Source organism: Dermacentor silvarum, chromosome 11 (genome assembly GCF_013339745.2).
Source record: "Dermacentor silvarum isolate Dsil-2018 chromosome 11, BIME_Dsil_1.4, whole genome shotgun sequence".
Lineage (NCBI taxonomy): Eukaryota > Metazoa > Arthropoda > Arachnida > Ixodida > Ixodidae > Dermacentor > Dermacentor silvarum.
In genome coordinates, this window is record NC_051164.1 from 46,585,762 (window position 1) to 46,729,940 (window position 144,179).

At 48.0% G+C, this 144,179-nt stretch overlaps 3 protein-coding genes and 1 pseudogene across 3 annotated transcripts in view; 1 reads left to right on the plus strand and 3 right to left on the minus strand.

The window, feature by feature from the left end:
* LOC119434080 (uncharacterized) overlaps nt 1–39,289 on the minus strand; it is a 207,903-nt gene extending 168,614 nt beyond the window's left edge. The window contains exons 1-2 of the mRNA XM_049658515.1: nt 39,182–39,289; nt 29,312–29,433 (exon numbers count right to left, since the gene is read on the minus strand). Of these exons, the coding sequence (XP_049514472.1) occupies nt 29,312–29,354 (43 nt within the window). The 5' untranslated portion in view covers nt 29,355–29,433; nt 39,182–39,289. The remainder of the gene's footprint in view (nt 1–29,311; nt 29,434–39,181) is intronic.
* Nucleotides 39,290–46,132: 6,843 nt separating this feature from the next.
* On the plus strand, nt 46,133–83,524 carry LOC119432551 (endothelin-converting enzyme 2). The gene is made up of 11 exons (XM_037699716.1): nt 46,133–46,171; nt 49,253–49,276; nt 51,483–51,646; nt 52,791–52,852; nt 55,192–55,562; nt 57,901–58,146; nt 62,728–63,171; nt 66,510–66,794; nt 70,565–70,906; nt 77,968–78,168; nt 83,363–83,524. Exons 1-11 carry the CDS (start codon nt 46,133–46,135, stop codon nt 83,522–83,524), a joined length of 2,340 nt encoding a protein of 779 aa, XP_037555644.1.
* A 3,826-nt stretch (nt 83,525–87,350) lies between these two features.
* On the minus strand, nt 87,351–87,530 carry LOC119434180 (U2 spliceosomal RNA; annotated as a pseudogene).
* A 3,294-nt stretch (nt 87,531–90,824) lies between these two features.
* On the minus strand, nt 90,825–115,337 carry LOC119432553 (uncharacterized). The gene is made up of 8 exons (XM_037699717.2): nt 115,215–115,337; nt 112,066–112,268; nt 103,490–103,629; nt 98,415–98,456; nt 96,879–96,941; nt 95,985–96,044; nt 92,307–92,379; nt 90,825–90,910 (listed from the first exon to the last, which is right to left on the minus strand). Exons 2-7 carry the CDS (start codon nt 112,266–112,268, stop codon nt 92,309–92,311), a joined length of 579 nt encoding a protein of 192 aa, XP_037555645.1. The 5' UTR covers nt 115,215–115,337; the 3' UTR covers nt 90,825–90,910; nt 92,307–92,308.
* Between the last annotated feature and the right edge of the window lie 28,842 nt (nt 115,338–144,179).

A 144,179-nucleotide genomic window follows, 5' to 3' on the forward strand; every position in this document is an offset into this window, starting at 1 on the left:
GTTTTGTTAGAACCATTAAAGAGTGGAGAGAGAGAGAGAGAGAATAAGCATCTTTATTAGAACAAGTTGTCTTAAGTGCAAGTGTGCAGTAAAAATGAAGGATTTGTTTATGTCAATGCTGTAACCCCCCTGTTGTAGCGCCTTCGGGATGCGGGATATCATCTGAACAAAGAATCAAGAATAAACAGAAACTGGGACTTAGGCTGCATCTACCGCTGGCAGCTGCGTGCGCCGCGGGGGCGTCCATATCTTAAAAGCGATCTGCGATGTGTACAAAGTGCGCCGAGTGCTGGTAGCTTCGCATGCGCCGGGCTATATGGGAAGGGCCGCGTGATGTGGTCGAAAGAGACGTGCGGTTCGACACCAAGGCGGCTGCGGAGAGTTATTGCCGTCGGTGGTGGTGGGGAGCGGCGGGAGAGCGCATAAGCGGGTTGACTGTGAGTCGGGGCTTCCGGCGTTCGGTTCGCGGAAGCAGTGCCGTGGCTTTGAAGTCAACACATCGCCGCTTGACGGCACCCCTGCCGTGACATTCCGCGAGCGGACTAGACGGCCCAGCGTGCGTGGAAGTGTTTTCTTTAGGGTCGACTGCGTCTTGCGATGTTGTGAGACAAGACACTCATTGCACTGCAAAGGATTTGCGGCAAAGGCCTTGACATATTGGAAGTCCGGATAGTGTCACACTGGAGCCCCTTTGCCTGCCCACTGTGCGCGCCGCAGTTTGATTGGACGAACGATGGGGTGAGGGTGATATTGGGGATGCTTTTAGGTACGGGCAGGGCTGTTGGACAGAGATTTGGCGTAGATTCGGCTAAGAAAAAGATGCCTAAATTGTACGATCACTGCAACTCTTGACTCGTAGTCTTATGATGTCTGCGTAAATAGTTTCCTTCTACTTATTTCCTATACCATGTTAATAAAGTTAACCCCTTGCAGTCAGCGTCACATCCTTGCCCACTGTAATGGAACTTCGTGACATCCACAACACCTTCACGTTTCCTTCGCCGACATCGAGGCGAATAATAACTCGTCCTATCGCTCGACAAGCTAGGTTTACCCGCGTTCAACCATGGCAAATTTTTCAATGTACTCCGCTCTGTCGACGTATTACGACGGAAGTGGTTGCATGTATTTTTTCATTCAGACCCCATAAGGTCAGTGGGACAAATAAGTCCCACTTTTCGAGAAAAAAAATACGCCATGTATTGTCAGTGGGACAAAATACGTCCCACTTTTTTACAAATAAACGGCTTGTTGTACAAAAGGTGAAATCAGTTGCGAATTGCTTTTAAGTTCTCGTACCACACACAACATTTCAAAAAGATTTGTCTCATGAGTGAAGTATTCGAAAATAATTTTGCGTTGAGACCGCATAGGGTTAATGGGACTCTCCATCTTTGATTCTTGTACAGATCATTGCTCCTTCGCGCTGCAGTATTTTCGGTTATTACCCGTCGTTTAAGGGGAGACGCCGCTCCCATTGCTACGGCAATGGAAGTGAGGTCAACAGAACCCCGACGGGACGTGACTACCACGGCAGGAACCGGCCCGAGGAAGAGAAACTGCCCTCCAAGTCAAGCCGGCAGTGAGGACACTGTGTTGTACTCCTGCTCAAGCGATGACGCCTCAGATGATGAAGGCTTCGAGAGAGTGGTACACCGGAAGGCCAAGAGGAGAAACATCAGCGAACGGTCTTCGTCAAGTAAGTCAACCGTCCTGCCACGGCGAAGGCCATCGGCGCACACAATTCTCTTTATCCCGGACAGACCTGTGGACAACCTCAACCGCCTTAATCGACAGGCGGTTTCCGTTTCTCTGGAGACTATTGTCCCAGGAGAGAATAAAGACATCCGGATTAATAATCTAAAGAATGTCCTGGCTATTGATGTTCACAACCGAAGCGCAATCAGTGCTTTGATGGCGGTAAAACTCCTGGGCAACATTATAGTCAACTACCTCGTTGCGCAGGACTACGAAACCACGGCTGGCGTGGTTTATGATATTGATACATCGATTAGCGACAGCGACCTGCCAGTTTTAATCAAACCTACGACAGATGGTATTGCCTTACTCCAAGCTCGGCGCCTTGGCAACTCGAGCTATGTAAGGCTCGTCTTTAAAGTTGACTGCTGACCATCACACATAAAGATCGGATACTTTCGTCATGTGGTACGGCCTTTCGTACCAAAACCACTTCAGTGCAGAAGATGTCAAAGACTTGGACACGTGAGTGCTGTCTGCCGAAATTGAACGGTATGCCCACGATGTTCCGAACAACACGACGCTGACACCTGCCACGCAATGGAGCTCAAGTGCTCAAATTGTCAAGGATCGCACGCTGCATCCTCAAGAGACTGTCCACGCCTAAAGAAACAGCAGAAAATCTTGAGGAAAATGGCCAGAGACGGACCATCACACAGAGATGCTTGTGCTGCAATAAGGCGACATCGCTCCCGAAAAGGAAAGTCCACGAAATCCTCTTCAGGTTCAAGGGAGATGCCTCGTCCTGCAGCGCCGCCTCCTGCTCCTCTGTCTCCAATAAGAGCACGAATGTCAGGGGGAAAAGCAGCCATGCTGTTGATACCTCATCAGATGAGGTGTGGCCAGCGCTGCCGAAGACATACCAAAAACCAGAGCCACAGCACATGACTCGCCACTTGCAGTCCAACGTCGCTGCAGTTGAGCACATGCGAGACAAGGATTCGCAAGTGATTGCTATGCTGAAGTCGCTCACGAATGCCATGCGTCTACTACTGACAAACATGGATACTCCGGCTGCTCGTAGCGCACTGCAAGTACTGGACACGTTGACCCCAGTGCTTGAAAGCTTCGTATAGCAACATGGCCCGCGCCTCGCTGCCCTTCCACAAGGAAGTCAAGAAAGCATCGTTATTGCAGTGGAATGCGCTGGGCCTCAATCAAGAATTTCAGATTTGAGGCACCTTGTCTTCGAAAACCGTTTTGCCATCCTCGTAGTTTGTGTAGCGATCGTTCAAAATGTCATCCGCATTTCTGGATATGAAGCATTTACGTCCTCTACCTGTGGTGACGTGAGCAAGGTCATTGTATATATTAGATGTGAACTGACATACGTTTTGCAGACAATCCCACCTCACGACATCAACCAGTACGTTTGTTTAATCGTAAAGACGAATGAGCTTACGTTCACTCTCGTCGCTGCCTACATAGCTCCTTCTAGTCGCTTTGACTCTAAACGACTGCACGACATGCTATCAACGACACCCGGCCCTACGATCTTCACCGTAGATTTTAATGCTCGATCACCATCCGCTTTGGGGGAGTTTGAAGATGGACTCTAGGGGAAAAAGACTTGCATCTTTAGCAACACAGCACGGTCTTTATTGCCTCAACGATGGTAGTCCTAACATATTTACGAGGGAATACACACAGCAGCTGCCTAAATTTGACCCTGATCTCTCGGCGTCTTGAAAGAAAAGTGCAATGGTTCTCAGACATCGAATCATATGGCAGCGACCATATTCCCACGTATCTGAAGATCAAGGGACTATTTAAATACTGCTCCACGACTCTAACGAATTGACTGGTCAGCGTTTCGGTCACACATAGAAGAAGTATGTCAGGAAGGGAACCATTCTAGTCTGGAACACGAAATTCAAAAAGCCATGAAAGAGACTACGCGTGGTTTTCAGCCTTTCCAGAAATATGAAGAATTTGAAGCCTAAGGCCGAGATCGTTGCCGGAGATACCGCAATCCACCGGCAGCCACTGAAACACGACGTTGTGTCCTTTTGAGATCACATGGCGGTGCTTTTCTAACATCTCCGACACGAGTCGTTCAGATGACCCGCAAGGAAGAGCTCACAAAAGACATTGCAGAACCGCCATTGAGTCCCAGAATATCGCCCACCGGTTGGTTGTTAATATAATCAACAGCGCATCGGACGGCAACAAGCTCCGAACGTGATAAATCTTGTATGCGATGCCTGTTGACCGTGATGGGATAACGAGAGCGCCATCGGAGCTGGTCTGAGTGGAAGAACTATCTGTGTACATGTAGACCAGGCCAAAGTAGAAAATACGTAAACAAATGAGTTGTGGCGCGAGGACAGAAGGAGGAAAACCAAGAGGAGACAGGATAGGGCGCGAAAGTTGGCGCCCTATTCTATCTCCCCTTGGTTTTCCTTCTTCTTTCCTCGTGCCAACCCTCATTGTTTAGCTATGCACCAACTCGCCCAACGCACTACCTTGCTAAAAAATACGTAAACAAATTAGACTTGCTTGCTTCAACGCCAAGGCAGATAGGTCAGTCTTCGTTCTTTTTCCCGAGATGGAACGGCGTACTTCAGGTTGTCGTAAGCACCACACGGCTGTCGGTGAACGTGCCCAGGGTGTAAAGCTCAACAATAAGGAGGCGTGATGAGTGTTGGCTGCGTTGGAGAATTACGCTTGTGGTTCGTCGTCCTGGCATGCATGCAAGATGGCAGGCAGCAAGATTGCATCTGTGAAATGTGACGAATATGCGCCCTCAGCATGTCGGTTGCAATATGTCTCGGATGGTCTCGAGCCATTATAATTATAGACGCGGTCCGCGGAAGGCCGAGTAGCCCGTGTGCGTCACACATATTCGTGGTCATATTCTGAAGTCCTCGAAGATTTTACTTGCAAGTTTTAGATAGCACGGGAGAGCTATAGCGTAGAAATACAATAAAACATGATCGGTACAGTTGTAGTATGGTGCCCACTGATGATTCCCATATTTTGCTGGCGACGAAATCAAAGACGAGGGCAACATGAGTGCTCCAGGAGAGATCCCGGTCAATACTTGCACACTAGAATCAGTGATTTCTCTTGTAGGAGACAGGCTAGTTATTGATGCATATTGGATAACTAGTCATTGGTTTTCGCGTATAACCGACTAACCCACACTTTGCTGTCGGCATAGTTAGGCCTTGTGCGCGAAGGTAGCCAGATGTCTGCGTTGCTGCCTTCTGTAGCCTTGCACAAACCTGCAGGCGAGTCACTGCTGAGTCCGAGAAGCAGATATGTCACTGGTGTAGATCGAGACAGTGACCACATCGTATATGGTAGGGATTTGGCAAGCCCAAGAAGCGCGAGGTTCAAAAGAATGGGGCTTAAAACACCATCCTGGTGGACGCCATGGCATGTGCAGTGATCCGTTCATCTTCTACGTATAGGGTCTTCCACTATTAGGGGACATACGCCATCAGTATGTAAGCGGGTATAACTTCAACGTTTCATCTAATTCACGAGGGAAACGTGCCTGATACGACGTATAATCACGACGCGGATAGCTGAAAGACTAGACTTTTTTTTCGCTAACCATCAGCTGCTGTGGGCTCTTCAATAGTAACGCAGTGATTCATCTAAAAGTGGACGACCTGGGCAAACAAGGACCGTCGTGTCAGGTACCTTCTGATCCATCGAAGTACTGGCCCTCCTAGTTAAAAGGCTTTTAAAAGCGCGTCTAGGATGGCTTGACTGAGAGCGCCGCTGATAGTCTTTTCCCAAATTTTTCCTGCTCTAGCAATGAACGGCCTCGTCGAAATCCCTCCATAGAGTCGGCTAAGCTTTCCATTGTGCAAGGTACCATTCGAGATGCATGAGTATTATTCGTTATCTCGGATTATTGGAAAGCATAGGGGATAACGGCAGTATGGCACTTTAAATTTATTGCAAACGCAATATTTATCGCCCAGGCATTTGCCACGGCTTTCCCCTGTTTCCATTACATTTTATCTCAGTGGCATTTTTGTTCTGCCTGGAACACGGGCTCAACTCTGCGCACAACACTCATGACGCTGTGGCGAGCTTGCGTACGTAATTTATTGTAAAATCGGCAATAAACACAGCCGCTTTTGAATTTTCCCTGCACCTGGCGCTTACATTTCAGCGAACAGAAACAAGGTGCCTCATTTAGTTCACCGAGAACACCAGGAGAACTTCGTATAACGCATGAAAATACCTCAAGAACTGGAAATTAGGGAATATTTGTAAGTCTCCTATGGTATATAGGGGCTAATTGCTCTTAAAATGCCCACGATTTCTATAAAATATAAAGATTGTGCAACGCTGAGTTGCTCCGCGACATTTAAATACGTAGCTGATAATGGCAATGTGACACTTGCTTTAGAAAATTTTCGCACAAGTTGTACTTGATCTACTCGCATATAACTTGGCGCACAGGTTTGCCAGAGAGGTACGGCCATTGTTTCATTTCGTTTCATTTGTATTTATGCCACGGCTGAATGCAAAATTTCGCACCGTTAGTAAAACTCAATAATATGTGGTCTGAAGCGACGAGACGTCTGGTATGCGTGGTCATTGAGAGAAACAGGCTACGGTATTAAGGATTTGCGCTTAAAGGCGATTGCGCGCTGTGAAGGTGGTTGGACGGCGAAGCTGTAAACGACAACTAGAACGATTACACATTGCGACGTCGTTTGAAATTATTCACGAGGCCACATTGACACGAATTTTACCTAATTATTAGCCTAAGATGTCTCGACGGCTTGCGACTTGGCTTGCACCGCTACTTCGTGCACCTACAAAGAGTGGACCAGAGAGAAGACAAATTCGCCGTGCTTCGTATGCACGCTGCTCTTCAGGAGTCCTCACTATGCCTGGCCCTCCCATGGCACTGGCACTACAAAAACCAGTTTCTAGGCGGGTTCTTCTTTGAAATACGAAAGTGTGGTTACGTCACTCCCTGCGTCGTATGCTACAGTCAAGCTGCTGTCGGCGCTTGCGCAACGGTAATCTTTACCGGGAAACAAATGCGGGGGAGCGCTACGTGCTTCACAGTGCATGTATGCGCAGGCGCACCTTATGATCAGTTATGCGGTTCGGATGCTTGTTTTGAGCTTGTTCTTTATTGAAACATGCGTTGTTCTGCATGTTGTACGCGTGATTACAAAGCATTTATGCGCTGTTCGCTCCACTTTGCTGAGTGCTTGTAGCCTCTGCCTTACGGGGCTATGAGCCATTGCATTTCGCGGTATTATCCATTGATGATGATAGTTTCCTGTCGACGTTACACCACGAGGAAATCCCGGGATCCTAGCCAAAGACAGCTTCGCTGTAATATAGCGTGCACAACGCGAACACGTGTATTGGTAGCTGCAGAGCTATAGCTTCGCACTCGTTATGCGCAGGTTAAGGGTTCGGGTTCAACCGTTTGGAAGTTTCTTGGAAATTTCAATTCGCTTACTGATTCTACATTCCAATAAAGAAAGAGTTCATTTCTGTATGAGGACTTGTTGCTGGGCTAGTTGGTTCATCCTATTCCGTACTGGGAAGACGCAACCAATGACGAAAAAAAAAGGATCAGGGCAGGAAAGAACGCTCTTTTCGGTCCTCATCCTTCTTTTCCGTCCTTGGTTGCGTCTTATAACTACAGAATATGTTCATTTCTGATATGGCCGTTGCAAACAAAATTATTGCGCAGAAACCATCACAGATGACCGTTAGATGTACTAGTTACTGTGCAAACAAGTTACAAAAAATATTGCTTCCGATGCTTCCTAATGTTTGTTCGCAATATCACTCAAGCTGTAACTTCTAGTACGCTGAAGTTTTATTTGTCATTTCTAATAGCGACGTTCAAAAGGCAGACACAGGGCGCCAAACCATCTTTTGCCATCTTTTGCCAGATTGCCATCTTTTGGCGCTGAGACAGGGTTGTCTGTGCTCTTTTGAACGCCAGCGCTCCGCGAGTTCCGCAGCGCGGGTTTTGCGTCGCCTCACGAGATGGCGCCACGCTCCGAGGCTCCTCCTTCAGGCGCTGCTTCTAGCTGCGCTATGTCTCCCTGGCGTCTTTCGCTACCTGTCATGGCGCCTTCAGCTGTTTTTTTTTCTACCTAGGCAGCATCCATGGCTTGCTGCGGTGTGGTGCGGTGCGCTGCTTTGTGGTGGGGTGTACCTGTTGCGAACATCCACTGCACACATTTAAGATTGTGGCTTCATGCTTACATCTATACTCTTGATTACGAGAGATCCAGCCATTTTTTCCATAACATTACACCACCCTAGTTTGATACTCATTAGCAGCAACCTTTTGAATTATATCTAGCTTCGATCATATTGTTACGGGGTGAAAATATATGTATTTACAATATATACAGTTAGAAGGTTGTAGCTCTGTGGCCAGGGTAACAACGTTTACCGAGCTCCGAGACACTTCAGCCTCTTCTTCACCAACCAACGTCATTTTGTCCGCAGGGGTACAGACTGGTTCGTGACATTAACTCCCGGCGGCAGATGCATCATCGCGATGCTTCTTAGGGTGTCGAAGCAGTGTGCGAGTTATAGGGCTTTAGTCGCGAAACGTCCACGATATCAGTTCCTAGGGGGTAGAAGACTTCGAAGTCACAAGTGATATATCATATGTGAGGCTGGTGACTTGGCGAAGAACTCGGTATGGCCCGACGTATCGTGGCAGCAGTTTTTCGCAAAGGCCGACGCGACGTGAGGGTACCCAAAGCAGAACAAGGGACCTAGGGCTGAAAGGAGCGTCCCGACGACGACTGTCGTGACTGTGCTTCTGGATAGTCTGAGATGTCAGAAGACAGTCACGGGCAATACGACGTGCTGTGGCCGCGCGAACAATGGCGTCGTGAGCATAGAACGTGGTAGTGGCGGCATCAGAAGGGAGCAGCGAGTCAAGAGGCAGGAGGGGGTCACGGCCATATAGTAGCTAGAACGGCGAATAACCAGTAATATCGTGACGCTACGAATTGTATGCAAACGTCACGAAAGGTAAGATGCAGTAACAATCGCGGTGATCATCAGACAGGTACGTGAAGAGCATGGCCGTGAGTGTATGGTTGGGACGCTCGGTAAGTCCGTTTGTCTGTGGGTCAACCTTTGAAAGAAAACAGCGGCCTCAATCAGTGAGTACCTGATGTGGGGCACCATGATGTAGGATCACTTCATGGAGGGTAAAATGAGCCACACTAGTTGCGCAGCTTGTATGGAGCGCCCGCGTTATGGCATAACACGTGGTATAGTCCGTCGCAACAGCCACCCACTTGTTGCCCGAGGATGAGGTTGTAAATGGGCCAAGGAGGTCCAGGCCGAAGCGGAAAAATGGCTCATCGGTGACTATATGCCTGAAGGTGCCCAGCGGGAGACACTGGAGGCTCCTTGCTGCGTTGCCAAAGTTCGCAGGCAGCGACGTAGCTTCGAACAAAGCGATATAGCACAGGCCAGAAAAATCGTCTGTGCACACGGTCGTATGTACGGGAGACACCCAAATGACCCGCGGTGGGCGCATCGTGTAACTGCGAGATAATTGTCGAGCGCAGATGCTGGGGAACGACGAGAAGCAGGTCAGCACCATGTTGATTCATATTGCGTCGGTATAACGTCCCGTCCTGGAGAACAAACATACGGAGATAAGCGTCCTGTTACTCCGAGGTAAGGCGATCGATAATGGATCGTGAATATGGGTCACGACGCTGCTCGTCGGCGATGCGTGAGAAGTCGGAGATCGACAGAACGCAGGTATCTACATCGGTTTCGGTGCCATCGGGTGGGTCAACAGGGTAGCGGGAGAGGCAGTCGGCGTCCTTGTGTAGCCACCCAGATTTGTAGGACACGGAAAACATGTACTCTTGCAGGCGTAAAGCCCAGCGGCCGAGACGGCCTGTCGGATCTCTGAGTGAGGATAGACAACATAAGGTATGATGATCTCTCACGATGGTGAAATGTCGAACGAACAAGTAAGGGCGGAACTTAGCAATGGACCATAAAGGGCCAAGCATTCACGTTCCGTTCTGTTATGGAGTAGTATCGCTCTGGTGCTGAAAGACGACTAGCGTACGCGATCACGCGATTGGTGTCCCGCTGTCGTTGGGACAAGATAGCGCCAATGCCATGGCCGCTTGCATCAGTGCGAACTTCTGTGTAGGCATCCGGATCAAAATGACCCAACACGGGTGGATTGGTAAGGCGACTGATAAGCGTTGAGAATGCTACAGCCTGGTCGGGTCCCCAACGCAAAGTGGTGTCCTTTTTCAGGAGGTCTGTGAGAGGACGAGCGATTTCGGAAAAGTTCTGGATAAATCGCCGAAAATAGGAACACAGCCCTAGAAAACTGCGAACAACGGTAGAAGAACGCGGAAGTGGAAACTCACCAAAGGCACTAACTTTTTCAGGATCAGGCTGGACGCCAGAAGCGTCAACAAAGTGACCAAGTATTCGTATTTGGCGACGACCGAAATGGCATTTTGCAGAATTGAGTTGTAGGCGGGCACGTCGAAAAACATCAAGGATAGCTGAGAGTCGGTGGAGGTGGCTTTCATATGTCGGTGAAAAAACTATGACGTCATCAAGGTAGCATAGGCATGTGGTCCATTTGAATCCGATCATGCGCTCTAAGGTAGCAGGGGCATTACCCAGTCCGAAAGGCATCACTTTAAATTGGTAGAGACCATCTGGGGTGCCAAAGGCAGTCTTTTCGCGATCACGTTTATGTACTGCGATTTGCCAGTAGCCAGAGCGCAAATCATTCGATGAAAAACAACTGGCACCGTGTAAGCAGTCCAGCGCGTCATCAATACGCGGAAGCGGATGCACGTCCTTTTTGGTAATCTTATTCAGGGGACGGTAATCGATACAACATCTCCAAGTATTGTCCTTCTCTTTAACCATAACGACAGGTGATGCCCACGCACTGCGGGAAGGCTCGATAATATCTTTGAAGAGCATTTTGTCCACCTCCGTTTGGATCACCTGGCGTTCAGCCGCTGACACACAGTAGGGCCTCCGGTGTATAGGAGGAGCGTCACCAGTGTGTATGGGATGGGTGACGACACGGGTGCGACCTAGCGGGCGATTTGCAAAATAAGAGATATCTTCATAGGACATCAGAATGCGGCGAAGGGCGTCGGCGTAAGCAGGTCGTAAGTCAGTAGCTATCATTGGCCTAAACTTGTCGGTGCGTGAAGTAGGAGGGTCGGAAGCTGCAGCAGTGTCGAATCGTGGTTCGAGCGTAAGAGCAGCTACTCCACACTCTTCAAAGGGGACAGTACAGCGAGAGGTACACTCTCAGGAAGCACTTGCAGACACGAACTAAAGTTCAGAAGGGGAAGCTACGCTCGATTGTTGAGAAGAGTTATAATTGAGCTTGTTAGTGCTATTTGGCGTGTCAGGAGAACGTCGCAAAGTGGGGACACCACGTAAGGACCATCTCGAAGTGGAGGAGAAGGCGAGATGAGGACGTAGGTCGCAGCATCAGGTTGCAGTCGAACAAATTCAGCAGAACGAAGTCGAGACTTGTGGTCGTCGGTCGGGTCGGCAAAGTAATGGGGCAGTTCAAGCCGAAGGGTGCCGGTTGCACAGTCAATAAGTGCTGAATGAGCAGTCAGGAAGTCGATTCCAAGAATCACTTCGTGGCGACACTCGGCCAGTACAGTGAACAGGACTAACACTGGACGACCGGCAATGGTAATAAGGGCGGCACACATTCCCATCACGGCTGTTGTACTGCCATTAGCCACTCGGACGGCAGGCGACTTGGCAGGTGTCAGGACTTTACGGAGATGGCTACGAAGATCTGATCCCATAACCGACAACTGAGCGACAGTATCGATGAGGGCTTGAACGGGTACATTATCAACAAAAATTTCAACAAGGTTCGGTTGAGCAGCAGGGGTCAGCAGAGGTTTTGCAGTCCGAGTCGTCAACGCAGCCTCACCTCCGGGGCCTGCATTGCTTAGTTTCCCGAGAAGCGGCGGCGTAGGATGGGGTCGAGGGACGTCGAAGTGTGGGCGAACGGGACGGACGACGTCGCGGCGAGAGCGAGCGGCTAGTGGTGTTTCTCCGAAAGGGAAGGCTGGCATGGTATGGTTCAGAAAGTGGCGACAGATCGGTCGAAGCGGCGATCAGCCTATGGTCGACGCGAGGAGTACCAGCGGCTACTATGGCAGTGGCGGGAGATGTGACCGACCAGGGAGCAAGCAAAGCAAATTGGCCTGTCATCTGGTGTTCGCCACTCAGAGGGATTCCGATATCGATTCTGAAACGACTGGCGAGGTGCAGCAGAGTCAATGACATGAGCGGTAGGGGTGGGACGTGGGCGTACGGCAGACTGGATGTCCATGTTCGCAATTTCTTGGCGGACAACAGCTTGAATGAGCGAGATGGTCATGTCGTGCGTATGGGGACAGTGAGAACTTTGAGCCATAGCCTCAAGTTCGCGACGGATGACCAGTGTCAAGCTTGGCGTGGAAGGCGGATGTGATGCCGGAGGGTCGTTGCAGGAGGAAGTGGCAGCCGTATTCGGAAGTCAGTCAAAGCGTTGTACAATGCGGTTGCTCTTCGCTTGCTCCCAATTCCGGCATTCCTTTATGATGGATTCAACCGTTGAGCAGTTCCTGCAAAGCACGAGGTTGAACGCATCGTCCGCGATGCCCTTCAAGATGTGTCCAACCCTATCGGCCTCCAGCATGTCCACGTCCGCTTTGCAGCAGAGAGCCAAAAGGTCTTGAATATACGCGACGTACGATTCAGTTGGTGTCTGGACACGAGACGCTAGCTCTTGCTTGGCCTCCATTTAACGTCCCACAGGTGTTCCGAAAAGATCGCGTAGCTTTTCCTTGCAGGAGTCCCCTCTTGTAATTTCGGTTTCATGCGTCTCGAACCGTACCTTCGCGGTTCCTCCCAAGTAAGAGATCACGTTGCCAGCAAAAGTGTGGAATTCCACTAGTTCTGCTTACCGACGCGCTCATACGACGTCAGCCAGTCTTCGACGTCGACCTTTCCAGTGCCAGTGAAGATTCCCGGGTGACGTAGGCTGGGTTAGCACAACTACCGCTGGCGTCTGAGCGTCGGAGGCAGCGTCAGTAGCCATAAGAGCGGTACCGATGTGACGCCCGCTGCGAAGATCCAGGACCGGCTTGTGGCGAGATTACCCCACACCTCCACCGAAATTTTACGGGGAGAAAATATATGTATTTAAAATTACAGAGCCTACATGACAGCGCTTGCATGTAGGTTCCCTATTTAAAATACGTACCGTTAGAAGGTTGTACCTCTGTGTAGGAAGCCTATTTGCAAGAGCGCCGTTTTTGGGTGGTGACAGCCTTTGTAAGGGTACTTGCTGCCGCCAGCTAAATTGGTGAGTTAAATCTGGGGCATAAAATGGTGCAAGACCAGCCGACAGACAACATTTCCCGCAACCCTTGGTGACGTGAAAGGAATAAACTTCTTTTATTAAACTTTGGCCTCAGCAGCCAGAGACAAATGGCGCGTATGAGCGCCGTACACGGCACGTCACGTTTTAGTTAAACAGACTAGTAAGGACAGTCTTTATTACAGCACACTTCGAAAAGCACCCTTTATATATTATATACAACTGGAAGGCAACGACAATGGTTATTGCAGTTCACATTCTTGGTGTGAGAAAATCCTACCACGAGCACGCCATCGTGCCCTATAACTTGTTGCTTTATATGTGTCGCACGACGTGCAATAGAAGAGTAAGTTTGATGTGTTAAAATAAAAGGAAAAGGCAACTAGTATAATAAAGATGTATGCAGGTTTCTTGTGCGCGTTGGCGCAAAACTAAATTAGAGAAATTTAATAGATCGCGTGCCAACATGAGTACATCAGAGCGTGCCAAAAAAAAAATTACACCATCTTCGCGTAGGGGAACCCTGAGTAGTATGCGAAGCAGCCATGTGGTCGACTCAAGTTCCCATTAGTTTTCAGGTCCGCCTGTCGCCGCTGCCGTTTCATGGCAGCGGCTCGAACCCTCTTCTCCGCGGCGCTGTCCACGGCGCTGACACTGGCGTTGATGCTGGCGCTGTCCGTGGCACTCATCGCGGCGTTGCGGGAGGATAATGAGAGGACGAAGTGAATGATGATTAGTGGTTGAAGCACCGGGGCATCATTCGGGCAAAACGCCGGAAGCGTTCTCCGGAAGCTGGAAGCGGAACCGGAAGCCGTAACTTGCGCACGCGCAGTAGGGGTGTGGACGCCGCACGGCGGAGGGAGGGAGTGACATAGCCCCGACCGTAAGCTGCTTCGCATCTCAAAAAATTACGCCATCTTCCCCTATCCCGCGGGGAACCATTGATGACGTATAATGATATCACCAAGCATTATTATCTGTCAAGACGGGTATTCCCCCTCCCGCACACTCCCTTATGCAGGGCGCGGGCGGTGACCCTTTGACTTTTACAAGCTCGTGCGTATCCTAACCTTGCGGTTCTTCACGCTATGTACCCTGAAAGGTATCCCAGTTCGGACTGCCCTGCCTGTGGACTAACAGCCACATTGAACCATGTGTTGTGGGAGTGTGAAGCCATCGGCTCCGCCTTCAGCGAGGATAGGTGGGCTGCGCTTTTGGGCAGCCCCGAACTCAACGACCAAACCCTGGCCGTCCAGAGTGCCCGCGATCGGGCGGTCAAACTCGGCTTGGCGGTCCCTACGTGGGACTAGCCGGGTGGCGCGGGGTCTCCCCTGCGTCTTCTCTGGACCTCAATAAAGTTATTTCACTCACTCACTTCCCGTAGGGGAACCCTGAGCAGTATGCGAAGCTGCCATGGGGTCGACTCAAGGTAGTTTTATCAGCTGTATAAACTTGGACATGCAGCAGAACCAGCAACGCGCAGAACTGTTGTCGACGCCGTCGGCGTTTTGCCCGCGTTCGCACCGAACGCGCGCGGCGTTGGTGACTGTTACCGGTGCCTCTGGGGCGCCTACCGTCGCGCTTCTAACCTACGTAAGCTGCTTCGCATCGCGCACGGAGCCGCACGTATTGCCATTCGTTGCTCAATCCGGAGAGGAGGAATGCCGAGAGGAGATAAGGTGAGACAAGGAGAGGAGGGGGAGGATGCGCATGCGCAGTGCGGGTGTGGACGCCGCATGGCGGATTCAGGGACGGACATTGCCCCGAGCATAAGATGCTTCGCATCTAAAAGGCAGGAAAGGCTGTGGACCAAAATGGCTACCCACCAAATTTGGCGGTAAATAGCGGTCAAATGGTGGTGTTGTCAGCACCCTAAAACGGAGTTGCATGTAGGCCTCCATAGCTCTGTTGCCAGGGTAAACATATCTACCGAGATGGCATGGTATGGTATGCTTATATTTATGGCGCATACCCACTGCGGGGGATTTGGGTCCAAGGTTTGGATGGATTAGGCAATCTTTTTAATACTAAAATAGGTAAAGCTAAATGGATAAAATGAACAAAAATAATATTTTTAAAGAATTCAAGAAATCTATTTGAAGCATTATAAATCCTCCACGGATGAGCCAATATCCCTGTGGCACTTTCCAAGAGAGGAGGTCCGAAAGAAAGGATATTTAGAATAGAAAGCTTAAACCAAGCAGTATAAATTTTGATTTCTAGAATATTTTTCCTTAAAGAAGAAAAACGTCGGCAGAATATGAAAAAATGATCTATTCTTTCATCTTCTCCACAGAATGGGCACCGAGCTCCGAGACACTTCAGCCTCTTCACCAGCCAACGTTATTTTGTCCACAGCGGTACAAACTTGTACATCACAATATAATTACATTTTATTTTGTCACTTTAGATTAAAAGGCAATATGGAAGATTAAAATTTCTTACTCCTTCGCGTTTACTTCATGGCTACTAATAGCAATAAATAGATGTGACAACAAAAACACGCGTGCGCACCGGAGCAAATGTGGAGGCTTTCCAATATAGTTTATGCAAGCAGCGCTTAATGTATTTGGCTCCATTGGCAGTGAATGGGTGGTTGCGGAATCGAAGAGGCGAAAGTTCGCATGAATCCGCCAATGACGGCAACACTCCTAGGTATTCCTTCCTCCGTGGTGCGGTGCGTGGTGTACAGCGTTGCGAAAAGGCGCTTTAATAGTAGTAGTAGTAGTGTAGGGAGCCTACATGCAAGCGCTGTTTGCATGTAGGCTCCCTATAATAGTGATTTATTAATGAAAATGATGCTGCACAACAGGGAGCACGGCGCAGAGTCAGGGGAAGGGGAAGTAGGAGATAAAGATGTGAGGAATGGCAGAGAAGGAGAAACAGCAGTAGTTTCATCCGATCATGGAGGCGGCCGGTGATGAAGGCGATGGCTTGCTGGGGGCTAGCGCTTACCGATGGGCCGTGATCTCGTTCGACTGTGTATTATTGCGATAGCAATTATATGGACACTCCAAAGCTGATTTGTGCCGTCGGCATCGTCGTCGCCGTGAGGTTCCGTATGACGTCAACGGCGATGAAATCGTCGCCTCACTCAGGACGCTGTATGTGCGAGTGAAAGGGCGCGAAGGACGCGCGCTTTCACGAGGAACAAACGCACGTCGGAGAGAAAACGCGCGCTCTGCGCCGTGCTCGATGAAGGGCTGCAGAATTAAGCGTCTCTTTCCTCCTTTACAATCGCCATATACAGAGAGCAAACGCGACTATTTCCGTCGCGCGAAAGGCCGTGGCGGGACGGGAGGGAGGGAAGGGAGGCGAAGTTTTCCTGCGGCACCAAATGTGCATTTATATAAATAAAGGAGAAAAGAGACGCCTACTTCTGCAGCCCTTAAGGGAGCACGGCGCAGAAAGCGCGTTTTTATTGCGATAGCAATTATATGGACACTCCAAAGAAGATTTCTGCCGTCGGCGTCACCGTCGTCGTCGCCGTCGCCGTTGCCGTGAGGTTCCGTATGACGTCAGTGGAGATGAAATCGTCGCCGCGCGCCGAACGCTGTATGTGCGAGTGAAAGGGCGCGAGGGAAGCGCGCGCTTTCACGGGAAGTGAACGCACGGCGAAGAAAAAACGCGCGTTCTGCGCCGTGCTCCCTTAAGGGCTGCAGAAGTAGGCGTCTCTTTTCTCATTTACAATCACCATGCATATATGTAGAACAAACGCGCCTTCTTCCGACGCGCGAAAGGCCGTGGCGGGGAGGGGGCGGGAGGGAAGGGAGGCGACGTTTAGCTGCGGCATCAAGTGCCTATTTATTTCAGAGGCTCCGGCAACAGTCACCAACGCCGTACGCATTTTGTGCGAACGCGGGCAAAACGCCGACGGCGTCGACAACAGTTCTGCGTGTTGCCGGTGCTGCTGCATGTCCATGGTTATACAGCTGATAAAGCTACTATCATTACTCCGTATAGCTCTCTACAAATTTGCTATCGCAATTGATGCTTCGCCTTTCAGGTGAAACTGCGACAACTTTTTTTCTTCGCCGTGCGTTCACTCCCCATGAAAGCGCGCGTCCCTCGCGCCCTTACACTCGCACATACAGCGTTCGGCGCGCGGCGACGACTTCATCTCCACTGACGTCATACGGAACCTCACGGCAACGGCGACGGCGACGACGACGACGGCGACGCCGAAGGCAGAAATCTGCTTTGGAGTGTCCATATAATTGCTATCGCAATAAAACGTTGCGAGGCGAGAATGTATGTAAGATTTCTGACGCAGCTCGACGACTGTCCCGCTCTGATCTCGTCGAAAACCTCCGAGCCTCCCCCAGGGGCACCGGCAACAGTCACCAATTAACGCCGCGCGCGTTCGGTGCGAACGCCGGAAAAAACCCCGACGGCGTCTACAACAGTTCTGCGCATTGCTGGAGCCGCTGCATGTCCAAGTTTATACAGCTGATAAAACTACTATCCTTACTCCGTATAGCTATCTACTAATTTGCTATCGCAATTGATGCTTCGCCTTTCGGGTGAAACTGCGACATTTTTTTTAATTTACACACTGACTTCGCAATAAGCACTTATTTTTGTAACTTCATGCGATGGCGCGTTCACAGTACTCGCCCTAGTGAAGGCACGTGCAAGAATGCGCCGATGCCGCCGGCTGTGTGCGACGCTCGGCTGAGAAGGCACACGGAATTTTATTAGAGCCATACATAGCTCTAATACTCCTCGTACAAGCCCAGAAAACGCCTGGTTCAGTAAATCTGACCTTCAAGCTCAGCCAAGGTCAAACTGGGACTTAGCCTGCCACTACCTGCGGCAGCTGCGTACGCCGCATGGGCGCCCACATCTTAAAGGCGGTCTGCGATCTGTACAAAATGCGCCGAGTGCTGGTATAGCTTCGTATGCGCTGTGCTTTCGACGCTTAGTTAGTGTTGAAGCGAGATTCAGTATGGAGGTCAATTCGCTTGGTGCTCCCGCTGCGCCGAGCAGCGTCTGTGTCTTGTTTTGTGGTGCACTTGTAGATGCGGTAGTTGCTGACGGCGCCGAGCAGCGTCTGTGTCCTTTCCCAAAGCCGGCAAAACCTTGCAGCGGAGATCAATGTGTTTGTTCGGGCAGCTACGTGGAAGGGCCGTGTGGAGTGGTCAGAAGGGACGCGCGTTTCGACACCAAGGCCGCGGCGGAGAGTTATAACCGTCGCGGATTTTGGGGGAGCCGCGGTTTACGGAAAGCGCGTAAGCGGGTTGACTGTGAGTCAGGCCTTCCGGTGTTCCGTTCGCGGAGTCGTGGCTTTAAAGTCAACACTTCGCCGCTGGGCCGCACCCCTGCCGAGACATTCTGCGAGGGGACCACCGTGCGTGGAAGTGTTTTCTTTGGGGTCGACTGCGTCTTGCGAGGTAGCGAGACAAGAGACTCATTGTCCGTAAAGGATTTGAGGCAAAGGCCTTCACATGTTGGAACTACGGATAGTGTCACCCTGGAGCCCCGTTGTGTGCACACTGTGCGCGCCGCAGTGTCATTGGACGAACGATGGGGCGAGGGTGATACATGGGATGCTTTTCGGTATCGGCAGGGCCGTTGGACAAAGATTCGGCGTAGATTCGGCTAAGAAAAAGATGCCTAAATTGTAAGATTACTGCAACTCTTGACTCGTAGTCTTTGATGTCTGTGTAAATACTTTTCCTCGATTGCTACCCTATTCCATGTTAATAAACAGTCAACCCCTTGCAATCAGCGTCACATCCTTGTCTACTGTAATAGGTACTTCGCGACATCCACAACACCTTCAAGTTGCCCTTACCGACATCGAGGCGAATAACAACTCGTAGTATCGCTCGACAAACTTGGTTTAACCGCGTTCAACCACGGCAAATTTTTTTTCACGGTCTCCACTCTGTCGACGTATTAGGACGGAAGTGATTGCATTTATTTTTTTCATTCAGATCCCATAAGGGCAGTGGGACAAATGAGTCCCCCTTTTCGAGAAAAAAAAAGCCATGCATTGTCAGTACGACAAAAAACGCTCACTTTTTTTACACATTAACGGCTTGTTGTATAAAGGTAAAATCAGTTGCGAATTACTTTTAAGTTCTTAATTTTCGTACCACACACAAAATTTCTAAAAGATTTATTTCGTTAGGGAAGTATTCGAAAATAATTTTGCGTCGAGACTGCATGGGGTTAATTGGATATTTGCGTGCCAATTTATTGAAAAAAACATTTAGTGCCAGTGCGAAAAATATGCCCCACTTACTAAAACAAAGGACTTGTTTTAGAGAACTGAAATTTGTTGTAAACAATTTATAAGCGCCTAATTTACTCGTGCCATGCAAAAAATCTATGTTTTTGTAAAAATAGATCCATGCTGCAAAGGGCTAAGCAGCTTTTAAATATCGCCTATGACAGATAGCACCATTCTGATCCCTGAGCTGGTCTACTAGAAGAGGCGAACATTACTATCACGTGCAATCGAAATGCATATTCGGCTAATAAGCCAGAAATCACTAAATATGTTCTATATACTTTACGGTACGTATTGCCAATTAAAAATTGCATCCTTAACATTCATTTCAGATTCTTCACATATCCTACCGCCAACACCTTCTAGGTACTATGAAGGAAGGCTCATTCAGATTTTACACTTAAGAAAGTGCGCATTTCTTCACGCCCATCTCATATTATTATCTATGAATGATAATGTGCGTTCCGGTATTCTTCACAGCTCATTATCAACGGCAGTAAGTCATTAAATCGCCTATGACATCTCCATGCTTATAAGCAGATGCCATAGACAATTTTTAATGAGTTACTACTATTGATATTGAGCTGTGCTTAGCAGAAGTATTCAAACTATTATACTGGGAAGGCTTAAGAGTGAGGATCAACGGCGATTATCTGATAAACCATCGGTTTGCAGTTGACATTGTCCGGTTCAGCAACACTGGGGATGAATTGCAACCAATGATTGAGGGCCTTAACCATGAAAATGTAAGAATAGGGTTGAATATTATTATGCAGAAAACAAATGTAAAGCTGAATAGCATGGCAAAGGAACAAGAATTCAGGATCGCCAGTCAGCCTCTAGAGTCTGTAAAGAAGTACGTTTATCTAGGTCAGTTACTCACAGGGGACCCTGATCATGAGAAAGGAATTTTCAGAAGAATAAAATTGAAGTGGAGCGCATACGGCAGGCATTACCAAATCCGGGCTTCGAGATTACCGCTGAAGTGGTAATCACAGTCATGTCCCAACCCACCAATATACACACACTTTTACCCTGACTTGACAGACCCATACTGCTGATTATGCGGATCCATAGCCTCTTTAAATCATATTTTCCGGGACTGCAGGTGCCGGGAGGATACCCCCCCTCCAACCAGATGTCCTGCCGCTCCCTCGCCTGGAGCATGGGAAGCAATACTCCGGTACCCGAGCCTGGCGGTTCATCTTCGGGCCATCGAAAGAGCCGAGGAGGTGGCAGCCAAATTGACTAAGTCATACCTCACTAAGCCACACTGACGAATTAAGTTGTTTCCTGCTCCTCTTCCTGACACCACTGCATAATTAAGTTTGGGGGTCGGTTTAACGCCCCCAAACAATACAGGCAGGGGGGGATCCAGGTTTTTTTTGAGGGGGGGGGGGGGGTCAGCTTCTGTCAATGATGATTATGATGATAGTAGCCTTTCTCATTTACCGAAATTCACCGTTTCTGCTCACGATAAACCCGCGTTTTATACTGCTAGAGCAACACCTGTAGCCCGCCGTGGTGGCTCAGTCAGCTCAGGCGTTGCGCTGCCGAGCACGGCCGCCGCGGCCGCATTTCGATGGAGGCGAAATGCAAAAACGCCCATGTGCTTGCGTTGTAGTGCACGTTAAAGAATCCCAGGTGGTCAAAATTAACCCGGAGTCTTCACTACGGCACGATTCGTAATCAGAATTGGTTTTGGCACGTAAAACTCCAGAAAGAGGAAGAAGCCCTATAGCGAAGCCAGGTATCGGTTTCTCCGAGCTTATAGGAAAAGGACGTTACCAAATACAGCCATGTGCTTGGCGGCTGTGCCTGATAATACAGGGTGCTCAAAACTAAGCTTTATGGTTTTGTAGCGTTAGCTACACTGGCCTAGCCAAGCCCGTTTCGCGCGGCACATCAAGAGCCGTGCTGCGCATGCGCAAGGATCAGTGATGTCACACGGCTTGCGCACCGGAGCCACCGGAGCCGGCACCTCTCGCGCACTCCGCCGCCGGTCTGCGCATTCCAGAGGAGTGACGTCGTAGCCGTGGTAGACGCACTGGCGCCGGCGCGCGCTCGCTGTTCAGTCGCCGTCTGACACTGCGCTGGAGCCGCTGCGCTCCTGACTGGCGTTTGCCAGTGTGGTATAGCCATGGAGAAGGAGAGCGCAAATGCTGCTCAACAGCGCAGAAGAACGGAGAAGCTTGACTCATAAGAATAATCTTATCTTAAGAATAATCTTAAGAATAAGCTAAGAATAATCAGCTGAACCTTTTCTAATGCTACGTATATCCTGGCATAGCCGAGCTAACCCACTGCAACTTTTCTTAAAATTAGGCACTGGGAGGCACGCGAAGACCACCTATGCAAATAAGTTATGTGGCCAGGGGGGCACAAAGTGAGATGATAATTATCGCTGTGAGCAGCCCAATTAACTAAAATTGAACAAATATTTTTTGTTGACTGCAGAAAGTGGGTATGTTTGTATTGAAAACTTAGAGGCAGTCGTGTTTCTGCACAGTATCAGTCGGAAGAATTATTCTAGCGTGTTCGTGCTCCGAGATATCCGACTCCAAATTTCAATTGTCGTACTGCGCAGAGTTATCGAGTCGACGCGAGAGCGGTTTATGCTTTGCGTTGCTGTGGAATTGAGGCATTTTGAACATTTTTAGGACATTGACATCTTTATGGGTGAAGTGTTGTCATGAGATTTGTGCATGACAACACCACGGCAGTATGAAATATTCGTTAGCATAGCTAAAGAGGTTTCTGCTGCTGATGGTGCAGTTGTTGCTTTTGATTTCAATAAAACTTACAATACTTGGAAATCAGCAGTCACTTTATTTGCGTAGCCCAAACAAGGACCATGCCCGGTCGTCTAGTCACCATTACGCACGCGCACTGCCCTCCGGCTTCTCCGCTCGCGCCAATATCTCGGCATGGCAGCTGCCGCCATCTTTACAGGCTGCGCGGTCGCGTGTTACGACAGCGGTTACGGGTTCTTCGATTTTTTTTATTTCGCCAGCCGTGAGGGGAAGGGGGGCAGTTATTATCTTTGCCAATGCCTCCGCCGCGTTGTCAGACTAAACGCCGCACCCAACAACCGCGTCACTTCAGGGAGGAGCTTTGCGCCGATCCTCATTCTCTTGCATGCGTAATCATGCGAACGACAATTAAAATTTGGAGTTGGATGTCTCGGAGCATACCCATGCTAGAAGAATTCTTCCAAGTGAAACTGTGTAGAAACACGACTGCCTCTAACTTTTGAATACAAACATACACACTTACTGCAGTCAATAAAAACCTAATTATTCAATTTTAGTTAATACGGCTGCTGACAGCGATAATTATCTCACTCTGTGTCCCCCTGGCCACACAACTTATTTGCGCAGGTGGTCTTCACGTGCCTCCCAGTGCCTAATTTTAAGAAAACCATAAAGCGTATTTTGAACACCCGGTATATCTAGCCTGTATTCAGTAGCGCACCCAGGATCTCTGCCAGGGGGGGGGGGGGGGGGGAGCACTAATTTCGATTTCGTCACGGGAAATTGTCAAAAAATGCGCTTTTTGCGATTGTGCAGACGATTGCGCATCTTACATCTTCGTTGCAGTGCTCAAATGCGTAAGGAAAGAAAAGGGGTTAAACAAAAGGGGGGGTTAAGTCGGCCTCAGGGGGGGGGGGGGGGGTTTACAACTCCCGAATCTCCCACCCCCCCTCCCCCCCCGTCGGTGCCCCACTGCCTGTATTGTTTCTTAAAATGGAATTGCGGATGATCTGTCGCAGGTTCGTTATAAATGCGTAAGCACGGGTCCGTCTTTGGAGTTCTGTTGGGATCCCTTGATTTCCTTAATAAGATTCTTTGTGTTCGGCTAAGACACCTTCGTTTTAACGCTCCGCTCCAACGCGGCAACCACTACGCTGGTTGTTTACGATATGCGAATCACCGCGTATGAAGACTCACAACGCCACCTACAAGAAGAACGATGTGGCGTAGTAGCCGAGAGCGCGAACCAGCGTCTTCATATTTTGTTTCCCACGCGACGTCATCCTTTTACACAAGGCGCGCATCTGCTCCCGTTTCTCTAACAACACGACGCCATCTATAGGCCCACGCGCTGGCGTTGGCCGCTGACGTCCCGCTCCCCCACTTCGCAGCCGCTGCTCGTGGCATCGCCCCGCTCCGCGAGAAGGCCCACTCAGATAAACGGATCCGGCGGCTTTGAGCCTCCTATACCTAATGTATGACAATAAAACTGCGAAGTTACAATGAAAAACTTGTAGCGTACGAACGGTACTGTGCTCGTAGTTGATATTGTCAACGTGTAACTGTGATCACAATGAGTGCTACAGTTAAAAAAAAGTTGCCTATGCGTAGTTCTTAGATTAGCTGTTAGTTGTTATTATTTATATATGAACACTTCAGTGAGAGATCAATTTCATTAAGCAAGTTGGTCACGGAACCGATGACAGCAAATGAGGCAACCGATGACACCCCAATGCGCAACTAAGTTGATCAGGCGCGAAGGCGCTCGCGCGGACATCGGCGTGCTTGGCAAAAGGACGTCCCCTCGTTCATTCGACGCCACCGACGGGACGAGTAAGGCACGGCCGGCGCCAGGAGGTCCAAGGTGTTCATGAGAAAAATTAAAGACGGCAACTTCGCGACACCACACCCCTACGGAGTACAACTAAGCTTGTGAGCGAGCTAGCTTTACTTCTACATGGCTGATACCACTGGTACTCACGAAAAATAATTTTGAAGAATGCTGGTGGCCATATTCTTTGTGACAGGGCCATCCCCCTCTCAGCAAGGGGGCGATGCAGAAATCTGAGGGGGGGGGGGGGGGTCAGGACATCTGGACACCCCCCCTGGATCCGCGCCTGAATACAGGGGCTCCGGATCCAAGTTAACCACCTGAAGTCTTCAACGTGCACCCGAAGTTTCATGCACGAGCCTTCCACTTTCATCGTAATGCGTAGTCGTTAAATATCGGGAACGTAGGACTTGAACAAATTTTGCGGCCTGTTTTACTCTTCAGGCACTGCGATCGTCTTGTATGTTTACGCCACGAAGCTACACGTATTTATTTGTCATATGCCCGAGTTGAACACCTCAAAAATACTTACTTGCAAGCGGAAAACATCGCAAAAATAAATATTACCGTTTCTAACACGCTAGCGAAGTTACAGTTATGTATAGCTTTGTGAAAACAATTTCTAGTAAATTGGTAACTCAGACAACATTTCATTGTTTTATGGTATAAAATTGTTCTCTGTGGCTAGTAGCTGAAGTAGCTGAAGTAGAACGGTGAGCTGAACTGAATACGAGAGAGAGAGAGAGAGCAGATTTTTTTGAGTAAACGCACAGTGGTTAGCCTTAGGTATAAGTCTTCTAGCTGGCTCAGAGGGAAAGCGTATGAGGAGGAGAGGCAGTTTAAGGATGAGACTATGCCATGTGTTTCTGCGAACACTTTAATCCTTTAAGGGCAGTGGGATACATACGTTCCACTTTGTGGTATGCGCGCAAAATCATTCTCGGGGGCAGAGAAGTCGCATTTATCTGAGTTGTATGGGGCTGACCTTCTATTTAAAGGCTTCAACACTTCAGGCGAGAATAGTTTTGGGACGGGTACTAACTGGCGGCAAGCGTGCGAGAGCTCGAAATATTGTTTTACAGCGAAAGCTGTAATGGCTAGGCGAAACGAAAAACCGTTCGTCCCATGTTTCTCTAAACGTCTCCATTGTCTGTGCCGTCAGCTACGTCGTTCTCTACGTCACACCCAAGAGCGCGCGACATTGGAAGTGCCGTTAGTGACGTCGTTAGCGAACGTGTTCCCGCCATTGCCACATTGACGCTGCTCTGCCCGCATCGCCGTCTCCTCGGTTCGCGGTTGTCGCATGCGTTCGATATCTCGAGTTAGCTCGGCGTCGTGGTTAGCAGCATGCGCTCGTCATTGGCGCTTGCGTTCCACTAGACACACAAACATGCAGCCAATAATTGAGGAACGCTTCAATGCAGCGTCGGGATTAACCCACTCCTAGACACCGGGACCGCACGTTTCAGCTTCGCTGGTTAATCATCTGTACGGAGTGCTTGGGCGGTGATTTTTCATTGTTGGAACGCTTCCTGGATGCGGCCCACATTTGAAGGCGAGAATAAACTTCTACTAAAGATATCCCATGTGTTGTTCCTCGTTCCTGTATTTTAATTTACACACTTACTTCGCAATAACCACTTATTTTTCTAATTTCAGGCGATGGCGCATACGCAGTACTCGCCCTAGTGAACGCCCGTGCAAGGGTAAATTCCTCGTTGGCGTCACCTATTCTCCTCGCACGGGCGTGATACGTCGGACAGACTTTCTCGTCTCTCTTGGACAACTCTCCTCAGATTCCTTTCCACTAGGCAGCAGAGGAACACCGCAAGGCTCGGTTCTCTCTCCCTTACTGTTTAATATTACTCTAATACCCATGGCTAAGGTTCTGGCACAGGTACCGAACTTATCCTACTCAATCTATGACGATGACATTACTCTATGGACAACCATCGATAATGCAGGGGAAATGGAGGAGACACTCCAGGCAGGAGCCAGTATAGTGGCGGAACAAGCTGAAGTGGTTGGCCTAGCTTGCTCTCCAACCAAATCTGAACTCCTAGTTCTACATCCCCCCAAATGTCGCACAGACATGAGACCCCCACCGAAAATTGAAATCCTCCACGACCGCCGCCTCATCCCAGAAGTAGACCCGGTGCGGATTTTGGGACTTATAATCCAAAACAATGTTAAGAACACGTCCACCATAAAGAAGCTCACCAACACGGTACATCAAACCATGCACTTGATCAGACGCATCGCCAATCGGCACAGAGGCATGCCAGAACATGACCTCCGCAGGCTGGTCCAGGCGTTCGTCATCATTCGGGTGGTGTACTACCTTCCCTACCTCTACCTCACGAAGAACGAGGAAGAAAAAATTAACGTCTTAATCAGGCAAGCTTACAAGACCGCGCACTCAACCTACCACGACATACGTCCAATGCACGCTTACTCCTCATGGGAGTGCACAATACACTGGAAGAACTCATGGAAACTCACAAGACGGCACAGGTTGAACGCCTCTCTTCCACCGGCACAGGCCGGTACATTCTCACAACCTTGGGGCTCAACCCCATGAGATCAGTACGCCATACGTATCACAGCCCCAGAGAAGTGCAGGATCTTCTCACGATGCATCCGCTCCCTACAAATGTACACCCGGTCCGTCACCAAGCTGGGAGAGAATCCCGAGCAAAAGCCCTACACAAGCACCATCTACACAATACCGGAGCAGTATATGTACATGCCGCCCAATACACTCAACACAAAGCGCTCGCGCTAAGCGTCGCCTTTAACATGGTAACTCAAATAGCGGCAATAACACCCCAAGCTCCCGCCTCATTGGAGGCAGAAGAAGCTGCCATCGCCCTCGCTATCTCCTGCACAACTGCCACACTAATCTTTAGTGATCCGAAAACAGCGATTCGGAACTTCTCAAAGGGCAAGCTACATGAGCCAGCCCTCCGAATTCTCAATTCTTCGAGACGCCCTCCTGGAAAAATTGAACTCCCCTGGGTACCGGCGCACGCGGCAACCCTGGGAAGAAGCGGCCCGTCACTCTGCTCGAGCGTACGTCAACCGGGCAGGGCCAGCTACAGACCCAGATAGGGCGCGAGACCGCCTGGTCACATACGATGAAATTACCCTACACTATCGGGAGCAATGCCTCCAATATCCACCCCATAAGTCGCTGATCAAATTCGAACAAGTGACCTGGAGGCGGCTCCAATCCCGCACATTCATATCCCCAGCTTACTTAGCTCTCATACACCTAGGCCTCTATTCACCGGAATGCACCCTATGCGGCGCCCCCAAAGCAGACTTCCGTCATATTCAATACATTTGCTCTGAGCTCCAACCACCATCCGATTGGCAATTAACAGACCTAGAGAGATGGGAGATTACGGTGGGAGATCCCGCGTGAGATGGGAGATCACGCGGGATCTCCCACCGAGAAGATAGATGGGAGATCCCGCGTCCAGCTCCGACCCAGCTGCGCAAAAGCAGCTGGTGGGCTGGGCTCTGAGAGTCGCTGAGGGTCACAAGCTCACGGCCACCCTACGAGATCTAGAGCCGACCCATTCGTAGGTTGTATATAAGGCTCAAATATAAAATAAATGTTTTCCACCACCACCACCACACTTTCTCGCGCCTGTGGCGCTTGTGCTATATCACTCAAGCGGGATTATACATTTCTCGCGCCTTACGGCGCTCTACCTTCAATATAACATCTCTTATTTTCCCGGGCCGTAGTGATAGAGACCCGGCCTGCTCTGCTGGAGCAGTATCTTCGCTCGTGCCAGGCTTTTTGTATGGTTCTCTCCGTGACTTTTCAAAGCATTTAACTCAAAGGGGTTTCAAAAAGTTTCGAAAAATGCTTTTGAGAAGTCACGGAGAGCAGCATACGAAAAGCCTGGGACGAGCGAAGATACTGCTCGAGGAGTTCTTGCCCGGTCGCTATATACTACGGCGCCTACTTCTCCCACGGGAAAATCAGTGGTGTTATTTTGAAGGTAGAGCTCCGTAAGGCGCGAGAAATGTATAATCCCGCATGACTGATACAGCACAAGCGCCACAGGCGCGAGAAAGTCTGTCCAACGTACCGCCCCGTGCGAGGAGAATAGGTGACGTCAACGAGGAATCTACCCGTGCAAGAATGTGCCGACCCCGCCGGCGGTGTTCGACGCTCGGCTGAGAAGTGCGCACAAAATTTTATTAGAGCGATAGCTCTATCACTCTAGGCAGAAGCCCAGAAAACGCCCAGATTCCGTAAATCTGACCTTCAAGCTCAGCCAAGGTCAAACTGAGACTCAGCCTGCCTCCACCGGCGGCAGCTGCACACGCCGCGTGGGCGCCCATATCTTGAAAGCGATCTGCGATGTGGACAATGCGAGACGCAGCACGAAGGTCAATTCTCTCGCTGCTGCCGCCGCCCCCTGCACCGTCTGTGTGTTGTCTTGTGGTGCAGTTGTAGATGCCGTAGTTGCTGACTGCGCCGAGTAGCGTCTGTGTCCTTTCCCAAAGCAAGCAAAACCGCGCAGTGGAGATCAGCGTTGTTTGTGCGGGCGGCTACATGGAAGGGCCGTGCGGGGTGGTCAAAAGAGACGCTCGGTTCGACACCAAGGCGGCCGATAGTTACAGCCGTCGGGGGTGGTGGGGGAGCGGCGGTTTACGGAGAGCGCGTAAGCGGGTTGACTGTGAGTCGGGGCTTCCGGCATTCGGCTCGCGGAAGCAGTGGCGTGGCCTTGAAGTCAACACATCGCCGCTGGATGCACCCCTGCCGAGACATTCCACGAACGGACCAGATGCCCCAGAGTGCGTGGAAGTGTTTTCTTTGGGGGACTTCGTCTCGCGAGGTTGTCAAACAAGAGACTCGTTGCACGGCAAAGGTTTTCAGGCAACGGCCTTGACATATCTGAATTCCGGATAGTGTCACCCTGGAGCCCCGTTGTGTGCACACTGTGCGCGCCGCAGTGTGATTTGCGCCATAGTGTGCATTGTGATTGGACGAACTATGGGGTGAGAGTGATATTGGGGATGCTTTTAGGTACGGCCAGGGCGCGGTTGGACACAGATTCGGCGTTGATTCGGCTAAGAGAAAGAAGCCTAAATTGTAAGATCACTGTAAATCTTGATTCGTAGTCTTTGATGTCTGTGTAAATAGTTTCCTGCTGTCGCTACCCTATTCCATGTTAATAAACGGTTAACCCCTTGCAATCAGCGTCACTCCTTGCCTACTGTAATGGAACTTCGCGACATCCACAACACCTTCAAGTTGCCCTCACCGATATCGAGATGAATATCAACTCATGCTATTGATTGATTGCAAACTGAAAATAACAAGGAAGGCTCACCGCATGTATTCTTGGAAGCGGTTGTGTCCTCCGGGATCTCCATGTATAGCTATCGAGATCCGCGTTGCCTCACCCGGTCGCTATGGTTGCTGCTACTCCCGGTGTTGCTTTTGTAGCCAGATCTAGCCGGGCCAACAAAACAAAAGTGTCACGCATCCGTCTCTTGCGGTTTCACACGTATCTGTTTTCTCTCAGCTCATACACAAATAGGCTGACCCATTTATAAACTATGTACCAAATGAAAGCGCGGTGGTATATCCGGAGTATTAAACAAACCAGCACTAATAGAGAAATCAATGCATTACCCTGAAGACCTGAAACAAGCGATCCCCACGCTCTGCCAGTGTGCTCGAGGGTGCCTGACGTAAAGCAGCTTACAGTGAAACGACGCGTCGACACTACTAGCGTATGTCACATTATTCGCGAAACCACTGTGTTATAGTAATCGTGACGTCAAGAACAAAGGTAGCGTTTCTGAAGTCTAGACGGTCTGATACGACGGAGATGGTAAAACTAAGTAAATGTGAGTAACATTCTTGCAAAAAAAAATGTGCTTTAAGTAAACTTTATATTAGAAACACGAGATTTAACTACACATTATACAAACAATCAACGAAGCGGGGTAAATATTAATAAAATTTCTCTGCAGGTGAACGAAACGAAATTATCCAAAATATTACAAGAACAACAAATTTGGTATACATGACAGGCGACAGTGCAGCATTTTTTTAAATAATATCGTGCGATCGTCGGCACTGCTAACACGGCGCGAACCGGCGAAATCGCCGAGAGTTGGCTTGTGAATAAACATTAGTTGGAACGTCGTCGGCTCGTAAGGGGTGACTGATCGCTAGCCGTGCTTTATACGCGGGCGAGAATTCTTGTCGATCTCGCCGGTTGGCGCCATCATCACGCGCTGAGAATTGTCGACACTCGCGCGATAATATTTAAAAAATTACGAAGCTGTACACGTCAAGCTTTAAACGAAAAATGAGCGAGAGACAGCTAGGGATTGCGAACGAAAACAGAAAGAACAATTTAATAAGTAGGGGTAATAGTCTGTAAGACTATCCGCAAGTGGCTCACTCGAGGCAAAACAAAACACGAAACAATCCTCAGCGAAACAATGCTGACACCAGCAATGTTAAACCAAAAATGGTAAAACTTCTAAAATCACGAAAAGTCTAGATCGTCATGCGTGTAAAGTCCCCGAAGAAGAAACGAACGAAATAATTGTAGTACAAGCTTGCCTGCAAAGCAGAGTCAGAGCGAGTCCAGACGAGGGGAGTCTCAGATCCCTTTTCAATATTGATGGGCGGCGTGGAACCCTCCCGAGACCCCCCTGACTTTAAGCACTGGGCTTAAGAGAAACATCTTTGCGAACTTTGGAATCTCTAAGTGCTTGGATAGCGAAGTAGCTGCTATGGCGCATCGAGAACAGCCACTGTGCTAAGTTTAACGGTTGTTTCAAGGAAGCGCACATTTTTGCGAAAACAGAAAGAAGAGTGTGGAAATTCTAGCCACATAATGTTTAGGTTTCTTTCGTTATCTGCACTGCTACCTAATTATTATGTTGAAGTTGTTTTCTTCTATATGCTAAAAACAAAGCGTGTTATGTAGTTCAGGCTTATGGGAGTTGAAAAAGTTCTCTTCTCCTGACGGCAGTGTTTAGGGAGTACGAAAGTGATTTAGTAGAGGTTAGAAATCGTTTTGGGAGTTATTGGGAGCTTTGAGACTTATTTAGTGGAGTGTAGGAGAGTTTTTGGGCGTACTAGAGTTTTTTAGTGGAGTTTAGTTTTAGGGACTACGAGAGTTATTTAGTGGAGTTTACGAGAGTTTTTGAGAGTACCAAAGTTATATAGTAGATTTTGGGAAGTTCGAGAGTTATTTAGCGGACGTTAAAAGAGTTTTTGCGAGTACGAAAGTTATTTAGTGGAGTTTATGATAGTTTTGGGGAGTACGAGCACGTCCGTTTCTCGTTCCCAAAGTTTTACCTGTCACCATGGAACAGGCAGATATTAACCAGTGTTGAGGTAGAAGAACATAACATTTACGAGATGTGCAAATTGTCTCAGCACGAATTTTTGGGCCACTTGGTTGGACATTCTTTTGATCAGATTAACCAGCTTTATCCCACAAAGAAACTTGTTGTCGACGTGTGAATGGTAGGTCGCCTTGCCTCTGCCATGCGAGTCTTAAGATACAATGCACCCTATCTCGTTGCAGGCTAGAGCATGCTAGCTCAGGCCGACCTCTCTGCCTTCCTTCAAATAAATTATCTGTCTCTCTCTATCTCGTTGCTCTCTCGGTTTATAGCAGTGATTTAAGTGTTCCGACTAATATATGCCGATCTGTTCACAATAAATATTCAGATGTTCAACAGTAAAATGCGTGTCTCTGTGCCATCCTGAGTTCTCGTCTGGGCCGAATTGCAACCCAAAGAGAGCTACTAAATGTTATCTAGCGGTAACTAACTGACTAGCGTGGTTTAACGCCCCAAAGCTACACTGAGGCTATAAATAACGCAGTAGTAGAGGTATCCGGCCTAAGTTCTACCACCTGAATTTTTGTAAGGTGCACCTAAATGTAAGTGCATGAGTGTCTCATTTTCTTTCTTTCTTGAGCATCACCGTCACCAAAATACAGCCGTCACTGTCGGGAGTCGAACCTACAACCTCACGCTCACCATCAGTATGTCATAGCCGCTCAGCGACAACCACACATGCGAACTTGGTAAGCAGCAAGAGCCAAGAGCAGCACTAATTGATAGATTCGTAGTTTCGCGACTAATGTGACGACTAGTACTTGCGAGCGTGACACATCGCATAGTAGTTAAGGGTTTTCACAACTTTGTAAGCTTTTCTTGTTAAACATAGAAAAAAATGTCGCTGTTTCACCCGAAAGGTGAAGAATTGATTGTAATAGCAAAGTATTAGGCAACTATATGAAACAAGGGCCATAGTCTTATCGGCCTTGTAAAGTGCCGCGAACATTCGCTTACTAATTAAACTAACAAGCATGGTGCCAAGTGTCGCACAGGCAAACCTCAACAGATCCCACTAGATCGCCATCGACGCTCGCTCTCACAACCCGCGCGTATGCTCCAATCTGATGAAGAGCACCGGCAGCGGCGACCGCACGCTTCTTGCTGCCCCGTGCTTCCACGTGCCTCCGAAACTTGAGATAAGGCGGTCTCAAACATTAGGCGAGCGAGAACACAGAGCACCCGAAGCCGCCGGCCATCTCGGTTCGCCTAAGCTTTGTAGGCACCGCAATTTCCTCGAATATGGGGCACGCAGGACCGCGTTCAGTGGCGCCATGCGCAGCAACGGCCTGGCCAGACGAGAAGATGCACGCTCACCTGACCCCCTTCCCGTCTCTTAGCGCGCTCTTGATCAAACAGCCATCCTCCTTGGCTCGCCCTCGCTATACTATTCAGCATACGGCGCGCGGGGTGCGATAGAATCTTATCGCGCTTGAACTTTACACGGAACCTCGCAGTAACGGATACGACGGTGGAGGAAATTCGCCTGAAGAGAACCTATAGTTTCTATCTCAATGAAATGTTGCCAGTGAAGATGACAGATGGGAAAGGCAGTCAACACAGTATTCAAGTTACGACTGACTGATCACAACAGTGTACACCCTCTAAGCCCTTGTCTGAGAACTGACTTCCGTTTGAATAACCCAAATACGGCAACAGTTGTGCGAAAATCGGAAAGGTGCATTATTATTCATGAAATGGAAATATTGTCATCTACCCGAGTTGTAGCACGACGCTTTCAGAATAGAAACCTTACAGCATCCTGGTCTGGTGATGGAACACGGAACCAACGCCTTTCCGGAGCGGTCGCTCTATCATTTCAGCTATCCAGCTAGCGTATCGCCTAGTGAGTCCGAATAAATCTTCAGCTTAATGTCACTTCTAGCATACACAACCTCCCATGGCAACAATTCTCGTACTGTACCTTCAAACCCCTCTCACAAGAAGACTTTCGTAGCCCTTGCAGCGCTCGCAGTAATTAGCACTCTGCAATTAGTACAGCTACAACGCAAAGCACTAGCGTGCGTAGAAGATTCAATTTCATTGACAATATCGAGGGGTTCTTCATACCAGAAGTTGCCTGAAAGTAGTAAGGTAATACACAAACCGTACTTGTACACGTTAAGGGGGAAAATGTTACCGAATACAATTACCTAATTTAAAAATGTAGTTGATTATGGTGGCCAATTACTGAGTGAGTGAAACAACTTTATTTAGACCAGCGGATTGAGGTCTGGGCCTAGGCCGCGCCAGGGGCAGTAGAGAGACCCTGTCTCCCGGCCGCCTCTCGAGCTCGCTGGATGGCCCATAGTTGATCTTGCAGATCTGAGCTGATGAGCGCGGCTTTCCACCGCGCCCCAAGCTGTTCTGGGGAGACTGCATATTCATCCTGAACATGTGCGCAATCCCATAGAATGTGTTCTAGGGTGGCGTGTTCTGTCCTACATAATTTGCACAAGTCATCTGGGTATAGTTCGGGGTAGATGCGATGTAGGTGCACCGGGTTGGCGAAGGTTCTAGTTTGAAGTCGCCTCCAGTCAACCGCCTGAGGTCTGTCTAATTTGGAGCTAGTAGGTGGGAATATGCACCTCGACTTTTGGTGGAAGCGGGTGACGTCGCAGAATCTGGCCAATTACTGCCCCATTAACATAGTTGAGCAATTACTGAGATGGAATCTGTCACTTTTAGTTGCTCCCCTCGCCACATCGTCAGTAAAGTAACTCGTTACATATAATTAGTTACTTAAAAAAGTGATGGAATCACTGTGAGCGTTACCTTGTAAAAAATGTAATCGTTGAGTTTCATATCTCAGGAAAAATGTTTTTATTACAAGTAATTAGTTAAAGTGAAGGGTAGTGATCATAGCTAGGTGAGGCATATGATTTCTCTCAATTTGAAGATAGAAGAGCAAATTTAGACATGAGGTAACAGGCCTACCTATGTGCAGTCAGGGTAAGTGCAGATGAATTCAGTTTGGGCCTCGCAAACAAATATACATCCTTAAAACAGGAAGATCAGTATAACACAGACGCAATCGCTCAAACGCTAAATATACTAACTTCAAAGCAGCAATTGAAGTGGGAGGTAAGGCACCAAGGCGACAAGTATGTAAGCTCTCCCAAGTAACAAAAGACCTAATAAAGAAACGAAAAAGCGAGAAAGTGTCTAAATCAAGAGATGGAATTCGCTGAACTGTCAAAGCCCATAATCAAGAAAAAATCACGCGAAAATCGGAATTACAATGTCGGAAAGATTGACGAAGCCGTAAAAAATGGGGCAGTAAGAAATCACTGAGAAGAAAACTTGGCATAGAAGAAAGCAGTGAAAAATTTCAGTGTAACTTCATCAGCAGTTTAGATGATATAGTAAATGCAGCAAAAGACTTCTATACTAAGCTGTACCCATAGTATCCTCGCAACTTTGATTGGAAGTAGTGGCGAACAGGGCAGAGAGGCTCCTTCTAAATCTGGCGATGAAGTTAGAAGGGCCTTGCAAGACATGTCCATGGGAAAAGCGGCAGGACAAGATCAAATAACAGTCCAGATATTCAAAGATGCCCGGGATATTATACGTAAAAGCTTGCGGCCCGTTATACCCAATACCTAACGATTTCAAGTGTACCAAACAGCTGGAAGAATGCCAACATCATACTAATCCCTAAGAAAGGAGACGTTAAAGAACTAAAAAATTAGAGGCCGATTTGCTTGCTTTCAGTGCTGCATAAAATATTCAACAAGGTAATTTCCCATAGAATCAGGGCAAAACTTGACTTCAGTGAGCTGAAGGAACAGGTTGGCTTCAGGAAGGGTATCCTACCATGGACCGTATCCATGTCATCAATCAGGTCATTGGGAAATCTGTAGAGTACAACCGACGTCTCTATATTGTTTTCATAGATTAGGGAGATGCATTTGATTGAGTAGAGATGACAACAATCGTGGAGGCATTACGTAATCGAGGTGTACAGGTAGCATACATGAATATCTTAGCAAATAAGCATAAAGACTCCACTGCTACCTTAATTCTCCCCGACAAAAAGCGGGAAAATACCAATCGAGAAAGGGATCATGCAAGGAGACAATCTTTCCAATGCTATTCACTGCATGCTTAGAAGTATTCAAGCTTTTAGACTTGGAATAATTAGAAGTGAGGATCAACGGCGAATATCTCCGCCACTTGCGGTTTGCAGGTAACATTGTCCTGTTGAGCGACGCTGGGGATGAAATGTCACAAATAATTGAGGACCTGAGGCGCAGAGAGTAGAGTTGAAGATTGATATGGGCAGAAGAAAAAGGCACTGGCAAGAGAACAAAAAGGCGTGATTCGCGATCAGTTTCCAGAATCTGTGCAAGAGTATGGTTATCTAGGTCAATTACTCAAAGTCCACCCTGATCAAGGGAAGAAAATTTACAGAAGAATAAAGATTGTTTAGGGGCGCATACGGCAGGCATTACCAAATCACGACCGGCAGTTTACCACTATTCTTGAAAAGAAAAGTGTATAATCATTGCATTCTGCTACTAGTAACTCATGAGGCAGAAACTTGGAGGTTAAGTAGACAGTAAGGGCTGCGCAACCAGCGATGAAACGAAATATGTGAGAACAGTCCCGGCCGCGGGGGATCAAATACGCGAGGAGGAAAGCGGAGGAGGAGGGTATGGCGAAAGCGTGAGAAGGAAATGGAAGTGCAGCGACGATGGCTACAAGATGGCGCCAGAGTGGCCCGCGTCGTCTGGGAGGTCTGTCGGCAGCGGCTGCTGTGAATCGCACCCACGCATCACCCACGCGCTGCCTCTCGCGATCTCCCGTTTAGCGAGTCAGACACGCCACACTTCGCTCCGTTTGGAACGTGCCACACGAGACAGATTGTCCGCGCCAGCGAATATATCGCGAAATGAAAACGCGTATAGAGCTGCGCTCAAATTTCGCATTAGCGAGTATCGTAATCGTTGGTGAATTTTTTTAATATGCTGGAATGGGTCTTCAGTAGAGGTTGGTTCAGCATACTACTTACTAATTAGTTAGTTCCTAAACTCATTAGGTTGTTGGTGAAATAAGATTTCAGTGTTTAGTTTTACAAATTCACTTTTGATGACCAGAAATAGGGCGAACAAGTTATTTTATTTTCCTTGATGTAGAATAGAGCTTGGGGCCGCGATAAAGATATCTCTCTTTATTAAAAACCAGACTGGCTTGCAGAAGGATTGAAAATGGGGCGAGTTAATCTGGAAAATACAAGGTCGTACAGGCGCTACCCTACAGGGCCGTCCACTGCTGCGTAGAGCGCGCTAACGGCTGGCGTTGCTCTCCAGGGCGACAGCTGGCGGCAGTTGCTGGGTTCGAGATAGTGTGACCAGGACCACGCGCGGCCTAATGGACGCGTAGAACTGCTTTTGACGAGTGGCCAAGTTGAAAAGCGCCGTTGTTTACCCAAATCTGCGCTCGGCCTGGGCCGCGATTTTGTAGCGATGCCTTATGACTTATTTTGGAATAGTCTTATCATCCAGCGCTCACGGCCGGCTGATCCCGTTGATAAAGCGAGCGGACCGTCGCTCTGACCACTGACAAAGCGCGATAAGCGCGAAAAGGCATTATTACTTTAAAGTCATCGCTACAAAATACCGGCCCTGAGGGCACTTGCGGCACCGCAATTGCGATAGAATGAAATGTGTGGGCTGGTAACACGCGCCGGCCTTTCGCAACAAATGAAGCGCGCTCACGGACTGTTCGAGATAAAGGCGCTCACGAGCATCACCTCTGGTTTGATGCAACACGCGCAAGTGTGCAAGTTTATTAGGCCGCGTATGCTCCATGGCGCGCAATTTAGGACCCGGCAACCACCGCCAGTTGTCGCCCCGCAGAGCAAAGACGGTTCAGCACATCCTAATGGAATGCGACGGGATCCACCCAGCGAGAAGCGAAGGTAACGTGCAACTCCCAGAATCGCTTGGGTTTAAAGTGGAAGGAAACATCAACGATCAGCCGTAGAGATAAGCAAGAGACGATTAGAGTACTGGTGGAAAAAAAAAAGCAGGGAAAAGATGGATATGACCTGATCTCTTAAAATCATAGGTAGCGGTACAAGGTAAATTTTGTGAAAAAAAAAAAAAAGATTAATGAGAGGGATACAAAAATGCTAGATAAAGAACATGTATCGTAAACATGATTAAATCAAGCAGGCTAGGTGACTATTTGTCGCCGCCCCGTTTCAAAGGGGATGCCAATAAATCATCATCATCATCATAGTCAACGGCCGTTCGCGCGCTCAACCAACACCACCTAGATAGCAGAAGGCCTGTTCACTCTGATTCATGACGTCACGCTACCTCCCTGGCCCGAAATTTCCATTGCCAAGGCTGGCGTGACGACAGCGATAAGGTCAAAATCACTGTTGCTTACTCGGGAGCATCCCCATTAGATTCTATGGCAGTCGGCCCAGGTAGCATGACGTCATGGATCGGAGCGAACGGGCCTTGTGCTATCTAGGTGGTGTTGGCTCAACACAGCCGTGGACGGCACTGTACATTTCGGATTAATCACAGCCACTCGCACAGACTGAAAATTGTGCAGCACCATTCGCGTGACGCATGCAATCTGATTATACTGTCGCTATCATATTGGCGACAACGTTCGCAAAGTATACCGATACACGAAAACCGTCTTTTCGGAGAGTGATAACCTGATAAGAGCGACAATTGGGAGAAAATAGCGACCGGGAGATAGTCAAAAGAAAGACACAAAAAAATTTAAAAATGTGCGAGCGGTAACATTCGTCTGTGTGAAATAATGCGACCGAGTTTAATGTATTCTTAAGACACTGCAGGCTGGGTGGCCCTAGCTAACGTTAGCCAAAAAAATTAAATTATGGGGTTTTACGTGCCAAAACCATGGACGATCTGATTATGAGGCAGGCCGTAGTGGGGGACTCCGGAAATTTGGACCACCTGGGGTTCTTTAACGTGCACCTAACGTACACGGGTGCTTTCGCATTTCGCCCCCATCGAAATGCGGCCGCCGTGGCCGGGATTCGATCCCGTGACCTCGTGCTTAGCAGCCCAACACCATAGCCAAAGTTAGGGAATCTACGGTTATTGAAGCGGCACTTTTCGGTCGCCAATTTTCTTCGGCCACCCGGGACAACTTTTGCACTTATTACCAGTCTAATTAGATAAGGCACATTAAACGAGATTTGAACGGCTGAATTAAGGCCGTGACTTCTCATGGGAAAGCACATCCTCTCGGGGCGTGATTCGTATCGGGCAGGGCTGCGTATCACCACGCAGCCCTTCTCGTATTTCACGTGCTGTACCAGTATACCGTACTTAGATTGACGGAATGGGACGTTTTGGGGCAAAATCGCAGCTTTCGCATAGCAAGTGGCGCATTTAGTTGAAGCCCCAAAATTCCTGATATAATCTCAATGAATTAGCCAGGTAATTAGTAGAAAAAAATGATCCTGGTGAAGGAAGACCGCATTGTCACAGAAATACGTCACAGAAATCTCGGGAGGGGGGTTTGGACACCGTCCGGTTTGCACACCCACCCCTCTCCCCTCCCGGTTGCGTCAGTGCTCGTCAGAATTTCGACAGTTCCACTTCACGAGAAAAAAATTAAAGGGACCTAATACGAGGCCTACTGGAAGATTAGTCTTCTAAATTTCGTGCTAGACTACGGCTTCTGTGAGATCCTAATACTAACGAGGTGTTTCCCCTAAAATTGCGGGACCCTGTAGCCGCGCAGCTGGTAACCGATATGTATACTGTGAATACGCCCTAAAACACGATCCGCTGGTATACTTCGAGCAAACGAATTTCAGTGCCACTTACCGCACTTGCTGCCGTGTCGTCCGCCGCCACGTCTCACGGCATTCTGCCGCATTGAGCAGCGCACTGCGCATGCTCAGCCATTGCCTAGGCGACCGAGCGCAGTTGCCGTGCGTAACACAGCTCTATCGCTTTTTCTTGCTTTTTTTTTCTTATGCGTGGTGTGGACTTATCGCTGTCATCTACCTCATTTACTACAGCGAACAATTTATCGGCACATTCGGGTTACGGGCACTCCTCGGAGTGACCCATGAAAACTGCGGGACTAAAATGACCGGCGCTTCTTGTAACTTGCAATCTTACGTCGAGTATATGGGGATTTTTTTTTTTTTTTTGAATATGCTGCATGATCAAAATGTCTCTTTGTTACACGCGCGTTGCCGGCAAAAGCATACAATACTGAACTATAAAAGGCAGAGTGATTCTGGCTATATATATATATATATATATATAGATATAGCCAGAACTCTTCACGCTTGTATCGCGAACAAGGTGCGATGCCGATATCACAGTGTTTCAATGATCCTGCAACTCGAGCAGACAGTACTCCGACTGCATACTGCTTCCGCATGCGCATGCGTTAAGAAGGCCTTAACGAAATAGAGACTGTGTGTTTTACTTAATGAGACACAAAGAGAGTGCATGCGAGTTATACAATGCAGTGGTTATGCCAATGGAGAAGAAATGCTGACCTGATGACCCGTGAAGCACGAAAGTATGTGCGTACACGTCCCAGCTCTCGTTTTGCAGGTGAACACATTTCACCTTGCGGTCTTTTAGCATTTCACATATTGCAGAACCGTACTTCACGCCGTACGCGAATCTCTGCGTGATGCGGCCATTTCTCCCGGCCAAAGCCACCGTCATTAAAGTCCCTATATAAGAAAAGTACCGCCATCTACTCTTTCCTCCGCCGTCACCTCTCCTGCTTGCTTTTTCTTTACTTTTTGCTTGCGAAAGCCAAGTCGACGGTGGCGCACCTAGAAAGTCACGTTGAAGTCCACTGCGGCTGCGCAGGGGACTTTCAACATGGCTCTGAGGCGGAAAAAAAGAAAATATAAAGAATTGAAAAGCACGCGCTATCATCGTCCAATCGGAGATACAGCATAACACAGGAGAGAGCGAAGCGGCATTTGTCAAGGAGGAGGGAAGTGGATGCCGCTACTTTTATAAATATAGGGGCTTTAACCGTCATGCGCTTCTTGCGCCCCCTGTTGGCGACTCTCCGCCCGCGCAACGAAGGGTCATTTGTACATTACTCCCAGCACCCATTCAAGGACGTACGAACAACTACCAGGAGTGAACCTTGTCGGTAATTGCAGAGCAGCAACATGCGGGAAATAAAAGAAAATTATTCAGATATTACGCACCTGTAGGAATCTATATGAGAAGGTAAACTTTCGTGAAGCGTTTACTTATAAATGCTATAAACATAAACGTTGATCTTATCGCTTTTATATGCAACGTTTGATCGCACGCAACGTTTATGTGCCTCAGAGGTCACAGCTTTCATATCGTGCGGTTAACCTAGAGGCGCTGCCACAACTCTTCCCGCGATTGAAATAGGAGGCGAGTAAAGTCTGAACATTGCCGATACGTAACATACGTGCAACGTGTTACTATTGTATGTCATATATCCATGAACTCTATTAGGGTATCACTCAGGTGACAACAATCAAAACTGTTTCCGTGTGCCATGCGGTGTGTCGCGCCAGCCTACATCCGAAACTCCGGGGAAACACGTTTTTGCTAGCTTTCGCGCACCTAAAATTTTCGCGGTACGATTTTATCAAAATTGTTTACCTGGCACCCGGGCATCAAGCTTTACAAAATAAACAAAAGAAACTGCTAAATAACTCGACCGGAAGGGCCACCGCCCTGACATACTCGATAAAACGACCTTGTGAGAGTGGCTTGTGCATGCCATTATAAACCGGACGCACGCGACGCGTTGAAAGAATGTGCGCAACCACAGGGCCGGTATTTTGTAGCGATGCCTTTAAAGTAATAATGCCTTTTCGCGCTTATCGCGCTTTGTCAGTGGTCAGAGCGACGGTCCGCTCACGATATCAACGGGATCAGCCGGCCGTGAGCGGTGGTTGATAAGACTAGTATGGAATAAGTCATAAGTCAGCGCTACAAAATCGCGGCCCGTGTGAACAAGGGCGGCCGGGAACACGGCAGGCCTGGCTTACGAGGAAGAATAAAGCTTCATTTTCTTCGTCGGCACGTGCTGTTTCAATTATATATAGGTCACTGGTCAACTAGCGCCAGAACGTTGATTGCCAAGCATGCTAATCTTAGAACACATTCGAACAGAATAACTTTCATGTTTGTGCACGAAGAAACAGTTGAATTGAGACATTCGCAATAGTTGACCGACTCGAATACGCCGAGTTCGTCGCCATGCTTTTGTAGCGATGCCTTTTTCCGATGCTAATGCCTCTTGTGCTTTTCGCGCTTGGTCAGCGTACAGAGCGACGGTCCGCTCACGTTATCAACGGGATCAGCCGGCCTTGAGCGGTGGCTGATAAGAGCGAGATGTCCCTGTGACTGGGGAAATGACCGATGCTGAAATTGCGGAAACCGCATTTAACACCGTGGACAGGAACGAACAAGAAAACGAGGAGCCGCGAGACGTCCCGACGTTAGCCGAGAAAGGAATTTGTTGCGGCTGCTTAGGAACAAAGTCGAGTGCAGTGGCGGAGCCGAACAGATGAGGTGGGTCGGGCAGCTTGAGAAAGCTTTTCTCCCACCGAGTGCAGCCGCCAAGCAGACCAGCATTACAAGTTTCCTTTTATTGCGATAGCAATTATATGGACACTCCAAAGCAGATTTCTGCCGTTGGCGTCGCCGTCGTCGTCGCCGTCGTCGTCGCCGTCGCCGTCGCCGTCGCAGTGAAGTTCCGTATGACGTCAACGACGATGAAATCGTCGCCGCGCTCCGGACGCTGTAAGTGCGAATGAAAGGGCGCGAGGGACGCGCGCTTTCACGGGGAGCGAATGCAAGTCGGAGAGCAAACGCGCGTTCTGCGCCGTGCTCCCTGAAGGGCTGCAGAATAAAGCGTCTCTTTCCTCCTTTCCATATATAGAGAGCAAACGCAGCTTTTTCCGTCGCGCGAAGGCTGTGGCGGGACGGGAGGGAGAGAGGGAGGGGAGGCGACGTTTAGCTGCGGCACCAAATACGTATTTATATAAAAACGCCGCGCGCGTTCGGTGCGAACGCGGGCAAAACGCCGACGGCGTCGACCACAGTTGTGCGCGTTGCTGGTGCTGCTGCATGTCCAAGTTTATACAGCTGATAAAACTACTATCCTTACTCCGTACAGCTCTCTACTAATTTGCTATCGCAATTGGTGCTTCGTCTTTCGGGTGAAACTGCGACAAATTTTTGTGGAAAATAAAACACTCAAGAATCAACGGCGTCGTGCTCAATTATTGAAACCGCGTTGCACCTGTGCCAAATGTCCGGTATGTACCCACCCCCTTATATTTTCGTTAATTCGGCTATCTCGAAGCTCCGCTTATCTCGGTTTTTCTTTCTTCAGTTTTTACTACTTCGAGTTAACGGGGTATTACTGTATTGCACAGCGAAAATAAGGCCGGAGTTCTTGGAGTCACAACAACAACGCGGTGCAGTCGCTCCTTACCGGCGAGCTTAGCGTAGCTCGATTACGCTCCAAACGACGCCCCTTCAATAAAGACGACAGCGTGAAGACGACGGCATGAAGACAATGGGATGAAGACGAGGGAAGACGATGGCGTGGCGGCGATGGCATGCATCGAGTCCGATTACAAAGCTGGAATGAAGACGATAGAACGACCACAGCGGTATATCAGGAGGACAGTATGACAAAGCATGCATGACCACGACTGTATGAAGACAACACAATGACGACCGTTTTACGAACACGGTGGCATAATTGCCATCGAGTGACGGCAGCAGGATTGCGATGAAATGACGAGGAAGGAATGGCGTCTGTGGAATGACGAAAGTGGTATGACGACGACAGAGAGATGCCGTTTCTGAAATGCTCATGATTGTACGACGTCATCATGACGCCGACGGCATGACAGTGGCGTGGGAGGGCGTTGACTGAAAGGGCAAAGGGGGTGCTGGTGGAGGGAAATGTCAACGGCGGCGCCCGTAGAGCGTTCTGGAAACGGCGGCAGCACCCTCGCGCACGCCCCTTCCGCACGTCGCCACGTGGGCTCAGAGCTTCATTCCACATCGCTATGGGTCCAACTAGGCTTTCAAGTTCACATTTTTAGAAAGCTCGAGCATCCCCCGTAATTTTTTAGGTGCGAAGCACCTTATGCGCTCGGGCTGTCCGCGTCTTTCTGTCGTCTCGAAGCAGGTCCTCAAGCTACTTGAGGGCAAAACGATTACGCATCATCTACTGGTTTCCTGCACATTTGGGTCACATTCAGGCTGCTCCCCCCAATCTCAACGAGTTGGCTCACGGGGATGCGCGAGAACTCACCTACCGCGCGGCTCCGACACGTTCCATAGACGACTCCGTTGAGAGTCGGGACACGCCCTCCACCTACAATGAGCTTACCGAGCACTTTTATCTTGGATGTAGGACTTATGCCACTCCACACCCGAAACTTAACTGGCCACAAGCTTTAACACTACGCCTCTTGCAGGCGTGCACTTATCTTAATCCCTTCCTTTTACATTAAATCTACCCCGATACTTATTCTGATGCTTCTTGGCGCGATTGTGGCGCGATAGCCACATTAGAACACATGCTCTGGCCGTGTGCCCGATCGCGCTCTATCAACAGGAACGACGAAGCCAGGTGAGATGCGGTCCTCCGCAGCCCGCTTCTGGCTGACCAACTCTGGGCTGTCTAGCAGGCCCGCGATGCGGGCGGTAGGCTCGGCCTTTCGGTCCCTACGTGGGAGCTGCCCGCTTCGTGATGAGTCATGATCTGCTGGATTGAATAAAGTTTATATTATTCCATCCATCCATCATTCCAGCGTAAAATTTCACTTCTCTTCTGTCGTCGTAATGGGGAGGCCCCGTTTACGGGGTTATGATCCATTGCTTAAGGCAGAGAGGATAAAACATTTATTGGTGAAAAATTAACATTCGTTTTGTGGCTGGACCTCCTAGTCCGGAAGACCATTGGCTTTTGCCGCCGTCCGGGCTCGGTTCACCAGGGCTTGTTGCTGTTCTGGGTCCGAGCTGGACAGGGTCGCCTCCCACTCGACTATTGCCGGATTATGCTTGGCCGATATTTTCGGATTCTGCTGGCACGCCCAGATCATGTGGTATAACGTGGCCGTCTGGGGACAGAATTTTCATTGCAGATTGTGTGTCATAGAATCTATCTTTGATAATACATAAGGATTTGGAAAGGACAGTGTTTGTAAGCGTCTCCATGCTACCTGCGTTGCCTTATCTAATTTGGGATCAGGCGGGGGTAAAGTGCATCTACTCAGCCGGAGGTGTTGCAGGATCTCAGAATATGAAAGAAGGGGCTGAGGATCGTCCTGGTGAGCGAGAAGTTGTACTGTGGAAGAATCGGTGGAGTCCCGGTGCAAAAGTTCTCGGGCGGATGCATGAGCAATCTCATTGCCTCGAGCACCCGCGTGCCCTGGTACCCACAGGAGTTGTTTCCACTGACCCTCTTGACGACTGGCAGTATGAGCCCATTAGCGGTGCATCACTGCATGCTTCGCACCTCCCCAGGTTTCACGTTGGTGGAGCTGCATTTTGCTCAATGGGTCATTTGACACTTACGCATAAAATTTATTTCACCGCTCAAACCGAGCCTACGACTTAACTCGTGCTAACTGCAATAACTAATAAAAACTAAAACAGTAAGAAAGGCATCTATAATTTTTTATTGAACACTACCAGCATGCACAGCTTGGCTCTGAAGTCGGTTACAAGTACATTGTGCAATCATTTCAGCTCATTCACTCAACTCAATAGATTTCTTTTGTTTATTACTTCAAGCTCGAATGTCCATTCTAGTTTTGCCTGTGCCGTCCTATTCTCGGCCAACACCCGATAACGGCCATGGTCCACAGCCTTTGAGGTCACCATCAGAATCGTCATCAGGATTACAGTCACGCAGATGGTTGTTGCGCATTGTTTGATTTTTTTTTTCTGAAACAAGACGATTACCCTGCTAATTATTGTAGCTTTATTCTAGCTATCAGATCAGTATTTCATTTCGCTCAAATTGGTTTCTCCAAATTCTTTATTAACAATGTATTTATTGTCACCTTGATTGTAACCTCATTTAAAGCTCACCCTTCAGTTAGTCCGACTGCTCGCTGTACCGGTAAGGGGGCGGGCGCCAAGGAAGTCTGGCAACACTGCCGCACGAGAAAACTACATAACGGCGAACGCCTAGTAAAGAATTTTTTTCATTCTATTCATTCATTCTCTCTCGCAGTTTTTTTCTCGACCAACCGTCGAGCAGTGGGAGGCCCAGCTGACAAGCCCGAGCCCTGAAGACCAGCATCGCTTGGTGAGCAGGGCCAAGCTATCGGCTCAGGCCCACGGCATCCTCGACTAGAACACCGCCCCCTCGGACAATTTTACCGTTTGCTCATTTCTGTAAATAAAGTTTATTCCCCCTCCTCCTCGCAGTTGCAACGCTGTGTGCGTGTCGCTGCTTGATGCACTCGCTGCCATACTAGTCTAGTTATTCCAAATCTTCCTCGGTTTTTTTCTTTCACTTTGCGTTTCTCATTTTCAAGTAAGAATTTTCTTTAGCTACCTACTGCCACCCGATTCTTGGCCTATCCCCTTAGTGGGTACGAGCCATGATAGAGGCTCATCATCATCAGGACCCGTGACCCGCGTGACTCGCGCGCCCACGAGCCAGAAGAAGAACGGTCGGATCATCGCATAGTCGTGCCCTTCGCCCCGAGCTGCGATTTTCTCGAACATTTCTTCACAGCGACCTGGCCGAGTACAGCCAGGACGAAGATGCACGGTCGCCACGCACGGAAGAAGATGGAGCGGGAGGTAGGTGGCCTCGCTGGTGGCGACTAGAAATTTCTATAATCTTGTGATCCAGAATCGGGCAAGCAACGCCCGAGGCATAGAGTTTCCTAATATAACCACTAGAGGAAACTGTGGCGCTGCGATCGTTCAGCCACAGTGGGCATGATGGTTAGTACATGGATTTGTCTGATCTCCGTGCTTGTGGATTCAAACGTTCTTGTGGCTTCGTTTATTACAAAGCAATCTCTACTCTTTTTTTTTTCTTTAACGCAGAAGGCAATAAGACTCCGCGAACACGCATAATCGCTTCTAATCGCAGCGGTTCCACTTGTCCATGCGTCCATGGCGTAATGGCTTCAAAATCGAGTTTCTGTGCTAAAGATACCTCCGCTCGACTACTGCTGTCAGACAATGTTAACCATGTTCATTTAACTATTAAAAATCTTAGGAGTAACGTTAAGAGACAGGAAGAGACCGGTGTGGATCAGAGAACAAACGGGGGTAGACGATATTCTAGTTGACATTAAGCGGAAGAAATAGAGCTGGGCAGGCCATGTAATGCGTAGGATGGATAACCGGCGGACCATTAGGGTTACAAAATGGATACCACGAGAAGGGAAGCGCAGTCGAGGACGGCAGAAAACCAGGTGGGATGATTAAGTTAGGAAATTCGCAGGCGAAAGTTGGAATACGCTAGCGCAAGACAGGGGTAATTGGAGATCGCAGGGAGAGGCCTTCGTCCTGCAGTGGACATAAATATAGGCTGATGATGATGATGATGATGACAGTCGTGAAAACGATGAGTTTGCAAAGTCACGAAGCCGTTTAAAGCCAGAAGGACGAAGTTTAGACAAATTCGTGTACTTCCCGTAATTCCCATGCTGGCTGAACCGCCCCCCCCCCCCTACTGCAGCTCCCGTAGACACTAGCGCCACATTTCCCTCTAGTGATCATTGTATGAAACTCTCGCACCGCCGGTACATGCTGCCTGCCGATGCTATGGGCACCCAGCGCTGGCCAGGAGGCATTACGGCAGTTTAATGTGCACCGAAAACATGCTGGCACCGTATGGTCGTGAGAACCCGCAGGTGGCACAACATATTAAACGATACTAGGCGCGCGCTTTCATCAACGTTAGCTATAGCCCGATGCGCCCCGGCATGATCTGTCCATGGCCACGCACCGTGCCAGGAGCTCATGCACTAGAGACGTTCTAGAACGTGGATGCCCAGACAGGTGACAAGCTTGGAACGTGTGCGTCAATGCGAGCGATGGAACTGTTAATACAAAACAGCAGCACGTGCTACTACAAATTGTGTCCACCGCGCGCTATAGGCTGCATGGCATGTTGGCCGCTAATCAAGGACAAAGAGAAACACAAAACAGTGACATGGGCGCCACCGCCCGTGTCTTCGTTTTGTGCTTCTCGTTCTCTGTCTTTGTGCTTGATTAGCGGTCAACATGTCATGCAGTGAACACCAACTAGGCCGAACTCAAGTTCTTCTCGCTTATAGGCTGTGCGCTACGGCGCTGCTGTTGCGACGAGAAGCTTCGGCGCTTGTCCACAGACCACAGTTACGATGACGCGTACTCTCGATAGGTTATTTTAGCCAGACATATCGGGTATGAAACCGCGCATGCGCATAACTGTTACAGAATTTTACCTTTGCGTGATACGTTACTGTGATACGTTAGTCCCTTTGCGCACGTTTCGCCTCTCCACAGAACGGCGGTATGGACAAGACGACACAGCAGTGTTTTAACATACCGTCATATGGTATGCCGTGCTTTAAAAAAATACAATTCTCGGTTTTCGCGTGCCAAAAGAACGATCTCATTATCAGGCGTCCTGTATAGAGATAACTCTTGGTTATCTTGGACCACCTGGCGCTCTAGAAAATGCACTGAAATATAACTACAAGAGCGTTTTTTTTTTTTTTTGCTCGGTATTGGCCCACTGCCGATCGCGGCCAGGTTCTGAGCCGCGGCCTCAGCCTCATAAGCGCAACGTCATAGTCACTGAACTACCACTACAGGTTGCACGCCGTGCTATACAGCGTAGAGTCAAATTAGTCATGACGTTATGAATCAGGCGCGTTTAGGGCGTTCCTAATCAACGCATCACCAACGCGTTAATTCCGTGGACGGTGTCACCTGATACACAGTCAAAAGAAATGGCTGATCTCAATAATTACAAAACGTCGGTAATGCCTCATACTCGGCGTGAGATGGTACTAAGCGATGGCTGTATTTATCATTTATTGTGATAGCGGACGGCAATTAGCAAAGGGCATAGAACGCTATTAGGAGCTCTGCGGTTTCTTTAAGCACGCCAACTTTTGGATTTAGCGTTGCTAGTCATGTGTGGCTAGAGCAACAACATCGCGGGCACCGAGGCCACCCACTTCGATCCGAATGCGACCTCGTTATTAGCCCTTCGTAACGACACAATGCACGAATGGCAATGCATAAACGCATAAATGACGTACCGCCTCTTCTGTAGCGGTCAGGCCTAACAAAAGACGCTCTGTACAAGCGAATGCGCGTTGATTTCTGTACGCCAGATGGCGCCACCGCATTAGGTAGTAGCCATCCGTTCGCCCAGCGGAACGCTCTGCCGTCTTCGGTGCGTTTCCGCAAATAGCCGAAACGCCTGCCGGAAGCTTTCTCGTAGATCATTCGCTCCGGCACGGCTTACGTCACGTGTGACGTCCCGCTGGAACGACAGTCAATTTGTACGCCGACTCAGCGCGTGCTCATTAGAGCGAAGCCGGAGCTCTCCAGAAAGCCGTCGCCCTTATGGTGTCGCTATTCGCATAAATAAACAATCGAGATCAAACGAAGTGTGGGCCCAAGGTTAATTTCGACCCCCTGGAAGTTTTCTAAAGCAAACGTTTCATAGGAACACGGCGAAAAGCAGTGAAAGTTGAACACAGACGAACAGAGGAAACACGCGGACGAGTCAGTGCCGAGACAGCAACCGTACGACACGCTATCGGTACGAGTAAAGAACATAGTTACGTTCTTCCGATGTTCATAAGCCTTTTCTGATGTCCTGTGCCATAATCTATCTCACGTGACGTTCTCTTCTCTCTATTGCAGCAAAAGAAGCTGCAGGCTGCCATGGTAAGACCACTCGCTAAATTACCCCACTTATCGGCCAGCGGCTAACTTAATGGGCATAACGGGTTCTGAGGACGGCGCCGGCTTCGAGGTATTTGCGCCGTCGTACTTGACGTAAAGATGCAGAGTTGTTCCACCTACTTTTTTAAAGAAAACGCTGTTTTATGCAATTAAGCGCAAAAGCAACCGGAACGCCAATGCATTTCGTCGGACACTTCGGAAATTATCTCGAAACTGGCGTAGTCCTGAGAATTTGTTCCAAGTCGATATGCCTTGCATACTCGCGAGCTACAATTCAGAGTGAGATATGTGCCGTAATGTAATTAATCAAAACGTAATCAGCGTAATTATGGTAAATGTTCGAGTAAGCGTTTTAATTTTTCGTAGATTCATTGACCGCCTCATCGAGCGATATAGATCAAGGGTTAGAATTGCGCAATCTGCCACAGGCAATTTTCAAATATTTAGTGCAGCCAACACAAAAAAGACAGTACTGCGCGGCACACGCAGCACAGTCACAGCGTAAGCTGGGGGATCAGCTCCTTAGGAGCTCCATTTTCGGCAGCACGCACTAGAGGGTCTTCCGCGGAAAAGTCTTATTTGCGTCGCTTTCACGAGAACAAACCGAACTGCCCTCCCAGCGTCGACGGCGAGCTGCGGCTTGTGCTGCTCTCTGCACAACGGTCAGCTAAATCCGACGTTGCCTGGTTGCAGCCGCGTGCGTGGCTCTACAATTCGCTTCTTCTGCAGCGGTTCGTACCTTGCGGCGAGGCGCCGTGACGCGTACCAAAGAGTAAACACAGGTATCGAGACACGCCGCGTACGTGTCACATCCCTTGACACGTGGCACGATACGATGCAAATGCTACATCTCGTGACACGTACTGGTGGAATACTACGCAACTGCAATGCAAAGTTTGCACGTATCGACGCTGCGCGGCGCGCATCTCACATGCGATGCTGCTGCTGATGGTGATTTATTGGCGTCTCCTTTGAAACGGGGCGGTGAAAAAGTCACTTAGCCTGCTTGATTTAATCAGGTATGCCATAAATGTTTGTAATTCTAGCATTTTTTGTATACATCTCCTTGATATTCCTTTTCTTCCTCAAAGCTTATCTTTGTACATTGTGCCGCCACCTATGGAAGAACTACATGGCGTGCCGCCCGGTGCACCTGCAACACGCAACTGCAATGCAAAGTGTGCGCATCGCGTGACTCCTCGTGCGCTAGGACGCGTGTATAGGGCATGTTTCCGCAGCAGCTAGCAAATGCTGGCGTGGCGCAATAGTAGAGTAGTTGACTACCGCGCAGAGGGCTCAGGTTCGGTCCCATCGGGAACTGTATATATATTTTTTCTCATTCCTGGAGATAGCTGCAGCGGACACCGGTGACGGAAGAGGTGGACGACATCGCCAACAGAAACGGCTATTAGAATGAGCGCACAACAGCTTACGCTGTGCAACACCGTGTATGAGGTATAGGGCGTTGCAGGGTTAGGGTTGCCCCAGACATGTCATAATACGCCCCCTAATTGTGTTCCGTCTTGGTATAAGCACGCCAGTAGTAAGGAAGACTGTTTTGGAAATGTATAGTGCACCACTGTTGTAGCGTTAAGATAATGAACCCTGCCGTCGTTGCTCTTGCATAGCGTGGCTTGGCCTCTCAGGCGCTTGTTGTGCTTTGAGGGAGGTCCCCTATAGGGAAATGTATGTGAATTGTATGAAGTAAATTAAACAAGAGCAACTACATTGTATCTCGATAGCGATATACTGATACGAAGACAGCAGTAATTAGTAGCGGGAGAGGCGCCGACACTCAACTAATCATTCATTGCAAAGAGAAAAAAAAATCGGTGGCATTTAGTACGCCTAAAATGAAAAACAAGAGTAATGAGTACAAAAGCATCATGATCGAAGCTGCGTAACAAAAAAAAAATTTTTGACTGCCGGTAATGCGCGCTCGCTTGCTGGCTAGATGTTACTATTATTTCCCCCTGAGAGCAATGGACGCTTGACTCACTCAATAAAACGTTTTATTTTTTAAATCTAAAGTTATTTGAGAGTAAGGGCATGTCTTGTATCTACTTCCTTTTATATTTGTCTCATTAGCGCCGCCGCAGTACTATGAACGTTCGCCAACATCTACTTTCTGGAACTCGTTTCTGAAACAACTCATCCCCGATTCATCGTGGCTTATTCAACTGCGCAGAGCGCGGCCCCGTCAGCGCGATCGCACTTGGGCGGCGGCTCGCACATTACCCCTGGTTCGCCGACGGATGAGAGGTCACCGACGTCGCCGAAGTTGCCCAAGTCGCCAGTGTCATCGGCTAGTCGAGGCATCAAGGCGGGCGCCAAGCCAGGCAAATCGCGCAAGTAAGGAACGACAGAAGAATAACAAAAACCGAGAAGCCCGTTTTTTTTTCTTTTTTTTTTTAGAGGGAAGAGGGGGATGGGGGAGGGGGTGTTCGTGAGTGAGTGACGATGAAGTTGGAAAGGAGCAGGGAAGGTTAAGCAATGCGGTCATTTGGTCGAATTGGTATACCCCATTTTGAAACATTTTGAAGGTATCTGAGTACATCTAAAGAAACCCGAGACGCACGCGCACTGTCAAGTGAGAGGATGTCAAGTGTCAAGTGAAACGCGACAGCGTTTAGGGTCGCAGAAAATACGGCGTGTCGCAGAGAAAATCCCCGTGTCGCAGAAAATCCGGCGTCGATGTGGGCCTTGCCGGATTTGTGTGTGTGTGTGTGTACTGTAGTATGTACCGGGCGTTTCACAATATGCGTTCGAAATACTTTTAAAATGTGGGAGATAATTATGTGATTTTCTCTCGACTGATTGTACTAGAGTCGTACGTGTGAAACTTAGTCGATGTACCAATTAGACAACAATAATTACACCAATTAAACTAGTTGACTTTTTTCACCAAGAGAGCCATGCGACGAGAGCCATACGTAGCCTACGGTTCTAGTAGGGTGAATATCTCGACCCAGCTAAGCGTTGTCCTTCCGCATGTGACAAGCGTGCGGTGGTGTTTTTTAACAACTTCGAAAATGCGGACACCTAGGGTTTGACGAAAACTCCTTTGGTCGGGGATGATCACGGCAGAGAATAACGAACACCGACACCGGACAAATTAAAGTGTAAAAGAAGAGAACGACGTTTCGGCTCCTGTGGGGAGCCTTGTACACAGTGTATACAGGTGAAGTTTGCATGCAACATAAACCTAAAAGAAAAAAAAAAAGAAAAAAGAGGCGCAATCTGTGAGCGTAAGCCGTCGGAAGTCGGACGCTCAACCAGAATGACGTCATACTTCCGAATGTTGACGTGCGCTGTCTGAGCCACCTTTTTTTTTTCATTCCATAGCCACAAGGTACACACAAGGTATGAACAAGGTATGGGAACCAAAACGTCGTTTGTTCGTCCGGTGCTTGTCATTTGTGCCAACTCGAAAATAAGCGTCGGTGATCTTTTGAGTATACAGCTTAACAGCTGACGCTTCGCGCGGTGTTTGCAGGAGTCAAACGCTCGGCTCCGCAGCAAAAGGCAGTCACCAGAGCTTGAAGTCACGTGACCCAGGTAAGCAACCTCATCTCAGCAGTGTTGAAACAGTAGGGCTGCAACGCTTGCGCAATTGCACCGAGTGGGTCTAGGTAAACAGAAAAAAAAATTGAATTTGTAGTAAAAGGACACAGCCCCTGGGAAACCGGAACTATACAATGACAAGCAGTTGTATTCGTTGTTAAGCTATAGCAGCTATCAGACTCGCCCAACCAAAGTACTAAAAGGAAGAAGGCCGGCCGATCATCCTTGAAAACAGGCGCCAATCGGCAAGCTTAAACTTTGTCTGCTACCTTGTTCACAAACACGTACATACTATCACTAAATTGTACGTTTCCATATCGAAAACCGCGCTTATACGAAATATGTCGTCTCTTACGTTGATCACGTTGGGGATGTTGGTTATAACCTGACGGATGGTGTGTGGAAAGACAGATGCAGCGCATATTGATACACATTCGAATATGCTCAGGGTCATGTGGTTTCGGTACTGCCACAATCGGAGATACCCAGGAGGTTGGTTCTTGAGTCTTTTCAATTAAGCCGAGGGACTGTACCCTTTCAAGCTCTTCTTCCAGTGGGTTTCGCATGGAGAAGGGAATGCGTCTGTGAGGTTGTGCTACTAGTTGAACAAGGGGGTCAACATGGAGGTGCACTGAAAGTGCTATAGACAGCCCACTCCCTTGAACAGGTCCGGGTAGGCGACTCTCGGATTCAGTCTGTCTGTCACCTTTCCCACAATGTGACATGACCTGGACTAATCCTAGACTGGACGCTGCAGAGAAACTAAGCAGTTGTGCACAGTCTACATACAAAACGTTGAGAGTTTATGGCTGCGGCTCTCCTTGTAGGTCATGAAAACGTCAAGCTTTCCGAGTAGCGGTAAAGGAGAATTTGCGCCATAAGCAAATACTTTCCTAGACATCTTGGACAGCGCTTCCTTGCTCAAACGATTTTTTAAGTTGTTCGAACCGACGACAGAGACGGTAGCGCCAGTGTCAATCGTAAAACAGGCGGTCTCACCATCGAGTTTGACATCCACCTGTGGAGACGCCGTCACCGCGTGACAGTGAGAAGAGGTCATGAGAACGTGTTCATCGCTGTTCATCACTGTCAGGGCTGTCATCACGTATACACTAGCAAAGTGTCCAATTTTGTGACAAGCAGTACACTTATTGCCACGAGCGGGGCAACTGGAGCGTCCCTCACTGTGAGGCCATAGTTTTCCGCAGTGGTAGAATGTCGCGTCTGCCCGTTGATGGCGCGGAGGCTCACGAGACCGTGACGACGCTCTGCAGTGGTGCTTCGGCTGATGAGGTCGCGAGGTGTGCTTGGAGTTAACTGCAAGTGTAGAAGCTGACGCTGAGTTTTCCTTATGCTGCTGACGTTCTTGCTCGTTCACGGAGATGATGTGCTCGACCGTCTTGAAACATCATGCCTTGTTTTAGAAGTACTTGCAGGTCGAGGTCATGTTGCATGGCATACCGGCGTAGACGTGTTGACATTGTAGACAGCAAGATTTGATTCTTTATTTCGGTGTCAGCATCGGCGAAAGCACAGCGCTGAACGAGCTGTCGTAGTCTGGCGCAGAACGCGTCGACTGACTCGTTTTCCATTTCCTTGGCTTGACAGAAAACCTCGAAGGTAGTGTTCACTCGGGGTGCGAAATAGTCATAGAGCTTCCGGCGTGCTGCGGTGTAGAGAACGGTTTCGTTACTGCAGCCACCGGTACTTGACCCGGTAGACGCAGCTGCGGCTTCGGGAGAATGAGGTAGCGCACAATAGATGTCATAAACTTCTTCCCCCACGTGGTGCAGTACTAGGACCGTCTTCCGGGCGTCGACTGTGATGCCGCAGGCTACGAGGGAGTTTTCGAAGCGTTTCACCCACTTCAACCACTCGGTGCCGACGCTGTTGGCGTCAGTGGCACGCGCGTCGAAGGAAAGGAAAAGAGGGAAGCATGCTGTGCGCCATACCTGAAAGTAGAAGTTCGGTCGACTTGTGCTGATATCTTCGTTCCGCTTAAAATCTTTGCTTGGCAACCTTCACGTACTTCAGACGCATCCTCGTCGCCATTGTAACGTGTTGTGGTGTGACTATGTTGACTGATTACGGCCGATTTTGTCGGGAACGCGCACAGGTTAATTTATATTCCATTGCAACCACCTTAAAAGCTCTCCACCTCAGGGTTGCCTTCCCACATTCCAAAGAGCGCTAGGCGTGGACACTACCTTCACCTGATGGAATTTATCAGAGAAGCACAGCAGTATAACAACAGCGAGACAATGAACTGAGGGCTTTGATTTAATTTTTTATTCCATAAATAAAGTATCTTCTCTCTCTCTCTCTCTCTGCAGAAGTGCCTCCCGCCAACATCCATCTCTCGTTGCCGTCGCATTTAGAGACGGCGAAGTCACCCCCGCCATCGTCGCGCAAGAAAGCGGCCATCTGCGCCGGCTGCAGCGTCGCCCTGGTGGTCGTGGCCGCCGTGGCGGTGTCGTCCGCCTGGTTCGGGAAGAAGGCCTGGATCGGGCGCGCGCACTGCCACACCAAGGAATGCGCGCGCGTCAACGCCATGCTGATGGAGGCTCGCAACGCGAGCGTTGCGCCCTGCGACAACTTCTACCAGCACGTGTGCGGCCGCTGGTCGCTCAACCACAGCGGCTACTCGGTCTACGACAGGCACGCCAACGAGTTCCTGAACAAACTCGCCGACACCCTGATAAAGGTGAGGGCCGCCGTCTTCCGCAATCCTCTCGATCGCGGGTGCTGCGACATGGAGACGCTACTTGCTTTGAACATTGCGACTGCACTCTTAACCTCGTTGCGCATAAGTTATATGAAGTGTGTGTAACGCGTTTGCGGAATGTTCCAACTAGCAAGTGCCACCTACGTGGAACTAATGTCCTTGAGCATTGCCTCTTCCATCGGTGGTGATTCTTGCCAGTGCCACTATTGACTTCGATATGAAAATTTTGGAAGAACGCATCTCACGGAGAATGTTGACGTTAATGCGATTAGCATTGAAGCAACGTGGCGACGCACCTTGTTGTCGCAAACTATGTAGCACATAGTACCTAAGTGGCGTCACAGAGGGATGTTAAGGAACGGCGCATACTTCATGGTTCAAATATCCAGTAACCAAGTTGGCGTCGAGGATGTTCATTAAAGAGCCGCACACACACATTGGCCCATGTGTATGTGCCGTTATAGTCACCTTGCAAATTGTTCATTTGCAACAAGGTATTGCGTCATAAATGCAGCAAAAAAAAATCGAAGAAAGGCAAGGTCTTCTTGGGTGCTGCATTAGTGTACCATGTGGTTCCTTGTTTAGACTGCACAACCTTGGGGATCAGCCCACATTTTGTAGACTGCACTATCTCCAGGATGGGCCCACGTTTTTCGCTGGGTACCGCCCCACTTACGGTTCCGCTTTTAGGCGCGCGGTATCGTGTGCACTATAAAGCCTCAAATAATCGTACTTTGACGAGACGAAAGTGGCTAGATACCCAGGTTCCGCGAACACCAAATCGATCTGAAGTCTCCAAGGAAGACCTTATCTTCAAGATTTGCAATTACGCAATGATGGGGGAGACTAATTGTCTGTCTGCGTTTCGAAAACTATGAGGGCTTGGTAATTCGGAAAGGTAAAGCCTAATAAATAGCGTCACAAAACGTATGAAACCACCACGATCGCAGCGCCGACTCTAATAGTTTTTATCATCGTCATTATCATCATTATTGTCATCAACAACTTATTTTTATGCCCACTGCAGGACGAAGGCCTAGCTGTCCCAGCGATCTCAAATTACCCCATCTTGCTCGAGTTGATTCCAAACTGGCCAGCAAACTTGCCAAATTCCTCAACCTACCTGGTTCTCTGCCGTCCTCGACTCCGGTTCGCTTCCCTTGGCAGCCATTCTGTAATTCTATTACACCACCAGTTATCTGCCCTATGCATTATTTGGCCTGCCCAGCTCCATTTTCTCCTCTAATGTCAACTAGAATAACGGCTATCCAGTTTCCTCTCTAATTCACACCGCTGTATTTCTGTTTCCCAAAGTTGTTCATATAGAAACCGAAACGGCAGGAGCTAGACTTATTGATATACGCCCGAACGAAGCACCACAATAGAGAGTTTTAGATTAGGGAACGCAAGTGGCTTGCGTACGCAAGAACTAGGGGCCACGGTAATGCGCATGCGCAGATACAACTCACAATAGCAGGTGTCGGCAGCACTTTCTACAAATGTAACGCCCATGCAGATTTCATGCCCGGAGATCGAAGTGGAGCCATTATTGAAAGCCTCCTTATCCTCCTCAGACCCATTGTGCACCCTCGTCGATATCGGCTTTCATTTTTTTTGTCATATTGAGTCAGCAAGAAAAATCTAAAATATTCTTGTCACTTGAAGCTCGATAGTAGGCGGCACTATTTTTCAAACGTTTAATAATTACGCTTCGCCAATTCTTGAAAAAAAATACTTTTTTCTGAGAGGTACCCGCTGCATCGCCCTCGACTACGACAAAGTGAATGTGTAGTACATTTCGAGTACCACAAGGTGGCGCTGCAATCCGGGGTAATACTACTAGATAAAAGATAATGCTAGGTAATACTAAGACGAGTGCAGGGAAAATGCACCGAACTCGTCCCAAACGAAGCCTACGCTGTGTGAAACGAGTGGCGACGTGCAGGCGCCGCCATGTCGAGCCTGTGGAACGAATGCGCTGGAGAATCGAATTGACCTCGAGTCACTGCTTTTAGGGGCGAAGTACCTTAGGGCCGAGCCTTGTCCCTCGTCGTCCGTTGTCCGTCCGTAGCTCTGGTTTGCATGGAGACCGCTAGGGGCGCTGCGGTGCACAAGTGCTATATAAGCGCTGTATATACTGTACACATGTACAGTATATATGTATAAGTATATATATATATATATATATATATATATATACATATACGGGGGATTCACGGTTACCAGAATGATCCCCCAGTGCTTCGCCCACTCATCATCATTCACTTCGTGGATATGCGGTGACTTTTTTCTCTTTTCTCTTGTTTTCTCACGGCAGACTGTGGTGGGCACTCAGGAAAGCCCGACCACGAAGGTGGCGCGCTTCTACCAGACCTGCCTCATGGTCGTGGTGGAAGGGCGGGACCAGACGGCAGAGTACCATAAGGCCTTCGAGATGGCGGGCGTTCTCTGGCCCCGAATGGGGACGGACGGAGACGCCTACATGGTTGAAGCCAAGCTCCAGGCCTACTTCCACGCGAGCTCGATGCTCGAAATTCGCAGGGTCAAGGACTACGGCGGTGAGGTACTGTATCGCGCCGAAGCGCGACGCCGTTATTGTCGGTGTGTGATCTTCTTACAGCCGCGAGTAGGGCGAGAGTTGAGAGGAAGCTATCGGCTCGGAGGAGAGGGGAGGATCCTTTTTAATACTTGGAAAAAGAGAAAATAAGTTTTCCTCGGCGCACCGCTGAGTGGTTTGATGCTAATTGTTGCATTTAAATAAATCAGTTAAAATCTATTAACTGCAATGAAGGGGGCTTTCAATTTACGTCACAGATTTTTTGGGCAGATTTCAAGAATGACTGGAGTATGGGAGTTTATACAAAGCGAACTTAGCAAAAAGGGAAAAAAACGAATCACATCGAACTGCATCAACAACCATCTAAAGCGACAAAATTAACATTTTCAGAGCTAATTGCGGAGGCCAGGCTCCGCTGTGCTGAGTACGGTGAACGCCACCTAGGTGGCGTTGGTAGTGCTTCTTGATGCCTTGATGGCTAGGTGGCGTATGCCACCGCCCGATTTAAAGGGTTCAGCCTCATCCATCCATCCATCCATCCATCGATGCCAGCGTCCCTTCGAATGCTGGCATCGAGGCGTCGTAGTGCTGAGACCACCGAAGCGTTCACTGTCGGTGCGCGTTAGTGTCATAATGCAGTACTTCTCTTTTCTGCTCGTAGGCGGCGGCACCGCCCCGAGCAAGAGCGCGGGTACACGGAGGAGTGTTAAGCCCAGACCACACGTACGCTTGCGGACGCGCGTAAGCTCGCGTCTACGCACCTTGCGGTTGCCGCGCCAAGCAAGGAATGGCGGTTTGCATCCACAAATACGCGCGACAGCGCGCGCTCACTGGCCTCACTTGTTTACACCTTGGCAGACGCCACTTCGTATTCCGTTGTTGGCAGTGCTTCAAAATGCTTCGATATCTATAAACGTAATTGTTATCTTTTTGGAGCTGTTATATCAGCACAAAAAGTGAAGAAGAAGCACTTTCTTGCATGATATAATTCTGCTTAACTGAGAGTTGAATGTACCGCGCCGTCGCTGCGTAGCCAGGCGCGCCGACGCGAGGCAGCCCAGGCGCGCGATAACTGAGAGGAGCTGATCACCGAGATCGCGCCGCATTTCGACGCGTACGAGCCGTGCCGCACCATCTGCGCATGCGTGGGCGCGCGGACGCGAGCTTGCGCGCGTTTGCAAGCGTACGTGTGGTCTGGGCTTTAGATATATAAGGCGCGTCTGTGTTGCTCTCTGCAAATGCGTTTGTGGCGCAATGGGTTAAACGCTCGGCGATCTATCGTCGCGGACCTAGAGGTCGTGGGTTCGATTCCCAAATTTTGCATGTTTGTGGAACTTTTTCTTTGGGTTTCTTTCTTTGTATTATGTTCTATGACGTATTTCCGTGACGGAAATACGTCAGTGAAGTCTTGGTGGACCCCGGCATAAAACACTTTCGTGTTAAAAAACGAGATCAATATTCTGTGAACTGCATCAAACAAACCTAAAGTAACAAAGCTAAAGCGAACAAAATTAACGTAATATACGGTGCTCTCTAATCTAAGTGGGACTTTCGCAAAACCCTCGTGGACATTGCAACAACTTCAAGTAAAACTGTAAAATCAAACATAAAATTTGTCCGCTTTAATTTCCCCAACAGATGCAGTTGACAGAACTGCAATATCTGTTTTTGGCGCAATGATACCCAATTGTAAACTTGGTGCCTGTGTTGTTTTGAAGCTACGGTTCTCAATCAATTGCTTCCTAGAGTTGCGTAAGTTCTTTTCTACCTCTGTCTCTCTCTCTCTCTCTCTCTCCATAATGGCACCAACCAATTAATTCAAAACGGCTCAGCGGTTGTCCCAGAAAAAGCATTTGTGCGTTTTACATGTATTTCAACGGGGAAATCGTAGCTGGCCCCGCGCTGAAGCTGCATCATACGCATCTGCGATTTTCTCATTAGGAGCACCTAGTAAAACAACGAATTATTCCTGACGCAGACATATTTACCTGGCTTCGGTAAAAATGAAGTAAAACAAACGAGGAAATACTTTTGTGAAACGGATCCCGTACTTTGATTAACTCACTGCTATATCGAAAGAAAAAAAAATAAGCCGGCACGCCACAGTGACATGCTTGACGATATACGGCGCCTTGCTTGTTTTTGGTCCCCGTCACATGTGGCGATTTCGTAGAGAAGCTGCCGCCTCCGAACGTAAAAAAAAAATTGCAGGAACGACGACAGAGCCGATGGCGCACTTGCCACACCTGCGAATTCGCGATGCGAATCGTGAGAAAAAAAACTGCTCTGTGTGATGCAGGCCTTATGGCGGCGTTCATACGGGACAGTCTCGGTGGCAGAGCGATTAAATTTGCCGGAAACCTAGCGTTTCGGTCCGGTCGCTCGCCGTTCAGTTTTACACCCCCGCGATTGCAGTCGCAAAGTGCTTGGACAAACTCTTAAGGCTCGACCAATCGGCGAACCAGGAGCGGGACATCGGTATACGCTGACGCGTATTGTACGTGGCGACGGTGGTGCGTGCGGACCCTAGTAAGCTCGAATCGCGAGATATTTTCGGTGTGTGGTGACGGCTAGGCCATGTTTCCCAGTGTGGTCATTCATTGCTGTCAGTAACTCCTCGGCTTCTTTGAGTCGCGGCCCATTGGGCGAAATTTTTCAACTATCACTGCCGAGTGCAGGCTTAAACGGACGTTATACTCTGTATCCTTACATAGAAGGCAAGGCTATACAGCTGAGCAACGTTTCACACTACCTGCATTCGCGACCAAAAACAATGTACCTGCCACATGATAGCAAGAAATAATTTCAAGAATGTGTAATTTGGCCTGGCGTTGACATCGTACGCTGAAGTCGAAATGTTGGAAGTGCCACGTGGAAGACGTCTTATATATTAGCCTATTATTCAGGGAAAGACGAGCGAATCGGACACGTTATTACGGCCACCCTCATTGCATGGCTTGTATGCGGAGCTCCCACCCCCGTGCATTCATATGCACGGGGGTGGGGGTGGGATATTCAAAGCACACCGTATGCTGTAAGCGCAAGGCCATGTGAACTTATACGTTATTTGGCGTAACATGAACTCCGTACGGTATAGCTTTATACATCGAGAAGTTATTCGGTTAGAGACGGTTAGATTCGGCACTACCTAATTTCTTTAGTGTGAAAGTGTGTTTTTCTTTAGTAGTGAAAGAAGCCCGCGAATACACGCAGAATTGCCGCGCGACTGGCCGCTCGAGGGACTTAACGTGTATTCACGGGCTTCTTTCACGCTCGGAAAAACTTTTATGTAGCACGTATTGAGCAACAGAAAGCTGTATCGGGAGTTTTCCATGTTGCTCTACAACTTTCTCATTGACACTTTGATAATTAGGGCAGTACTTCTCGAGTTAGATAATTACAATTAACTAATTAAATCTCAGTAACGAAAAAATTACTGGCGGCTACTCCACTGCACTGGAAACAATACGCACTAGGTTTGCTTCGCGTAACGCCGTTACTCTTTTTTTTAATCGTGCTGCATGATAGCTGGGACACCCTGTATACAGAGCGTTCATTTTAAGCTTTACGGAATTTTTTAACATAACCTGTGGCATGCAGGTAGCATAATTCTCATCGTTGAGCTGGATTAGTCGAAGAGGCGGACATTAGTAGCACGAGAAATTGCAACACATATTCAACTAATTAACAAAGATTGATTAATGAAATTCTTAGTTAATTACTTTACGACACGTATTGCAATTTACGAATTGCAGCCGGTGAGTTTGCGAGACGCATCCACTTGAAATGAAATTTCCAGGATGACACCGGCTTCGAGATCTTATTTCCCAAAGTGTGAGACGAAATACATGGGCGTTCCAGTTACTTTTGTGCTTCAATGTATGAAACAGCATTTTGGTAAAAAAAAGTGAGTGGAACAGTGCATTCTTACGGCGAGTTTGATGACGCGTACCACCCGCGAACTCGCGCTCAACAGCCGCAATGTCATTACCATTTTAATAATTGAGGAGGATTTAACGCACTGTGCAATAAATATACTGTGCTACAAGGGGTCTCGTGAGGTTAAATCTGAGCCATAATGTAATTTCGCAAACCTGACTGATTTCGAAGAATTAGGCGAATCTTTCAAGGCAAATGAAATTGCTTGTAACCATCTGTAACACGGTGTAGGTGCGAAATTCCATTGCTTCGTGTAACGATTAAATTTACAGTTCAATTGTGTTATAGTAGCTTCCTTGTCGATTTTTTTTTGTATCAGAGTTTTCATGCTGTTAGCGTTGCAATATTGCATTTGCATTGGTTTCAGACTTGAACGTGTTTGTTTCACGTTCCTGTTACATTTTTTTTCTATTTGCTTAAATTTAACATACTTGCGTTCTCCCTAGCTGTTCCTCAACACGAAATGTTTATTGAAACGTACTACTGTTCTGTAATTTGCACATTATAGACATGCAGTTTGTTTTACGAGGTCTCCTTGACAGTTCTCTGGGACATCCGAAATTAAGTTCATCAATCACGTCATGATGTAGGCAGGAAGTCAGTCAAACATTAACTTGGAATTGCACCGTGGTGTGCTGTCAACCGCAGGTGTACCTCCGCATTTCCCCGGCCAACGCCCAAGCCGTTTGGCGGCGGAATTTGCCCCTGCTCTTCCCACGCAGCTCCGGCGACACAAGCACTTACCGCGACTACTACGACAGCGCGTGCCAGGCCTACGCCGCCGGGATGGCCGGAGTCGTGGGTTTCGACACCTTCTTTGACATCGAGAAGAAGGTGTATGACAAAACACATTTCGACCAGAGCGAAGACCGCAAGAACCTGACCAGCCTGACCAGCCTGGCCGAACTGAGTGACGTGATGAGGAACGAGAGCGCGCAGCAGCTGACCAAGTTTGTAATGGCGACCTACGATCTACCCGTCGCAACTAGCGTCACCGTGAAGGGACCGGAGTATTTGAAGCGCTTCGGGGAACTCGTCAGCGAACTCGGTGACGACAAGGTGATCTTCTACCTCGGCTGGCTGCTCCTGCAGGTGAATCGATCAGCTGTGCTTCACCCGCCGAATACTTTCCCTGCCTCTTCGCGGCTACATTTTTTTTTCTTCTTTCTAACCTAACCTAACCTAATATCGTCCAGTTACAAATTAGGACTATACGTTTTCAATTCCTCGAAAGTTTTACATTTCTTTTTTTTTTCTTTAATCACGGTGGGAACATTGCAGAAAGAATTTTTTTACACCTGTAGCACTGATATAGAAATCGCATCATGCCGGTCGTCATAACTGCAAAAATCTACCACAGATACTAGCCTCTTATGGATGACGGGATAAAAACTGTAGTCGCTAGGACTAGATGCACTGGTTACCGTTGAGCAGAGGGCCTTCTCACGCTTGAAAGAACTCAAGTAGCAGCACTGACACAGAGCAGCACTTTGAGTAGTCGTCTTAACAACGAATGCCGCTGCAGTCAACGTTTCGACAAGGCGACTTGCCTTCGCCAGGGCAGCAACATTTCAGACCTCCGTTGTCCTGCGAACTGTGTCATGTTTGAAGAGCAGCGCCGTTGACATTCTCGTCATACCGCGTTGTATACACCTTCAAATCGTACTGTTTTTCTTATTACTCTCCCCCCTAAAGCGGCTTACGAGATTGTTTTCGGTTAGCACATGGTTACGTTTAGATACAGTTAAACCTCGATATAACGGAGTCGGTAAGATCGACCATTAGTATTGTTATATCAAAAGTTTGTTATATTGAAGTTTGTTACATCAAGGTTTAACTGTAGCGCTAAATTAAAGATTTTTTTAATACGATTAGCATTCTTAGGATACTTCAGCCCCTTTCCGGTCGACGTGTCCACGTCTGTCCAACCGTTTTCCCCGACCTTCAATTAAAAAGAAAGATCCTTTATCGCCGGAGCTGGGCGCAATCAAACCCGCGTAATGCGGGTTCCTCAAGCTCAGCACCCCGATGGCCTAGCGCGCTAATCTAGTATCTAAGATCGCTAATCTAATATTCCTTTCTAAGCTCTGTCTACTTGCTGCATGCGAGCGCTTCACAGGTGCACGCCCGACTGGTGTAACTGAGAATGGGCGCTATTCTAGCTGACAGCGAATAAACGTTGTACGCGTGAAACAGACAGCCATGCAATCGTGTCGTTGTTCACTCAAGGTCAGATATGCTGCAGATATGCTGAATTCTGCAGTTCCCTCGGGACACAACTGGATGGTGTCGGGAGGCCGCGTTTAGTGAAGCTTTCTTTGTGGGGTCTGGAGGTCTACACGCTGTGGTCCTTGGTGGAACTGCGGCGCATAGGTGTATTAATGTGATTGCCAATATTAGCCTACTTCCCCTGCTACATTTTTCTGTTTTTTAATTAGGGAAAGGCGTCTTCAGTAACAGTGCTGCCACGTCCATACCTTGTGTGTAAAGTAAGGAAGCTGAATACAATCCAGGTGAAGGACGCGAGGAATTGCATGCACTCATCCATTGTCTGCATTGACGCCTCCCCCCCCCCCTTTCCCCTGCACTACTATGTTGATTGTAACGAGTCACTATATCCTTGTCGCCTTTTATACGTCATGGACGAATCTAAACGTGTTAAGTAGCAGACACGCGTGCTGACTAAGGCTGCATGCGTAAGTTACGTGTTTGTTGTACGAGTAAAGTTACAGTGGGTACAATGAATTGTGTAACTTGTGCAGCGCCATGCTTTAAAAAAAGAGAAATTGTCGGCCCTTCCCCTACCAGAAAATGGGGGTAAGCGAAGCATGTCCTGGGTGCACCTTGTGTTTGGCGCTTATGTTTATTGTAACTTGACCGTGACCAAGGGAACGTCAGGTGATCTGCTCGGCGTTGGCGGAGTGCCGCAGCTTCAGCGGTTCGCACAGTATGATCGGCCCATCGACTAAGCGCATTTTCACGGGCGATCTCCCGTCGGCACTCTGCGAGAACTGCCCGTTGTTCGGGGGTGCGTACAATCGGCCGTCCCATCGGTTTTCCGAGACAGAACTGAACGGAAACGAAGCGGGCGCAGCGCACCCGAGACCCTTTCCTGCCCTTTCCCTCTCCGGCGGAATCGAAAGGGCTCTGATTCGCTGCGCACGTGGCGTGAGCGCGCGCCTAGGCAGCTGGCACCGTGCCTAATGACTCGTGCTCCGGCACCGGCGAGCCGCCGCTAGAGCCGCAGTTTTAGCGTTACATCGCCGGCGCAGGCTAGCGTATACAAGCGTCGCTTGAAAAAACATTTTTGCACCCCGTCCGACTGCAAGAGCTCTCAGTGCGTCGTGTGACACTGATTGCACCAGTTAAACGAGATAACACTTGCGAACACGTATCTTTCGGCCGGTAGCATCGAGAATCAAGCAACAAGAAAAATTCACAGGGTCCCAACACGACTTGAAGGCGAAAGCCCAAGTGCCGATGCATTAAAGACGGACACATGACGTACATGTCCCCCTTTATTCGCTTAGTCTACTTCGCTTACTCATCCCTCCTAATTCGTGTAGTCTGCTTCGCTGAGTCATCCTCTTAATTTGCTGAGTCACCCTCTTAATTCGCTTATTCATCCTATTAATTCGACTAGTCTAATTCGCTTACTCATCCTCCCAATTCGCTTAGTCACCCTCTTAAATCGCTTAGTCATCAATCTTAATTCTGTTGCCTTTAACTCACCCGAGTCATCCACTTAATTCGCTTAGTGATTCCTCCTCATTCGCTTTATCATTCATATTGCTTGCTTACGGGGGTATGAGTGCTTACGGGTGTATAAGCCGTTGATGATGATAGTTTTTATACCTTTCGTGTCGTCGACGCGTTTTCGCTCAAGGACTTTGAAGGTCGACTGAACGATGACACATATAAGGCTCTCGCCTTAATAATAACAGAGCCGATGCCAATTGCGTTTGGTCCGCCGGTTCCTGCGGAGCGTTCGCTTCTCCGCAACGCAGTGGAGCCCGTTTTGACCACGTTGATGGCGCTCGGCGAATAGCGGTGCTAGAATCGCTGGTGGAGGCGCGAGCGGTGCGTGGAAAATTGTGGCGCAACTATGCTTAACTGAACTTTCGTACTTAAAACATATATCACTATATACTGTACCATTACCTACACTTGCAATGACGCCGGTTCTATCAATAACCTCCTTGCGTTTCCTCCGCCAATACTTTAATCGTATCTCAATTATATCGACTGCTGACCTGCGGTGGCAGTGTCGGAGTTCTCTCTAGTAGTTTTTGTAGGAACCTGTTATGATATAAACATCGCCTCCGAGATTGGAAGGCCCGCGCCGGAGCTCGGAGGCTATAGGGTAGGCGACTGCAGAGTACGAGTTACGAATGTCGCGGAACTGAACGACACTACACGCACTGCCGCAGGTGGTGTGGCGTGCGCTGGACCGACACACGAACACGCTGTGGCACAAACACTTCCGTTTGAGAGTGTCCTCGCACATCCTGAGGCAGCAAGAGGTCGACTGCCTGGAGTTCACCGAGCAGCTGCTCGGCTGGGCGCTCTTCTACCGCTTCACGTACGAAAACAGCGGCGAGAACAGCACCGAAATGGTGGAACAAATGGCCGAGAATATCGGCCGGGCCTTCAAGCAGCAGCTCTCCTTCAACCAAATATTCACTGAAGTGTACCTCACCAAAGAGAACTTCACGGTGCGCACTCGTCGTCTTTTTCGTACGTTGGAATATGAAAACAAAAAAAAAGCACGTTTAAAGTTATACAACGAGTGACTATAACGCGATGGCATTGAGATCCTATCAAATCGATTGTTGTCTATCGACGAGTTCTCTTGCGTCACGGTCCTGCGAGTTCTATCATTATTATGACATGTACTGGTGCTGTCTACCTGCTTCGCCTACAACGTAACTCTGCAACGTCACTCTTACTACTATAATACCTCACCCTAACACACAAAATGAGAAAATAAAAGTGTCGAGTGTTTCAGAGGTTGATGTCGTAGCTCAGCGCCATTATGTGTAGATAACATGCGATGCTTTATAAAGGTGCCCCTCACTCTTGTGATGGCCCTATACCGTGACGGGGCTCCACTTTTGAGCAACTGCGCTATTCTGACGCGCTCCTTCACCGTAGTGACTGGCATTTTGTTTTGGTTCGGCTTGTTTTGTACTGCTGTGTGAGGAAATCATCCTTTTTTTTCGTGCCAATTTATCAAACATTGCTGTGCACGTACTGACTGCGCCTGCAGTTACACTGCAGTGCAGTCAGTACGTACACAGAGGCGCTAGCTTCTCCAGAACGTTCACGCTCGTTAAAAAAAAAAAAGAAAAATTGAAACCTCGCTGCTCGCTTGGTCACGGGACTTCGCCCTCTGTAGTGACGCATTCGGATGCGCAAATAGATTCGCGCTGTAAATCTGCACGGAGAAAACGACGGGCAGCACGAAAAGATCACGGGACGAGCGCTGCGGCGGCTGCGGTAGGGTTTTTGCTCGTACGGTTTTTCGCTGAGCACACATCTAGTTACTCCATTGGTCGAGTAAAGGTGATCGCATTTGCCCATCGAATGCTACACGCTACACGAAAATATTGTAATGGACAATACTGTAAATTGCATAGCGCGCATACCTTTAAATAACTTTCGTCACATCTGCATAGTGCAAGTTTCTGTTATGTCTCAGTTTACTTCTTGCGCATAGGCAGCGAACGGTGGTTGGAAATGGTGCGAGGTTGATGTTTCTCAGCACTGAGTGACACAGAGAAGGAGAATGAATGTAGTTTTCCGCTTTACGCGCAGCGATCGGTCAGTAAAGCCAGTACAATATCGCGAAAATTTTATGGGTGCGCATAGTAGTCGTAATGTTTTTTTTTTTTCGTAATGCCGCACAAATTGGCGTAATTTTATGTGGTGATAGTACACCACCGTTGTAATAATTTCTTATACGATTAGCCGTTAAGAAACTAAGGCATCCCAAGGACTGTTAAAAGACCATCAAGAAGATTATAGCCTGCGCATCGCGAACGCAGATCTTTCGAAGTTAATGTACGACGCCGTGACTCACGGATCTGTAGCCACACCACGTTCAGGACGGCAAATAAAAAGAAAAACTTCGGCCATATATAATTAGAGCAGCACAGTGCTTTTTACACCAAGCACACAAGCGCCGACCAAAGTAAGCACTCGATCGTTGGGATGAGCGCCTGGATACTACAGAATGTAGCGTTCCGGGGGCCCTAAAGTAACCTCTCGGCTGCAAATACGATAGTCGGCGATGGTCGACGATAAGAGACAAACTTTCTGGACGAAACCGCAAAACCGTGTCTCGCAAATGGCGCGAGAAGACAGCGGCTGACTGCTAAGCCGTGCAAGCGCTATACCGAAACTAAGCGGTGTCACGTGATCCAACTTTGGACGCAAGGACAACAGCAGCGCCAGCGCTTCCAGCTCGCGCCCAATAGATGTTGCTCCGTGCCTGATGCCTCGTAATTTATTGCACGTCTCGCGATGGCCACAGGGACATATAGCCTGATTGCATGAAAGCCTAATTAATGCCGCTTGCAGCGCAACGTGTTCCCGCAGCTCGTTTGCCCGTCGAATGTGTGCTCTCTCGGTCGCCTCTAAGATTTGCAGTTACGGCTGCAGACAAAAGCATATTTCTTGAGTAACCTAAAGTTGTTTTACGTAAAGCGTAAATAATGTTGTAGTGGCAGTTGTGCCAGCACCAGCGAAATAATTTTTAACACGAGAGCGTTAAGGGCCCCGTGTTGCAGGAAATCCGGTGTCGGCGTCGGGGGCGTTGCCCGGCCAAGAAAATCATCCCGAACCACCCCGACCGCGCCATCCCTCCACGTGGCGCAGAGGGTTACTGAAAAAAAATGCATTTCCCAAAGTAATATCCGTCAGAAATTGTAAAGTACGACTTAACCACAACCTGCAGACGTGACAGCGTGGGATTGTAATTTGAATGTACGAGAAAACATGACTATGTTACGAGGAAACTCAAACACAAAGCCCGTTTTCCAGCATTTCTACCATAAAACAGCGGCGCGCCCGGGTAGGTTACTTGCTAAAACACCATCCAGATGGCGCTCGCGTCATCAGCAGGTTAGAGTTACTGTATACGCTCCCTTCATGGGAGCCTACACAGTAACTCTACGGCAGGTGAAACTGGGACTTAGCCTTCCTAATGCGTTTTGGACACACGCGCACCAGGGGCCCCAGCAAACAATTAATAAATAAAAAAACGGGCAAGTTTGCACTTCGTCGTCCAAAGCTTAGGCACACCGAAACTGTCGATCCTCAAGTATTACTGGTTGCTACTGCTAGGTATTAACCTGGTTGCTGCTCGGTATTAACTTGGTTTAACTTAACTACGCATGTAGGGAAGGTATTCTCGAGCGATCATTTTCGGTGGTACCTTAATTCCCTTTCGCGACATTTTGCGTAACTATCGCTGGACGCGTCGGCGCCTACGAGCGACAGCGTTCCTGGCATGCCACAAACGCAGGCAGGCTAACCATGGTTGGCACAGTGCTAATAACGCTGTTGCTTGCCGATGCAGATGAGGCTAGCCGCTCGATATCTAGCGAAAGTTGGCATGACTGGACGCAGACCCTTTTATGGCAAACTCCGAGGCCAAGCGCATGCACACTGGGCGAAAGCTATGCACAGTGCACGGGCGGCGCGCAGCAGACAACACGCCGGGTTGATGTCACGGCGTGTTGTTGATGGTGGCTTGGTTGATGGTGGCTTGGTTGTTGCTAGGCAACGGCGCGGAGTTTTTTGCGAACCTCGGACGTTTCTCCTCCAGCTTTAACAGTTTCGCTGTTAAAAAAGTCCTATGGCCTTCACATTTTGATATCAGACGGCTTAGACTGACCCAGGAAAAATGTCTTCCAAGCAATGCATTTGTGTTCAAAAGTGAAGCCGATTTTAAGGGGATCGGTGGGAGCTTGGTCTTTGTAAGCTGGCTTTCGCATGTTGCGTTGCAGTGAAGCCTACTCATAAAGGAAAATGCGATGCGAATGGGGCCCGATAACGCTATCGCGTTCCACTCTTAAGGGCAAAGCATAAGCGTTCTCCAATTTTTTATGGTACGATTGCAATTGAGTTCGCTGCAGCGATCATCCCTGCAGCGTTTTACGTGATTATCAATGCGCGTGCTGACCAACATTATACTTAATCAATGGTATTAGCATTGCCAGTGTTTGTGGCACGGATTATCATGAATTTTCTCTTCGATAAAGAATACAGGAAATAGTAGGGAAGCTTGGGCAAGTTGTTGAAAGTTCGTATTTGACAAACAGCAGCCTAGTTAGCGCTGCTGTTCTTGTAGGAAGTAGAGGAATATGTTTTTCGGGATTACGTCGCTGTCGAAAACTTCACTCCAGTGAGCGAGTACTAAAATACATTTATGCGTGTATTGGTGTATATATGACGCGTAAGAATGTGACGTCACCCACAGGAGCTCCTGTTCTACCGCAAACGCTTCACCGAGGCCAATCTGCGCCAGCGGCTGGACAAAATGGGCCACATGACCGACTCGGCGGTGGAGAATTGGGAAACCGTGGCCAAGACCAGGCTCATGATGTCCGAGGAAGACTGGAGCGACATGGCCACACACTACGTGTGGTGGCTACGCACCAAGCACACCTACACGCTGTACAACTCGATACGAAAGAACCTGCGAGGCCCGCCGCTGTATGGGGAGCTGCCGCTGTTCGGCGAGCAGTCCACCGAGGCCGCCAACTACGGCGCGCTGGGCACGGCCATCGGAGAGGCCGCCGTGCGGATGATCGAACGAAAGGCGAGCACATAGCTAAACGGCCTGACGCCTATTATCGACCACCATTTTTCGACCTAAGCGTATGGGACGGGATTGCTTGCCTGGGGAGACGCGAGCCGCTTGATCTTACAAAAAAAATGGTTTCCCCGAAAGGGCCAAGCAGTGAAAGAGATAGGAAAGTGTGACGTTGCGCTAGAACTCCCCGGACGATGTTCTAGCCATACACGGCTGCTTACTATACGTGGGTGCGCCAACATTTATGACACCCCTAAACGCTTCAACACATGGTGTAGGGCCTGTAATGGCACTTTGACGGGCGAAATTACATCACTTTCATATTGGGAGCACTAACATTGTTTCGCACTTTTTTCATATTCTGAGCAGATTTAATATAAAAGGTGTGCGCCGTGAGATAAAAAAAAAACTGGCTCCGATCCACACTGTGAAAGTGGTTGGACAGCGAAGCTGTAAACGACACCCACAACGATTACCCATTATGACGTCACTTGAATTAACACACGTGGCTCTACAAACAGTGAAACCAGCGACAAGTGAAATGTACTTAACCACATCATTTATTACTTCACAGTGACATTATATTCACGCTGTTCTTCTAGCGTCTTTACTTTCCGTGGTCTACCCATGGTAGCCTGGAATGAACTGAATGAGTTGCCAGACCGTGGTGACGTCACTAGATGATTTCTATGCTGTTAGGTACTTTTCCACTCGGAGTAGCTTACGCAACCGTAATCTTTACCGGGAAACACACGCGGGAGAAGGAACGTGCTTCGCATTATTCACAGACGTCATTAGCATACATTATACGGTCTGCACTTCACGCGAGGGTTTTGAATTACGTCAACCCCTTTCGAAGCAGCTGCAAACCTAATGTTTACCGGACGCGTTGGAGGGTATTCCCATTCACCTGCGCCTTATCATCCATCATGTGGTTTAATGCTTGTTTTGTGGTTTTTCTTTTGAAAACGAGTGCTGAGCTGTATACTGTGAAACCATCATTTTTAACTCCCTCAGCAATTTGGCATTATGGACGCCTTTCTCACTGTTTTATTTTTTACAGCGTAAGCCGTTATGGGCTCATTCCAATAGCCGTTTCGGGTCGCGATGATGCCGCCGCCGCGTAGCCGCTATCCCATGCGAAAAAAAGTACCCGCTCTCCGCCGGATCGAGCCCAGGCCCGCTACATGGGCGGCGGATACTCTACCACTGAGCCACGCAAGCACTTGCTATCCGAGAGCGGGAAACGCGCCTATAAACGCGGCCTATGCAGGCGCGCAAGTGCAGACGACGACATGCGATTCAGACGCCGAACGCAAACAACGCGGTCCCAAGCAAGCCTCCGCCGGTATGGTGGCACCATCTAGTTAAGGCGCCGGCAAACGCAACCTTTCAAACACTAAGTTTTGCTGCCGCCTTAACTAGATGGCGCTAACATACCGACGGACGCTCGGGATCACGTTGATTGTGCTAGATTGGGCGCGTTGCAATGGGAGCGAATGTGACAGCCGTAGTTGCATTGTCGGCTGCTTGGCTGGGCCGAACGGCGCTAGCCATCGGCAATGGAACGCGTCGGCTTGCACGCGCGACGGCATCCCAGGCGCGTTCCTGACGCATTCGCTCAAATTACTGTCGAAACGCTCGTCTAGCTTCCGCTGTGACTGTGCTGCGTTTGCCGCGCAGGCCTGGCATTTTTTAACACGAAAGTGTTTTATTCCGGGGTCCACCAAGACTTCACTGACGTATTTCCGTCACGGAAATACGTCATAGAACATAATACAAAGAAAGAAACCAGAAGAAAAAGTTCCACAAACATGCAAAATTTGGGAATCGAACCCACGACCTCTCGGTCCGCGACGATAGATCGCCGAGCGTTTAACCCATTGCGCCACAAACGCATTCGCAGAGAGCTACACAGACGCGCCTTATATATCTAACACTCCTCCGTGTACCCGCGCTCTTGCTCGGGCGGTGCCGCCGCCTATGAGCAGAAAAGAGAAGTACTGCATTATGACACTAAAGCCCGGGATACATGGAGCGAACTTTCTCGACGAACTTCACGCGTCAAGTAACGACGCGGCGACACGACGCAGGATGTTTGCTGTGTTGCAATACATGCGGCGAACGCCGCCGCGCGTTGGCCGCCGTGTTGGCGGCGGTCCCGGCCGCCCGCTTCGAACTGAATTTGGCGTTGTCCTTCTAGAATTCACTTAGTTGGAAGCAAATGACTGCGGTAAACGGCTTTCGCTTAGTCTCAGGCCGCTTCGACGACAGAGTATTATGGATAACCTTGAGTAGTTTTCGAGATCGCTTCTCGTTTCGAACGCGTCTAAGCCTAGCGAAAGAAATATCCGATGCCAACGCCATCTATCGGGGAAGTCGGGAGATAGGCATGACGACAGCATGTGACCTCAGATGGGGCAATATCATGCAGCACTACACTGTTCAAGTTAAATAGACTTGAAGTTGCTTTGCGTGGAAATTGAACGCAAAAAACTACAGCGTGTAGCAGACGACTCTCGCTTCCCGCGCGCTTTCGCGAGCGCGAAAAGCCCACGGGTCCGGAGCAGCAGCGGCGCGGCGCGGCAGTTCACAGAAAAAGGCCCTCGCAGGAGCCGGCGCTTTGGACACTCTCCATATTCTAGGTCACTCTAACTGAGCCACGCAAGCGCTTGCTATCCGAGAGCGGGAAACGCGCCTATAACGCGGCCTATGCAGGCGCGCAAGTGCAGAAGACGACATGCGATTCAGACGCCGAACGGCAAACAACGCGGTCCCAAGCAAGCCTCTGCCGGTATGGTGGCACCATCTAGTTAAGGCGCCGGCAAACGCAACCTTTCAAACACTAAGTTTTGCTGCCGCCTTAACTAGATGGCGGCTAACATACCGACGGACGCTCGGGATCACGTTGATTGCGCTAGATTGGGCGCGTTGCAATGGGAGCGAATGTGACAGCCGTAGTTGCATTGTCGGGCTGCTTGGCTTTGCCGAACGGCGCTAGCCATCGGCAATGGAACGCGTCGGCTTGCACGCGCGACGGCATCCCAGGCGCGTTCCTGACGCATTCGCTCAAATTACTGTCGAAACGCTCGTCTAGCTTACGCTGTGACTGTGCTGCGTTTGCCGCGCAGGCCTGGAATTTTTTTATTAGTTATTACAGTTAGCGCGAATTAAGTCGTAGGCTCGGTTTGAGCGGCTCAAATTTTATGCGTAAGTGTCAAATGACCCATTGAGCGAAATAGTAGAGCTTTGTGCAGACGAGAAAAAAATTGGAGGACGCTTAAGCTTCGCCTTTAAGAGTGGAATGCGATAGCGTTATCGGGCTCGTTGGCATCGCATTCTTCTTTCAGTGGGCTTCACTGCAACATCGAACGTGGGAAAGCCAGCTTACAAAGACCAAGCTTACACCGATCCCCTTAAAATCGGCTTCACTTTTAAACAGAAATGCATTGCTGGGAAGACGTTTTTCCAGGGGCAATATAAGTCCTGTAATACTAAAATCTGAAGGTCCTAGCACCTTTTTTTCATTATTTTATTGATTGTTTGCTACTGCCCGACGCGCGCGCGTGTTCAAAACGCATTAGGCCGGCGAAGTCCCAATTTGACCTGCCAAAGATGCGAGCTCCATCTGGATAGCATTTTCGCAAGTCAACTACCCGAGCGCGCCGCTGCTATAAATGCTGGAAAATGGGTTTGTGTTTGACTTTCCTCGTAACATAATTAATGTTTTCTCATACATGCAAATTATAATCCGACGCCGCCATGTCTGTAGGTTGTGGTTAAGTCGTACTTTACCACTTTTCGGACGGATTTCACTTTAAAAATTCAATTTTTGTTCACCAAGACCTTGCACAACGCGGAGGGCCTGCGCGGTCAGGGTGGTTGAGGATGATTTTCTCCGCCACGGACGCCGACATCCACTGACTGCCTAGTTGTGTAGTGGTTGCGGAAAAACATTCATGTCTCGACACGCGAGCTGGGCATGGAAGTGGCGGTTTGGGTGGCAAGAGCCCCGTCATGGAACGTCTCCACCCTCTACGGTTTGGCAAGCGAGGATGACCTCAAGGCACCCTAGTCCCACCTGTGCACAAATTGGAGGTAGAGGTCAAGAAAGTTGGCGACCAAGTACAGGGTGATTCGAAGTGTAAATATACAACCAGAGTCATCAGAAAGAAAGTGAGAGAAACACAGACAGCGAATTGGGTGGAAACCTTGCACCATGTGTAGGGCCTGCGCGGTCGGGGTGGTTCGGGATGATTTTCTCCTTCGCTAACACCTTGCGCCATGCGGAGGGCCTGCGCGATCGGGGACGCCGACGCCGGATTTTCTGCGACACGGGGCCCTTAACCTCATCGCGTTAAGTAAAGAGGCGCGAGTGGCAGTCAACGTGAGTGTCCAGGAGAGTCGGCGACAGTGAGTGCGAGTGACGTAATTACTTATTTATTTATTTATTTATTTATTTACTTATTTACTTACTTACTTATTCATTTATTTTTCTATTTGGTAGCCACAGCGCCTCCTTCGGACATTACAGGGGGTTCAGAAGTAAAAGGAAACATAAGTTGCACGTAATGCTCATATACGTTCACGTGAGGGAAAACAAAAGGCAATATACAAGGCAAGGTTATAAAAATAATCAAAAGGAATACAAAGGTTATAATTAGAAAGCCAGTGCATAACAAAAATGTAAAGGACAACGAATGGGTATGAAATTTCTAATTTAAAAAAAATTGCGAACGAATGTCGGCGAGTGTGATTGGACCTGAGCAGTGTTAGCGAATTCAGGAAAACTCGATCTGGCAACATTCGTATTGGCATCATCAGCAACAAGAAGAGAGCGTCCTGTGGCATGCGAACGATTTACGCTCGTTCTTTCTCGGTCTTTTTTTTTTTTTTGCACGTTTCAACAAATAAAATAGGTTGTCTTAATGAAACCTGAGTGGAAATTAAGTGGACGCGAGTACGGGCTGCTAAGTGCGAATGAAAGCGTGTGTCGACGGCAGTTAGCGTTAGAGTGTATGTCTGGGTGCCAGTAGGTACTTAAGTAGTGACGAGTGTTAGTGAGCAGAAGTGGGTATCACTTATTGTACCCACCTATACACACACAAAAAACAATCAGCAGCCAGTTATACAAAGTGAAATCTGTCGAAATAGCGGAGCTGTGGTCGTTCTTTTACTGCGATTGTCGCATTTTATTTATTTTTTTTTTTTTGACTCACCGCCGCCGCTCTGCGCATTCCAGAGGAGTGACGTCGTAGCCGTGGTAGACGCACTGGCGCCGGCGCGCGCTCGCTCGCTGTGCAGTCGCCGTCTGACACTGCGCTGGAGCCGCTGCGCTTCTGACTGGCGTTTGCCAGTGTGGTATAGCCATGGAGAAGGAGAGCGCAAATGCTGCTCAACAGCGCAGAAGAACGGAGAAGCTTGACTCATCGGATCCCGAAGTAGTTGCCTGGCAATTAGCGGTTGAGCGTAGGAGACAACCAGGAAAGCTAAGAATAATCAGCCGAACCTTTGCTAACGCTACGTATATCCTGGCATAGCCGAGCTAAGCCACTGCATCTTTTTTTTACTGTGGTAGTCTTCGTTTCATACCGAAGGAACGACCACATCTCCGCTGTTTCGACAGATCTCACTTCGTGAAACTGGCTGCATTTTATTAGTGAGATGCCGACGCGTCCACCCCCCCCCCCCCCCCCCCCCGCAGCGCCCTAGGAGCGCCATCGCCCGTGCAAGCCCGACGCGTCCCATCCCCCGCCACGCGCTAGGAACGCCGTCGCCCGTGGATGCAGACGCGTCCCATCCCCCGCTAGGAGCAAGCACCGTTCGGGCCAGCCAAGCGGCCGCGAATGCACAGCTTCGCTGTTCGACCATCTTCACCGAGTGGAAGGGGCGGTTGATCATTTAGAAGCGATGCATCTATCTGTCTATGCATCTATTTGTCGATGCATCTATTTAGAAGCGATGCATCTGGTCGGGGCTATATCCGCCGTGCGGCGTCCACTTCCGGTTCCATTTCCGGTTCCGCTTCCGGTTCCGGAAGCCAGCTTCCGGCTTCCGGAGAATGCTTCCGGCGTTTTGCCCGAATGATCCCCGGTGCTTCGCCGACTCATCATCATTCACTTCGTCCTCTCATTCTCCTCCCGCAACGCCGCGATGAGTGCCACGGACAGCGCCAGCGTCAACGCCAGTGTCAGCGCCGTGGACCGCGCCGCGGAGAAGATGGCTCGAGCCGCTGCTACGAAACGGCAGCGGCGACACGCCGATCTGAAAACTAATGGGAACATGAGTCGACCCCATGGCTGCTTCGCATACTACTCAGGGTTCCCCTACGGGAAGATGGTGTAATTTTTTTTATACCCCGGCGCTTCAACTCATCACCGGCGCGAGCGCCGATTGGTCGGCTACTCACCTCCCGACGAGCGAGTCACGTGACCTCTCGGGCTCTGCTCGTGCGTGACGGCGCACGCTCGACTAACAAATCCGCTGTTAAAAAATACACCATCCTCCCGTAGGGGAACCCTGAGTAGTATGCGAAGCAGCCATGGGGTCGACTCAAGGTAGTTTTATCAGTTGTATAAACTTGGACATGCAGCAGCACCAGCAACGCGCAGAACTGTTGTCGACGCCGTCAGCGTTTTGCCCGCGTTCGCACCGAACGCGCGCGGCGTTGGTGACTGTTGCCGGTGCCTCTGGGGCGCCTACCGTCGCGCCTCTAACCTAAGCTGCTTCGCATTATCGCGCGCGGAGCCGCAGGTGTTGCCATTCGTTGCGCAATCCGGAGAGGAGAGGAGGAATGCCGAGAGGAGAGATGAGACAAGGAGAGGAGGGGGAGGAGGATGCGCATGCGCAGTAGGGGTGTGGACGCCGCACGGCGGATGGATGGATGGAGGGAGGGAGGGCGGGAGGGAGTGACATAGCCCCGACCATAAGATGCTTCGCATCTAAAAGTGAAAAGTTGAAATGTCTGCACTGGCTTACATATTCTGATATTCACGTTTTAGTCAGTTGCGTGTGGCTGACTGACTACTATATCTCTCTGTGCGACTATATCTCTCTGTGCGTTTCAGTTTGTGGATGCCAACAAGACGGACCTGACGGGTCGCATGGACTGCGTCTACGCTGCAAATCCAGAGATTCCGCGCTCGGTGAAGCAGCCCGTGTACCGGTCTTCTGCTGTCGACATCGTGTACGACGCGTTCACGGAAGCGGCGTCCAAGCGAACGCATCAGAGTCTCAAGAATTTCGGTCGCGACAAGACATTCTTCCAGGTTAGCGAGCTTTCAGAGCCGCTCTTGCGTACTTGAGAAATGATGCAGCTCCGCCGCTAATGCAAAGCATTGACGCTATAGCTGGGGCCATGCGTCTTTTTATTTAAAAGTATCTTACAGGGACACTTCATGGGGGCATTGAGTAAGGCGAGTTGTGAACAAGCTATACGAAAAAAAAAAGTTAACTTAAAAAGCATATATACGCGTACATATACACAAATACACATCTTTCTTACGAAAACGTCGTTTGATGCATTGAAGCTCAAAAGTAACTAGAACAGCAGTGCATTTCTTCGCAAAGTTCCTGAAAAGACATATCGAAGCTGGTGTCATCCTGAGAATTCGTCCCAAGTGGATCCGCCTTGCGAACTCCTCGGCTAGAATTTGTAAATCGCAATGTGGACCATAGGGTAATTAAAAAAATCCTGAAAAAACATCTCGAAGCTGGTGTCATCCTGATAATTCATTCCAAGTGGATCCGCCTTGCGAGCTCCTCGGCTAGAATTTGTAAATTTCAACGTGGACCATAGGGTAATTAGAAAAATATAATTGGTGATTTTTGTTAATTAGTCGATCATGCTAGAATAGTGCTACACAGGCAATCTATAAAAATTTTTGAAAATGTTCGCTGAAACACTCGGTATATATATATATATATATATAATATTTGGTTTTAGTATAGCAGAAGGAAATAAGCGTCACACGTACGTAAGAGCCTCGTTTTGGTAAACACGATATTTTCGTTCAAGCATTCCGCAGAAAGCAAGCAAGACCGTCCGCAGACTTCGCGCTGGCCTCTATCGCCCCCGTGCTACCAATCGGTACACGTTTTTCTGCAAACGAATACACAACTTGGTAGTCAGGGGATGCAGAAAGCGCGCAGAAATTTTGCAGAACCTACGCTCCTTAGTTATGACTAAGTCAGGATGAGAGTAAATCACTTGTCCTCTAGCAAATTCTTGCCTGGGAGTTCAGTTCTCACCAATACATGAGAACAGAAATTGGGGAGCAAAAGTGCACAGCCGCGAGTCAAAATTTTAAACGTACACGGCAGACAGCACGACAGCGTAAACTGGTGCGAACGGAACATATCCATAAGCTTGGATGTAACCACGACATACACTTAAGAAATGTAGTTATAACCACGACATGTGGACACTTGAGAAACGTCAAATGCAGAAGTTCGGAAGACTTCTACACCCCACACATATGCGAAACACAAGCAGCAATTCTATCGGCACATATAGCCACGATGGTCTAGTGAGTGTGTCTGCGGGGTGTTCCGAATCATGACACATCACGCACGTGCGAGATCTGTCTCTCTGAAATTAACGCGAGGCGTAAATCAACACACGACTGTTAATTCAGAATTTGCAAAAGAAAAGAGTAGAATGGATTAATCTTTCAAAATTAGCATGCCATGTTGTGGGAGCCGGAGTGAATTCGCACACTGACTGCATTCCCAACCAAAACATTAGTACATCAGTTACAGTCAGCAAAAGACACGCAAACATTAGTGCTTCGTCCAAAATGTAATTTCACAAGAGCATACGAATAAGTTATATGCTAGGCGCGCAGTTAAATCAAGTAACTTTAGAAGTTTATGATTCATAGTTTTTTGTTTTTTTTGTACACAGCAGTACTTGCAGAGCGTTCAAGCATTTGTAAGTTGTGAAACGGAGCTACATCACTGATCTGCCAAATTATTCCTCACAGTCGGAGCCAGCAGTAATTCTCCTAAATGACTGACTAGTCTTTAGAGAAGAGCGTTAAATCAATATTCGAAGCAACGACGTGATCGAAACATATCTGCGCAATAACCGTCTGTATGGCATCTCTCAGGATTCCCTTACAATGGGTCCTACATCGTTTCTTGGGCGAGCATGTTCGTTCAGACATATATGAAAGCACTGGCTTGCAGTCTGCTATTTCCTACTTGTATATATGGCTACGCAACGAAGCAACAAATGACACCTAAATATCCTCACCACGACAAACATGCGCCTTCAAGAGCATCGTCTTTTTTTTAAAACCAAGTTGTAGCTAATGATCCTACGAGTGCCCATGCAGGTCGCCTCGTGTCTGTAGTTGCCAATGACGTGTATCCCAGCGCCATTCGTCCTGACGCTGGGCGAAGGCAGATACATGAAATCGACGGGAGTTGCTTATCCCCATGAACAATAGTGACTGCTCAACGGGGTCCACCGACCGGTTTGAAGATGCGACCCATACGACTGTGGCATCGCCAGGAGGTGGTACATTAAACATGTGCCCTCCCCCCCCCCCTCCCCGATGCAACCTTCTCAGCCTCCCTACAACTTCCTGACTCCGGCCAATGGCGTGCTCCCCCAACTTCTCCATACCGCCCACAACCTAAAAACATTCTCGCTACGCTAAATTGCCGTATGATATCGCGAACATAGGCCGATGATCATTCTCAATCACACATTGTCTTGAAGTATACGTAAATTAAGTTGTAGCATTTGACGCCACGAAACTGTACAGCTGGTTATTGGAGCGCCACAGTGGAGGGCTCCGAATTTATTTTGACCACCTGTCATAGCAAGGTGGTGGAGGTTTGGGCCTATTTGTATACTGCATTTTTCAATTAACGCCAGCGCGAGATAGAGGGGCGAGACGCATGCGCTGTACTTCCCACTAACTTTTAATACACATGTGCAGAAAATATGTGCTCATATGTGTGAAAAAAAAAACACCATCCAAGCACTCCGTACTGATGGTTAACCAGTGAAGCTGAAACGTGCGGCCCCGGTGTTTAGCCGTGGTTTAATACCGACGCTGTATTGAAGCGTTGCTCAATTATTGGTTACATGTTTTTGTTTCTAGTTGAACGCAAGCGCCAATGGCGGGCGGATGCTGCTAACCACGACGCCGAGCTAACTCGAGATACCGAACGCATGCGACAACGGCGAGCCGAGGAGGCGGCGTTGCGGGCACAGCAGCGTCAACATGGCAATTGCGGGAACGCGTTCGCCGGGGCCAACGCCCGCTTTCGGCGGGAGTTTCTCGAGCGGCACTTTGGCTTCGGCTGCGACGAAACATCCACGTTGAAATCGCGAAGTGTAACGCAAGCGCCAATGGCGGTCGGATGCTGCTAACGATGACGCCGAGCTAACTCGAGATATCGAACGCATGCGAAAACGACGAGCCAAGGAGGCGGCGTTGCGGGCAGAGCAGATACGCGTGCTTGGGTACGACGCAGAGAACGACGTCACTAACGGCGCTGCCAATGGCGCGCGCGCCTGGGTGCGACGTAGAGAACGATGTAACTGACGGCGCAGCCAATAGAGACGTTTAGCGAAACATGGGACGAACGGTTTCTTGTTTCTCCTAGCCATATACAGCTTTCGCTGTAAAAACACAACAAAGTAAGATAACCATTACATTACACATGGAATTAAGAGCAAAAAAAGATTCCACGACACCTAAGCACTTAATAAGTTGTGAACGCGAAAGCTGTAACGTCCAATTGAACGCCGTTCAGCGCAACGTTTATAGATACTTTTTCTATAAGCGTTGGTTCAGCGGTCGTTCGAGTTCTGCGCTGCGAGTAAAGTATCATAGCGGTACCTGCTTCCCGAGCCAGCAAGCAGCAGCCTGTGGTGCCAACGCTGCATGCAGCCAACGTCCTGTACGACGAGAAATCAAGGAAGCAGCAGCGACCACCAAGGCCGCCAGGCGCGCGCGTCAGCTAAACCTGGAGGGGGTGAGAGAGATACGGACCGCGCGCCGGCTTCCGAGAGCGAGGGTGACGTGCGTCGCGGCGATGCCCTCGCCCCTCACGCTACACCTGGCGCGCTATCTCTGGAAGTAGGTGTTCCTTTTCGCTTCATCTACTCCGTCGAGGCCCGCTCGCGACGTGTGGCGTCGCAGCCGATGGCAATGCGAATTTAGGTGCCGTTTCCCTGCTACAGACAACAGACGCCGGCTTTTTCGTTCAGTGGGCCATTTGACACTTTCGCAGAAAAAAAAACTAATTCTAGCGGCTAGATAGAATTCTGCTGTGATCGGCCGTTTACCAAGCAAAACCAGTCGCTCACGGAGGATGCGACAATGGTGAACGAGCTGATGACCTCGTCAGAACCATCCCCAACTGCAACGATTCACGGCAAACAGCTGGGCTCCGCCAGGAGGGGCTCTGCCAGGAGGGGCTCTGCCAGGAAGGGTGCAGGGGGACATTTCCTTCACATCACCTGTCATCCGCCCAAACTACCACGTCCACGCCAGATTGGCGGGAATAATGTGATTCATCTCCTGACGCCAGATTAGGGGAAGGGGACGGGACCAGGATGACGGAGGGGTTAAAAGAAGAGACGGACATTTGGTGTAGAGGATCAGCAGGTGGAGCTTAAAGTGTCATCTTACCTTCAGTATTCATCATCATTCTTGCACAAAATGTAATCTAAGCGTGTGTCTTTCAAACGTCCTGGTTGTTAGGCCCAGCCCCACGTTCCCTCGTTCCTCCACGGTTATTAAACAAACATCACATCTACTGACCCCCGGTCGCAACACGGGTAACCGGAGGTCGCCGGGTTCCCATGCGAGCAAATGAGCAAGTCAGTATTATACTCCGTTTCTTACATCGCGTGCAATGCTGTGGAGGCAAGGCACACCTCTTGAGGTGGCTGCGTTCACACCAACAAATAGTTGGGTGTTCTTGCTAGCACTTAGGGGAAACTGTTCTTTTTTCTGGTTCAGTATTAAGTAAAAGAAATAATAAACGTAACCCTTGAAAAGAAACTATGTATGCGCACGGCTGCTGATGCGTTGTCTTAGCTCATTTCGCTGTTCGCGGTTTTTTCTTTTCTTGTTTTTTATTTGCAGCACGTTGAGGGCGGCCTCACTCGAATGCTCGTGCGAGCAAACGCTATTGGCGCACAGCGAATCGGGGACGGAATGCCAGGAGTGATACATTTTTGTGACGGAGCTTCTTGCATAGCCTCCGCAGCGTAGCACCAGATGTCTGAAACACAGTATGGAGTATAATAATCCTGTTGGGCAACTTTTCTTTCCACATTGTTATTATGTGCATTGAATCCGTCTTTCAGGCACTTGCCTGTTCATTCTTCATACAAGGGATCGTACGGGCACGTCCGAGTGATCATTCGGTGGAGGCAGCCACGGACCAAAAGGAAAGCGGCGCACTCAATCCATTCGTTCAATCGTGTCGCAGATGATGTGCTACCTGATGTGCGAGGGCAGCTTGAAGGACGCCAAGATATCGGAGCTGAGCTGCAACCAAGCGGTCAAGGACAGCCAGAACTTCGGCAAGGTTTTCGGTTGCCCGATCGGGTCACCCATGAACCCGGCATCCAAGTGTCGCTTGTTCTACTGACACTTTCTCGACCCTTCCTGTGCATTGCGAAAGCGTCTTTGCCCGCTCTGTTTGACTGGCGTGCCACCTGCGCTGTTTTGAGTATAGTTCACCTACTATTGATTGTTCATCTCCTCGCTGTGCCTGTGCTTTCTTCTTGTGCGTATGTGTTGCTAGCCATCCTTACTTCGTATTTTTTTTACTTCTTTTACTAGCCCATTTGTTTAACGTGCTTTGAGCCGCGCTGGTGTCATAAAGTGCGATGTGTGCAAGCCTCAGTCGTCAGCTCTTTGACAAAGTGCGCAGTCGCATATACGACCATGCGGCTTCTCGACTTCGTGACGAATTCTACTGCACTACGTTTCAGCTCGTCGACTCACCCCGGTCGCACAGTCCGGTACATCGAGTCAGCGACGCCACAGCTTCGCCGCTAGTTTTCTGTTTGCCATGTTGATCCTGCTCTTTGTATACTAGCTATCACGACGCTTGATGTCGGACTCTCTCAAGAGTAACGTGACTGGAAAATTACGGGGCTTTCGGTTCTTTTTTATAACGTCAATGATGCGACACTTTTTTTTTTTCTTGTAGAGTTTCGGCGCGTGACTGTGGTGTCAGTGTGTCCGACCGCTTGCACCGTGTTTTTTTTTTTTTTCATTACTTTTTGCAGAATTATCGCCCTTGACCACAGCTTTTGACATGCTCGTGGCCAACCCGTAAACAATGTCCCCTGAAACTCGCCCAAACCCCCATGAAACTGTTCTCGTGATTTGTATCCTCGCATATGTGCTCGTGTAGAACAGTTTTTTTTTTTTTTTTCAATTCTTCCTTATTGGTAAAAGCGTCCATAAAGTTGACAAGCCTTTGTCTGCAATCTATTTAGCTTCTCGAGCCAACAAGCGCAACGCGTATACGCCTCCCTTTTCTTGAAAGCCACAGATTGTACGAGCTCTAAGTGCGAGGGCACGCGAGTATGACGACAAGGTGGCATTTATATACGCTCGAGTATTGCTCGTTAAATACACATTGCGCTTGAAGTGTCCGCCTGCGTCTGTCTCTGGAACTCCTGCTTGTTTGCATGCATTTCTGGCAGACGGGCAGCGCGCCCCGTCACCCGAAACTTTCGGGAGATCCTACCCGTTGTAATCGTCAACCTAACCTCACCAATCTGCTGTCCTAGACAGCACTTTCCTTACCTTGACCTTTTGCATTGTGATGACGACGCTGATGCTTCCAGTCACTGACTGGCCCATACCTACAATTGGGGATTGCCAAAGATGCGGGTTGCAGAATGAGAACGAAAGGCAAAGGTAGAAATAAATCTGAAAACTAACTATATTGTGAATAACTAGAAGCTTAAGAGACAGGCAGTTGTCGGGACTACTATATATGATTTATTATGGCACTGCCAACAGGCGCAACGCAGCAGCAGTGCCTAAATTATCAAGACTCTACACAAACGAACTGCGGTAAAGCGTTTTCAGCGGCGCGAGTAAAAGGGTTGGATACGCCTGACAAAACATGAATGCAACACCATAGCCCGTGTTGTTCGGCGCAAGCAGCGAGCTCTGATGAGCAGGTTGCGCACTTTCGGATAGTTTTGTCTGTTTAGCTCGCGCATTAACTAATTGCGCTCGCACATCTTCTCCTATCGTCACTGCCGCATGACATCTGGAAATGGCGTAATACCCGGCATCATGCACATTGACATACGGTCCTACAGCAGACAGTAACAGACGACGTGCGAACGCGATCGCGTATGCTCTAAATCCGCAAACTACGAGAGGGCCCTACCCGCCCGTCAGATTTTAATGGCGCAAGGGCATCTAAGGTCAAAGAGGGCCAGGACGAATTTCAAACGAAGTTTAAAACACTCGTTTGAAATAAAATCTGTAGAAAGGCATACGCGTAAAGTTGGATTTATATATGTTAGTGCACCGATTCTAAAATAATTTACCGGTTAAGAAAAACACGAGCTTAAATGTATTGGGTAACACCCTACATGTGTAATCATTAGGGAAAGTTCGAATACCTCACTGCACAATTCTTGTCTAAGCAAGAAGATGCTATGCCGACCAAAAAGAAAAGTTTCGTGTCACAATCGTCAGCAAACCTGCTCACCTGAAGAAAACAAGAGAGAGACTTCTGCGCTGCGCTCGTATGGCATATAAAGGGTGGCGAACTTTTCGACCACAATATATCTGCCCTCTTAACCCAGCTACGCCCCTGGACATAACATGCGAGGCCTTTCCAACCTCACTGTTAGTAATGCTAGGGACGTGCATGTCTTCTCTGAAACTATATTCTATTGATGTCTGTATTATATCCTTGAAATTGCCGATGACATTACCCTGCCTATCTTTGAGTGCATACTTCTTCTTGTCAACGGCCCAAGCCCTATATTCCTCTATATTCCTATATTACAACAATAACAACAACAGCAACAAGCCCTGGTCAACCGAGCCCGGATGGCGGCAAAAGCCAATGGTCTTCCGGACTAGGAGGTCCGGCCACAAAACGGCTATTAATTTTCAATAATAAATGTTTTGTTCTCTCTCCTATATTACAATTCAGAATGTTACATTAATTTTCCTCCTGTTGAACGATTTTGACAGTTTAACCGACCTGACGTGATCTATGACCGCAGGCACTCGCGCTCTGTATGGCCTTTGCTAGGTTCTTTGAGTCTGGGGACGACTTCCCTGTTTCCTGTCTTGGTGCTAGAGCTTCAAACCTGACTTCAACTACAGCCTATTAAATTATTTTAATTTATTGCCTATATGTTATTCTCAAACTCCTGTTCTCAATATTTATGTTGGGTAATACTAGTCTTTTTTTCCCCTTTTTTTGACAAACCTTCACCTAAATATGGCCTCGTTTTCCGTGAAAGCTTTCCTCTTTCTCTTCAAATCCAGGGTAAGCCTGGATCTCATTGGATCATGGGCCTCAATACACCTAATACTTCTACTCGACGCACAAGATTAGGATCGATAGAATGTTTACTTTATTTCTTGTTTCCACTGCGGGCTTTCCCATGTCCGCCACCGGTGACATTTCTGCCACTAGGTATGCATTATTAGCAAGCGATTTCTTTCCATGAACATAACCAACATATATCACCTCTACTATTCCTAGAGTCGACGCTATAGTTGCCCAAGTGCCTGTTCCGCAGTACACTTTTTCTTTGAAATAGCTTCCCTCAGAGCAGAGCCGTAATTCTACAGAAATTTTATTCAGGCCGACCTAACAGTCATTCCACAAATAAAGTTTATTTCTTCTTCTGAGAAGAAGCCAGCCTTCGCAACTCAGCTACATGATACAATTTATTAACCAATTTGTTTTATGTCAGTCTTCAATTATTATTGTGGGCGTGAGCCTGTTGCTACGGTTTAGCTGCTGCAACCGATGTCAACAATTAAGGTGGACGGGTTAGGGCCAATGACACTCAGAAGTGCATTTACCTTGAGGTCGTTTCGGACTTGCTTTACGCGCAAAACGGTCTTAAACTTCACTTACCGCTTCGACCTCTGATTAGACTGGAACGTGCCATCGCTTGATCCTGACTTAGGTGGCCATTGTCATGCGTTTGTCACCGAAGGTCTTGATTCGCGGCTTCACGCACTTTCTGTTTCGTTGTTCATGAATGCATGTCACGTGTACATAAAACAAAAGCGGCAAGAAACAGCCAAACGCTGTGTTGCAAGCACAGCTGGAGGAGCGCGAAAGGCGCCATTTTCGACGGGTATTTTGTCGCAAGGCGTCAAAATAGGCCAGACACACTTTCCGCGGGTTTGTATAACAGCGAAGCTGTATATGGCTAGTTTCCAGCGGATCAATGTCCGTAGACCAAAAATCGTGGGCCGATCCCCAAGATAGTGCAATATCGGGCCTACCCGCGGCTGAGGTAAAGCAGGCTTCAAGCACTCCGCCAAATTACAAAATTAAGTTGAATATCTTGGGTCCAAATACATCCCGTATCAGATATTAAGCTGATAAGAACAGATACTAAACTTTGACCCGCGTCGGCCATGTCTACGTTCGCACCATGCACGTGTATGCTCTCCCGCGTATTCAAACTAGTGCCTACCAATCTGAGTGTCTTCTGTCTCCTGACGTCGTGCTCTACGTAGGCTCATTTCCTCAGTTCTGCTCTGACTGTGAAATGGGTAGGCCGCGTGTTGTACGGTCTGAAGAACAACAGCGTGAACAGAAAACGGAATGGGCACGACGGCCACGGGAGGAGACCACCGACGATGAGCGGGCCAGGAACGCCAAGCGTAGGCGTGCTGCCTGCCAGGACCGCGAGGCAAAAAGAAATGCGAACCGTCCATGAGGCCCCGATCCCACAAACTTGGAAGGTTTCACTGGAGCAACGGTCAATCACCACATACACAGCTTCGCTGGTCATCCACCTTCACTACACAACATAGAACACCACGACACGAACACCACAAGAGAACAATGGGAGGCATTGCTGTCCAGCTCGGCCCTCGACGACCAGCTCAAGCTGATCCAGAGAGCAGAAAAGATGGCAAGAGCCAACGGAGCCCTGGACTAGGGGCCCCGACCATTATATAGCGATGCCCCTTCGGGGCAACACAAAACTGATTATTTTTCTAATAAAGTTTGTCTATCTATCTATCTATCTATCTATCTATCTATCTATCTATCTATCTATCTATCTATCCTCCATCAATCACAAAGTGGAATGGCACCGAATTTTTTACAGCGAAGCTGTTAAGGGCTAGGTTCCCTAGGACCATGCCCATGTGTAGAAAAAACTATCATCAGCAGCATTGGCTCGAGCGTCGTCATCTTCTTCCGCAGCGTTTCTTCCGCAATCTTCTTCCGCAGGCCGCGTATACGGGAGTATGAGCCATTGCTTAAGGGGGTACGATTCACTCATGAGCAATTGACGACGTGTCCTAACGCGCTTGAGCAACGCCGCCGCGAGCACGCTCTAGAAAGGGCTCGTCGTCGACGTACCGATTCTAGCGTAAGGGCTTCCGAAGCCCAGGTGAAACGCCAGCGAAGAGCCGCGGACCCCGAGTTGAGGGAGCGCGATGTTGAGGCCAAACGTCCGCGTCGCCTTGCCCTCCAGGAAGCCGACAACGGTGGTGCACGCCTCGGCAACGCTAGCGCCAACTTCCCCGGTGCGACGGCCAGGTTTCAAAGCGAGTTTCTCAACCGGAACGTTCATGACAGACATGTTCGGTTGGGTGATTCCCAACGCCGATACGACCTTTCTAATCGTGGGGGCAACATCCACTATAGCCGTAGCTTCGCCGGCTTCCACCTTCACAGTAGTGGAAGGGCTCTGAATTTTTATTATCGGAAACGATGACGTAACTCACCAGCACGTGATGTAATTGATGTCATCACCTATCAGTCATGTTAGTCGTACATTAGTACCCTTCCCTGCCAATTTTGGTATATACCAAGCGATCGAGACGTGAGTTTTCGATAGGTTTTCGATATGGTTTTAGCGTGAAACCTAAACCACCACCACCACCGCCGTCGACACTTATGAGGCAACAAAAGCTTCCCTTGAAAATTTCTCGTAGAAATAATCGGCAATGATTGTCAAATTAAGGTATCGCGTATTTAAAATTAGCTAGAATTTCGTCGAGTTCCAGCTTCAGTGAAGCTACTGATAACGTAGTTTCTGATAAGCAATTTCTGGTTATGCCTTGTGGATACCAAACTGCTACCGAAGTGGTTTTTTTTTCTTCTTCTCTGTCACCCCGTATCATTCCTTATGTTGGTCTCTTCATTGGTGCTGTCGAAATCAACAAATACGCCAAACACTCCCTGCGGCGCTGGCGCCTACCACCGAAAGTTAGCAACTTCGAGACACCCCGGCCCACCTCGGTCTGTGGCTGGACACAATTATTTCAGAGTGTGTCCCGTTTGAGTGCAAATCAATAACGGGTGTCAAATTCCCGAGAGCTACTGAAGACTCCATGGACAGACGGATATTGCGGCTTGAACGGCGCCCGTTGAATTCGACAAAGGTAAAAATGATTGATTGATTGATTGATTGATTGATTGATTGATCTTGTAAATGCGAGCTAATCGGGCCACGCAAGCGTCGAATCGAGCTCTGCCAAACAACCTGCAGGGGGTGTCTTGACTAGCTAAACCACCTAGGCAACATAATTACGCAGTCGATTCGAGCCAACAGCCAAGCTGAGTCAGGTCTAAGAGTCAGGTCGTCCTCTGACTCAACCAGCTTGTCCTGAGTTCACGTAAGCAATACTCCAATGGCACGGAGCAGAAACATTTTCGCATGTGTATTGCAACATAATACACCAGAGATCAACATTAAACGTGGCAGTGCTTAAGGTGTTCGACTAATACCAACCTCAGTTTCATATGAATACGTTCGGTATAAGATCAAATACAGCGCGGAGTCGGTCGATTTACCGCATCACTGGAGAGAGACATGTTTTGCACCGATTGCTGTTATGAGTACTTCTACCACTAAAGAAAAAAAAATTGGAGGACGCTTAAGCTTCGCCTTCAAGAGTAGAACGCGATAGCGTTATCGGGACCCATTCGCATCGCATCGTTCGCATACGGCAAGTAGACTTCATTCACTGCAACACCGAACGTGGGAAAGCTAGCTTACAAAGACCTTTCACCGATCCCTTTAATGTCGGCTTCACTTTTAAACTGAAATGCACTGCTGAAAAGACGTATTTCCAGGGGCAATATAAGTTGTCATATTAAAATGTGAGGGCCCTAGCACCTGTTTAAATTATTTTATTAATTGTTTGCTATTTCCCCGACGCGCGCAGGTCTGGTAGAAATGCTGGAAAAGGGTTTTGTGTTTGAGTTTCCTCGTGGCAGAATTAGGTTTTCTCGTACATTCAAATTAGAATACGACGCCGATTGGTAAACAATCCGACGGCGAATCCGACGCCGAATGGTAAAGTCGTACTTTACCAATTTTCTGACGGATTTCACTGTGATAAATTCAATTTTCTTTTCACCAACACCTTGCACTACATGGAGGGCCTGCGCGGTCAATGTGATTGGATGATTTTCTCCGCAGCCTTCGATCACACGCCGGTTGCCGACGTCGGATTTTCTGCGACACGGGGCCCTAAACGCTATCACGTTAATAATGTATGCCATACCCTGAACGCATAGCCAATATCAGCATGCAGACTATCAGAAAAAATAAAACATATCTCAACATTCAGCGCTCGATGCCGAGTCCTACATTTAGCATTTCCCTTTATTTACAACAATATCGTTAAGAATTGGCGACTACGTACGCTAGATATGCACACACAATTTGCATATTTAGAAGAAAAAAAAAGAGAGAGAACGCATTGGCGAAGGCGACGCCGAACGCTGCGCGGGCTCCACAATTGTCGGCATCAACGTCGCCGGCGACTGTACCTGCAAGCGCAGATATAAAATGGCCTGTTGTGAGAAACGTGTATAACAGCGGGCATGCTATCTGCTGACGCCGGTGTTCTCTTTTATACTAAAATCAAATTCAAGCTTATCGTTTCTTTTAGTTTACGATATAGTGCCCCCCGGTTCCGTCGACCATGCTAACCGTAAGAAGCGCACAAACATTGACACCAAGAACAACATTCCTGTTGTCCCTCACTTCTTTCGATCGTCTTTCTGGGGTATTTATGTTTTACAACTAGAACCTTAGAGGCGTGTCCAGTGTTACGGCGGTCAGCTCGATGCCTGTTACCTGCGGACAGTTCTTTTCATTTCCATTAATTTATCATTTCTTTAATTCAATTAGTAACTACGTACGCTATAATGTTTGTTCGCTTCTTATGATATTAAAAAAATATCGAATCCGGCAACATTGATGCCGGCGACTTCAGGGAGCTGCATATGTGGGTTTATTGACCAGTTGCCGTCACCCAAAAAGATCACGTGCTCGTGACGCCTGCGGCAGAAAGGATGTTCCACATCCGCCCCTATTCTGAGTGGTGGCGCTGGCTAACACTCCCAGAGTTAGTTCTAGTTGTAAAACATATATTCCGCGGTAGCTAATATATGCGAAGACGTATATATATTTCCATTTGTCTGTGCAAGTAATTTCCCTATGTTGTTCTTGGTGTCAATGTTTGTTCGCTTCTTATATGATTAATAAAAATCGGGCCCCTCGGTTCCCTTTCTTGTCGTTCATATATATATATATAATATATATATGCTTATTTTACGTCAGCGATGGAATGCTGCCGTAGATAACGGGGCGTGCAATGTAAGGTGCCGGTGCCTGCGAGTGTTCGTTGTAAAACGAACTTTCCGGGATGCCTAAATTCCTGCGTTCCACAGGCGAACTTATTGTAGTTTCGCTGTAGAGGCGTGCACAATACACATGTAACATTGGAATTTGACCGGGGCATACGGAATCCTTCGTTATAAAGGTATAGTGGCGTTCGTTGTAGAGGCGTTCGACCATACGTAATTTACACAGCCCCCCCCCCCACCCGCCTCAGTGGCTCAGTTAGCTGAGGCGTTGCGCTGCTGAGCACGAGGTCGCGCGATCGAATTCCCGGCCGCGCGCGGCCGCATTTCGATGGAGGCGAAATGCAAAAAAAAAACGCCCGTGTGCTTGCGTTGTAGTGCACGTTAAAGAACCCCAGATGGTCAAAATTACTACGGCGTGCCTCATAATCAGAAATGGTTTTGGCACGTTAAACCCCCCTCCCCCCCCCCCAAAAAAAAAGAGCGCACAGCTCCCTCCCTCCCCCGCTTACTTTATACTTTATTAAAGCCTGCGATGTAATACGCTCATAAATAAATAAATAAATTGTTCTCTTACCATTACACGTAGTCCAGCGCGACTGCTGACGGATCGTCTAAGCCGCTTATGTTCCTGGGTTCACCTTGGACATCTGGAGGCGTGTCATGCGTGTAGAGAATGGGCTACAGATCCCCTCCCTTCCAAGCTCGTATTGCGGCAACAAGAGGATGAAATTTCCTCGAGCGCATGTTCGTGTACCGCTGCAAACCGTAGACTAACATGTGCACCCGACTGCCATACGACTGCATTCAAGTGCCAATAAGCGGACGCTTGAAGATCAGCGCTAAATCGGTTTAGGCCGGCAATGTATTCTTCGTGAAAACTTCATCTTCACTCATATGGTGACAAAAGCAAATGCCGTTTATAAGCGGATAACATAAACCCTTTTCTAAATTTCGCGCCAACGCCAGCGCCATACGTTACATGACGTCACAGATTACAATGCACTTGAGCGAAAGTGGCCGAAAATTATTTCTGCGGTTTTAGGCGCCAAAACCACGACATGGGCGTGAGGCACTCCGAATTAATTTCGTACACCTTGGGTCCTCTAACGCGCAAATAAATCTAAGTATACGAGCGCGTTTGCATTTTCCTCCCTTAGAAGCATGGTCGCGTGGAACGTAAACACGGCGCTTTCGAACAGGACAGAAAGAGAAAAAATTCACCGGCAATTACGACATTCCCTAATGAGAATTTTGAGTGCAGCTGTCTAGGTGTTTTGAATTCGGGATACATTGTGGCAAAGCATTTGATTCTGAACGACAGGGTCCTCTCGGTGGCGGCGCTGAGCCTCTGCTCGGGCAGCTCGTTTAGCAGCAGCGGCAGACGTAGCATTTCCCCCGGTTGCGTCGATCATTGTTCACAAAGAGCGTGAACACGGGAAAGCGTGTCTCACGCAGAGCGCATTCTCTAGCGGCGGTGGCGCAGGCGAAGTAGCGCATGCGCAGTGGGTCCGAAGCCAACGCCACCACTGTGTTTCCGCGCTCGCCGCATGCATGGTCGCCGCCGGCACTCCGTTTCCTCCTCACCCTTTCACCATACTCTCCCCCACCGCCTTCCCCCTCGTGCTGTCTTCACTCTCGCCGTCTTTCATCCCCCGCTGCGCTCCGCGTTCGAGTCTTACATCCTTCGTTGTGCTCGTTCGCTCGGTTACGCCGAGGGCGCCGAGGAACGCCGACGCTCAACGCAGTTGTCCTGTTTCTAAATGGTCGTTTTCATTGCACAACATACCGGCCAATATTAGCACTTTCTTGATTACAATTATTTACTGGCGTTCGCGTGCGCCTTTTCTTGCGGCAGGAAGAGTTCCCTAAACTTGCTACGTTAAGTATTTTGTTCCTTTACGCTACAATGCGTTCCTTCTTGATTACCCGGTGCGGTAGCCAAATGGCTATGGCGTCGCTCTGCCGACTCGACGTCACGGGTTCGATCCCTGCTGCGGCGGCCGCGTTTCGGTGAGTGCACATGCGAACACACTCGTGTATCTTGATTTAGGTGCCCGTTAAAGAAAGGCTGGTAGTAAAAAATCAATCCGGAGTTCAATCACTACGGCGTGCCTCATGTTCTTATCGGGGTAGGTATCGCTACTTACCCTGATATGATTAGCCCTATGTTGCGATACAAGGTAGATGGAGAAGTTTTGAGGAAGGTAAAAAAAAACGAAAGATTATGTAGACGTGTACAAAAACGCTAGAACGAAAAACGTGTGTAGCATACCTGATCAAATCAAGCAAGCTAGGTGAATATTTGTCACCGCCCCGTTTCGAAGGGGGATGCCAATAAATCATCATCATCAGCATCATCATATCGAGGTTCCGCCCCGTAAAACCCGAGAATTTAATTATTCAACTTTAATCGCTCATAAACAATTACATCACTGCAAGAGTGGCATCTTTTCAATTGCACAAGAAATAGTTCACAACACAACTTCGTATATCCTCTACAGCGTCCCATTAAATATGTGGCCGAAGTTGTGAACTTTCTTGATAGCCTAAAGAGAAAGCCTAAGTAATTTTATACTTCAGATTCTCAAAATTCCGAACCTCACGTCACTCCGGGAAAATTTTCAAAAATTAAGTGCCGTCATGATTGCTGGTGGCCTGGCCATTCACGTACGAGCCCTCGTGAGTTACGAAGATAACAAAGACCAATATAACAAAAAAAAATGATAACACGCTTTGTGATGATACGAAGCCTCTAAGCCTCCCAAACTAAACGCGTACGTGGCTCTGATGACGTCATTGCGACGTTGAGACCATGCAGAACACTCTTCGCATCCGTCTTGTGTCTAAAAGAGTCTGGACAGGGGGTCGCATCGCTTCCAGGTTTGTCTCTGTTGTCTGGCAACTGAGTTCTGCTGTTTATTAATAGATCATCAAATAGCCACGGTCACTTGTAAAATTTGTGACCTCGTAACGTCACGAAAAGTGGGTGCGAGTGCCAGGCTTCAACTCTGACATCGGCACAATCTGTTTTCATTCCAAATCTCGTTTTACGGTATACCGGATACACTGGCCATCACCTGTCATAGGCAAGCTAGGGTGTTAAAACGGCTACAAAGGCGCGATCACCCCTTTGCTAGGAGCGGGGGGGGGGGGGGGGGGGGGGCACACGCGAAAGAAGGGTTAACATTTTTAGAAAAGATAAACGGCTCGATTAGTTAGAGTATTTGGGTAACTAGCAAGAAAATTAGAACACCTAACCTGTTCTCTGTCATCCACCGTTCACATTAATCCAGTTTCTAAAGAATCGCAATTTTATCTCGAGATCTGTATTTCTAGGCGTTTTTCACGGCGTTCTCAGAAACACCCGGTATTCGCCGAAATAGCGACCGACCCAACGGCAGCCAAGCAGCCACGCCAAACCCTGGAATATAGGCCAAAAAAGCTTCGCTTTACACTCGACCTAGGCCCGAGCTGGCCCCACCGACACCTACAGGGTGTTTCACTTAGCTTGGGCCAAACTTTAAAAATATGCAAACGCTACGCAGCTAGACAGGACCGAGGTAATGTTTGCCGTCGCTTTGGCACTCAGATTTTTTTGTTTGCATTCCGCCTAATTACATAATTAGTCTTAATTATTCCTTTTCTCAATTATTATAATTAGATAAAAAGTGTCAATGAGAAAATTGTAGAGCACCGTGAGAAACTCCCGATACAGCTTTCTGTCGCTCAGTACGTGCTACATAAACGTTTTTCGAGCGTGAAAGAAGCCCGCGAATGCAAGAAGCCCGCAAGTGCCTCGAGCGGCCGGCACCGACAGCTGTATCGGGAGTTTCTCATGGTGCTCTAGAATTTTTTCATTGACCCTTTTTATCTAATTATAATTACTCAGAAGTTGATTAATAACTTAGATTTTTATCTATTTAGGCGAAACGCAAAAAAATAATCTGAGTATCTCCAAGCGACGGCAAACAACATTACTTTGGTTCTGTCCAACTACGTGGCATTTGCATATTTTTAAAGTTTAGCACAAGGTTAAGTGAAACACCCTGTATGACGTCACGATAGCACGGGAACTTCAAGACGGTGTCGCCACCTGCCTTCCGTTATTGCGTCTTTTTTCTAGCTTGCCAAGCCTCACTCCCAGTAATGATAGCTCTTTTTAATTAATTATGGAAGGCTGATATACAGATCTTAAAAATTATTTTCTCCCGAGTGTATCTGTAACACGTGCGCCCAAGACGTTGACACTCACTTTCTTCGACGCTTTCGGTGTCTTCTGCGAACACGATGGAGACTGGCGGCTTTCCGGAGCCTGAGAAACAATATGACAGCAAGGAACAAAAATGTTACATAAGGAATTAACTGATTAACGCATCGTAGAATTACATTCTCTGTGAGCAATTTCCACAGAACGCCGGTACATTCGTAACCGTGGCAAATATGGTCACGTGGGTTCGCCACAACGAAATACAACACACACACACAAGAGACGCGATCGGTCAATTGTGACAGCGGACTCACTAAGACTTGGTACTGGAAAACGGTAAAAATAGAGAGGTTCCTTGCACAACTCTCGAATGAAATTACTACTATCAACTACGTGAATAAAGCAACAGCGAGTTGCTTTATTACTTCATTTCGCTTAAATATATACCGCTATACCGTTTCTAAGTGGCCCGACAACCAGACCCCCCGAACTTGGCCCAAACCGACCTGAAGTTGCCAAATAAGACATTGTCTTGAAAAAAGGTTTAAAAAAAAAAAAAGACCGCGTCAAACGAGCCGGTTTGAAACGCCAACCGACGTGTTGTGCAGTGACATCGAAACAAAGACAAGCCGTGCGCAACCTCGCGATTGTGCAGTTCAATTTTTTTTCTCGCTTAGGACAAGTTTAGGACAAGGATACAATGCCGATTAGGCCATATATTTGCCTCGACCGCTAGGTTAAATAGTGACAATGGAGCCACAAATTGAGTCAGAAAGTCTTTTTTTTTTCATTTTTGTCACGATATAAAGAGAAAGTTTGGCCTTGGTTTCACCTCAGAGTATGTTTATCATCTACACATACCAAGCCTACATTGTGAATATGCTTCATGGAACATTTAAGCTCTTTTGCACACGGGCGTGTTAGAAGATCGCTACTCACTGTCATCCCAGAAGTCCCCTCCCGGCATTTCGTGGAATGGAACTCCTCCGCTGATATTTTCCGCTAAAAATATAAAAAAATAACATACTATAATCATAAAACAAAAGCCATAACTAATAACGGGAAAATGAATGATCAAAAAAAACCCTCCTCGATAATCAACGAAATGTAGGAAATAAATGATGAAGCTGACGAAATAATAGGAGAAATAATTGAGCTTTTCTTAATGCGGTAATGTTAATGGAAAGGAAAGTGGTAGACAGCTCGCCGCCATTGGGAGCCGAACCCGCATCCTCCACATTACGGGGGCTCGCTGCTTTTAATGAAATAACGCTTGTAAGGAACTCCGTTTTCTCTCCCGATGCTCGAGAAATGACGAAGGTTTATTGTGGCTTTTTGTGGGCTTGTGGCTAGCTAATTATTGTGGTTCATCCTTCGAACAGCGCGAAAAGATGGGACAATAAGAAGCGCTAGACAAGACAGCGTAGAATACATTCTGCCTGCTACCATACATATGCTAGACCGGACGATGCGTTAACAATTTAAGCGTGAACACAAAACGCGGTAAAAAAATATTGCAATATCACACTAAACCTGAGAAGACGGACCTGCACGTTTCTTTGATAATACCATCATATCGTGCAGGCATTGCGATCAAGACACAACAAAAATAATTTAGGCTTATCATATCAATAAAGAAGCACAGTTTTGTCCTCTGTTGTAGGCCATGGCCAGATATGTCGCCCTGTCAATGAAATAAATATTGTTTCTATACTTGTGACATAGCCTTGAAGCTGCAGTGGTCTTTTTTTTTTCGTGCTTTGCGCATTTGTTTCTTGCCCGAAAGTTGGGTATCACCTCATACCGGGTGTTTCACGCAATTTGAGCCAAGGATTTTTAAAAAGCGGTAAGCCGCAGCTGGGTGAAACCAAAGACATATTCTTTGCCGTCCTGTGGCGATCCTCGGAGTATTTTTATATGCCGCTTGATCAGTTCGCAAACTAATTGGGGAAAAAACGTGTTAATATTCTCCTTAAGGCCAAGTGCGTTTCGTTACGTAGTAGAGGAGACTCAGCAACGACCGATCCAGCTTTTCTGGCAATTTACCTCCTGTGTATTGCGCGTCTTTTCCGGCATTTAAACAAAGCCCGCGAAATATTAAAAAAAAAGAGAACGTGATTGCGTTCATGCGTTATCATGTTGCAGCGCTCTCAATCGTGTTTCGAGCGAACGAAGCGTGTGTTATCGTGTTATCGTGGCTATCGCTTATCAGAGACGGCGGCAAGTAAGAGTCTCCTTTTGCGCTCCCAATCATGAACTTTCCCCACGTATCATCTGCATCACTTCCCACATTCCCACGAATCTTCAGCGAGAGCTTATAATTTTTGTTGCGAGCATTTTCCAGAAGTTGCAATTAGTATATGGTGCGCTGTGTACTTGTGACGTTCCCGTTTTCGAGTTGTTTTATTGTCGCAATAAAGGCTTCACTGTAAAAAGAGGAAGAAGATGGAAAAAATGAAAATCTCGAGCACTCACTTGTCGCGTCCTCAATCGGCGGCAGATCCACGGCGTCGCTCGCTGGCAGAGGCAAAAAAAAATCTAATCAACGAGCCACTACTTCGCACAGACAACATGCGACCGGCTCTAGCTTGGAAGTTGAGCCTACTTGAAGCAGACCTATTTAGAAGTCTACAGCATGAACTGTGCTCCTAAATTAAAACACTAACGATTCCGAAACTACCCCAACGCAATTTTTTTTTTCGTTTCCAGTTTCGCCTGTATTTATAACTGTATCACAGTGGTTTGCAATCAGACTCCAAAACGTATACACTTGGAACTACTCCAGCCTTTGAAACCGACTATCGATGGTAAGTGCAATCGACATTGTAAATGCAATCGACATTGTACGTGCGCGTAAAAGGGGTCCTTTACTGTGCGCGTTTTAATTTACGAGCACTGTACGTGAATGTCCCGTGTAATTTCTTGCGGACTTAGCGTTCAATACATGGAACAAGAGAACTCCTTTTTCTCGGCAATCACTGCACCGAATGTGATTAGGTTTGTTGAACTTAGAAGAGCAAGTTAAAATATAGTTAACTGCTGAAGCGGATTCTTGATTGGTGCCGTCGATGTTTTATTGCGATAGCAATTATATGGACACTCAAAAGCAGATTTCTGCCGTCGGCGTCGCCGTCGCCGTGAGGTTCCGTATGACGTCAATGGAGATGAAATCGTCGCCGCGCGCCGCCGAACGGCTCAGCGCCAAATCGAACGCTGTATGTGCGAGTGAAAGGGCGCGAGGGACGCGCTCTTTCACGGGGAGTGAACGCACGGCGGAGAACAAACGCGCGTTCTGCGCCGTGCTTCCTTAAGGGCTGCAGAAGTAGGCGTCTCTTTCCTCCTTTACAATCACCATATATGTAGAGCAAACGCGTCTTCTTCCGACGCGCGAGAGGCCGTGGGGGAGTGGGGGGGAGGGGGAGGGAAGGGAGGCGACGCTTAGCTGCGGCACCAAGTGCCTATTTATATCAGAGGCTCCGGCAACAGTCACCAACGCCGCAGGCATTTTGAGCGAACGTGGGCAAAACGCCGACGGCGTCGACAACAGTTCTGCGCGTTGCCGGTGCTGCTGCATGTCCAAGTTTATACAGCTGATAAAGCTAATGTCATTACTCCGTATAGCTCTCTACAAATTTGCTATCGCAATTGATGCTTCGCCTTTCAGGTGAAACTGCGACAACTTTTTTTTATAAATATTGTTGAAATTCGCACATTTCCAGAAAACGAAACTATCAAGTTTTCAACCCTAGTTCAGCAATGAAAAATGACATCACAATTATGTAAATTGCGTCTAATCGTATATCTGAAGAGGGCAAAATTTATGTGTTATACGCGGCTGTTAATTACGCCATTAATACGTGGGTAGGACTTTTGCAAAGCTCTTGTGAATATTGTAACACATTCACACAATATATCGATTAATATGTCAAATTTGTCCGCTTTGGACATTCTAACGGATGCCGAGTACGAAACTGCGACATCTATTCTTGGTGCAAAGTTACGAATTTTCGGCGAATTAAAAAATTTCAAGGTCATAAATCAAAATTCCGCTTGCCAAAGTCACTAGAATTTCACTTTCTCTCTCAAATTCATCAAATTTCATTAAAATCAGTTCGGAGCTTATTTCAGCAGAGCATCACTGCGGTTTACATACGCTAATTGAATAGGTGAAATCAGAGTTCGGCCTGAGCTACAGCTTCCTCTCAAGGCACTGAATAATTATGTCCAGTGAAATTTAGTTCAGTTGTTATTGAATTTTAATTTCACCAGATGTCTTGCATCTTCACAGTATTCAAAATCGTACAGCGACAGAACGGATTCGGAATGTTCAAGTATTCGGTGAGTTTTCTCTACTTTGCAGAATTTGACCCCATGCGAGAACTGCGTACATGAATGGCATATATGAGAAGTTTGATTATTTCGTGTCTAACATATACGAAAATCCCCTATCTAGGTACTTGAAAAAATATGCCTTATGTAAAATATTGTCAAATACAATGAATGAAGTGAATCCCCTATGCATGATGGTACCCTAGCACCCCGAGTAAACACCCAGCCGTCTATACCTTCCAACTCGTTTCACTAAAACACTCTTTACACATATTTTTCGAAATTTTCTGCACAGGTCTTGTCAGAACCCCACAAAGTTAACAGACAACGAAGCCATGAAAAGCTTAAGGTAAAATCGATGAGATAGCTAGCTGTCACCGTAGCTCTATTGGTAGAGCATCGCTCCAATCTGCGGCAAGTTGTTTTTTTTTCTGCTCACTTTCCTTTTGCCTTATCATTACTACGTTTCAAACAACAGGCACAGGTAATTTCCTGTGCGATTGCCATGTCTTCATTGTCTGTTGGCTTCGTGTAGTTGCGTCTAACAAAATATCGAGCGCCACGGTTCTGCTTTTCTTCAGGTCCAATCAGAAATGCTTCAAGATGTAAGCAACATACGTTTTAGATATTACTTTCATCAATGCTCTTGTGCTTTTCAATGCGCTACCTCGGTACGATCAAGCGTGCACACAGTGCCTGAAAGAAATACGAGGCATGCGGTTGTTTTTTTATATGAATTATTGATCTCGTTCCATATAAACTGCGCGAATTAAGTGGCACATTTTTGCAAATGTGTTTCACTTAATTGGTGGTGATGTAGAAAGACATTATGATGTTCTGCTCGGTGAAACTGAAGTGGAACGTCGATATTGAGAGTGACATAACAGTCACGGTGGCAAGAAGTTCTACCGAAGGCATAGACGACTCTCAATTAGAGCACTGCACGGGCCGATTTTATCAGCCCGGGCCCGGCCCGGGCCCGTTTTTACGTTCGGCTGCCCGCCCGAGCCCGAACAAAAGTTTTATGGCCGAGACGCGGGCCCAGCCCGGGCCCCGGAAATAATCAACGTTACCCGCCCGGCCCGGCCCGCCTCTCATTTACCTTAGGCCCGAGCCCGGCCCGAGACCGAAAAAGATCACCAAGCGGCATTAAAAGAAAATAATAAGGAAGAGAATGAATGGAATTTATTGTTAAGGCATAAATACATGTCACATCAAATATGAAGACCATTTAAGCTGTCTGAACGCAAATATACCAGCAGGCGAAGTTTTAAGAACGACCCTACCGAGCAGTATCGCAAGCAGTTTCCAACAGCGCGACCTTGATGCGGCCCAATCCACTTCTATCGCAGCACCGCCACAGTATTTTTCCACGTCGAGCGCCTCACTGCAAAGCATGCGCCGCCCCAGCCGCTCGTTCCACTCAACCGTATTCTAGTACACTATAGCCGAAGCGCAGCCACGACCGGTCGTGAACGCAGCGCGTGGATGGAGTAAAGGGAGAACGAAAGCTTCTCGTTCCTCCATGGTGCAGCGTAATGCGCTGCTGCTAGGCGGCCGGTTGAGAACATGCATGCAATCATGGATGGACGCAGTGCCATATTTCAGCCACATGCCGAATTATATCATCTTACCAGTCATCGTTTTACCAATTCGCCTTCGAAGAATCAGCAAGTCGCGAACGCGCTTACACCGCGCTGAAAGCATTCATTACATTGATTTTGGTAAGGAATACAATGGCATCCTTTGGTTTGAGGCGACTTCGGTCTTTCTGGACTTTACATTCTGTTCAAACAGCGCAAAATACTACAGAAGTGGAAGAACAAAAGGGAAGTACACCGGAGTAGCACTGCTAGCTTCCAGCTGCGCCGGGGCAACAGGTTTTTCAGAGTGGAGACGGGCGAGGATAACTCGCTGCACGCTACATGCACACCACCAGAAAGTCCGAGCCCGCGTCAAAATACCCGAGCCCGGCCCGGGCCTGGGTCAAAAAGCACATTCCGTGCCCGAGCCCGGCCCGAACCCGTTGAAAAAAATTGTCGCAGTTTCACCCGAAAGGCGAAGCATCAATTGCGATAGCAACTTAGTAGAGAGCTATACGGAGTAAGGATAGTAGTTTTATCCGCTGTACAAACTTGGACATGCAGCAGTACCGGCAACACACAGCACTGTTGTCGACGCCGTCGGCGTTTTGCCGGCGTTCGCACAAAATGCGTGCGGCGTTGGTGACTGTTGCCGGAGCCTCTGATATAAATAGGCACTTGGTGCCGCAGCTAAACGTCGCCTCCCTTCCCTGCCCCTCCCCCCCCCCCCCCCCCCCCACGGCCTTTCGTGCGTCAGAAGAAGGCGCGTTTGCTCTACATATATGGTGATTGTAAAGGAGGAAAGAGACGCCTACTTCTGCAGCCCTTAAGGGAGCACGGCTCAGAACGCGCGTTTGTTCTCCGCCGTGCGTTCACTCCCCGTGAAAGCGCGCGTCCCTCGCGCCCTTTCACTCGCACATACAGCGTTCGGCGGCGCGCGGCGACGATTTCATCTCCATTGACGTCATACGGAACCTCACGGCGACGGCGACGGCGACGGCGACGGCGACGGCAACGGCGACGGCGACGCCGACGGCAGAAATCTGCTTTGGAGTGTCCATATAATTGCTATCGCAATAAAACTGCCCTACACGGCCCGGGCTTTCAGATAAGCCCGAGCCCGTGCAGTGCTCTACTCTCAAGGTCCTTCGTCCCACATATATATGCCACTTAGCAAGGGGGACTTTCTTTTTTTCAAGTGTGTCCCACTTATTTGGTGAAACCAGTATGGAACGAGGTTAAGAGTGACAGAGATGAAACATCACTGCGACGCTTCAAAAGGTGTCTTATCGTAACCGCCTGCTGTCATAACATATGTTGGGAACCTCGATCTCTGCGTGTACGCGAAGAAGAAGGGAGCAGTGGTTTTTTTTTTTTTTCTTCAAAGTGAGCCAAAGTCAAAACTATGCAAGAAATTGCTCGCATTTGAAACTACACCTTTATACGCTTCGTTCGGGCACTTCGACATATCAAAATGAGCCAATTTAGGCTGCAAAAACGCGTTTCGACATTGACAATTAGCGCCTGCACTGCGCAATTCCTCGCATTTTTTCTCCACTTCGCTTCTGATGGATTTAGTGCCCTTTGAAAAAAAAAGAAAAGAGAAAACAAACACTGATTTGGGCTCCATGCACTCACAGGAAAAGAAGACCTTCCAGAGAACGAAACCGCCGACGCCGATGATGATAAGAACGAAGATCACGAGGCCCACGACGGTCATCGCCATTTGCATCTGGTCCGCGCCTTCGGCGATCTGCTGGGCCGCGATGCCTGCCGCTCTGCGTTATGCATACCACAAGAGAGGAGGAAACAACTGTGTAAGATAAACTCTATGTGCAAAATGTAAGGGACTGCTGGCGAGTGCTCTTGCAACGGTATAATCACTGCCTATGTTAGATGTACCTGCATTTTTGGAGAACCCTCGTACACCTCCACTAGAGTTCGAGCACCCCATTCGCGCAGCACGGTCAGGGCGAGCATGCTCCACGGTGGGTATCAATTATCTGCGCCTGAAAACCGGACTGAAAGGACACTAAAGCAAAAGCTGAGTTGTATCAGTGAATCACCCTTTTTACAATACCCCCCAAAAAAACACTCTTGCCAAGAGTAGACGCTCGAGGTAAGCCAGAAATGAAAGTGCGGTGGCGACGCCGCCGTTAAGTACTCGCACTAGCTCGGTGTGACGTCATCGATTTTGGCGGTGCCTGCTCGGGCCTCATTATTTTCTCTTCTTTTGCTGTGCAGATGGATTGCATGGAATTCTAAAAAAAGAGTCAAAGACTGACTTTACACTCTTAGAAAAAGAAGTCGTTGTAAGTACGAACTGTATATATTAGTAACCGTCCGTCACGATATTCCCTACCTTCGTAGCAATGTTACCAACACAATCGAATTACAGTTACCAGCAATACAGGTGGACCTATGTGGCTTATACGAGTAAGTGGCACTTGTGCATAGTCATATTGATTGGCTATCGCAAGGTATTGGCCACGTATTTGGGCTAGGCTGAGCACTCCCAAGTCATCCCAGCATTTTCCGGAATTTATTTATTATTTATCGATTATCGATTAGCTATTTATTGGCTATTGATTAGCTATCGCAATATATTGGCCACTTATTCGGACTAGGCTAAGCACTACCAAGTTATCCCCGGCATTTTCCAGAATTTATTGATTATTGATCGATTATAAAGTAGCTATTGATTGGCTATCAATTGGCTATCGATAACTGACTAAGCTTAAGTAGTCCCAACCATGCTTAGCAAGACTTAGCCACGCTCAGCTTCGCTTGTTTACAGGGGTATGTGCTATTGCTCTTGGGCCCTTTCTGCACTGCCGCCAGGATCGGCCCACATTTTCTGTTCACACGTTGCGGACTAAAATCTCAGCTTAGCTAAAAATTTTGCTTCAACAGTCACTATAATTTACCTTTCTTTCTAAAGTTTTACACATTTCATTAAAATTGGGGCAGGGCTTATCTTAGAAAAGCGTTTCTGCGTAGCTCCGCTGTTAAATAATACTTCATCCGCCAGCGCTGTATCGCTAACCTGCAAAAAAAGGACTTCAACTCCGGAAAGTCTGCACTTAAGAGCGAGTACCGCTCGTTACGAAAGGAAGTAGCGCCACTTACTGGCATAGTAATTTTCTCGCACGTTATCTACGCACATCCACCACTACTCGCACGCAGTCTTAGGCCCACCCTATCGATAACGTATCAATAAAAAGCCGGCAGATGCCACGCTGTGTGGGAATCGAAGTTATGCGAAGCAGTATGCGGCGAGCCTACCAAGTTAGAGCACCAAGACGTATACGCGGCTGTTTCGTGACCTACATGACACGCATGTCATGACATTCATGTCATGAGTTCCTAAGGAGTCCCTTTAGCTAGGCCTAAGAGACCTTAAGGCGAAAGCATTAGTCGTGCTCATGACTATGAATTCGACCATCAACCTTTAGCTTTCGCTTACTACCCACGTCCGAAGCCATTTCAGTGTTTTTTGACTGTTAAAGTTTTCCCGCTGAGTAATTGCAACTTTCCTTGAGTCATGCTCAAGACTGACTTCTACCATCATCGTTTAGCGTTTCTTTCACTTAGTACCCACGTCAGAACCCATTCAGTGGGTTCTGAGCGCTAGTGTTTTCTAGCTGAGCCATTGTCATTTTTGCTGAGTCACGCTCATGACTATGACTTTTACCACCATCCTTTAGTGTTTCCTTCACTTGGTACACACGTCTGAACCCATTTCAGTGGTGTCTGAGTGTTAATGTTTTTGGCAGAGTCACTGTAATTTTTGCTGAGGGATGCGCATGAATATGACTTCTACCATGATCATTTAGTGTTTCCTTCACTGAGTACCCACATCAAAACTCATTTCAATTGTTTTTGAGTGTTAATCTTTCTTTGCTGAGTTGTCATTTTTTGCTGAGTCATGCTCATGACTATGGCTTCTACTACCATCCTTTAGTGTTTTCGTCACTTAGTACCCCGTCAGAACCCATGTTAGTGGGTCTTGAGTGTTGATCTATTTTCGCTGAGTCATTGCCATTTTTGCAGAGTCATGCTCATGACTATGACTTCTACCATCATCATTTAGTGTTTCCTTCCGTTAGTACCCAAGTCCGAACCATTTCATTAGTTTTTTATTGTTAATAATTTTCGCTGGGTTATTGTAATTCTCTATTTCAGAGGCTGCGTATACTGCCGTTTACTGACATACGGAACTACAAGATTTCCTGCTTAGTAAATAAAATACTAAACACAAACACACCTCTGCCGCGGACCATTTTCACGTTTCCGTCGTTAAACACACGGCATGCACGCAATGGTAATGTTAATCTTCCTTTATGTTCGAATGTGTACGGCGAAAGATTAATTCAATTCTCTGGTGTTAAGCTATGGAACAATGTGCCTCTTGAAATAAAACTCGCAAGAAATTTTGACATTACATGCAAATGCCACTTCTTATCTTACCAAGCACGTTCTTGAGATTTTTATATTAAACAAATCATGTGTATGTTAATTTGTTCTTTTTTGTTCTTTTTTTGTTCTTCGTTTTTAGCACAGTTCTGTGATTATACATAGTATTTACCGCTTATGTATGATACTTTCGCTATTTTGTTTGTATAAGACTGCCAATTATTGCAATACATTTTTTGTATTGGACCCATCACTAGCCGCTTTATACTATGGGACCACATATCTTTGTACGCATTTTTTATATTATTGTGTAATAAAATTCCCCTTTGATTGATTGAGTGAGTGATTGTCATTTTAGGAGGCTGTTTCATGACCTATATGACACGTATGTCATGGCATTGATGTCATGACCTATCAATTATGTTCTTCATGCACGGTTGTCATACTATGCCAATTTTGGTACCTAACGAGTTAAGGAAATGGCCATGAGAGCACCAAGACCTAGGCAGCTGTTTCATGACCTACATGACATGCATGTCATGACATTCATGTCATGACATATCATTTATGTTCGTCATATACTCTTTTCGTACTCTGCCAATTTTGGTAAATACCAAGTTAACTAAACGACCATGAGAGCACCAAGACGTAGGGGGCTAGACAGATAGATACTGTCAAAGTGGCAAATGTTCGCCAAGAAATGCTTTGCATTTATTAAGTTAATGGGCGCTCACTTGAATCAACTTGCCGAAGCATGAGTGACGGCCCGACTACACCGACAAGACACGAATGTTGGAAGCTGAACGTTTCGTGATGGTCCACAGAGTAAGCGAGTTACTAGCGATAATACCTCTTTGCTACAAGCTACCATTTCCATTCCAAGCTTTGTGCGCACCAAGAACGAATCTTTAGAGAGCCTAGATGCTAGAATCTATCGTAGCAGAGCACACCTGCGAGCGACCGGACTGAAAATAAACAATCACATAGTCGCCGCACCGAGGAACTTTACTGACTCCGAAACATGACAAGCCGCTGCTTCAAAATGTTTGTCAAATAAATAAGGAAGACCACACTGATCCTGATTCAATTCATAAGCGGAAAGTTTGGACAGCTTGGAATACATTTCTAGGCCCGCTTTTAGTACAAGCACCGTATACGCTGCTCGCGCCCTTTGGACATAGCTTAATCAGCTCCGAAAGTGCTTTTGCATGTCCTCTAAAGCTGTGGCCAAGGCGCAGTCACCGTCTACGATATGCGTCGAAAGGGAAGTTTGCTGCGCGACACCGGCGTCACACGCTTGAATTGTAAGCACGGGGGCAACGGAGGCAGCTGAGGCAAGCAATGGAGGCGTCACCACCTGATCGAACATGGCAGCGCCCACGGGAGCGCCGGGAAAAGGGTTAATAGCTGTACTAGCAAAGGTTGTACCGGTTAGCACCATGTATTTGGATAAATGATCAAACTACGGATATAAATTTTTTTAGCTTGCTGTCTGCACATATGTGCGCTACGACGCAGCACATTATTGTCAATCCAACGTAATGAAGAAACTACAGTTTATCTAAATTTTGCGTAAGACTGTCACAATCACACTGTTAATAGACCACGGATATACGAGGTAGCAAACTTTACTAACTTAGCCGCCTTGCACCTGCGTGTTACTCAACATGTGGCAAAAATTTACTTAACTATCAGTCTGAATAGCTGATGCGGTCACTAATAACTGGAGCACCAATGCATTTTGCTTAAAATATTGGTCTCATATTTCCTGAAACTAATGCTAGTCGAGAATACTTACCGAATAGGCGTGCTTATAAAAGGTAAAAGATTTTTTTTAATTACAGCGTGCCCCTATGCGCTGTTAAATATTTCATTAGCAGAATTTTGTTGAGTATACTCAATACATTAATGATTATCTGATTTATCTTATGTCAATTACCGTGTACAATTTGTTTGTTAAAATACCACCTCGTTGTCTCTATTGTGCTGTGTTTCGCAATCATGAGCAGCCATTCCTGAAGCATACTTAGTATACCAGGTGTTTCTAAGGCGCTGATGGGAAACTAAATCTATGATACTAAACTTGACGTGTTGACGAAGCATTAAGACGTCGGTAATAAGAAATGCTTCATATCCATACCTACTAGAGGCGTAGTGTCATCAAAAAGATGAAAAGGGCAGAGAAATACTCGGCGAGAGAACGAAACGTCGAAGGATTGAGTGGTACGTGTGACGTCGTGCCTTTCTTCCGCGGGAATTTCAAAAACGCATAAAATCTTTATAGTGATTTTGGCGCCAACTATACATTTCCTTCATGCGCTGCTTTGGTGAATTTTGGAATAATGAAGGCAATATTTCATACAATATCGGCTTTTTCTGCTTGGTTTACCATTGCAAGACATAGTTTTATACTAACGGTGAATACGGTTGTTCAGAGAATAACTTCTTAATTGGCATACTGTCTTTTTTTTTCGTTTTTTTTTTTCGTTTTTTATCTTTCTTTTTCTTAGCCTCGCGCCACAGTACCTAAGGAAAACGGTTGTTCATTATTCGAAAACGATTCTAAAAAGTTTTCGATATTCGACTCGATTCGCTTCTAGCGCTTTTGATTTGTCTTCGATTCGGTCTCAACCATGCATGATTCGGTCTCAACCATGCATGCATGCGCGTGCATGCATGCGGTCTCCTCCTCGCCAGGACGCCTTCCCGACCCCCGCCAGTCTTCTCTCCGCGGCGCGCTTAGCCAGGAGAAAAAAAAAAGGACAGTTTGCACTAGGCCTCGCTAAGCTCAAGACACAACGAAGCTGGCCGATTGATATCGAGCGGCTAGCCTCCAACGCGTTCGGCGTCGGCAAGCAGCAGCGTTCTTGGCATTGTGCCAACCTTGGTTAGCCTGCCTACGTTTGTGGCATGCCAGGAACGCTGTCGCTCGTAGGCGCCAACGCGTCCAGCGCTAGTCACGCGAAATGTCGCCAACGCGTTCGGCGTCGGCAAGCGACAGAGTTCTTGGCACTGTACCAATCTCGGTTAGCTTGCCTGCGTTTGTGGCATGCCAGGAGCGCCGTCGCTCATAGGCGCCCACGCGTCCAGCGCTAGTCACGCGAAATGTTGAAGGTACCTTCGAAAATGATCGCTGGGGAATACGTTCCCCTACATGCGTAGTTAAATTAAACCAAGTTAATACCTAGCAGTAGCAGCCAGTAAGTTTCGCTGTGCCTAAGCTTTGCGCGACCGAGTGCAAACTTGCCCGTTTTTTTATCTATAGAAGAGCCGTCGCTGGGGTGCAGTAAAACCCCTCAATGTTTAAAAGTAGCGCCAACCACTTCCCTCCTCCTGCGTTCCACGGTACCGCTCGGCGCGGCCAGCGCGATCTCGACAGTGGCGCCGCCTATGTCGACCCTGCCGTAGCGGACGACGGCTAGCGCGCTACCAGAGGTAAGCAAAAAAAGCCTTTTGCCCTCGCCTTGTCGATTGCGGCAACTGAAGGCGCAGCAGCACGCCATCACAATGAAGTTATTGTCTCCAACACGTTTGATCCGTTTGCGCGTACAGCATTTTCGTCGCACAGGTCCGAGAATGGCGGTCGGAGCGCGCTGGGAAGAAAACATATTGACCCTTTTCGTGGAGCAATTCATTGCGCGAGATTGCGCTTGCGAGAGATTGAGAACGAGATTGCGCTTGCGGCGGCGCCCCACACGGTGCCTCAGCGAAAGCGCACAAATACGAAACCATTACCACTTCTATTCTCTTTCTGTCCGATCAGCTGTCGAAAATGCAACTGGATTTTCGCTCACGCTCTGTGCTCCATTCCTGCAAAATGTGGAGAGCTGGATTGAAGACGTGTGCAGTAGTTGACTGCAAAAAAGTTGTCGCAGTTTCACCTGAAAGGTGAAGCATCAATTGCGATAGCAAATTTCTAGAGAGCTATACGGAGTAATGATAGTAGCTTTATCAGCTGTATAAACTTGGACATGCAGGACCACCGGCAACACGCGGAACTGTTATCGACGCCGTCGGCGTTTTGCCCACGTTCGCACAAAATGCGTGCGGCGTTGGTGACTGTTGCCGGAGCCTCTGATATAGTAGTAGTAGTAGTAGTAAGTGGTTCGTGAGGAAAGGGAAAGGTTGACGCTATCTTCTGCAGCCCTTGGGGGAGCACAATATATAAATAGGCACTTGGTGCCGCTAGCTAAACGTCGCCTCCCTTCCCTCCCCCCCCCCCCCCCCCCCCCCAAGGCCTTTCGCGCGTCGGAAGAAGGCGCGTTTGCTCTACATATATGGTGATTGTAAAGGAGGAAAGAGACGCCTACTTCTACAGCCCTTAAGGGAGCACGGCGCAGAACGAGCGTTTGTTCTCCGCCGTGGGTTCACTCCCCGTGAAAGCGCGCGTCCCTCGCGCCCTTTCACTCTCACATACAGCGTTCGGCGGCGCGCGGCGACGATTTCATCTCCATTGACTTCATACGGAACCTCACGGCGACGGCGACGACGACGGCGACGCCGACGGCAGAAATCTGCTTTGGAGTGTCCATATAATTGCTATCGCCATAAAATAGTGACTTGCATATTAAGGAATGGAATGAATCTGTCTGACCAAGTTCACGGACCATTGCTACATACGGACAGCCTGTGTTGCCCGCCCTTCTCGATTCACGACTCTCCTCGTGGATAAAACAAAATTCACTCATGCGCTAGCGTTGTGTCGCTAACCTCCAAAGAAGGCTTCAACCCCGTAACGTCGGAAAGAGTGAGTACCGCTCGTTAAAATAAAAAAAAAAAAAAAGTACAGCCGCTTCCTGGTATAGTAAGTTTCGCTACACACATCTACCCTAACTCGCACGCAAACTTGCGCCCACTCTTTCGCCAACGTATTAAGAATATTTGAATGGGCGCACACTTGAATCAATGCACGAAAGCATAGATGACAGCGAATACACCGACAGCACACGATTGGTCGAAGCTGAATGTTTCGTGACGGTCCACAGGAGTGAAGCGAGTTACTAGCGATACTACCTCTTTGCTAAAAGCTGTTACAAAGTACAGAACAGCTACGTTCCAAGCCTTGTGCGCAGCACGAACAAATATATTGCAACAGCTAGAGCACACGCGCAATCGATTAGGCAGAAAATAATCAGATATTGGCCGCACCGACGAAATTCACCGAGTCAGAAGTATGACAAGCCGCTGCTTCAAAGTATTTGCCAAATAAAGAACGGAGAACACAACACAGTGATCCTGATTCTATTCATAAGCGGGAAGTTTGGATAGCATGGAATACAGTTAAGTGTCGCTTTCAGAACAAGCTCCATATACGCTGCTCGCGCCATTTGGACCAAGTTTTATGAGCTCGGAAAGCGCTTTTACATGTTCTCTGAAGCTGTGGCCAAAGCTTCGTGTTGTCTACCCAGTCACCGTCTACGGTATCTCCCGAAACAGAGGTTTCCTGAGCCGCAACGCATTAGGCGTCATGTACATCCATTGTGAACATGGAGGCAGCTGAGGCAAGCAATGGACGCGTCACCACGTGATCAAGCATGGCTGCGCCCACGGGATCGCCGCGAAAAGAGTCAATACAAAAGCGCGACGCGTGCTTCCACGTGACACGGATTGGCCAATGGGGAAGCGGAGGAGGCTGGAGCGACAGGAAGCCCCGGGGCGAGCGCAGTGGCGGCAAGATCTAAGAATGGGGCTACTTTTGGAAGATTGAGGGGCTTTAGGGTGCAGAATTTGGAGACGCCACCTGTACGTGACGGTCCACAGCATTGAACGGACAGAGCGCTGCTGCGCGCACGGCGTACCCGGATCGGCTGACGGACTTCCTCTGCACCATCATGGAGTCCGGCGGCTTCTTCTTCTTCCCCAGGGCGCCGTCCTTGTCCGCGCCCGCGTCGTCGTCCTCTTCCTCCTCGTCCTCCTTGTGATCCTCGTCCTTCTTCTCGTCGTCGGCCTTCTCGTCGCTCTTCTCGTCCTCGTCCTTGCTATCGTCTTCATCGCCCGGCATCTGGAACGACGCAGTATGAGTGTAACCGTTCCAACCGGTCGCCGTTTATGTGGTAGGCGCTGCTACCACGTGTCTCCATAACTAGACTATTGCGCAAAACAGACGACCACGGAAAGAACACACACATAGACCAAATGTGCGTCTTTTTTTGTCTTTTTTTCTTTTTGTTGCCGTCTATCTGGGGCAATAATCTAGTTATTTACTGTCGAGCACCAATTAGGCCCCGAACATGTTCATACCTGTGTATACCTGTTCAAGACATATTTCTTTCATTTTTATTACCTGTGTTTATCAACTATGAAGTGTGAAAATAGAATTTTTTTCTCATAATATTTCATTATGCAGTCGTAAGTTTGTCGGCTAAATATATCATCCTGCAATCATGTATTCTTTACACAATATAGTAAGTGGAACAATTACAAGTCTGTAAAGAAAATGATTACGAGGAATTAGATGCATTTCGCTACGCACAATTCTAATATCGTTCCAAACTGCACGTCCAATCATTTGAGGAGCCTGCGAATTAGAGAAAACAGCTTTCTGAATTATCTGGTGCACCATGACAAATGACGCGGTGACGAAACGAGGGAACAGCAGGGCACCAGATGCAAGTAAGAGTATTGTGTTAGTTGAACGAGCGAAGTGGCGATACCATATACGGCACAAGCACATTGGTTCAAAAGGACGCCACCACGCCCCGAGACTTGTCCAAATAACATATTACCATGGCTAAGTCGAGACACGACGGAACTAAATTTCCGCGTGACGAGCAATGCGTGGCTCAGTGCCACCCAATCACAGCGCACACAATGACGTAGCAGATCAGCCACGTCATTTTTGTCCGCGGAGTTTGGTCCGTCGTGCGAGTACCCCGAGACCACGGTGTAAGATACATACTCTTTAGGTGGGGACACTTCTCGGCTTGCTTGCTAGACGCGATCGACCAGATAAAGTAGCAAGGGCGCGCGTCTGTCGGGGTTATGACGGCAGCGGATACCTATCGGCGGAACGACGCAACTTCAGTTAGAACGCAGGCGAGAGCGTGCGCCGACAAGGAACGCGCGCATGCCCTCTCCCCGGTGACCCACTTTCGTGCGTCACTCAATCATTTCGGATTTCCCGCGAACCGCCGGTTGCTATAACAACGGGAGATTAAACCAATAAAAAGCTTTCTGTGTTGAAGTTGCGTCGTACTGCCGATAGGTATCCGCTGCCGTCACCGGGCAAATCGGCGCGCGCCTTTGCTACTTTATCTGGTCGATCGAGTCTGGCGAGTGTCCTCACCTAAAGAGTACATATCTTACACCGTGTCCCGAGACTAAAGCGAAACACTTGATTAGTTTATATTGCTAAACTATTCTTGAAGAACACGACTGTCGTTGTTGTCACCGTAATAGAAGATAAAATGACGGTCAAAGTAACATTTGTTTAATTTGGCGCCAAAAACCCAGGGCTGGTCTTAAGTGTCCATTTAAGCTGGCTCTCATAACTTGAAGAAAGTCATAACTTGACTTTCATAACATCGAGACGGCGATGTGCTTTGTAAGCACGTCGACATATGTAAGCTACATTGTGCGCTTTCTAAGAATTGGCTTAATTTTGAATTCTTTGCACCCCTTTTGTACGTCGAATTTTACCGTCATTGCCTGGATTGGCTACTCGTCGATAATTGTGTTAAGAAAATCCTAATGTAAAATTAAATTGATCGCTGCAGATTACTGCCTCTGCGGACGCATTGCAGAGGAGACAGTGAAAAAAAATAATGGAATACACAGTTGAAACGGCAATTGTATTTAATTTATTGTTTTTAAAGGACACAATAGAGAGAAACGTTTATTCAGTTTAGACTCGCAACGTATGTCTCCGAACGCTATTTTCCCTCTTTTCCGAATGAGATGTTGATTATGACAAGAATTGAGGCCCAAAGCTATGTTTGTTGAATTTCGCGCTGAATCCGCCGCACTGGTACGTTAGCGTGACGTCACAAATTTCAAATTCTTGTTTTTTATCATATCAGTAAAATATATTTAACTTGCTCACTTCAGTTCATTGGCTTATTTAGAATACTGCGTAGTCCAGCTTTATCGATGACAACAACGCCCTACCAGACGGCGTCAAAATTCATGACATCATGACGGTGAGCTGATGTGGGAACTTGAAGGCGGCGTCGCCACCTTCTTTCGTTTTGCGTCTTTTCTCTGGCTTACCAAGCATCTTCTCAAAGCAAGATTGAAAAAACTAAATTATGGGGTTTTACGTGCCAAAACCAGTTCTGGTTATGAGGCACGCCGTAGTGCGGGACTCCGGAAATTTGGACCACCTGGGGCTCTTTAACGTGCACCTAAATCGAAGTACACGGTTGTTTTCATATTTCGCCCCCATCGAAATGCGGCCGCCGTGGCCGGGATTCGATCCCGCGACCTCGCGCTCCGCAGCCCAACACCATAGCCACTGAGCAACCACAGCGGGTTCTCAAAGCAAGATTGAGTTTTTCAATACTGTAGAAAGTAATTTAATAATAGAAGTCAAATCATTTTTCTCTTTTAGTGTCCTTTTAGCGTGTACTCTTTCGCTAACCATATTATACCCCAATTAAAACTAATATTAGTAAACCATCGGAGAGCATACTTCTTAATGAGACCATATACCAAACTAATATTTCAGACATCAAAAGGAATCCCTAAAATTAAGAATTTTAGGAATTAACGCATATATATTAGAGAAAGCAAGAGACGCAAATAAAAACATTTCTGGGAATTTAACAAGTAATTCGTTTCGTGTCCAGATTATATCCCCCGAAGAATCTGTTCATATGACTTCGTCGTCCCTTCCCTTGTGCTGCGATCGAGCTCCTCCGAACGGCGCCCTCTCAGTTTCAAACTGCCCGGAGGGCTCGCACGAATTGGAAGAAGGTGATAAGACATACACGCTCTGCGCTTTGCTTACCTTACAGTCTGCTGGTGTGGGCGAACGTTCTCACGGCGACGACGAACCTTGCGCTGGCGCACTCGTCGCTTGAGCGAGGCTTGGCCGTCGTTCCTCCTCTTCTTCTTCTGCCCTGACACGCGCGGCGCGTTGTTCTAATCCTTTCATCCCATGGCTCCTACCCACCATCGGGGATTAGTCAATATGGGCCAAGAATTACAAGCCGAGCATATCGACCGCCTGGGCGGCAAGTCTACGCTGTTCTTCTTCCCCTTCAGCGCCAAGCCAGTCGAGCCAGGTGGTGATGGAAAAGGAAGGGGGATGATATGAATGCGATTGCTGAGCAGCGGGGCAGTAGAAAAGGCAATGAGCTAGGTCCGCATATGTAGAGGGGCAGTTGGGGCAGCTGGGGTCGAATCGATAACGATAGAGAAGCAGACGGGAGGGGGTAACCAGAGCATTCGTTTGGACTTGACGCAGAAGGCGAGCCTCCCACACGGTGAGTGATGGATGAGGGGGAGGGTAGAGGCGCTTGTCGAGACGGAGCTGGAGGTAGACGTCATGATGGCAATGATGCTCGAGTTTGCAACTCTTACGTCTTTTATAGTTAGTGTGAAAGTGACAGCCAATCGTGAGAAACGCCAGACTGTCACAGCATAGATTAGAGTACTCCCCGTGTGAGTATATTTGCATTCAGATGTAGTTGCGATGGTCGGGGGGAAAAAACTGCATAACTGCAGTTTGACTGGCCCCGCCGTCCCCTTAAACCAGGGAGCAGCAACAGTGTACGTGGAAATTGTGGCGATACATATAACTATGAGAAGTTTTTTCATACTCCAGTTACAGGGCGCACTTTAAATTGCTATCGAGCCTGACCAAAATCAGCCTCATTGATTAGTTGGCCCCCTTTGGCAGCTTGCACAAAGCAACCAATTGCAATCAAGAAATTCTATCCTAGTCAGGCTCAAACACAATCGAAAGTGCCTGTGTCATATCGATATAAGAAGTCGCCCATGGCAGCACCTGCTGTCAAAAAGTATATGCAGAAAATATTAAAGGCCACTGTTTCTAACATTTCAGTGGTTTGTGCAGCTTAATTCTAATTAATTTTAATTTTTAATTAAGCTTAATTTTAATAATTCTGGTTATCTAGAGAGCATCATGTCATTATAGTTTTGTAACGACAATTTCACTGGTACATGCTAATTTAACTTTTTTTGACAGAAGCGTAAGTACATACAGTCCTGAGCAAAAGTTTGGAGACCACAGAATCAGCAAAAAAAAAACAATAATGTTCTAGTATGCCTCTGCAACATGGAATTGCTTCAATACATTGGATTGTTTAAGCACCCCATAGGCTGTGCCACTCGATTTCAGCTGGCATACCCAGGCTTCAATGAACAAAATAATTTTCACAGCACCATTGGTCTGTAAACTTTCCCTCATGACTGTACATCTCAGCATTACTCAGTGCTTACTACAAAGTTATCTGAATTGCAGCACATAAAGATCTAGACATAGGTCGTTACTAGCCACAATACTAGTGTCACTAACCGAGAAACTGGTGGATGCTGCTGGTTTGTGCAGGCTTTTCAAGTCTGCGAGGTGCTTCCATACCAGACACAGCTTGACAAAGCCGAAGTGCACTGGCGATGGAGCGAGTGTCTTATGCAGCTGGATCCCTTTAATAAAGCCCATGACAACCTGTGACCGCGGGCGGCAATGCCGACGCCGACGTCGGATTTTCTGCGACACAGGGCCCTAAACGCTCTCGCGTTAAGAGAGGTCCATACAGGAGGACCATGAACGGGCTGTTCTTTGCGTGAAGCTTAGCCGTGCACTGAGGGCGTGGGACTTAGACCTCAAGGAGACCACAGATCTGTCTTGCCGCGCATGTCAGGCTTCACGAAAAGGCCGGTGATGCTGTGGTACAGTGCTTGCTACCCCAGCCAGCCCTGAAGGAATACGCAGGGAAGGAATTCGCAGGGAAGCTCGCTCTGGAGCTTGAGAAGAAGCTCCCCCGTCTCCAGAAGCCATCTCTTCAAAGAAGCTCGCCGATATCTATGTCTCCCTAGCAGAAACGTGCAGTGTAATGTCCATGATTATGATTCGGCCCTCATCTACTACTGCCTCGAACTTTCCCTGAGAGCTGACGAGCCCGACAAAATGGTATCAACAAAGGTGACCATTGCTCGGATGCTTCAGAAGACGTGTGGTAAAAGAGCTCCAGAAGTTCAGGATGCAATTCAAGAAGCTATTACATTGTCTCGAGCAGCAGGAAAGCTCTTTCTGGAGCTTGAGTGCCTAGAGGAGCTGGTGTCTGTGCAGGGCAACAACGACGGTGATATTCAGGATAGGATAGAATAGCTGCTTGCAGCCGGTGCAGACTGAAACTGAAAGCTCCACCCAAAGTTAGCAGTCAGGCACTTTGTCTGAAATCGATCTGGATGGACATGTCAGGTGCCAGCGACAGTGACCCTGAATTCAGTGACACTTGCACGGAGGCTGAGGAAAAAGTTGGAGGAAAAGATCAACACAAAGGGTGAAACAAAACTACACAAGGCTTGCATTGACGGTTCCTTGAAGAAGGTAAAAGAGCTGCTTAGGATGGGCCACTCTGTGCACATCCGAGACTACAGCGGGTGGCAGCCACTGCATGAGGCAGCAAACTGGTGGTACCTAGATATTGTGAAGTGCCTTGTAGAAGCAGGTGCTCATGTAAGTAGCCCCGGAATGAAAGGTGTCACACCACTACATGATGCTCTGAGAAATGGGCATTTTGAAGTTGGATTATATTTGCTGCGAAAGGGAGCTTGCCCATCACTGCGGACAACCGAAGGGGACACTCCACTAAACATTCTTCGTAAGTGGAAACATGACAACCAGTCGACAATGGACCCCAGTGAAGAAGTGTAACTGCAGAAAGTGGAACTACGGTTCAAAGAGGCGATTGCCACACGCAGCGATGACGTCTATTTGTTGGGTCCTGCTGGTGAAGATGTTCCCTGGACATCTTCGCAGTCACTGAAACGCAGACAAGTTGGTCCAGCTCTAGTGAGTAAAGCGGACGACTGACTTGAAGATGACCTTTCAAAGCCAAGGCCAAAATCCAGACGTCCAGCAGAAGCAGAGTTGCCTGCATTGATGACTCAAATGGACGACTGGCTTGAAGACGACCTTCCAAAGTCAAGGTTTAAATCGACATGTCTGATAGAAGCAGACTTGCCTGCCTAGATTTCCTTGACAAACTAATCGAAGTTATAGAATGTGCTACAGCAATCACTACACTCTGATAGGACAGGCCCATCTTTGTACATGTGGCAACATTAAAGATGCATAAGCACCTCAGTATCGCAAGCACATATCGTGTGATGACATAGCTGTCACAACGCTTATCACATTTAGGCTGAAAAGAACATGTGGCATTACAGCGGTTACTCACAGAAGAAATTTTCCATGGGCGATTTCCTTCTGCGAAACACGTTCTTCCATTGGTCCCGGTGGCAAACCTATTAATTTGTTCCCAGATCTAGTTTAGTCGTGCGAAAATACAATGAAATATGAAAAAGTCGCAGTTTCGCCCGAAAGGCGAAGCATCAATTCTGATAGCAAATTAGTAGAAAGCTGTACGTGGTAGGGATAGTATTTTTATCGGCTGTATAAACTTGGACACATTCGCTTACAACTGAATTAACAGGCGTGGAATTAACAGCCGCAGCGAGCGAGGGTTCGTGCGGTCTATCGCTTCAACGGAAACAGTGGCGTATAGAGCACTGCACGGGCCTGATCTTTCGGCCCGAGCCCGGCCCGGGCCCGCTTTACGAGGCCCGAGCCCAGTCCGGGCTCGTAATACAAAGCCCGAGCCCGGCTCGGGCCCGGGCGTACATGACCGAGACCAGCCCAGGCCCGTGGTTCCAAGCCCGGGCCCGGCCCAGGCCCGGGCGTTCATTACTAAGCTTAGCTAGGGCCCGCGTGTGCATGACCAGGAACGGCCTGTAAGAAAAAAAATATTTTTTTACTTACAGATTGTACCGCATCTGTCAGCCTCACCTTCTCGAGGTTTAATCAGCTGCAGTATTTATTTATTTATTTATTTATTTATTTATTTATTTATTTATTTATTTATTTATTTATTTATTTATTTATACAAAATACCCCTAAAGGCCCTCGCAACCGAGGGTATTACATAGGGGGGGGGGGGCACAAATACAACAACAAAGAGAACACATGTGAAACTATACTAACAAGTTAGAATTTCGTTATACAGTCATAACACTATGCAACACTATACAGATTGATAACAGCTATACAACCTGCAAACAAATTTATTTGCTAATTTGTTTAGCAAATAAAAGGCCGAAATTGTTGTTCCTCCTACGGGAACATCAGTAATCCGGCCTATTGCCTGTGCTGCTATTTTTCCGCTGCTGCGCATGCACTTACCTTGATTAGTACGATATGGTTCTATGATGTCATTTAGCATGCATATATACAGAGTGTTTCATTTTAGCTGAAGCAAATTTGTAAAGATTTCCTTTGGCAGATAGCACAATTATAATCCTTGATCTAAATTACTCGATGAGGCGGCCATTACTTCCACGAGAAATCAAAACGCCTAATTGAAGAATTAACATAATTACGCTAATGACATTTTTAATCAATTATTTTAGGGCACATCTTTCAATGTACGAATTATAGCCGCTGATTTCGCAAGGCGTATTCATTTGGAACGAATTCTCAGGACTGAACCAGTTTTGAGATATTAATTTTCAAAGTGTCCGATGAAATCCATGGGCGATCGAGTTAACTTTTTGAGGAAAACGCTGTTTTATGCATTGATGCACAAAAGAAACTGGTCTTAGGGCTAAAATAATGCAATAGTATCGACACTGGTAATATTGCACTCGCAAAAGCGTTAATATGGAAATGGTTTGAGGAGTGGTTCTTTGTACAATTTATTTTTCCTTGCGCGGAAAAGAAAAAAAAATATGCGTATATATAGCTTGCACTGGCGGCGCAATGCTAAAGAGACAGCGGAGCTGATGGGCACCTAGCTAGTCTTGGCTTTTGGGCTAGGCTAAGCACTACCAAGTCATCCCCAGCATTTCCCGGAATTTATTTATTATTGATCGATTATTGATTAGCTGGAGTAGACTGGAGCGTGGAGTAGAGGTAGAACACCCGACTTCAAATCTGAAGGTCGTAAGTTCGAATCCTGCTCAATTCCACTACATTTTCAGGCATGGAGTGGTGCCTGACACCGGCAAAGAAAAAAACAGTACATATTGCCGAGAGCTAGTGGGGCTATACTAGTTCTGGTGCAACCAAACTAGGCAGGCCCATTAAGCTTCATCAAAGTCACTCCCTCACCAGAACAGGAATTGGCCTCCCTGGTGCAGTATTCGGCCACTACCTCCCTCATGACTCCGACAATTAACCCATGGCCCTCAGTTCCCAGTGGCTGCGGAGCACCTGACCAAGGCGGCGGTCAGACCTGCTACGCGGCAGAGGGTGCTAGGAATCTCTGGGTCAAGGCAGGCCGCCAATGGAAACTGAACCTGGCAACGTTCAACACGCGCACCCTCTCGAGTGAGGCTAGCTTAGCAGGACTATTTGAAGAATTATCAGGCATTTCCTGGGATATTATTGGCCTTAGTGAGGTTAGAAGAACTGGTGAGGCTTACACAGTACTGACTAACGGCCACGTCCTCTGCTACAGAGGTCTTCCAGATAAGAAAGAATCCGGGGTAGGATTTCTAGTGCATAACAACGTAGCGGGCAACATTGATGAATTCTACAGCATTAATGAAAGGGTAGCAGTCGTCGTAATCAAGCTGAATAGGAGGTACAAAATGAAGGTAGTGCAAGCCTATGCCCCAACCTCTAGTCACGATGATGAAGAAATAGAACAGTTTTATGAAGATGTTGAACTAGCAATGAGAAAGGTGCAAACTCAGTATACTTTAGTCATGGGCGATTTCAATGCAAAAGTGGGGGAAAAGCAGGTTGGTGAGCAAGCCATTGGCAACTACGGCGTCGATTCTAGGAATGCAAGAGGAGAGATGTTAGTAGAATTCGCGGAAAGGAATAGGCTCCGAATAATGAATACCTTCTTCAGGAAGCGCAGCAACAGGAAGTGGACCTGGAAAAGCCCTAATGGAGAAACAAGGAATGAAATAGATTTCATACTCTCTGCCGATACAAGCATAGTGCAGGATGTAGAAGTGTTAGGTAAGGTTAAGTGCAGTGACCATAGGTTAGTGAGGTCTAGGATTTCTCTCAATTTGAAGAGAGAGAGAGTGAAATTAGTCAAGAGGAAACAGGCCAACCTAGAGGCAGTCAGGGTAAAAGCAGACCAATTCAGGCTGGTGCTCGCAAACAAATATGCAGCTTTAGAACAGGAAGATGAAGATAACATAGAGCTAATGAATGAAACCGTAACTAGGCTGATCTCAGAAGCAGCAATTGAAGTGGGAGGTAAGGCACCAAAGCAACCTGTAGGGAAGCTCTCCCAAGAAACAAAGGACCTAATAAAGAAACGGCAAAACATGAAAGTGTCCAACTCAAGAGATCAGATAGAATTCGCTGAACTGTCAAAACTGATCAACAAGAAGAAAGTAAGGGATATTCGAAATTATAACGTGGGAAAAATTGAGGAAGCCGTAAAATATGGACGCAGCATGAAATCAGTAAGAAGAAAACTAGGCATAGGACAAGGCAAGATGTATGCACTGAAAGATAAGCATGGTAATATCATCAGCAATTTCGATGACATAGTAAAAGCAGCAGAAGAATTCTATACTGACCTGTACAGTAGCCAAAACAGCCAAGCTTCTTCCATTCGAAATAGTGATGAACCGGATACAGAAGCTCCTTCTATAACTAGCGATGAAGTTAGAAGGGCCTTGAAAGATATGACCAGGGGAAAAGCGCCTGGAGAAGATGGAATAACAGTAGATTTAATCAAAGATGGAGGAGATATCATGCTTGAAAAGCTTGCGGCCCTTTATACGCAATGCCTCACCACTTCAAGTGTACCAGAGAGCTGGAAGAACGCCAACATTATACTTATCCATAAGAAGGGAGACGTTAAAGAATTGAAGAATTACAGACCGATTAGCTTGCTTTCAGTATTGTATAAAATATTCACCAAGATAATTTCCAATAGAATCAGGACAACACTTGACTTCAGTCAACCAAGAGAACAGGCTGGCTTCAGGAAGGGGTATTCTACGATGGACCATATCCATGCCATCAATCAGGTAATCGAGAAATCTGCGGAGTACAATCAACCTCTCTATATGGCTTTCATAGATTATGAAAAGGCATTCGATTCAGTAGAGATATCAGCAGTCATAGAGGCATTGCGTAATCAAGGAGTGGAGGAGGCATACGTGAATATCTTGGCAAATATCTACAAGGATTCCACAGCTACCTTGGTTCTCCACAAGAAAAGTAGAAAGATACCTATCAAGAAAGGGGTCAGGCAAGGAGACACAATCTCTCCAATGCTATTCACTGCATGCTTAGAAGAAGTATTCAAGCTCTTAGACTGGGAAGGATTAGGAGTGAGGATCGATGGCGAATATCTCAGCAACCTTCGGTTTGCAGATGACATTGTCCTATTGAGCAACAATGGAGAGGAATTACAACAAATGATTGAGGACCTTCATCGAGAAAGTGCAAGAATTGGGTTGAAGATGAATATGCAGAAGACAAAGATAATGTTCAATAGCCTGGCAAGGGAACAAGAATTCAGGATCGCCCGTCAGCCTCTAGAATCTGTAAAGGAATATGTTTATCTAGGTCAATTACTCACAGGGGACCCTGATCATGAGAAAGAAATTTACAGAAGAATAAAATTGGGTTGGAGTGCATACGGCAGGCATTGCCAAATCCTGACTGGGAGCTTACCACTGTCGTTGAAAAGAAAAGTGTACAATCATTGCATTCTACCGGTGCTAACATACGGGGCAGAAACTTGGAGGTTAACAAAGAAGCTCGAGAACAAGTTAAGGACCGCACAAAGAGCAATGGAACGAAAAATCTTAGGAGTAACGTTAAGAGACAGGAAGAGAGCGGTGTGGATCAGAGAACAAACGGGGGTAGACGATATTCTAGTTGACATTAAGCGGAAGAAATGGAGCTGGGCAGGCCATGTAATACGTAGGATGGATAACCGGTGGACCATTAGGGTTACAGAATGGATACCAAGAGAAGGGAAGCGAAATCGAGGACGGCAGAAAGTCAGGTGGGATGATGAGGTTAGGAAATTCGCAGGCGCAAGTTGGAATACGCTAGCGCAAGACAGGGGTAATTGGAGATCGCAGGGAGAGGCCTTCGTCCTGCAGTGGACATAAATATAGGCTGATGATGATGATGATGATGATGATGATTGATTAGCTATTGATTGACTATCGATTGTCTATCGCAAGATATTAGCCACGTATTTGGGCTAGGCTAAGCACTGCCAAGTTATCTGAATTTATTGATTATTGATCGATTATCAATTAGCTACTGATTGGCTGTCGATTGGCTATTGCAAGTATATTGGCCACGTATTTGGGCTAGGCTAAGCACTACCAAGTCATCCCCAGCATTTTCGGGAATTTATTAATTATTAATCGATTATCAACTAGCTATTCATTGGCTATCAATTGTCTATCGATGACTAAGTTTAAGTAGTCCCCACCATTCTTAGCTAGACTTATCCAGGCTCAGCTTCACTAGTTCACAGGTGTATCTGCCATTGCGCTTGGACCCTTTCTGCGCTGTTGCCAGGATCGGCCCACATTTTTGGATTCAGCAGACACATTACGCCCGGCTGAAACAGCTCCGCTGTTAAATATGAGAACTTAATCTGTTTTACTATTTTCTTTGATAAGATATACAGTCAAGAGAGTGGTGTGGATCAGAGATCAAACGGGGATAACCAATATTCTAGTTGACATTAAGCGGAAAAAATGGAGCTGGGCAGGCTATGTAATGCATAGGATGGATAACCGATGCACCATTAGAGCAGCAAAATGGATACGAAGAGAAGGGAAGCGCAGTCGAGGACGGCAGAAAACTAGGCGGGGTGATGAAGTTAGGAAACTCGCAGGCGCAAATTGTAATCAGCTAGCGCAAGACGGGGTTAATTGGAGATCGCAGGGAGAGGCCTTTGTCCTGCAGCGGACATAAATATAGGCTGATCATGATGATGACAGTCATCTTGCACGTGTCACTTCAGCTTGGCACAGAATGCATTGAACCATGCAATGCATAACGGTCGCGTGTGATCGAAGGCCTACTTACGCCCTTCAATGAGCGGGCTCGAGTCTGGCCCGGGCCCGTGGCTTCAAGCCCGAGTCCGGCCCGGGCCCGCGGCATCAAGAACGAGCCCGCCGACATACGCTTCGGACGGCCTGGCCTGGCCCGCGGGCCGGGCCGGGCCAGGGCTTTCGGGCCGGCCCGGGCCCGTGCAGTGCTCTAGCGGCATAAAGCACCACTCATACAAAGGTAAGAGCCGTGTAGAGGTCGCTTTCATGATGTGGTGCGCGTGACAGCCCGCAGTCGCGCAAAGTACAAGTACGCGGTTGCTGGCAGAGTAGAAGCCGCACCCCCTCCCTTCCGCGCTGCCTTCTCGCTTTCCTCCTTTCACGTGGGAGATTGAGTCGCCAGTTCCCCTTGCGCCCGGTCGCAAGATAGGCATTTGGTGCCGCAGCTAAACGTTGCCTCCCCTCCTTCCCTCGTATACGCCCCATGTCCTTTTGCACGACGGAAGACGTCGCGTTTGCTCTCCACCGTGCGTTCGCTCTCCGTGAAAGCGCGCGTTTCTCGCGCGCTTTCACTCGTACATACAGCATACGGCGCGCGGCGACAATTTTATCGCCCTTGGACTTTATACAGAACCTCACGGCGACGGCAGAAATTTGCTTCGAGTGTCCATATAATTGCTATGGCAAAAATACATTAAAAAGAAATTATGTATTTACCAAGCAGGAGCGATGTTTGCAATACAGAGAGAGGTGGTGGAGGAAGCGGAGCAGTTTACGCTAGTGGTTACACCCATGTACACATTTAGAAACGTCTCAGTTCAGTCTAAGTTTGTCTCCCTCAGCTAGATGAGGTGGCAGACACTGATCACCTTTTCTTCATCACATTTCCGAAGGCGGGACGAGAGTGACACTAGAAGACGAAAATTGTAGCCAAGGAGGACATGGAAGTACATGAAACACGCATACGCATTTGGTTCGTTCAGATGAACCAGGTTTCCTCTGCAAGTTAAAAATTGTGAACGAGGCCAGTTCACTTGGCGAAATGTTCACCAAGTGAAACATGACTGCATTTTATTTCGTATTTTAATGTGATGTAATTAATGTCTTATCATCACTGGTTGGCACCAAGGCTGTGACAGGAAACATAACCCTGACCTGCCAACCTGATTCATATTGTCACCTTGTTTTTCCTTGAACTTCGTCTTTATTTCCCTGACGAAGACAAGTACACTAGTCGAAACATTGGCTCCAAGCTGAAGCAATCCTTGCTCACCCACTGTTAATCGCTTCGTCTCCAATTTATTGCCTCGCGATCTTGATGATTTGCAATTCATATCGTAGATCTTTCTTCATCTTTTCTCTGTCTCCTTTGACGTTGTGACACATGTTACAGGCTAGTCCAGTTTTCTAAGGATTAACAGTGAGGTGCTGTAAAACAAAACGAAAACGTCCACAGTCTGTCAGTCTGGAGATGTTCATATTCATTATAAGGAATTGGAGGAACATTTCTTTCCAGATACCATCTGGGCATTGACTGCTCTGCTAGATTTGTTTATATATTCGTAGTATGACACACGTTCACACGTTCTTTAACCCATCCCTCATTGCGGGTACGTGCCATGTGTGAGGCTCATCATCATCAAGATGGCGTCTTCGAGTTGTGCGTCGTGACCGGCTCCGTGGTCCTCGCTTCCCGTGCGAGGCATCCGGCTAGGCGACAGCGTTCAGTGCGCCGAGGTGACATCGGAACCGAGCAGAGCTGTATGCCAGCTGCGAACGAAGCTTACGGCGAGTCTTCGGGATGGCTTGAAGAGATCCCACCGGGGCGTGCAGTAGACTCCGAGCTAGGGAGACGGCACCGCTCTTTGTCGATCAGTGTCTGTGTTGAACAGCTCTGCTAAATCACGGTTAGCTCAAAACGTTTCTACTTCGCTACCATAATGGCTGCGCCTGGAAGAACCGACGGAGCTAGCTGTCGCTTTCTCGAGTGGTAGGTACGCCTGCACGAGCACTTGTAAGGACGCTGTGACAGAAAAACTCGCCTGAGAGACTGCATGCACGAAAGGCGTATACGTACAGTTCTCGAAGCACGCTTTCTTCTACGACCACGCGCGCATTGCGTTAGGTCACGATTGGGGAGCTAGGCGTGACTGTTCGAAAAATGCATCTCGAGGACGTGTCAGGTCACCCAGGCATCCATCGTGTGTGACGGCCAAAGACGACAGCGGATGCCGAGATCATTCGGAATCGCTTTGCCTGCGTTACGGAAGAGGAAAGTATCACCCCTATAGATTACGCTGAGGACCAGAAACTTTGGACGGGCGCCCAAGCCGCAAAATCAAACCAGACGTCCAAGCATGTCCAACGTGACCGGGATGTACGGGACTGCTCCGTGGTATGAAGCCACGACGCGGTCGCTCCTCGGTGCCGCTCACTGCCTGAGCGACGGGCTTCCGGACCAGTGGCCCGAGTGTCCGCCCGCTCAGACGCTTGTGGCGATGGTGGTGTTCGTCTCGGTGGTGTGCTGCTGCATCTACGGCCTCCTGTCGGAGGTTCCGGACGAGCGCCGCGACCCGGACGCCGACGTCGTGTACACGAGGGTCGATTCGAGGTGGAGCATTGCCGAAGACGGCCGCTACGAGGGTTACACCGTGCGATCCGCCACGCCTGCCGGTGGCAGACGCTTCAGCTTCCGCGGGATGATCGTACGGTCGTTTACCTGACGAACACGGAAATGACTTATTGTGGGCGGCACACTGATGTTTTCGAAGCGCCGTTCCCGAAAGAGGAAGCGTTTGTTCCGATTTAATATACATATATATATGGTCCACGAGTTGGCTTAATTCTTTTGAGTAATCAGTGTAAGAACGTACGGCAGATGATAGATCACCTCGGAAATGTACCTCATTAAGGAGACAGTAATGATTTCTCAAGATAAACGATTACATGACAAACCTGAAATATCAATTCTGGCTCAATCTTGCTGTGAGCAAAAGCACAGTGCACCGGCTTCCCGTGGTATCACTAGTTTCTTTGTATTTTTTGAATTTTTTACAGCGGCTGTTTGGTGGTAAAAATGTAGTCGACCGGAAGTTTCATACTTGAAGGAGGGCTGTCCTGCCAAGGACAGGACATGTCAGTCGCACGTGTTCTCGACAGCGTGGCAACATTGTGAACATTTCTGCGCAATGTGCCCTGGCCGGCGTACGTCGGTCTGCGACCACTATACGAGTCACTTGGCCTCAGGTAGACGAACATTCTGAATTATTGAAAAGGAATTATTCTAGGTAGGGTAATCCGTAGATGCACTCGCGCTGGCTCATGTTGCAGTTAAACTCGAGCTGGGCACGCGCATGCCTCTGCAGTAGCATCCCATGTAGGGGCACATCGTGGTAATCCTAGGCAAATTCTTAAGTGAGCGAGCCTGAGCACCTTCAAGCGTGTGGACGGTAGATGTACTAATCCGAGAAAGCACAGGCGCGCTGTAGCGGAGGTATCTAACAAAAGTGCCTGGCAGAGCTGCAGAAGAGATGATTTGGATGGCCCCCACGATTTCCCAGCCATATGTCGAATGACTTGAGGAAAGCTGTCCAGTTTTATTTCTTAATGCAGAGATGTGCTTCGACCAAGATAAGTCACGGTCAATGGGGACTCCGAGAAACTTGTAGTGGGTTACCGAAGGTATAATCTTGTCATCGATCATAACGGGGTAGCAGGCCATTGACTTCCGTGCAAATGCCATGGCAACACTCTTTGTCGGTGAGAGCTGTAGTCCACGACTATTTAGGTATAGCGACGTTATTGACACTGCACGCTGTAGTTTCGTTTGTACTTGTAAGTGCGTTAAGCTCGTGGTCCATATACAGGTGTCATCTGCGTACACAGAGACCGAGACTATGTCAATGAGTGTTTTTTTTGAAGAGGCCAACGAGAACAACATTAAATAAGAGGAAGCAGAGTAAAGCAGGCGATGGCAGGGACGATTGGAAGCTTGCTATGATTCTCCCTCTGCTTAAGAAACAAGGTGTGGGATTGCATACGGACAACATAAGGTTCATTGCATTAACATCTAATACTGTGAAACTAATAGAAACAGTGTTACATGTCCGTATAATGAGATTTTTAACAAATAACAGATTACTGACCTCATGTCAGATTATGTTTAGACAAGGATGCTCGATTTGGTGTGCGCACGTTGATTTTGAGGGACGCACTACACAGCCGGCAGTATGCAGCGTTGGCGGCTCTTGATATAGCTAAGGCATACGACAGTGTAGAGCATGTCATCCTCCTGAATATCTTAAAGAGTGTGATTTTTAATCCAAATGTTACAAATTGGATTTACGAATTCCTAAGATATAGGAAATTCTATCGCTCCCAAGGCGGCGTTTGGACGTCAAAATATAATCAGTCCAGAAGAGTTCCACAGGGTTCCGTTCTTTCTCATATTTTGTTTAATACTCTAATCAGCTCAATTTCACTGTGCGATGATGAACAAGTGTATGTTTTCGCAGACGACGTTGCATTCTTTGCGTCAGCGAGTGATATTCACTCACTGCAGAGAATATTGCAATCCTATTAATCGATACTTGAAGATTTGCTTGATGATCTTGGTATGTTATTAAATGTTAGCAAAAGTGCCTTGCTTGTATTTCCCTTAAATATACTTGCTAATGTCTCCCTCAAATACCATCAAGAAATTATCCCTCAGCGTGACTGTATTAAGTATACTAGGCGTTATATACGATCCAAAACTAAGTTGACGCAACCACACCGAACCTGCTACGTCTAAGATAGCGCGTGCTGTTGGCATGATTCGCAAACTAGGTCACCGCCGCTCAGGGCTACGCAGGGACACTCTCTTTATGATTTATCGTATTTATGTTCGACCCAGATTGGAATTTGGGTGCGTTTTATTCTCTGTTGGGCCAGCATACAAGATTAACATCCTCGTTCTTCATTAGCGAGAGGCCCTCCGGATTTGTCTTCGTTTGCCAAAATTTGTTGCTAATGATGTATTATATCAAGAAGCCTGATTGCGCACATTTGTTCGCAGATTTCACATTATTACAGTAAAAAAAAATAGCGTAGCTTCCACTCGAGGCGCAATGCTTGAGAGACAGCGGAGCTGATGGGCACCTAGGTATTGCTGGCTTTTGGGCTAGGCTAAGCACTACCAAGTCATCCCCAGCCTTTTCTGGAATTTATTGGTTATTGATCGATTATCGATTAGCTTTGATTGGCTATCGCAATGTATTCGCCACGTATTTGGGCTAGGTAAGTACTACCAAGTAATTAGCAGCATTTTCCGGAATTTATTGATTATTAATCGACTATCAATCATCTATTGATTGGCTATCGATAGGTTATCGCAAAGTATTGGCCAAGTATTCAGGCTAGGCGAAGCACTACCAAGTCCTCCCCAGCATTTTCCGAAATTTATTGGTTACTGATCGATTATGTATTAGTTATTGATTGACTATCGATAGGCTATCGCAAGGTATTGGCCACGTATTTGGGCTAGGCTAAGCACTACCAAGTCATCCTCAACAATTACCGCAATTTATTGATTATTCATCGATTATCGGTTATTTGTTGATTGGCTATCGATTGGCTATCGCAAGGTATTGGCCACGTATTTCGGCTAGGCTAAGCACTACCAAGTCATCCCCAGCTTTTCCCGGAATTTCTTGATTTGTCGATTATTGATGAGTTATTGTCTATCGACTGGCTATAGCAAGGTATTGGCCACGTATTTGTGCTAGGCTATGCACTACCAAGTAATCCCCAGCATTATCCGGAATTTATTGATTACTGATCAATTATCGATTAGATATTGATTGGCTATCGATGACTGCCTAAGCTTAAATAGCCCAACCATGTTTAGCTAGACTTCGCCAGACTCAGCTTCGGTAGTTCACAGGGGTGCGCCATTGCACTTGGGCCCTTTCTTCACTGACGACAGGATCGGCCCACATTTTCTGTTCGCGGTTGACACATTACAGCTCCGCTTTTAAACCTACTTAAACATTTACGCATCTTCACTACGACAATCGCAATATGTATTTATTAAGATCTGCGTTCTTTGAAGAGAACATGGTCCCGTCTATACAATCCGCAGGTTTTTTTTGTGCAGTCGCAACTCGAACCAGCTTCAGATACGCGAGATAATTCCCCTCAAAAAAAAAAAAGAAAAAAAAACGTAAATACTTTAGAATTGAACTTGACATATTTCCGGCCCATTAGACACCTGCCCAGTAGATATCTCCGCAGATTATTACAAGATCATTTAGCGCAATTGAAAATCAATAATGTAATAGCGACGGATTCATCAATGTGTGAAGAAAAAGCGGGTGTAGGCATTATTTCTGAGGCGCTATCCTGGTCGTATTCAATGTGACTTCCTGATTTTACACCTATATTTCAAACAGAATTATCCGGACAGGCCCCGATCGGATTCTTGATACCGGTGCCACACGTGCACTTTGATCGCGATCAACAATCCGGCGTCACACGTACACTTCTGATCGCAATCGGGGGCGGGCCGGATCGGATTTGTTGATACCGGTATCACAAGTACACTTGTGATCGCGATCGGCGACGGTCCGGATCGGATTTCTTAATAGCGGTGTCGCTCCGCGATCGGGGCCGGTCCGGATCGGATCTTGATCGTGATCAACAGTGGTCGCTGCTACAAATACCGATGTCACACGTACACTTCTGATCGCAATCGGGGCCGGTCCGGATCGGATTTCCTGATCACAATCAACAGTGGCCGCTGCTACATGGTCCAATCAACCGGATCTTGTTATTATCGTCGGCAACTCTCAGACTGCATAATTCCTTGGCGAGGAATCCTGATTTGCAAAACATGGATAAATTTGGATAGCATTTCAATTGTACAGCTTACTATTGCTGATAAAAAGGTTTTTGAACGTTCTTTATTGAGGTGCCCTCCCTTCTTGTTTTTCGCGTTTTCAGAATACTGCACTGGAGGGCGCTGACGTCACCCTGCGATCACGATCATGGGACCTGATGGCGATTCTCGATTCCCGCGCATTTAGTGTTGTAAGCTACGTGATCCGAGTTTTGATCTGAGCTTTACGCGCGAAAGACGAGCCGAGAAGACTGGAAGCTTCATGCGCGCTGTTTTCCCGCACATTTAGTGTTGTAAGCTACGTGATCCGAGTTTTAGAAACGCGGCACAGCTTGAATATAGAAGTGGGCGGAAGCGCAACACGTTCGGTTTGTGAAAGCACGCGGACACTCCGCTGCCGGCGCTCCCCATCACGCCTGCGTTGCGACAGTGAGCGCTCGTAGCCATCGATTAATACCTTTTCATGTGACGCGGCGCGTGTTTAGCTAGTAATTAAGTGAATATTTATTGCAATTTATACGGTCCATAATGTATTGTCGTGTACTGCGTCCGACACAGAACCGGTGGTGGTTGTTGCCTATCACGTATGTGGCTTCTACCCACGGTGGGGTATTGGCCAAGAAATGGGTGGATTGTTCCAAATTAATATGGAGGATAAGTTTCCGAATATCTATGGAATTAGCATTGAATAGCGTAAAATTATATGTTAAAGTAAAATCAGGAAAGCCATATCGAATGAGTAATAATTATACTAAAAGTACAAAAAAAAGATGGAACTTAGCAGGGTATTCGTTTGGATTCCGTAAGAAATGTTTGGACAGCGAAGCAAGCATCCCGGTGGCTGAATCCCAAAGTGGACGCCCCGAACGAAAGAATATTAGGTTCCGTTAAGTCCAGGCCAGGTCTTCGAAAAGGTATTTCCAACAATCGTTTTCTTGCCGCAGTAAAGCGGCGACAAGATAAAAGAAAGTGATGTATCGTCTCTCCCACATTACAAAACGAGCAGAGGGGGGGGGGGAACCAAACCCGACCTGTGTAAGTAGAAATTTAGGGAGGAAATGCGGCAGCGTAATTTGGTGAGAGAGACCTCAAGCATCTTTGTGTTACAGGATTCGCGACGCCAGTGAAATGTCAGGTGCTTATAATCTGGAGAAGCAGTCAGAACTGGGTTTCATACGGCTTTTCTAATTGACCGCATCCGAAATCTAGCCGCCGTGATGTGTGCTGTCACTGGTAGAATAGGAAGAACAGGGCTGGAAAGTGAAGTCTGCTAGTGAATCGGCAGTTGCATTAAAAAAACAAACCTTTATCACCAGCTACGCAAATCAAATGAACACATTGCACATGGGCAGGATCTAGCAAGTGAAAGAGCTTTAGTATGGGTGAATCATTAGTGGAGGTAAGGGAAAAGCATACAGAAAGGGAGTCAGTAAGAATAGCAGCTGTTGTTGTCGTTTGGTCTAATTTACGTAAAGCTAGGATTACTGCTAAAACTCGGCCAGAAAAAAAAGTTGTTGCAGTTTCGCCTGAAAGGCGAAGCATCAATTGCGATAGAAAATTTGTAGAGAGCTATACGGAGTAATGATAGTAGCGTTATCAGCTGTATAAACTTAGACATGCAGCAGCACCGGCAACACGCAGAAGTGTTGTCGACGCCGTCGACGTTTTACCCGCGTTCGCACAAAATGCGCGTGGCGTTGGTGACTGTTGACGGAGCCTCTGATATAAATAGGCACTTGGTGCCGCAGCTAAACGTCCGCTCCCTTCCCTCCCCCCCCCCCCCCCGCCACGGCCTTTCGTGCGTCAGAAGAAGGCGCGTTTGATCTACATATATGGTGATTGTAAAGGAGGAAAGAGATGCCTACTTCTGCAGCCCTTAAGGGAGCACGGCACAGAACGCGCGTTTGTTCTCCGCCGTGCGTTCACTCCCCGTGAAAGCGCGCGTCCCTCGCGCCCTTTCACTCGCACATACAGCGTTCGGCGGCGCGCGGCGACGATTTCATCTCTATAGACGTCATACGGAACCTCACGGCGACGGCGACGGCGACGCCGACGGCAGAAATCTGCTTTGGAGTGTCCATATAATTGCTATCGCAATAATAGGCACAAAGTCGGGCAATCTTAAAGAAAAAGACCAGTCGAGTGCAGGACAAAATATCCCAATGCCAGTCTTTTCCTCGCTCTGTGATGCATCTGTTGCAATGATAATTGTTCTATATATAGGGTGCTTAGGTGGTCTTGTAACATGGCGTTTAAGATGCCGTAAGGTAGTAGTTTCGCGTGGTTTGGGAAAATGCCATAGAACCTGATCTCTTCCTGGGGTTTTACGTGCCATAACCAGTTCTGCTTATGAGGCACGAAGAGAAGAGAAGCGCAGCTGAGGACGGCAGAGAATTAGGTGGGGTGATGAAATCAGGAAATTTGTAGGCACAGCTTGGAACCAGCTAGAATAAGACGGGTAATTGGAAATCGCTACGAGAGGCCTTTTTCCTGCAGTGGACATAGAAATAGGCTGATGCTGCGGCTGATGACGATCCTGATGATACGGCCAATAAAAATACGAGTGTTTGTGTAATTATCTAATACATTGCTACCGCTACCAATGCTTCGCGTTTCTGGCGAACACTTTGCCGTTATGGGCTTACAACCGTCTCCAGGTGCATTATAGCAGTTTACTCGTTGATTAACGAAGTATCAAGGAAGGCAGCGTTCAAGCGTAACAAAAAAAAAGAACGCAGACGATAACGGTTCGGTGTCGTCTGCCTAGTCTTTGCGAAATTTGTTTCAGCGCCGTATTGCACCTAGTATGTAGTGTGAGCTTCTTTTACTATAAGTGATTCTGAAAGGTGTGGATTACTTCTCTTTTTTTCCGCCTATACCGTTCTCTAGTAAAGTGCGCTTTATTGTTTTATGTTGTCTTGGTAGCTGGTATGTCGGGCTCTTCAGTAGCCAGACTGTTCCTACTGTTGCAATAACAACAAATATTCCTCGAATTATTCAGTCATCTAGGCGCAATTATCCTGCATCTTGCTCCACGAAGTCACCTCGGCTACGCCTCAGCAAAGTTCGTACTGCTTGTGAAGGGAGTCAGGAGTAAGTCACACACATAGTCACACGATGTACAAAAATAAATGGATTGACCGTTCAAGTTCAGTCAAGTCGAGGTCATGCGACTCTCGATTGTTACGCTTGATCAGTAAAACATTTTATTTCCTTTAAAAGGGAACCTCTCTTTAGGATAATGTTCTGCAATTAAGTGAAACGGAAACGTTTATGCACCTCATGAAGACGTACGAAAACCGCTTGTCGCCTTCTCTATTCAGGTCTGGGGGACACCTAAAAAAAAAAGAAACATAAGCCGGAACCTTTACAGATTACTGACAGACTCGCGCAGAATTGTGCTTTACTTCCAGTTCATTTTAATTTCAACTCTCTACAGCTATCCGTCGACTTCACGCACAGTTTCTAGCAAAAGAAAATGTCTTAGAGACCTCCTACAAAATATGTCCAGTGACGTCCTATGACCACACTCTCAGGTAGAGAAACGTCACTGTATCTGTGAGTGTGGTCGCGTGTCTACATCATTATGCAAAAACCAAACAAGAGACCACTACCAACGCCATCAGTGCTATAGCAGCAGCCATCCTCACATTCCAAACCAAACATCCAATATTATAAAGACCACGAATAGCGAAGAATTTGCTCATACTCCGCAAACCTTAAGAAGCACGCGTAGGCACTGAAGTTAGCCCTTGTACACCAAAATTGCACTGGCTGGGGCTCTAAAGAAATCTGTTTAGAGTAGTTAACCATTGTTTGGAAACATTATCGCCATTTATATTGAGCGAAAATGTTGGTTATAACTGGAGAACATGAAGGTCAGACATCTACTTTTTTTTTATTTTGCGCCGAATCCTCACACGCCGGCCAGTTAAGGCGACTCATCGATTGCAAAGTATACACATACTCTTGTATTTGCATCGTTGTTGGGCCAAAGAAAGGTCTCGGAACTTGCTATGTGGAGTCGTTGGCTCATTTATAATTGAATGTGGTATTTGATGACGGACAATTCACTTGGCCCGAGTTACACTCTGCAGAGTTACAGAACTCTGCGCTTGATTCTTTAGCGTCTTCTACATTTCGCAACTTTCAAGAATGTTCGCAAGAACTTTGATGGCCCAAATGAAAAAGTTTGCTCTTACGGAGGGTAGATTTATGTTTGAAAATTAATTGCGAGAGACATAAACCTTCTCAGAAATTGGTGAAGCGGTTGCCGAAAAAAAGAAATAATTCTTTCGTTCCCACAAATTTAGATAAGAGCTCCTAAGATGAAGTTCGCTCTTTACAAAAAAAAAAAAAAAAGTTATGTGCATCGAACACAGGTGTTGGAATTTACGCGAAGCAAAGCTTTAGTGACGCGGTTATTTAAACAGTACAAAATTGGTCATTTCCCGGATCGCCTTTTACAGCATATCGATTACGCAATTGCTCAGCAAGGCGCGAAGATACTAGGGTTGCCAACTACCCCGAACTTAGCGGGACAGTCCCGACTTATGAGTAAATGTTCTGTGTCCCTTCTGGGCACAGTCGGGACGGCCAAAGGTTTCGACGTTTGCTTTTTCGGCTATACTGGATAAAAATAAATAGACCAGATTTCTTTTTTATAATGCCCAACAGTGGAAGGTTGCACGTTCTTATCTTCGGTCTTTTGCCGCGATGTCATAGACAAAGGCGGTTTCTTTTTGTCGTGGGATCGTGTTCTACCGTAGGTCGCAACCGTTCACCGTACGTTTATTATGTACATCTGCCCAGACGGGTAGCCCTGTTTGTCAGGCAGCTATACTGCACCTTTCCGGTTCTAAATCATGACACGGTAGGACCAAAAAACAAATCTAGCACTAACAGGATCGGTCATCGCCCCCCCCCCCTTACCCCTTCCCTCCACGTCCCGACTTCATCCTGTCTAGAGTTGGAAACACTAGGAGATATCCACCACGTGACTCACGTGACCCACGCGGTCGCTGATTACACTGGGCCACTTCGATTATCAGTCCTTGACAGTCCCGGACTGCTGTGCCGCTTTTGAGTTTCTCGAACAGCTACCGAAGCCCCACCCACTAGTCGGAGAGTTGTCAGAACCGTGTTCATTTTTTCACGGACCGGAAGTCGCGGACTGTCCGCGGACTCTCAGAGCTGTGAGCAGATTTTTGCTCGGACAAGCACAAGCAGCTAGCAGACGACGGCTGAAGAAGATGCGCGCAGAGTTTGACGCCATGTTGTGAAAGATGCCGTACGCTTCTGCGTACTTTACGCGTTCCAGACGGCAAATATTGTGCACTCAGCTGCCGCTTCTGTTACATCGCTGCTTTGTGTGCTATCATGCGAGTTTTTCACGAGCGGTGCAGCTTTAGTCTTCGTGTTTTTTTTTTTAAGAGAGAAGCGCAGCGATCACGCGCACAGGCTTGCTTTTCTTGATGTGTTTCGCGAAATCTATCATGCTCATTGCTATATGCGTATAGTACAGAGGTAGATTTCGATTTTCAGGTGAGTGAAACTGGTGTTACAGGGAGCATATCATATTGCATGTGGCTATTTCGCGGCGGCAGCTGGGGTCAATTCGCCGATTTCTGTTGGCATACATGTCGATCTCTTCTGTTGCCACGTTCGAGTGTTTGCTTTTTGGCGTACAGGATTAGTAGACGGTGTACACGCGCTCTGTCCTACAGACGCGCGTCGGGCCTTTAATTAGTAGACGGTCTCACGGGTTTTGAGTATATCGGCGGGTGCTCTCTGCATGAGTAGCAGCCTGGCACCACCGCACTTTTGCTTATGTCAGTGTGGGAATTCTCCTTAAACTTCGCAGGCAATGAGCGGGCCTAAATACAGCGATTAAGGGGGCAAGAAGAGCGAGAGCGTGACGTCAACGGCGCTTTGCGAACACGTTCTATGCGCTCAGGCTGCGATTCCACGTTGCAAGCGTTATGGCTGTGCCGGCGACGTGGCCTATGAGACAGCACCATTTCGGAGGTAACGCTAACGAGTTTGCTGGGTAGTTATCTACGAGTAGCTAAGAGCAGACGACGGCACTTAGGAGAATGACTTCCGGTTGCGGTGCTTTCGCACGAAACCTCTGACAGTCCCCCACAGCTGGATCACGTGACCGTGACGTGCTCTTCTGTCAGTAGCAGTCAGACCGGAAGCCGTAGACGGTTTGCGGACAGTCCGGGGCTGCATAATCGAAGAGGCCCACTGCCTCCGGGGTGGGGATCATATTACTCGGCCAGAAAACGCCAGCGCCGAGGCACCACACCCCTGGGAAGAAAGTGTAGAATGGCTCGCTCTAATTGAGGAATTACGGGCTTGAAGGCGTGAATTTGTTACCCTGAGGACATTAGGTACCGTTTGTTGTTTCACCCCTGCGTGATTCCGTAGAGGACGAAGCTGGCCACCGGCAAATCTGAAGATGTGCCGGTGGCCACCATCTGGTGTGTTATTGAGGCGAAAGCCTTATATGTCTCATTATGCAATCGACTTTGAGCAAAAACGAGTCGACGACACGCAAGGTACTAAAAGGCACCGAACCGTCGAACTTTGGTGGGAGTCGAAGCCAGGACTATGGGTGGGAGTAGAAGCCACGACCATTGGTCGCAGCAGACGCGAAAGAGACGCCGAGCAGACGAGGAGCAGACGACGCGGCGCGGATGAACACATCTTGAGGGGCTTTCGCCTTTCCTATTGGCTAACCGAGCCCTGCAGCTTCCACAGTAATGCAAGATGGTGCTGAAATGGAGTATAGGTTTTGTTGCACGATTTTTGTTTTGTCTTTTAGATTGATGTTTGGCGCGTTGATGACCCGGCAACAATATTAAAAAGAAAAAAAAAGAGGAGTAGCGTCTGCAAATGTCCGGGAAGCTTCGCTTCAACACGTGTATACGCAATTGAGAGCAAGACTTACCACTTCGAGTTTTTTGAGGGCGAGTGCAGCGGGGAACCATGCCGCGACATTACGGGGCGCCTTCGTCCTTGTAATGTGGCCCACCGGTTTAGCAGAGTCGAAGTCGTTGGTGATCATATATGAGTCGGTTAACAAAGTCACGACGAAGCAAATTTCTTGGCCAGATTTGATATTACTGGTGTAGTGTGATTTCGAGTTGTCGTCATTATCTCCCAATGCAATGTACACGCTGGAATAGAACAGACGAGCGTATAAGGTGAGTGAAACATAGGCGCTGCTCCCAGTGCACCCAGAATATGGGACGCCTCTGACCAGGCCCGCGACCATGCACCCGACTGCCTCCCTGACTGGGGACAAAAAAAAAAGTAATCTTGAGTCATTTGGGCGTTCATTGCCGAGATCGTGGCTGCAAACCCATGTTTGAATATACTTCTATTTTGTACAGGGCTCATAGCAGGATGATAAGGCAGATTGTGGAGGCCTATGAAATTGCAAAATTAGAAGGTGCGCGAGCAAGCCTGCAGTGTCGCTATCTGAAACAGAAGATACGATTCCTCGGTTTATCGCTGTAGCTATCGCAGTTTATGCTTTGATAAGGCCTTAGACATGTATATGGTTCATCGATATGCACCCCTAAATGCTCTTTTTTGCCTTGTTTGTTGCCGCTCGTTCGGTATATATTTATCGGTGCGTGCGAAAATAAAATGCATAGTTGAAAATTAAAAAAAAAAAGGTAGTTGAGAGTAGCGCTGTCTCTGCGTGTCTTTCTTTCTGCGTCCTCGTTCAGTCGCGCTTACACATTCTATCATGCAATGTGCAGATTTAATGCGAAAGCATTATATGCCCCATTACGCGAAAATCCGGCTTCGTCGGTGTCGCCACCGAGTGATGCTACGAAAAATGACCTACTGTTCAAAGAGAAGAAACACGTCATAAATGTTCGGATTGACGTCAAATTTAACAGGGAGTTCCTGTAAACACAGTAAATAATTGGCTTTGAAAATACAATTTTGTAAATCTAGGTGGGAATCGAACCCGGTCCTCCGGGTTACGAGACGAGCACGCTTCCCCCACGCCTTTGCACTCGACACATTGAAAGGCGTGGCCTAGTGCGTGCGTCATCGCGCACGTCGCATTGAAAGGTGTGGCCCGTCACTGCGCCGTCACGTGCCCAAAGACGCGTGCTTCTTTGGGCACGTGACGGCGCAGCCAATGGGTAAAGTCCCTCAAGGCGAAAGTCTTATATGTCTCACCGTTCAGTCGATCTTCAAAGTCATTGCGCGAAAACGTATCGACGACACGAAAGGTACAAAAACTATCATCATCAATGGTCATACCCCTAAGCAAGCATGATGGATGATAAAGATGGATTAGTAAGCGAATTAAGAGAGAGAGAGATGGTGAGGAAGGTAGGGTGGTTAACCAGATGTTAGAGGATGAGTAAGCGAATTAAGGGGATGACTCAGGCGAGTTAAAGGCAATAGAATTAAGGTTGATGACTAAGCGATTTCAGAGAGTGACCAAGCGAATTAGGAGGATGACAAAGCGAAGCAGACTAATAGAATTAAGAGGATGAGAAAGCGAATTAAGAGGATGAGTAGTCGAACTAAGAGGATGACACAGCGGATTAAAAGGATGATTAAGCGAATTAAAAGAGATGACTAAGTAAAGTAGACTAAGCGAAATACGAGGCATGTGTACGTCTTTAATGCATCGGCACTTGGGCTTTCGCCTTCAAGTCGGCGTAGGGATAACGTAAGAGACCTTGGGATTTTTCCTTTACCATTGAGGAGGTTGTGATGCCGCTGAGCGGTCCTTCCAGTTATGAACTCCTCGCGGGCAAGTGAGCGTGTTGAGACGCTTCGCACGTTTTAATTTGGCCTCATTGAGGCGTAGTTCGAACGCAGCTTAGAGCTGGCGCGGACAGGGAACGCGCGAAAAAAAAAGACATTTCGCCAAATGGAACTATGATGCTTTCGCATTCAAACACGTATACGCAGGCTTCAGTGTCTCTGCCGAATTTTTTTTTATGTGGCCCTAAAGCACTTTTAGCACTTTGAACACAACTTAAATAAACATTTGCTACAACGCACTACTATACACCTCCCAGAAAATAAAAAAAACAAAAAAGACCAGAAAAAAGAAAGTAAAAGAATACATAGACGGTCCCATGATCTTTCCCTGGCTTTTAAGGTCCTCTGTGTACGCTGTGACTGCACGGCCAGTCGCACGACGTCACTAATGTAAAATGTGTCGATTGCTCCATCTGCGAGAAACAAGAGTGCCATCGGGACGAGAGCCACCCATACGTTCTGAGAAGGGAAGGGGCTCGACCATTGTGCGCCGCCGACGCTTCCTGAAAGCTTGCATTCAGTCATCGCCGCAATTTCAGTGCGATCAGTTGATGTTGATGGCACTTCACAGGCGCACAATGGATTTCTTCTTTATATACCTTATTGCGAAAGAAATTATACGGACGCTCGGGACGCATTCGCTGCGTCGCCGTTGGCGCCATCCTGCTGTCCGGCTATCGAAGGCGCAGGCGCGGCTCACGCGTGGAGGTTTGGAAAGCCTCCATAGACGCGCAGTTCATCGGGCTGAAAAGCGACGAAGCCACTTGGACGGACGCACCGTCATGGCCCGCTCAATCGGCTCTGCAGGATCCAGGGCAGCGCTCTGGCTGCCTGGATCCTGGCAGTGGCGGTGCGAAAGCATGGTGCGAAAGCATGGTGCGAAAGCATAGTGCGAAAGCATAGTGCGAAAGCATGGTGCGAAAGCATGGTGCGAAAGCATGGTGCGAAAGCATGGTGCGAAAGCATGGTGCGAAAGCATTGTACGAAAGCATGGTGCGAAAGCATGATGCGAAAGCATGGTACGAAAGCGTAGTGCGAAAGCATGGTGCGAAAGCATGGTGCGAAAGCATAGTGCGAAAGCATAGTACGAAAGCATGGTGCGAAAGCATGGTGCGAAAGCATGGTACGAAAGCATGGTGCGAAAGCATGGTGCGAAAGCATGGTGCAAAAGCATTGTACGAAAGCATGGTGCGAAAGGTGGTGCAAAGCATGGCGAAAGCTGCGAAAGCATGTGCGAAGCATGGTGCGAAAGCATGGTACGAAAGCATGGTGCGAGTGCGAAAGCATGGTGCGAAAGCATGGTGCGAAAGCATGGTACGAAAGCATGGTACGAAAGCATGGAAAGCATGCGAAAGCATGGTGCGAAAGCATGGTGCGAAAGCATGCGAAAGCATGGTGCGAAAGCATGGTGCGAAAGCATGGTGCGAAAGCATGGTGCAAAGCATTGCAAAGCATGGTGCGAAAGCATGGTGCGAAAGCGAAAGCATGGTGAGAAAGCGGTGCTAAAGCATGGGGCGAAAGCATGGTGCGAAGCAGGTGCAAAGCATGGTACGAAAGCATAGTGCGAAAGCATGGTGCGAAAGCATGGTGCGAAAGCGTGCGAAAGCATAGTGCGAAAGCATGGTGCGAAAGCATGGTGCGAAAGCATGGTGCGAAAGCATGGAAAGCATGCGAAAGCATGGTGCGAAAGCATACGAAAGCATGGTGCGAAAGCATGGTGCGAAAGCATGATGCGAAAGCATGGTACGAAAGCATAGTGCGAAAGCATGGTGCGAAAGCATGGTAAAGCATGGTGCGAAAGCATGGTGCGAAAGCATGGTGAAAGCATGTGCGAAAGCATGGTGCGAAAGCATGGTGCGAAAGCATGAAAGCATAGTGCGAAAGCATGGTGCGAAAGCATGTATGCGAAAGCATGGTGCGAAAGCATGATGCGAAAGCATGGTACGAAAGCATGTGCGTGCGAAAGCATGGTACATGGTGCGAAAGCATGGTGCGAAAGCATGGTGCTGGTGCGAAAGCATGGTGCGAAAGCATGCGAAAGCATGGCGAAAGCATGGTGCGAAAGCATGGTGCGAAAGCATGGTGCAAAAGCATGGTGCGAAAGCATACGAAAGCATGGTGTGAAAGCATGGTGCGAAAGCATGGTGCGAAAGCATGGTGCGGAAGCATGGTACGAAAGCATAGTGCGAAAGCATGGTGCGAAAGCATAGTGCGAAAGCATGGTGCGAAAGCATTGTACGAAAGCATGGTGCGAAAGCATGGTGCGAAAGCATGGTGTGAAAGCATGATGCGAAAGCATGGTACGAAAGCATAGTGCGAAAGCATGGTACGAAAGCATGGTACGAAAGCATAGTGCGAAAGCATGGTGCGAAAGCATGGTGCGAAAGCATTGTACGAAAGCATGGTGCGAAAGCATGGTGCGAAAGCATGGTGCGAAAGCATGGTACGAAAGCATAGTGCGAAAGCATGGTGCGAAAGCATGGTGCGAAAGCATGGTGCGAAAGCATAGTAAGAAAGCATGGTACGAAAGCATGGTACGAAAGCATAGTACGAAAGCATGGTGCGAAAGCATGGTGCGAAAACATGGTGCGAAAACAAGTTAGCGTTTCTGTTGAGCCGCTGTCTATGGCACACCGTGTTGCATGCACTGGTGGTGCGCACACAGGTGGTGCGTACAAACTGTTCTCCTTTGGTGTGTAGCCTACGGGCGTGCACCATCGAGGTGCAATGCTTGCAACGCCGCTTGGAGTGAGCAAGAGAGAGAGAAGACATAAGGAGAACGCCGGGAGGTTAACCACGCAAAGCCCGGTTGGCTACCCTGCACACAGGAGGAGGGAGAAAGAGAAATTGTGGTTGTGAAGACGAAGAGGCGCAACCGCAGTCTCTCTCTCTCCCTCTCTCCACGCCTGTGTGCAAGAGTGGGGAAAGAGGAGTGAAAGGTGAGAAGCATGAGAGAAGTTCACACTTTGCAGGGGCACGTGCGCAATCAAGCGCGTACATTGTGTTCAGCTCATCCTATATAAGCGGTCGTGCAGGCTGATGAACCTCAGGAAGCTCAGCAGCGTTTATTTTTCCTTTTTTTTCTTTCTGGTTTTTTTTCGAAAATATCCTTCTCCGAAGGTGGCCTATCGTTTCAGTTCTCTAAAGCTGTCGGCAGGGCACGCCTCTCAATTTCGTGTGTTAGGCAGTCGCAAGTATTCTAGATTCTCCTGCTGCGCATGTGCGTTGCAATCGGCACTGCCGGCCATTCCAGTTAGGAATGAGTAGGCGTTCCAAAAAGGAAGTCCTCGTCGCAGGCGACATTGTAGCTTTCCTTCCCGATAAGTGAGACTAAAAGTTGTCGATGGCCTGCATATGCCATCGACCCGTATACAGGGTGTGCTTTAGTCAAACATTAAGTATATGCAAATGCCCCGTAGCTTGACAGAACAAAGTTAATGTTATTTGCCGTCGCTTCGAGATACTATATTTTGCATTCCGTATAATTACATGACTAGTCTCAATTATTTATCAACTTCTCAAATTACCATATTTACATGAAAAGTGTCAATGAGAAAATTGTAGAGCGAAATGAAAGACTCCCGATACAGATTTCTGTTGCTCAATACATGCTACAGAAAAGATTTTTTTTTCGAGCGTGAAAGCAGCCCGCCATTACACGGAAAATTGCCGCATGAATGGCCGCTCGAGGCACTTTGCGTGTATTCGCGGGCTGCTTTCACGCTCGGAAAACGCTTTTATGTAGCACGTATAATGAGCAATAGAAAGCTTTATCGGGAGTTTTTCCTGTTGCACTACAATTTCCTCATTAACACTTTTCATCTAAATATAATATTTCAGAAGCTGAATAATTGAGACTAATTATGTAATTAGGCGGATTGCAAAAAATAATCCGAGTATCTCCAAATGACGGCAAACAACACTACCTTGGTTCTGTTCAGCTACGTGACATTTGCATATCTTTATAGTTTGTCTGAAATTGCGTGGGACACCCAGTTTAACGCCTTCGTGGTCTCGCCAGCGTTCCGTAATGCCTTCATC

What these genes read in the sequence shown, in the direction of transcription:
- LOC119432553 (XM_037699717.2), bottom strand. Translation starts at nt 112,268, where the DNA reads ATGCCGGGCGATGAAGACGATAGCAAGGACGAGGACGAGAAGAGCGAC. An exon ending in AAGTCCGTCAGCCGATCCGG is followed by an intron (nt 103,630 to 112,065) that starts GTACGCCGTGCG and finishes TGCATAACGCAG; the next exon opens with AGCGGCAGGCATCGCGGCCC. An exon ending in AGGGGACTTCTGGGATGACA is followed by an intron (nt 96,045 to 96,878) that starts GTGAGTAGCGAT and finishes ATTGTTTCTCAG; the next exon opens with GCTCCGGAAAGCCGCCAGTC.
- LOC119432551 (XM_037699716.1), top strand. Translation starts at nt 46,133, where the DNA reads ATGCACGGTCGCCACGCACGGAAGAAGATGGAGCGGGAG. An exon ending in CTTGAAGTCACGTGACCCAG is followed by an intron (nt 52,853 to 55,191) that starts GTAAGCAACCTC and finishes CTCTCTCTGCAG; the next exon opens with AAGTGCCTCCCGCCAACATC. An exon ending in TGCGGATGATCGAACGAAAG is followed by an intron (nt 70,907 to 77,967) that starts GCGAGCACATAG and finishes TGTGCGTTTCAG; the next exon opens with TTTGTGGATGCCAACAAGAC.